The 144,179-nt window shown below is 41.8% G+C and overlaps 2 protein-coding genes and 1 non-coding gene across 10 annotated transcripts; 2 read left to right on the top strand and 1 right to left on the bottom strand.

The window, feature by feature from the left end:
* Positions 1 to 44,945: 44,945 nt before the first annotated feature.
* On the top strand, positions 44,946 to 107,264 carry Nsmaf (neutral sphingomyelinase activation associated factor). 3 transcript variants are annotated; one of them, XM_021663933.2, is made up of 31 exons: positions 44,946 to 45,234; positions 57,665 to 57,754; positions 61,716 to 61,794; positions 61,890 to 61,957; positions 62,033 to 62,069; positions 65,373 to 65,423; positions 67,963 to 68,034; positions 68,459 to 68,506; positions 68,595 to 68,647; positions 73,619 to 73,748; positions 75,927 to 75,998; positions 77,566 to 77,674; positions 78,912 to 79,088; positions 80,683 to 80,762; positions 81,202 to 81,292; positions 81,385 to 81,448; positions 82,732 to 82,783; positions 82,876 to 82,996; positions 83,401 to 83,532; positions 84,127 to 84,169; positions 84,661 to 84,824; positions 86,186 to 86,294; positions 89,258 to 89,316; positions 93,986 to 94,053; positions 94,760 to 94,827; positions 95,173 to 95,296; positions 97,038 to 97,121; positions 104,109 to 104,259; positions 104,609 to 104,711; positions 104,831 to 104,940; positions 105,848 to 107,264. In XM_021663933.2, exons 1-31 carry the CDS (start codon positions 45,176 to 45,178, stop codon positions 105,940 to 105,942), a joined length of 2,763 nt encoding a protein of 920 aa, XP_021519608.1. In that variant the 5' UTR covers positions 44,946 to 45,175; the 3' UTR covers positions 105,943 to 107,264. The 3 variants fall into 3 exon arrangements, with proteins under 3 accessions (XP_021519608.1, XP_060241934.1, XP_060241935.1); XM_060385952.1 differs by lacking the exon at positions 44,946 to 45,234 and adding an exon at positions 45,429 to 45,540; XM_060385951.1 differs by lacking the exons at positions 104,609 to 104,711; positions 104,831 to 104,940; positions 105,848 to 107,264 and having other exon boundaries at positions 97,038 to 97,164; positions 104,109 to 104,253.
* On the top strand, positions 60,998 to 61,104 carry LOC132655038 (U6 spliceosomal RNA). Its single transcript, XR_009592620.1, has one exon. It is a non-coding gene; the product is annotated as a U6 spliceosomal RNA (small nuclear RNA).
* Sdcbp (syndecan binding protein) lies at positions 107,027 to 133,465 on the bottom strand. Of its 6 annotated transcripts, none has more exons than XM_021663935.2 (9): positions 133,388 to 133,465; positions 122,707 to 122,772; positions 120,001 to 120,079; positions 118,005 to 118,114; positions 116,089 to 116,250; positions 114,117 to 114,292; positions 109,621 to 109,792; positions 108,911 to 109,002; positions 107,027 to 108,196 (listed from the first exon to the last, which is right to left on the bottom strand). In XM_021663935.2, the coding sequence occupies exons 2-9, from the start codon at positions 122,755 to 122,757 to the stop codon at positions 108,142 to 108,144; spliced, it is 897 nt and encodes a 298-aa protein (XP_021519610.1). In that variant the 5' UTR covers positions 122,758 to 122,772; positions 133,388 to 133,465; the 3' UTR covers positions 107,027 to 108,141. The 6 variants fall into 6 exon arrangements, with proteins under 6 accessions (XP_021519610.1, XP_021519611.1, XP_021519613.1 ...); XM_021663936.2 differs by having other exon boundaries at positions 116,089 to 116,247; XM_021663938.2 differs by lacking the exon at positions 133,388 to 133,465 and adding an exon at positions 132,957 to 133,031 and having other exon boundaries at positions 116,089 to 116,247.
* Positions 133,466 to 144,179: the final 10,714 nt, after the last annotated feature.

Below are 144,179 nucleotides of genomic sequence, written 5' to 3'. Positions count from 1 at the left end.
TGTGTGTGTGGTATAGATGATACAAGTAATTTAAAATTATTTTTTTTTGCAATATGAATAGACTGGTGGGTGAATTCATTCCAGACATGCAGAAAGGAGATACTTAAATGTCCTTATGCCACAGACAAGAACAACTCTTTATGTATTTGTTGGCTTTGTCTACTGGACAGTATCTTACCATATAGCTCAGGCTAGCTCATATTTGAAGCCCTCCTCACTCAGCCCTCCAGTGTTTAGACTACAGGCATACATAACCAGGCCCAGCAAAAGCCACCTCCTTCCAGCAGTTACCTTATGCATACCTTTAATATTTTTTAAAATAGCACACATATTACTATAAATATCCAACATATGTAAATATTACATTGTAAAAAAGTATTAACTAAGGTACAATTCATAATATATTGTAAACAACCACTGATATGTTTCATCTCCTGTAAATTTCCCTGTTCTGGACACTCCTTATAAATGGAATCATAAAATATTGGTGAAATAAATAAATAAATAAAGATTTGGTGAGGGGCTTCTTTGTACTTGCAGAGTTAATTCATACTGTACATATATATGCTAGTATATATATACTATATATATCTACTGTAGTATATCTAAGAACTTAAGTCCATTTTACAGTGAAATAATGCAGAGAAAAAATATGACGCTGTGTTATCTATCCATCAGAAATATATCCTGTCATTGTCTTCATCAAACCGCTCCCCTCAAGCTCAGGGAGCTATGTGAAGGAGGAGATGGAAAGAATGTAAGAGCCAGAGGGGGCAGATAAATCCAAGGAACAGGGTCTTCAGGATAGAACAGAACTGATGCACACACAAACTCACAGAGACTGGCAGCACGCGCAGGGCCTGCACTGATTCAAGCCAGATGGGGTCCCAGTGTTGGAGAGGGGCTCCCATCTCTAACCAAGAAACTATCTCCATTTGTTTGGGGTTTGGGGTTTGGTTTGGTTTGATTTGATTTTCTGATCCGAGTTTCTTTGTGTAACATCCCTGGCGGTCCTGGAACTTGCTTTGTAACGTAGACCAGGTTGCTCTTGAACTCACAGAGATCTGCCTGTCTCTGCCTCTGCCTCCCAAGTGCTGGGATTACAGGTGTAACCACAGCTGGCCTGAAGCTATCTCTGATTGACAGAGAAAATAAAATCCGTTTTCTAAATGAGATCTCACTGGTTATGTTAACCACACTGAAGGGTGAATCCCATGCCCAGCAATAGATGGACAACACAGGAGGTACTCACTACCATTTTTACAGACTTTTTGTCTCGTATTCCTTTGGGAATTTTTCGTCTTTCTGGTCTTTTGCTTGAATATTGTTTTTTTTTTTTTTTTGTCTTATGCTTTTTATAGGTTTTGTATTTGTGTGTGTTTTCTGTTGTTGGTTTTGCTTTCTTTTCTCTTCAATTCTGTGTTTGTTTGTTTGTTTGTTTTGTTTTTGTGTTTGTGTTTTTACTTTCCTGTTTGTTTTCTAGCGAGAGAGAAAAAGAAGGTACATAAAGTTGAAAGGAGTGGTCTTGAAGGAGTTGGTGGAAGGGAAACAATGATCAAAATATATAAATATGTCCTGACAAGATCTAACAGAAACTGATCTCTACCTTATTTGTTTAGATTTCATTGTCTTAGATTCCATGAAACACACATACAAGGCTTTGCAGAAAATAGCACAATCAAATCTAAAGAACAAGCTGGGAGAATCAACACTCATTATGCTGAGGCGGGGGCCTTGCAAGTTCGAGGTCAAGCTTCCATAGACAACAAGACCCTGACTTACAAGAAATAAATAAATTTGTACAACGCAAAGTAAATGAGCCTGGTGCTTGTTTGTTTGTTTGTTTCTCTGTATAACAGCCCTGGCTTTGCTGGACTCTCTTTGTAGACCAGGCTGTCCTCAAAATCACAGAGTTCTTCCTGCCTCCACCACCTTCAGCAAATCCTGCTGACAGCATCTGCCACCACAACCAGCTATGCCAGAATTTAAAATCAGAGTAAAACGACAATCTACAAAAAACTTGGAGAAATGTTTGTGATATGTTTGTCTGGCAAAGAATTGGTATACAGTATACATAAAATATTTTAAAACTTTAAAAGCTTAACAAAACAAATCATCCAATTAAAAATGGGTAACGTAAAAAAAAAAATGGGTAACGTATGTACATACCTAGTGATCAAGAGACGAAAATCAATCAGCAAAAAATTATAAGAAAACGTTCAGTATCGGCCATAGTAGAATTTGATTGCACCTCGAAGTAAGAAGCATTGAGGGTGTTGTATGAGGCGCACCTTAGGGTGTGTCTGGAATGACATTTGTAGAGAGGATCAGCAGAACGTGTAAGACAGTCCCTGAATGTGCTGGCACCGTCGCCTAAACTGGGGTCCTAAACCAAACTTTAACAGGTTAGTACTAGCAGTCCTCTCTTTCTGCTTCCTGACTAAAGATTCAATATGACAAGATGTCTTAAGCTTCTGCCTCTGTGCCCTTTGATAGACTATATAACTATGGGCCCAAATAGACTCTTCTTTAAAAATTCTTTTTGTCTAATATTTTATCACAGCAATTATTAACAGAGAAAATTGGTACCAGGAGTGGGGTTGTGGCCACGAAAAGTCTAGCCATGTGTTTTATAGCCATGTGTTTTGAAATGGTTCACAGGATAAATATGGAAGATACAGTCACAAGTTCTTCTGCTGAGTTACTAAAAGCTCATGTCACCAAAAGACAAAACTCAAGGAACAGATGTGACCTGAGACTGGATCTTCTATCATTTTCACTTGAAATTCACCTTGAAAGAGCCCTGACTTCTGAAATCCCAGGGTGGGGTGAATGACAGTTGTGCATATCAGGGTATGAATATCATCCAATGGTCTAGGAGTAAGAAAAAGGGAGGACCACAATTCCCTTGATTTGTCTTTCAGGGCAATGTAAATTTAACATCATCGTGTGTTCTCTTTGCCTTCTAAAAGAAAAGAAAGCCCTGGCTCAAGAGATGGCTCAGGAGTTAACAGTACTTGCTGGTCTTTAAGAGGATCCAAGTTTCTTTCCCAGAATCCACATCAAAAATCTCAAAAATAAAAAAATCTACCATTAATTACAACCCCAAGGGACTGGATACCTTCTTTCAGTCTCCACAAGCACACACACACACCACTGCCAATGTGCAAATACACACATACTTACAGAAGCATACACACATAAAATAAAATAAAATAAAATAAAATAAAATAAAATAAAATAAAAACTCAAAAGAAAGAGGAAGAAATTAAGATATATCAAAATGTTCTAATAACATAAATGATGCTATCCGGTGAGTTGAGGTTTTAAAGGTACCAAGTGAGGAAGCCAGAGTTTTGAACAACTCTTATTTAACAAATAAAAAGCTGTTTTTGTTTTCTGATCTATACACCTGACTTTCCACAGGTTACCTAGCTAGTTTACTTCTTTAACATTTGTATATTCTGTCATACACTATGGTTTCAGATATGCAGAAATTTGTCCAATGGCTTATTCTGAGTGTCTTAAGCAAAACAAATATATCTTTCTATATAGTTCTTTGTATTAATAAATATGTGACACAAATCTAATGAAATTTATATTTTGTTTGTTTTCAAACTATAAAGTCAAAGATGAATATTTCATGGAGTTTTATTTTGCATACTCAAGGTAAAACTTGGGAATAGCTCTACCTCAAGACTCAGCTGCACCACTCTTATGCATATACCCAAAAGATGCTCAACCATACAACAAGGACATTTGCTCAGCTATTTTCACAGCAGCTTTATTTGTAATAGTCAGAAACTGGAAATGACCCAGGTGTCCCTCAACCAAAGATTAGATAAAGACATTGTGGTACATTTACACAATAGAATAAGACTCAGCTATTAAAAACAAGGAAATCATGAAATTTGCAGGCAAATGGTGGGAACCAGAAAATATCATCCTAAGTAAGGTAAGCAAGATGCAAAAAGACACATCATAAGCGGATATTAACTATACAGTACAGGATAACCGTACTACAATTCACAGACCCAAAGCAGCTAAGTAACAAGGAGTGCCCAAGGGAGGATGTTTAATTCTCACTCAGAAAAGGAAAAATAATAGACAGTGAAAGCAGATGAAGAGAGGGAACAGGGTAGGAGAGGAAGTGGGGAGGGAGGACAGGAGGAAAAGGGAGAGAGGTTGGGACTCCAAGGCAGGAAGGAGATGGCTATAATCTGCAGGTAAAGTGAATAAAAAAACTAAAAATAAATTTTAAACCTATTTTATCTGAAAAAGAAGCGATAAGAGAAAATGTCATCTTGCATATAAAGGCTACATAACAAAATAACAAGTACAAAAATTTATGTAATCCCTTAAATTTTATCATACGTTGTGAAATAAAAGTATAACTCAGAAGAGAAACTTTACGAACACACACTGAGCAATACATTCTTGTATGAACAATGAGTCATTGGAGAAATCAGGAAGGAAACTAAAAAGTTCCTAGAACCAAATACAAATGACAACACAATTTACCAGAACTTCTGGAATAAAACTAATGCAGAGGAAATTTTATAATTATAAGCGCTTATGCTTAAAAAAAAAAAAAAAAAAAAAAAAAAAAAAAACAGAAGCAGGCCTGAGAGATGGCTCTGCAGTTAAGCACATTTGCCCTTAGAGAGGACACAGGTTGGCCAACATCCGTGCATCACTCCAGTCCTAGGGGATATGATACCTTGTTTTGATGCCGAAGGCCACCAAGCACACACAGAGTGCACATGCGTACATGCAGGCAAAACACTTATAAACATAAAACAAAAATCTTATACAATTTTTAATCATATATGTTGCAATTAGGGTTGCAAGTCCAATAAGAAGCCAAGTCCAATCCCCGTAGATAGTAATAAATAATAAAAATGAGGACAAAAAAAATAAAATAGAGACTAAAAGAATGATACGTAAAACCAAGTGAACAAAGCTTTAGCTCCTTGGAGAGATAAGATTGATAACCCCCCAAGCCAAATTAACTAAATGTGATAGAAGACTCAAGTTAATACTATTAGAGATGAAAATGGCATTATTAAAACAGACTTCAATGAAATTTATACACCATCAATAGTGAACACTTCAAAAACATATCGTTGGGAGGGATGGGGTAGAAGGGAGCTGAGGTTTTTATTGTTGTTACTTTGGTTTGCTTTTGTTGTTGTTTTGTTTTGTTTTGTTTTTAAAAAAAAGAACATGAAGTCATACAGATATGAAAGGAGGAATTGGTGGAGGGGAAAATTATATACAAAGTTAATAACATTAAAAAGGTAAGAAAACTGAGGAGCCAAAAAAAAGAAAGAAAGAAAAGAAAAGAAAATGTCCACACACAGAAGGATGAAACTATCCTTGCATCTCCCTCTCTAATAGAACCCATTCAAAATGGGGCAAATACCTGGCTATGAGACCTGACGTGTGGAGACCGAGAAGCTGTAGGCACAGACAAGAACTCTGTAAGCAGATTTCCACAGCACTGGAAATAACCCACGAATGACCAAAGGCCTGAATAAACTTGACATTATGAGATGAGCATGATGCTTTGGAGGACAGGGGTGGAATATTACGGTGTATAGTGGTGTATCTGAGTGTATATCTGTGGTGGATAATTTCAGTTGTTGGCTTGATCTGACTAAGAAAAACATGGGGGATTAGAGAAGCTCCCCTTTTGGATGCTGTGATGGCATCTCCAGAAAGGATTAACCGAGGGGCGAGGCATGCCCTTACTGAGTTGATACCATCCCCTCTGCTAGCGTCTTAGGCTGAATAAAAAAAGGAAGAGGCAGTAGCTTAGCCACAGCATTCTTCCCTCTCCATTTCCTGCCACCAGTGTGACCGGCGCCTCACATTCCTGTCCACACACCTTCCCTGTTGTGCTCTGCATCCCCTGAAGTGGCAAGCCATTATGAAACTTTCTTCGTTAGTGTTCAGATCAGTGTTTTGTCACAGCAATATAAAAGTAATTAACACAATACCATTTTGCTGCTGCAGGATGCAAATCAGAACCTCAGGTCTCACCAACTAGTTAGGCTGGGTCTGGTGATGATCCACAGAGCAGAGTAACTAGACTTCCAGATTATAAGAGGAAGGAGAGGAGAAACACTTAAGATAGAAGCACCTCTTCCCCTGTGTGTGTCTCTCTGCGTGTCTCTGCATCTCTGTCTCTGTCTCCCTCCTCCTCTTTATTTGGCTATCTCTCTTCCTTATGTTTGAGATCAAATCTAGGTGTCATGTATGCTTGGCAAGTGCTCCTTCATAGAGTAACATCTCAGCCCCAGATTCTTGTAACCTATTTTTAGAATAACAAAATATCACTTCTGCTATTGTTATCAAGTCTGATAAACCAACTGAATTTTATAAGATAGGGAACAACCAGGGCTGCGAACACAGGTTTACTGGGGTCATTGTGGTGAGCAGAACTGGTCCCCTTTGAGATATCAGAACCTAATTTCTTAAACCTTCAAATATTTTCATGTATGACAGTGACTTTGCACATGTGACTGGGTGAAGACACAGTTGGACAGACACATTTAATACAGTTCCTAGCTGCATCCATGTGCCAGCATTCCAGACTTCAGATGCAGAATATAAGGTGATATGACTATGGAGAACAGAACTATGAACCAAAAGACACTAGCGAGCAACAGAAGTGAGAAATAGCAATACACAGATATGCCCCTTGACCATCCAAATGGGTGTATCATGTCAGCTCCCTGATTTTTGCCTAGTAATCCTGATTTCATTCAGAGTTCTGGTCTTTAGAACCATGGGTGAATGTACTTCAGGTGTGTCAGCCGTTGGGATTGTGTTACATTGTTATAACAGCTGCAGGCAACTAAAATAAGCAACCTAGAGGTGGGTTATATCCCCTCCTTCGAGGAACTTTAAGCAGCTACTGTGCAATTTCATTTTAATCTCCAGAGCTATGCTCTGACTGTGCCGTTAGTCCAGCTCTATAGCTTGCACATGTGTCTGAGCTATAGCTTGCATATGCTTGCTTCTCAAACATGAAATGAATACCCTCGATGCCAAGCAATAAATATAACAGCCAGCTGAATGTATTTCATTTGGCCCGGCCCCCACTTAGGTAGAGAAAAACATTAACAGGCCTAAACTCATGAATGACGGGACACAATCCATTCTGCATCTAGCTTTCTTTCCTTCATGGCGGTGTATCACAGGCTGCGGCTGTTTAATATATACCAAAGAGCTGGCTGTGAATAAACCCAGGATGGTCTGTGTCCTGATCATCTCTGATCCAAGTAGCATCATTTGGGGCTCATTTTTTCTAAGCTGGTTGTACTTTTTCATGTGAGGCATTTTGCACACTTGGATTTCTTCTCCTGTTATCTGTTTATTATCTTTTTCAGTTTTCTATTATAGTCACCTTTCCCGTTTTATATTGCTCATTTACCCCTCTAGCCTTTTATTTACCCTGTAAGACTGTTTACATCAGTCTCATTTCTGGGTAGAATTTTTATCTATGTATGGTCATTCTTATCAATTGTTTTCTCCATTGTAAATTCAATCTGCACTATGATCTCCAAAAACATCTAAAAATATTACTAACACACCACACACACACACACACACACACACACACACACACAATGCATACACTTCTTAAAAAATGTCTGATGTCTGGATCCAGCCTTAGGAATTTGCCTAATCCCCCTCTAGGTACTACCGTGGCTATCTTCTATACAGCATACTAATTGTTTTAGTTAGGCTTTCCATTGCTGTGAAAAGACACTGTGACCACGGCTACTCTTATAAAGGAATTGGGGCTGGCTTATAGTTCCAGAGGTTTAGTCTGTTATCATTATGGTGGGAAGCATGGTGGCATGCAGGCAGGCATGGTGCTGGAGAAGGAGCTGAGAGTTCTACATCCAGATTGGCAGGCAGCAGGAAAAGAATGAGCCCTTGGGCCTGTTTTGACCATCCAAATGGGTGTATCATGTCAGCTCCCTGATTTTTGCCTAGTAATCCTGATTTCATTCAGAGTTCTGGTCTTTAGAACCATGGGTGAATGTGCTTCAGGTGTGTCAGCCGTTGGGATTGTGTTACATTGTTATAACAGCTGCAGGCAACTAAAATAAGCAACCTAGAGGTGGGTTATATCCCCTCCTTCGAGGAACTTTAAGCAGCTACTGTGCAATTTCATTTTAATCTCCAGAGCTTCTGAAGTCTCAAAGCTCACTCCCCAATGGACACACTTCCTCCAACAAGGCCATACCTGCTCCAACAAGGCCACAGCATCCAATAGTGCCACTCCCTATGAGCCTATGGGGGCCGTTTTCACCACGCTTGTTTAAAAAACTGCATACTTTTATGCAACTATAGCAGCTAAAATAGCAAGCCTCATGATGCAACATTCACCTGGTAATATAAACAACCTATGTTATGAAAACTTTGAATAAAGCACATCAATTTTTTATTTAAATAACAAAATAAAATATAATAAGGTAAAATGAAAACTATTATGTCAAAGTTGGACAAGACGAGACAACAGAAAAAAATAAAAGGTCCCTAAGAAAAGGCACAGGAATCAGAGACCTGCCCGTTCACATACCCAGGGGCTCAGAAAAGTACTAACTGAAAGCTATAGTATATGTGCAGAGGGCCTGGTGCTTGCTATATCAGTGTAGGCCCTGTGCTTGCTATATCGGTCTCTGTGAATTCATGGGAGATTTGCTCAGTTGTTCCACAGGGCTTTATTCTCCTGGGATCCTCTGTACCCTCTGTCTCCCCAACTCCTTCTGCCTCCTCTTCTGTAGGATTCCCTGAGCTCTGAAGAGAGTGATTTGATGGAGAAATACCATTTAGAGGTTTGTGTTCCAAGCGTGTTCTCTCTCTCTCTCTCTCTCTCTGCATAATGTCTGGATGTGGGTCTCACATCCAGGAGGAAGCCCCTCTGATGATGGCTGGATAAGGTGCCATGTGCCATTTTATGAGTATAGTAGAATATAATTAGGAGTCATTTTATTGGTCCCTTTTTTTTTTTTTCTTAAGACCAGTAGTATGTGATTTTGCCCTAGATTTCTGGGTGATTTAGAATGGCTCTTGGTCATCCAAGCCATGTCAAGTATGGGTTCCATCTCTTGGAGTGGGTCTTAAGTCACGTTAGATGTTGGCTGGTTAAGGCCACAAGCTTTGTGCCACCATTGCCCTACATATTTTGCAGGCCTAACAAATAATATATCAAAGGTTTCATGGCTAGGTCAGTATTTACATTTCTCTTTGAAAACCTGCAGAGTATCTTTCCATGTCAAAGACACTAGAACATGGATTTAAGTCTCTAAGCAGTCATCAACTTGACCTCTCCATGTTCAGTGAGTTGTGAGGGTGTTGTCTCCAGCAATGGGCCTTGTTGTCAGTTTGTAGAGAGCTATCTATTATCTTGGCAATAGCCTGAATTGTTTGGGGGTTTCCATGGAACCCTTTTGGACAACAACCAATTAGATGAAAACCAGTCCTGGCACTGGAAGACAAGAAATGGCCAATCAGGTTTCTATTTCCCACATTATTTAAAGACTTCATTAGGATCAGCTTCGTATATTATAGTTCCCACTGCCAGTAGCTGTCTATACCACCCTTCAAATGTCCTTCAGTTCTAACTGTCTCTCTCCCTCATTCCCTTCCTCAATCCATCTCCACTCCCACCTCCCACCTGATTTTACCTTTCCCATACCCCACTCCAAAAATCAGCTCTGGCTGCCATAACAATATGGCACAAACAAGGAAACCTTGAAAAACAGAAATTTACTTCCTTTTCTGAAGTCCAGCACTCCGAGTTTAAAACACTGTGTACCAACTGCTTTTGTGTCAACTTGACACAAGCTAGAGCCATCAGAGAGGAATGGGCCTCAGTTAAGGAATTGCTTCCATGAGATTTATCTGTAAGGCATTTTCTCAATGATCAACGGGGGAGGACCCAGCCCATCGTGGGTGGTGCCATCCCTGGGCTGGTGATCTTGGGTTCTATAAGAAAGCAGGCTGAGCAAGCCAGGGAAGCAAGCCAGTAAGCAGCACTATTTCACGGCTTCTACATCAACTTCTGTCTCTAGTTTTCTACCCTACTTGAGTTCCTGTTCTGAATTCCTTCAATGATGAACAGCAATATGGAAGCATAAGCCAAATAAGTGGTTTTCTCCCCCAACTTGATTTTTTGGTCCTTGTGTTTCATCACAGCAATAGAAACTCCAAGACACACCGTGAAGGCTGGTTTGCCCTGAGTGCTCTCTCCTTGGCTGTAACTGTGCCTGGGTGTGTTTCTGTGTACACATTCCCAGGCTCTTATAAGAACACCAGACCTATTGGATGAGAACCTCATACTGCCTTTCATTCTTTTTTTAGAGCTTCAAACTGTGTTTGTTTAGAGGTACCTAAGGTTTATCCATAACAGCATACTCTGGTGTCGTGAGGCAGTGTTTTGAGACTATCTCTTATATTCTGTTTACTGCTCCAGAGGTGGTGGGACCTGGGGAAACATAGCCAATAAATGAGCCAAGATAAAGTCTCATACAATAGCCAGCTTTATTCAGAGCCTCAAGCAGCGTGCAATCTGAGGGTTAAGAAGAAGCACACCAGTAAGGTGTTCAACCACAAGGACAGGCCACACATGGCAGATACCTATTTTTCTATAGAGGCAAATGAATAAGAGCAGCTGAAGTAAACTCACTCCTGTCTTCTACACCAGGGAGGAGCACAAAAACACACTCCAGAAACACATTCCAAGTTCTGCTCTCACAAGAAACTGCACTCACAAGACATTTCTGACCAGCACTCAGGATTCTCCACAACACTTGGACTCTGTTTTGACAATAGTCTAAAAGACAAGAACTGTTGCTAGACCTCACAACCAGAGCTAATGATACACTTTCAAGCCACTTGAAACTTAGGACTGCTCTGCCACTGTGCACTCAGCCTGGCTGTTTAACCAGCTGTGGCAGTTTAGAGGACAGTGACACTGTAGGCTCCTATATCTGAATGTTTGGTCCCCAGCTGTTGGAACTATGTGAGGAGGGATTTAGAAGCATAGCCTTGTTACAGAAGATCTTCCTTGTGGCTTTGAGGTTCCAAAAGCTCTCTCCAAGCCCAGTCTATAGCTCTGCCCGGAGGTTTACGGCTCAGGTATCAGCTCTAAGCTACTGATCCAGCACCATGCCTGCCTGCCTGCCTAATGCTGTGGTCCCCACCATGATGGTCATAAACTCTCTTAAAACTTAGGTGAGCCCCCAATTAAATGCTTTCTTTTGTAAATTACCTTAGTCGTGGTGTCTTTTCTTAGCAATGGAACAGAAACTAAGACATTTGCCTTTAACAGAACAATGTAAAAATCAAGCCAACTTGCACTAGATTACCCACAAAATCAGCTTTTATAGCCTAAGCTAATAGACAGCTGTAAACTTAAATTATGTATTCTTCCATGTCTGTGACCCAGAGGAATGCATGTGGCTTATGATAATTATTTGCTCAAAACAGAAAGTATAAGCCAAAAGGGGTCTTACAACTGAATATCCTCCATAAATATTGAATATAACACGGATGTTAGTTGATAAAACAAAAATCATGTTTGTGAAATTATTTTTATCTGGGTCAGTTGCGGTGAGTGACTTTCCCCCTTGGAGAACTGTGTTAAATATTTCTGCACAGTAGCCCTTGTGCCTTCATCATGAGACGCTTTCTTTACTGTTCAATAAAAGCCAGGGGAAAGCTTTTGTTATGGTCAGACACACAAGGGTAGACACAGGCTCAGACAGACACACAGAGGGCAACTTTTAGCAACATTTTTATGATGTAAAAATGAAAGTGTAATTTACAAAAGGGAAATAAAAGACCCCTGCAGTTTGATTGTGTCATCCCAATAGGAGCAGACGCTGGAAATCGCGGGGTTGAGGTAGAGGTATTAAAGAGAGGCCGCTAGGCCTGAGGTTGCTGATTAATGCTATTCTTCAGGGAATGAAGAAAATGGATCCCTCTCTCTCCCTCCCTCCCTCCCCACTTCATCCTTTTCTCCCTCTGTCTCTCCTGATTTCACTACTACTTTGCCATTTTACCAAGACTTTATAAGAAAGACTCCTGTCATGCATGACTTTACAAACTGTAGGATGGCTAAGCTTCTAAAAAAAAAAGTAAGGAATTTCTGCTCTTTACAAATTTCCCAGTCTCGGGTATTCTGTTACAGCAGCATAAGGTGAGCTAAGATAGAATAGAAATGCCGTGGTGCTAATATCTTCAGTTTAAAAGGAAAATCCATACTGATGCAACAAGAACCTGAAATAATTATTAATTAAAAAATGTTAGTGCTAAAGCCTATCAGTTGTAAAAAGTGAGCATCACAGTTACATCGAAAATTGAAACTTAGATCCACTTAAAACTTAGACGTCGATAAATGGGATTTTACTCAATGTCATGAAGTAACCACGCGGAAGAGTTTAGCGTAGCATAAACACGGTTTCTACTGAGTAAGCCTAGAAGCTGTGGTTGGGGGTAAAGGAAGCGATGCTGGCCATAGCACAGCCTTTATCTACCATATGCAACTGCTATTCTGATGGACCTTATGGAAGTACTTATCAGGAGTCATTGAGAGAACTATATTCTTCATAGACTACCTAGGAGGTCAGACAAATCAACCTCTTCTTCTCACATTCTTTTAAAAAAAATAAATTTGTTTCAATAAATGTTTTTATTTATTTGTTCTGAGACAGGGTCTCACTATGTAGGCCAGCCAGGCTGGTCTTGAACTCACATTAATCTGGCTACCTCTGCCTCCCAACGTAATAATGTATCCATTGCAGAATACTACTTTGACCCAGGTTTAAGCCAATAGAAAGCCTTTATTAGCCCAACAGCAGCTACACCGGGTGTTCAGGATCCCAGTGTAGCCCAAAACCTTTCTCAGAATGAGCTTTTAAGTGCACAAACACACATATACACTCAAACATACACAAAACAACAAAACACAGCAATAAAATACATCCAGGGTTAGCAAGAACAGTTTTCCAGAAGTGATATTACAGAAGCCAAAAAGCAAGGTTAGTACTTTTAGAGACTTACCTAGAACCATGGTCTCTGAGAAATTAGGTCTTTGTTTTCATTTGGGCATATGATGCTACCTACATGTTGAATTTTATGGCCTGAGTGGTACTTCCATCATGGAGTCAGTTGTGCTAAGGTCTGGGGCCTGTTACACCAGTGCTGAAATTACAGACCTGTGCCAGCATGCCAGGCCTGTTACTCAGAATTTGGGGCTAAAGATATATTAGTTCCATGGGCCATATTTCATAGGATCTCTTGCGTGTATTGAACTATGATTTTAGTCCATGTTCTGTTTCTAAATAAAATGCATAAGAGTGGATATGATATCCAAAAGCAAAAGAAGTCTTTTTAGTTCGCAGTTCAAAACTGGTCAGCAATACCGATTGGGCATCTAGTAGGGGTATTATGGTGGTCATCATGGCTGAAGCACAGAGAAGAAGACAGGTAGTCTTGGGGCTGGAGAGATGGCTCTGTGGCTAAGAGCACTGTGTACTCTTCCAAAGGGCTCAGGTTCAATTCCCAGCACCTACATGGCAGCTCACAACTGTCTATAACCTCCATTTCAGGGAATTTGACACCTTCACACTAATACACATAAAAAATAAAATTAAATAAATTATTTTTAAAAAAAAGGAAGATGGGTAGTCTGACTCAGTGAGGGGCATACTTGCTCTTCTTATTAATAGGTTATTCAGTAGAGAGCTTACTCATTCCACAAACCAGCACTAACATTAACGCTTGTTTCTAAAGTCTAATTACTTTTCACTAAACCCCAAATCTTATAGGTGCCATCCATCGCTTTGTACATTATTACACTGAGACAAAGGTGCCAAGAAGGGATCTTTGTCTTATTTTTTAGTTAAAAAAAAATCATATATGCATATATATATATGTATATGCTTTATCTCAAAGTTTATTTTCTATTTTTCTAGACAACTCTTCCCTGAAGGGTTAAAAATGGGGCAAAAAAGACACAAAATCTCTGTCTTGGGCCCAAAGTTTTGGTCCGCAGTGTAACCATCCTCAGTTACATTTCTCCCAACTATCTATTTTCTCACACAAATGCTGCAGATAATAATAGACTAATAATAAGGGCATTCATCTCATCCACCCTCTTGCTTTGAAGCCAACAAGAAAATACAAATTAAAGTCGTTTGTAACCTCTAAATAGCCTACAGATTCTTTTCCTTGTTGTAAAAATGCTGCGATTTCCTAAAGTAACCTTAATTTTTTTTGGGAAGATGTAGAAAAATCTATTTATGTATTACTTTTAAAAAAAGAGCAGTAATTAACAATGATGGTGCTTTATTTTTGACTTAAATATGCATTATTTAATCTATTTTGTTAACCACACCTCTTCTGTCTCTGAAAAGTCAGTTCTCCTCCAGCAGGTGGAAGATTTTGCCATCAGATGAGTACAAACAGGTTTGGACCTAGTGATAGAAATGCCACAGTTTTAGATACAATCTTTCCAACAAGTGTTTACTTTTACAATGTTGTGACTTTGGAAAAGAAAGTACTCATTTTGATGTGCATCTAGTTTGTTCTTTGTTTTTACATTTATCTTCGTTATTTTGTTAATTTATTGCATATCCAATGTATTTTATAATATCCTTACTATATTTTATATCATTTCAACCTAGTCACAGACTCCATCGTAAAGTGCCATACAGTGAGTGCTTATTAACATCTACGATTCATTTCTCACAATTTTGGGGCACAGCCAGGGATGGGGGGTAGTGCGGTAGAATTCAAGTCAAGGTATCGGGAGATAGAAGCAAGGAATTCTGCTGTAGTCACAGATGGTGGCTTCTTACTGGGCTCTTAGGTGGTGGGGAGGAGGTGAGCCTTCTACCCTTTCATATGACAGTGCTAATTATTTCATAAGGGTTCTGTCCTCAGAACCTAGACACTTCTCAACACTGTCACTGTGGGGGTCAGGGGTCAAACAACTGAATTTGGAGAGACCACAGATATTCAGTTAAAATAAATTAAATGAAAGAGGTGGCAGAATTATAAATACAAAGACACAATGTAAATGACACAGACACCAAAGGGTACGCTTCAAAAGGGTTAAGATGGTACAGTTTATGAAATGGGCTTTTCTACCATTAGATAGATGATAGATGATAGATAGATAGATAGATAGATAGATAGATAGATAGATAGATAGATAGATAGATCACTTTCTACATCCATATACAAATGCAGAGAGAGGTCAGAAGGTGAATGACAATCTCAATGTGAAGTAACCGAATTCTTCCTTCTAACATTTTATCCCTAAGTGCTACAAAATCTAGAAAGGAACTAATGATTAGCCGTGATGTCCCTGTTCTTGAGAGTTATTTATATGAGCAAACCAAACAAAAGTCTCTGATCCACTTTACTCTGAATTAAAACTAGCCAAATTCATCTTTTTAGGCTCTCCTTAGCAGAGGGCTGGAGTCCTTTCTCTAACCGTCAACATTTGAGTGATGGCCTTCATTGTAAAGCCAAACACTATTCCTCTCCACTATGCTGCAGACACTGTATTGCTTTGCTTTGATGACCAGGTCTTGGCCATCACTAGAGATTAAATGGACGCAGATGCTACAGATGAATGTATCATTATAGCTTTTCACCACCAGAAGGAGCCCTGAACCACACTACAGGGGATGATTAGCCCTGCTGGCAGAGCCAAGAAAGGATATATCGCCTACAGATGGAGAGTTTAAACCGCATTAAAAGTTAATAAAGAGTTACAGAGTGGCTGAGGGAATTCTAACACTCAAAAAAAAAAAAAAAAAAAAAAAAAAGAGTTTCCCAAAGACAAAACAGAACACAAATGCCTAAGGCATTCTTTTAGTGCTCTGATTTTTGCTTTTTTTTAAAGAGAAAAAATACATAAGAAATATTGATTCAATTAGTGAAGCTAAACAAGCCATGAGATTTTAAATAGACTAAATTTACATGGAGTTTCTCAACCCTTCCATCTGCCAAAATTCTCCTTCCAGTGGCATATACTCCTGCTTGTGTGAGCTTCAGAATCTTCCTCTGATTAATCTCTGGTACCTCAAACTCTTAAGACTTGCATTTCACATTAAGAGCTTTAATTTTTTCCTAAGCTTCTCAATGCTTGTAATTAATCCTTATCTCTTCACTCCAGTATGCAAGGTGTACTGTCAGCAAGAGTTAGCTTAAAATGGCATAATCCTTTAATGTGCATCATGATCTGATAGCAAGGACAAGCACCATGGATTAAAATGATAATGGTTTCCAATTACAGGCAGGAGGACAGGTGTATGAGGCACGGTTTATTGCCAACAGAACATTGTACTGGGAACTCTGCCAGCATCGTGGGTACATGTGAAAGGATGAATCAAATAATAAAATAACAGCTGAAAACACAGTAACAGTAAAATAGTGACCTTGGACCAGTTCCCACCAACACAACAAAATAGCCACAAACTCAGTGCCTCAAACAACAGAAACTTATTTTCACAGAGTTCCAGAGGCCAGAATCTGAGATGTTGCAGGATATTTGATCCCATTGTAAACCCCCAAATCGTAAACTGTAAAACCCTGTTTCTTGTTTGGCATGAGTGAGTCCTATCACACACCTTTAATCCAAGAACTTTGTGTTTATTGTAGACAGGTGATTATGGTGTGGTTCACTCAGCCCTAGCACACTCCTTTAATTCAAGAGCTCTCTGTATACCAGATCTAATAATGTTAACCCTAGGTCAAGAGGCAGAGCAAGAAACCAGCTGACAGGGATTAAAGAGTAGGAGGGACTTGTAGTTGAGGGGTATTTAAGACCACGTGGAGAAGAAGAAAGGGCTACTACTCAAGCTCTGGCTTTAGCTTTGGCTTCAGTTCCTTAGCTCCCTAGCTTTTGGGGCTTTGAGCTAGCAAGCCTTTGGCCTTGGATTTTTTTTTTTTTTTTCCATTTTGTTCCTGGGCTGTCAAGATGAGCAAGTGAGCCTTTTGGTTTTTTTTCCATCCAGACCTGAGCTGAGAAGGAAGGTTAGCTGGTTACTTTCTCCGTCTCTCTGAGCTAGCAGATTTTTACCCGAGCGTCTTGCTCCTGACTCTTTATTGGTAAAATAAAACAATTGGGATTTTCCTTCTTTTAAACAACAATCAAGTCTTCAGCAGGGTTATTTCTTGTGAGAGCTGACCTTGGGTTGTTTTCTGAGTCTTTGCATGGTCTTTCCTTGGAGTATGTGTTCTTATCACTCCATCCTAGAAGAACACAGGGTACATGAGTATGACTAAATGACCTCATTTTATTAATCAATTCCCTACAGGTCCATGTTCCAATAGAGTCATATTTTGTGATGCTGTGAGTTAGAGCTTCAAAATAAGGATTTTCAGAGAACACAATTCAGTGCTTTACATCCCCTTTCTTCCAAGCACTATTCTGCAGTGCCAAGAAATGGCTAGGAGGCCATTGGGAGAGCCTGCAGGCTGGAGCTTTAGGTGTATCGCAGTGTCTGGCTGCTCACTGAAGAGGGAAAAATTTACAGAAGGAAGAAAAAAGAGGAAGTGACTATTAAAACTAAAATAAAAAAACAGACATTTCTGATAATGAAAAAGATTGAAAATAAAATTCAATAAGTATAAGACGTGAAATATAAATAAATGCACTTTTTAAAAGAATGGTAAAGAGTCAAATAGTCTAAGGGTAAAGAAAGGAAATGGGGACAAAAGGGAAAAGTAAAAAAAAAAAACAAAAAAAAAAAAACAAAAAAACTGTGGCGAAGCAAAAATATTGCCCAGTAATGAAAAAATTGTATAAACCAAGTCAGATGAATGTATGAAGAATAACAACTACTACAAAAAAATATTTAAATGTAAAAATACCACTGAAAGCATAGAAAGGAGAAGTGATCCAAAGGGGAAAAAACATGAGGTGTCCGACGGTTTATTTCTCGTTCTTGAAAACTGAAAACTACCAGTTGTATGCCCAGAGGCTGGGGAGGGCGAGTTGAACTCGTGGACTTCGTCTTTCCCATCGTTTATGCTGTTGTTGAGTCTGTGTTGGACACGTGATGCCTGGCACAGATGGCTTCAGCTTGGTGGGTGAATAGGGACCCGTGCTCGCCATGCTTACTGCCTGGCTGGACCCTCCCTCACACAGGGGCTCCGGCTGGCCACAATGAGACTCCCCATCCCTAGCGTATTCCCTGTGCTCGGTCCCCTGGAGTAGCTGTAAAGATTGTGTTCATCATGTCATGGGGCACGGTAACCCCTCCTATTGAATGTTATTTTCGCAGCCTGCCTGCCCGTAGCTGCCTTGCCCGCTGTGATTGTCCACAGGGTAGGAATTCGCAGCTTCCAGCCTGCCCATCTTCTACAAACACTCTCTGTCCTGCTCCAGGGGCCTGGGGCACTGCTTCCTCCTGTGTGGTCTCTGCTCATGGCCCTCACACTTCAGATGTGGATTCGGGGGCTCTTCCCCTTTTCAATGTGGCATACAGTGTTTTCTTCTTGTGTCTTTTCCCCTCAAAGAGGCAGCCTCCACGCCACCATCTTTTTAAAAGGAAGTTCGTTTATTCAAGAAATGGTACATTTTAGAATTACAGCATCCGGACTGGAAAGATGGCTCAGTGGTTAGGAGCACTGTCTTTTCTTCCCAAAGGGTTCCATTCCCAGCATCCACATGGCAGCTCACAACTGTCTGTAATTTCAGTTCCAAGGGATCTGACACCTTCACACTGATGCACATAAATAATAAAATAAAATAAAATAATAAAATAAAATGAATTACAGCATCCATTTTTTTTAAAAAGCACATTTCTCGAACTCTTGGCATGCTATTCTTTGAATTATAGCCTGTAGAAATTAAAAACATGGCGTAAAATTCAGGCCTCAGCAAGTTTACAGCCCATTGTGGAATCACATGTGGACACTGTTGTTATACTAGCTGTTCGATTTTACCAATAAAGACTCAGAAGCCAGATGCTGGGTAAAACCTACTAGGTCAGAGAGGCAGAGAAAGCACCCAGCTGACTTTCCTACTCAGTTCTTGTCTCAGAGGAAAAAGCCTTTCTTACTCGCTCACCTCCCAGATGGAAAAGGCAAAAACAAACAAACAAACAAACAAAAAACCTGCTAGTTTGCTAGTTCACCCAAGAACCCAGGAAGAGAAAGCCAAAAGCTCAAGGCCAAAAAGCTAAAGAGCCCAAGAGCTAGAAAGCTAAAATGCCCTTCTAATCCATGCTGTCTTAAATACTCACCTCTTAGAGTCCCTCCTTTCTGTTAATCCCTGTCAGCTGGCTACTTGCTCTGTCTCTTGACCTAGAGCTAACATTATTAAATCCTGTGTACAGAAAGCTCTCCGATTAAAAGTGTGTGTTAAGGCTGAGCCACACCAAACAAAAGACTAGTTTTTACAATTCACCATCTCGGGGATCACAGTGGGATCAAACATCCTGCAATGGGACACTGCCAATTTAAGGAAACATTTGGCATTGAAATTACTTAATACCTTAAGAGAGCATTCAAGAAACAATCTTGATGCATACTATATATATGAATTCACTAGTATGCATTTGGCTTTTTTATTATTATTTTTGGTTCTCCTTTCTGAATGTTACACCCACATGAACATTTGTTTACCAATGGGCAGGTAAAGATTAAGGCCAAGATCTGCATTTGAAGGAGAACGCAGTTTGTTTGTTTGTTTGTTTGTTTGTTTTTCTAAGATGACCACAGTTGCACAATCTAAGTTTGTTCATTTTCCTACCGATTTTGTTATTTTTATTTTGTTATTTCATTTATTTCATAGAGTTAAATAATAGTTAAATAAAAGTCCATTTCACATAGGTAGCAGCTTTTCATTATCCATTCACCTGTTGATAGGCAAGTAGGTTGATTCCTTTTCCTTGCTATAGTGAATACAGCAGCAATAATCATGAGAGTACAGATGTCTTTGTGGTAGGGGATGAAGTTACTCAGAGTTCCCTAAAAAGCAGAACTGAGAAGATGAATATATACTAAAAGGGAGTTTATTAGGCTGGCTTACACGGTGTGGTCTGGGTAGTCCTACAATGGCTGTCTCACAATGAAAAGGCTGAGAATCCTGTAGTTGTTTAGTCTACAAGGCTGGGTGCTTGACAGTCCCAGGGAATTGCTGGAGAGCTGCTAGTCTTCAGTCTACTTTGGAATCCTGAAGAAATTATCTTTAATACCAATCTCAACAACAGGATAGATGAACTTGCCAGGCAAAGTAAGGGCAAGAAGGCAAAAGAAGGCAAGAAAGCAAAGCTGCTTTCTTCTGCATCCTTTTATCTGGAATGCTGCCAGTTGATTCCACATGTAGTCAAGTGAGTAACCAAGCCTGAGCATCACTGGAGTTATCTGGGTATGCCAAGCCCAAGAATGAAATAGTCACCGTTTTCACAAGAACATTAATATCTTCAACATTCATCTACATCATGACTTCTCAGAAATCTCCCTTATCTGTAGTTTCATTTTTTATAGTGTCACTTTAAATCTAGACTAGTTCAATTAACCATATTAAGAAAGCATAGTCATGTAACATTTATTATTTGCTGTAGTTGTCCTAATATTATGTATAGCTGGTAACCGCTTAGTATACCAAATTTATAAATTAAACTTTGTCAAAGGGATTGTTTTATATAGGAAAAACGCCATCATTTATAATTTTTAATACTATCTTGGTATCATCCCAGTGTCCACTGAGCATCTTGGAATGCATAATCTGTAAGGGGGCCTCAGAGTTCACACACAGCTCGCTAACCCCAAGCTCTCAGCACAAAGGAGATTTGTTAATCTCAGGGGACAAGCAGGGAGGGGTTGTCTGGATCAGACAAAGACATACAGCAGCTAGGTGTTTTTGCAAGAGTGGGTTTTTAAGGAGAAAGAAAGGGGAAGTCTGTGCTAGAATAAATTGGTAAGTCCCGATTGGACAGGCTAGTCAGCATAGACAAATAATGAATTTTGATGGCTTAGACCTTCGCGTTTTGATAGCTGGTCCTTAAAGTTTTAGTCAAGCATAAGGAAGTGGGCAAATAAGGGAATAGACATGGGTTGCTATACTTAGGAATGTAATCTGATGGCTTAGCAAGGGAGAGGGAAAGGGGGTGAGCAAGACCTGCCAGCACCATGTTTGCTACACTCAGGTGTGTTAGAGAGACCTTCATCCACAAACCGTTAGAAGGTGCAGCCTAGCGAAAGAGGCTTAGCCCAGCTCCTTTTACTGATTTTGTTTCCTAGCTGCTGTGAGCTGAGCAGCTTCACTCTTCTCCTGACTCCCAGTGCAATACGCAGTGCTGTCAAAGGCCTCAAGGTGTGTAGACCAGGAGACTATGGAACAAAATTTCTGAAAGCGCGCACGCGCGCGCGCACACACACACACACGCGCACACACACACACACACACACACACACAAATGAACAAAAGAAAAAGTATAGAAAACGATCTCATCATGGAAGCTGAAGTATGTCACAATGGGTCTCACAGTGTAACCCTCAGTCCACACAACTTCACTTGTGGTACCATCAATATTGGATCTTCACTGGGATTTCTCCTCCGGGTTATTTGTTGTTGCCTTGTGTCATGGATCAGCAGGACTGGCCCTTTCACTATTCCCAACCACTCACTGATTCTATAGATTTTGGGGTGTGCCGACTCAGAACGCTGGATCTGAGCCTGGGTAGTAGCTGAGCCGGTCAGTTGTCAGCGCTCCCTTATCCACACCACCAGGGTAAGCTCTCCAGCCATGCTTTAGCTAGTCTACCCAATGTTGCTATAGGCAGCAGGCATTACCAGCTCTCCTGCTCTCCTGCCTTCAGGGCTAGCTCACCTGAACTCCCTCCGTTAGGTCCAGCTCTACTGGGCTGCCCAGGCAAGGTGCAGGGCCTGCTCTCCTGAACACTGCAGCTGGTGAGGGGCAGAGCTAGCTCTACCAAGCTTAGATCCCTGGGGACAGCTTTCCTGACTGCCAAGAGCTGGAGTCAGCTCTCCCACACTCACATGCTCAAGCCAGCTTTCCCACACCCCAGCCACCAAGGTTAGCTCCATTGTGCTGCCTGGGCCAAGCACAGGGCCTGCTTTCCCAAGTGCTGTCACTGGCAACAGGTGGGGCCAGCTCTCCAGAGTGCCACATCCAGAGTGGGTCGGAGCCTCTGGACATCCACATGGTCCCTGGTGGCTGCCCCAACCAGAGATGTCACTGTGTTCTCTAGTGGAACATGGACCCTGACCCCTGCCACTGCATAGCCATGGACCCTTAGTGGCCCTCAGTAGCAGCTCAAGCTGGGACCTCACCACTGCCCCAAGTGGCAGGGCTGACCCCTCACAACAAGCTACTCCCCTGCACTCTTGGGTCTTCTCTTCCATCTCTCTCCATAATGCTTGAGCTGTTCCACTTCTCTTTTTCTCCCATCTGTCCAGCCCATACTACATTGCGGTTGCTCCCGCTGCAGGCTGGCAAAGAGGCTTGCTGGCCTCTGCGTGACATCCTCCTACTGGGCTATATGTCCTGGCACATGCCTATGCCATGCACAGGAGGGCAGGTCGGTGGCTGACATGACAATTTGCAGCTCTCTGTCTGTTTTCCTCCTCCCTCGCTGCTCCGTGTGGTTGTAGGCCAGGCTCTGTGTGTCTGTGACTAACCTGTGCCGTAGTGTGGAGGGCAGATCTGTGGTCATCTTTCCTGCCCGCACCACGTCACATGGTAGAATACAGGTCTCTGTCTCTCTTCCTCCTCTCATCCTTCACTGCCTGGATTTGATTTCATTTGATTTTTATGTGGTTCTGGGCATAAAACAGCTTTGGCCACCAAGTCAGGTGTAAAGGTAGGACTGCCGTCTGCTCTGCCCCTGACTGATACAAAAAGTGTCTCTCTGCCCATTGCCTAAAAGCCCATCTAGACGAACTAGGTAATCCAGCAAGGCCAAAATGACTATTCACTCCTATTCTGCATCAGCCATTAGGTGACTATTAAAAACCAGCTTAGAAGAAAAATAAAGTGTATTATACAAGTCTCAATGCCTCAAGCTTAGCTCTACCAAAACATAAAATCAAGAACCTGACAACAACAAAAAGCTGAGCAGTGCTGGTGGCTCACAGTTTTAATCACAGCGCTCAGAAGGCAGAAGCAGGTGGATCTCGGAGTTCAAGGCCAGTCTGCTCTATAGAGTGAGTTCTAGGACAGCCAAGGATACACAGAGAAACCCTGTCTCAACAACAACAACAACAACAACAAACCAACAAAAGAACCTGAGATGTTACCATCATTTAAAAAATGAAACAAAATAAAACGAGAAAAACCCAGGTAACAGAATACAGTTATTACGTATCTGACCACACCAGGGTAATTGAGAGCATATGCATGTAGGTGTTTGTGCATGTGGAGAACGGAGGTTGAGGAAATCATCTTCTACTCTATCTAAGGAGGCAGGGTCTCTCAGTAGACCCCATTGCGCTTGCTTCCTCCTCTACACAACTCCCACTCCTTAAAAGTTTATGTTATCAGGCATGCCGCACAAGAATTGTTATCATCTATTGACATCTTAGAAACTCCAGCCAGTATATGGAAAGGAAGGCAACAGCTCTGGCCCACTGAGCTTCTCTCTCTCTCTCTCTCTCTCTCTCTCTCTCTCTCTCTCTCTCTCTCACCTGGTCCCCATTCTTCAGGACATCTGCACCTTTGTCATGTAGGCAATCCCATCCTATGAGTCCTCTGATCTTGAGCCAAATGAGAGTGAATCTACATATTGAGGGGCAATGGACCACTGTTAAGCACTATTAAAACAGTATTGAAAGCTGTTAAAAATCATTATTTGTGGTAATGATAAGTTCTTTTCAAGCTTTCACTTAGTTAAATGTTTGGTTTGAAATAGAAGCTCATGTATTTTGGCATCAAACTATCCATGTAGACAAGGGTAAGTGTCCTGGCTGGTTTTTGTTTTTTGTTGTTTGTTTGTTTGTTTGTTTGTTTGTTTTTAACTTGACACAAGCTAGAGTCATCTAAGAAAACTCCAGTTAAGAAAATGTCTCCAAGCCAGGCATGGTAGTGCACTATTGTAATCCAAGCACTCAAGTAGGCAGAGGCAAGCAGAGCTTTGTGAGTTTGAGGCCAGCCTGGTCTACAAAGTGAGCCCAGGGCAGCCAAGGCTACAAAGAGAAGCCCTGTCTCAAAAACAAAACAGAAACAGAAAGAAAGAAAGAAAGAAAGAAAGAAAGAAAGAAAGAAAGAAAGAAAGAAAGAAAGAAAGAAAGAAAGGAAGGTAGGAAGGAAGGAAGGAAGGAAGGAAGGAAGGAAGGAAGGAAGGAAGGAAGGAAGGAAGGAAGGAAGGAAGGAAAGAAGGAAGGAAGGAAGGAAGAGGAAGAAAGAAAAACACCATAATATTATACTATGGGCAAACTTGTAGGGTATTTTTAAAGCGGTTAATGTGGGAGGGCCTAGACCATTGGGGATGGTGCCACTCCCGGGCTGGTAACCTAGGGTGCTATAAGAAAGCAGGCTAGCAAGCTGTGATGAACAAGCCAGTAAGCAGCACCCCTCCATAGTCTCTGTATCAACTCCTGCCTCTAAGTTCCTAGCCTAACTGCTTTTGATGATGAACTGTTAAAATGAAGTGTGGGTGAAATAAACTGTTTCCTTTCCAATTTGCTTTTGGTCACAATGTTTCATCACAACAAAAGAAACCCCAACTGAGACAATGGTCTTGAAATCCTGAAGCTCCGCTTCTCACTCCTGAGTGCTACAATTAGAGATAAGTAACTGCCTGTTTTGTGCAACCTGGGCATTGCGCGCAGGGCTTAAAGCAAGCTAGTCAAGGCCTCTTGACCAGTGAGTTACATTGCAAGCCCTAGTGTTTTGATTCTCTTAGAGAACATTCCTGTTGATGTTCATCTTCTTATAAATAAGCAAAAATGGCTTCCCTCCTTGCCAGCCCCACTAAGGCCAGGACCAAATGCTTTTCTGCTCCTTTCTGAAGGCAAAGGTTTCCTTTTTGATCCCACTGATGAATGCTGTACGCAGTTCTCAATGTTCCTCAAAGTGTTCCTTTGTACAACAGTATTGAAATTTGAAGTTCTTAAAGCAACATGTGTAATTATTACCAATGATGGGATATGAATAAATCCTGCACAAACTAATGGGAATGTTTTCAGTAGTGTGGCTGAGCTTCCCACCCTTCCTAGAGACTAGTTTGAAATTAACGTTTGCTTGTTGGAACACTCATTTACCCTTTCAGAATATATAGTGGTATTTTCTGTTGCTTTAAACTTGAAATGAGGTGTTTATGATACAATGACAAGGCTAGGAATCAATTAAACAAGGATGACTATTTTCTCCTCTAGTCCATTCTTTTCATGTGAATAAGGAATGCTTTTGAGAGTGGGGTACCGCAGGATGGGGTCACCCATTGATAGCTGCTGCCTCTCTAGAGGTAGAGGGCTTAACTTTGACAAGTGGACTGTACTTAAAAAATAAAATAAAATAAGCCAAACAGAGGACATGTCTGATAATTCTGTCCAATAACATTTGGGAAATTCAAATTCCTGGATTCAGATGTATTTTCTGAGTTTAAACTACAAAAAGATCATAGATCATAGAAATTGTTGGCAGGAAGCATCTGATTGGTGAGCCCATAATCAGATTTTAAGTTATAATTTGTGATTAAGTTAATAGGAATCTCAGTGAATAGTTAACTTGTACACAAAACTAGAAATTGAATTGTAGTATCTAACCATTATGTGTAAAGATTAAAATTTTACTAGTAGCTTTGACAGTACTGATCTTGTGAAATGAAGTATCTGTCATGATGGGAATTGGCAGCACCCTTAGCCTTAGCTGGGTTATACATTGCTTTATACATATTTTATTTCGGCTTCTAAGACAGAAATCCTTAAGAAATATTTTGAGGACAGTAGTTTTGAATAGTGTCAGAAAGCATTGTTGCAGAGAAGATCTAAAGCATAGAACGAGGCTCGAAGAAACAAAGGAAATGTCATCTGAAGCTGGCTCTCGGAAGAGCAGGCCCGCCCTGCACCAGCTGCAGCGCTCAGGAGAGCAGGGTCACACCTCCCTCACCTGGGAATCACTGTGGAACTGGCCCTGGTGGCTTGTGCGCAGGAGAGCTGGCAGGCTGACCGACTCAGCCTCCACCCAGGCCCCGATCCAGAACTCTGAGTTGGCCCACCCCAATAACCACCCCATGCGTAACTGCTAGAGGATGTGAAGGGGCGGGTCCTGCAGATCCAAAAGCTGCAGGATCTTCAGGACGCAGAGCAACAACAGGATACCCAAGAGGAGTTCCGGTGAGGAGCCAGTGTTAATAGTGCAGCAGAAGCCAGAGGCCTCAGGTCAGACCAATGACTCACTGCAGTGAACATTTGCAAGTAAAGATGGGCAAAAATGTATACTGTGTGACACAGCCGTGGTACACTGCAGCTTCCACAAGGAGATAGTTTTTTTTCTTTCTCCTCCCTCTAACCCTCTCCTCCCCCTCCTCCTCTTCCTCCTCCTCCCCCTCCTCCTCTTCCTCCTCCTCCTCCTCTTCTTGTCTTCTTTCCACCAGGAGGTTGTTGAGGGCAAAAGCAGATATGAAGCGACGGGGAGATTAGGGGAATTGGGGTGCATGATGTGAAATTCACAAAGAATCAGTACCAGTTTAAAAAAAATAAACAAACATGACAAAGGAAGAGAACCTGGGAAAGCAATAGCCAGGCTCTTTCCTGTAGAGCGAAGGACAGCCCCGCAGGCAGCAGGAGACGCCAACCACAGAGGACAAAGCGGCGGCAGGGTTGAATAAGACTGAAGTTAGTAAAAATGAGATCCATACTTTTTAGTTTTTTTTCCCTTTTGCTCTTTATGTATGTGTACATACAGAGAGAGAAAAGGGAAATGTGTGTGTGTGGGTGTTTGAAAAAAAAAAAAAAGACTGAAAAGGAAAACACTGGGCGCAGGATCAAAAGGTGACTAGAAAAGGCCTTATCAACGCACACATGTCAACACACCTCCCCGGCAATCTACAGAAAGATTCACGTAAGAAAAGATTTCAGGGCCTGGGGGATGGTGAGATGGCTCAGTGGGTAAATAGATTTGCCTGGCAACCTGAGAACCTGCACAGAAGGAGAGACGTAACTCCTCAAAGTCATCCTTTGACCTCACAAGTACACCCTCCTGGGCGCTCCTCGCCCCCCCCCCCTCTCCACCGTTGCCTGTCATAATTTTATTTTTGACAGTCATAATCTTTTTTGGGGAGGGAGCCTCGAGACAGGGTTTCTCTGTGTAGCCCTGGCTCTCCTGGACTTGCTTTGTAGACCAGGCTCTACTTGAACTCGCAGAGATCTGCCTGCCTCTGCCTCCTGAGTGCTGGGATTAAAAGCTTGCCCAACCATCGCCCCCGTCGTAAATTTTAAAAAAGATCTTAGTTGCCCTCACAAAGAAAATCGGTCTCTCCGCGCGTCTCATAGAGTGACGTAAAAAGGCTGACAGTGGCTGAGAGCTGGACAGCTCTATTTTAAATGGGTTTTTTGAGGCAAGAATTCTGGCCATTGGGCTCTTCCTAGTATCAATACATATTTGCTGAATTCATGAACAAAGTCTTTAGGGCAATTTTTTTTTTTTTTTAAATCTCAAATGGTTCAATGTCTTCCCTATGACAGAGCCTTGGCTCACTGGACAGCAGTTTGTTTCTTTTTTATTCATTTTTATTTTTTATATTAATTATACTTTATTCACTTTGTATCTCAGCTATAGTCCCCTCCCTCATTCTTTCCCAACCCCACCCACCCTCCCTCATCTCCTCTCTAAGTCCACTGATAGAGGAGGTCCTCCTCAGCAGTTTGTAAGAAAGTTTGAGTCCGCATTTGAAGGGTTATATTAATATCGTAAGAAATGGCCATTGTTCACAGATTTGCTGAATTCCTGCCCAGGTTCTGGATTAAGGAGAAAGTGCAAAGCTCATGCTTGCCAGAATTTTGTTTATATAAAAGCTTAATGTGTGGACATTCAACTCCTTATAAAATTAAGCCTTTGTTAACCAGAAAACATTTAACTACTTATTGCCTATTGTTTTTCTTTTTCTTTCTTTCTCTCTTTCTTTATTTTTTGGTAATTTAAAATTTCTTTCATTGTGTCTTCAGTAAAAAAAAAAAACTGTATGCTGTCCACGTAATGTTTATATAATCCTGCAATATAAAGTGATTTACTTAACACATTTGTTCTTCGATTTGAAAATATGTAGTCAGTCTTCAAAAGACTTTATCCAACAAGTAAACAATAATTAGTATTTAATAAATGTTATCTGTAAGCTCTTTGTGTGTAAAGTTTTAATTATTGTGCTTAATTTAAATGCTCATCATTAATAACTTAGGAAAATATATTTTGTTATATTGAAAACCATATCTACCTTTATTTTACTTTTATACTTACTAACCAGCAGACTTGTTGAGCCAGTTCAATAAAATTACTCTTTTTTTTAAAAAAAAAAATGCAAAGATAACTGGGCATGGCGGATCACACCTGTAATCCCAGCACTCTTTTGGGGAGGCAGAGGCAGGTGGATCTCTGTGAGTTCAAAGCCAGCCTGGTCTACAAAGTGAGTCCAGGACAGCCAAGGCTACACAGAGAAACCCTGTCTCAAAAAAACAAAAACAAACAAAAAAATATGGAAAGATTATTAAAAGTTGTAAGTCATAAAAAATAAACATATAAAAGTTCCCAGACCTGAGGAGTGACCATCGTGAAGTAGGGAATTAAAACATGGATTTCTGGAATGTTGTCCCTTGCGTTCTTGCTCATCCACTCCGGAGTGTGAAGGTAGAGTCTCTGTAAACAGTTGCAGCGTCTTCCATGTGGGCTGCTTGAGGGCGAGGCCGGGTCAGCCTTTCCACAGTAGAGAGCAGGAGGGCAAAGGTCAAAGTACACCGAACAGGCTCTGGAATCTTGGACAGCCACTGCTTGATTCCAGAATAGCCTGACAAAATGCAAAGATGACACAACCAGTTGATTCTGAAAAGCCGTCTTTATGTTTCCAGTCAGTGGCTGTGTAGAGGCTTCAGTTCTCCGTTTTCTCACTATTTGAAAGAGAAGTCACTTGAAGGGAAACTCCCAAGCCAGGATGTCATGGGGGTTGGTGAGATGGCTCAGCAGGTAAAGGTACTTGCTTCCAAGCCTGACAGTTCCATCCCTGGAACCCAAGTGGTGGAAGCTGAGAGCCAAGCATACTCAACCTATGGCATAAAATAAATCTAGAAAATAAGTTTAAGTATCTGTTAACTTACTTTGAGTATGTAGAATAGTATAATTGAAAACTTAATCACTAAAAACCTGCTAATTTATTTCCGTTTCAGAGAAGAGGAGGATTAATAAGACTGCACTGGTCCTTTGCACTAGGTTTTGCCATCGAGACTCTATATCATTCTGGAGGATTTTTCAGTATCCACTTTCTGCAAAATACCGATTTTTAAAATAAATTCTATATTTATTTTATTTTTAAGTTTTCTGTTTAAAATGTTATGCAATATTTCTATTATCTTTTCCCTCTTCAACTCTTTTCAGACCTACCCTCAACCTCCCTTCCCCACAGCTTCATGTTCTCTCTCTGTCTCTCTCTCTCACTCATCCACTCTGTCTTTCCCTCTCAAAAAATAAAAACAAAGGCAGGCAAAACAATGAAACAAACAAACAAAAAAATCAAAACAGGCAAACTAAAAAGAGAAAAGAAAAAGAAAGAAAAGAAGAAAATGGATGGGACAAAAAAAAAAAAAAAAAGCCAAGCAAGCATAACAAAACCAGTAAGGGATGCCTGAGGAAAGCATGGGGTTCCTTTTAGGTCGGCCAATTACCCCTGGGCAGGGAGCCCACCATGGAATGTGGTTAATACACCAGTGGCATTCCACTGAAGAAAACGGATTTTCCCTTTCCCAGCAGGTATGGTTTGCAAAGAGCTTCCAGGCTAGAGGTGGAACTTCGTTCTCACTGTTCCTTCTCTGGGCTGCGATTTCATCTGGCTTGAACAAGTGCACCTCTTGTGTGTGCTGTCACAGTGTCTATGAGCTCATATGTCTACCAGCCCTTTGTGTCTAAATAACTGTTTCCTTGGTGTCATGCATTTAAATTATAAATTTAAAACAAAACATACAAGCCATAAATAAATAAATGAATAAAAAAATAAATATGAAAAAACTGGTGGAGAGCCTCCTAGAGCCATTTAATTCGCAGCTGTTAGATTCTCCTTGCTCCTTTGAATGAAAGAGCTGGGTTTCTATGCCAGCATTGGTCGTTTTTACACTCCTCGGACTCCTTGAGGAATCCACACGATGACCACAGCCACTTGCTCCAATTTCTCAAGGTGTAAAGCTAGCCAGGGCAGCCAACACCACGCTCTATGCTATCACAAATAATGGTGGACTCTACCACCCTGCATTGGAATCCCAACCATCTCCACCTAAGCCAGGGAAGTACGCTCCTCCTGGTGGCCTAGCAAGGAGATTGTTTTCACTGACTGGAAGGTTTAAAGCGGTGATTGGTGAAAAACAAACAAACAAAATGAAACACCTTCCTTTGCCTGAAAGATAGGCTGAGCCTGGTACAAACGCCCTTCTCTGGCTGCCTAAGTAAAAGCAGGCTGTTCTGCTCCCTGGGAAAGAGGGAGAGGAAACTTCATGCTGCCTCTTCTGAAGCTGCAACATGAGGCACAATTAAAGGCTTCTTTCTCTTGCGTGTCTTTTCTGGCTTCCTTTGGTAGAATGGTCGAGATGGCGATGCAAAGCAGTGGCAGCAGAGACTGTGGAATGTTGGCAGCAGTGGAGCGCTTGCTGGCTGAGCTGCAGAGGTGGCAAAGTGGCAGTTGCCTGACTGATGAAAAGACAGCTGGGGAAATGGAAGAGCCAAAAGAACGGGAGTCAAAGAGGAGCAGTGGCAGTGGAGGAGGAGAGGCAATGATGGCAATCGAAATAATAATAACAACAGAAAACGTGGTAATGGCAGTCTTCAGGACAAAGAGTCTTAAAGACCCTAAGACAAGAAGTTGTTTTTTTTAAAAAAAAAAAAAGGCTGTCAGGAGCTTCGGGGTCTGGGCCTTGAGGTCTAAAAGCTCCAGCTGGACAATATCAATTTCTTAAGCCTGAACAAGAGGCTTAGCACTTGCAGAGGTAAGGGTCCTAAACCTGAGGACTACGGAAGAGCGATAACACATTGCAAGGATAAGGGTTCTCACAGCTGGGGCTCCTACAGGAGACCCCAGACAGGGCACCACCTGCTTTTGATCCTGCCTGTCTGCTGATGCCTCTTGCTGTGTCAAAGCAGAATGACACAAACTGCCAAGGATGGGTGCTGGAAATGCTCTCTGCACCCGACCCCATCTCACCCCTGTCCCACTCACAGCAGTCACCCAGGTAGAGCAACAGGATCCCAGACAACCCATTTGTTACAGTCTCACCTCCAACCATGGCTCTCACTTACCTTGGGCTGCCATAATCAAATACCATAGACTTGGTAGCTTGACACAATTTTCTTACAATTTAGAGACCAGAAAGCCCAAGGTTAGGGAGCCAGATGGTTTATTGTCTGATAAAGAATCTTTTTTTTTTTTTTTTTCAGGTGACCACTTTCTTATATCCTCACAGGGTGAGAGAAAGGAAGCCCTCTTTCTCTTCTAGAAGGCCTTAGTTTGATCGGGTCAGTGTTTCCTTTGTGCCCATATTTAGCTTTGATAATGTCCTGAAGTTCACCTCTCTGGATTCAGCCACTCTGACAGTTAGGGCTTCAAGGCATTAACTTAGGGGAGACGGTACACAAGCCATCCCAAGGGAGCATGTTTTTCCAGGGCCATCTTAACTCTCAGTATCCCTGGAACCCTCGTCATGGTAAGGTCCTTACCATCACAGGACTAACGGAATACAAACTTGTTGTGGCAGAGAAGGCAGGAAAAATAGAGAACACTGGTTTTGTCTTATTTTTTTGAGACGGAGTCTCGTGCTGTAGTCCAGACTGGCTTTGCATTCACTGTTGTAGCCTCAGCTGGCCATAAGATAATGATAATCCCTCTGACACAGCCTATCAAGATCTGGAATTGTAGATCATGGAAATGTCTTATATCATATGCCATGCTACACAGTTGGAAGGTTGTAAAAGTGCCTTTTATTCGCCTGAGGTAATTATTGTCTTGGAGGCTTACTGCCTCTGTCTGCTAGCCTAGGCCTAGTCCTGGAAGCTTCTAGCCTCTATATAATCTAACCTAGGCCTGGAATGCTTTCAGCCTAGAGACTTAGTGCTGAATAAGCTCACCCTTTCTAGTTCTTTCTGAACTCTGGCTGGCTGGATCAACTCAGCTGTTCTGGCTCTAACTCCTCTTCAAGCTGACTGATTCAACTTGGCTTCTCTCATTTTGTCACTGAAGTGCTCTACCTGGCCTCAAACTACTCCAGCAATCTGTTCTAATCTTCAGGCTCCTCATTCTCTGGTTTGTTTTGTCTTCACCTATGTCTAGCTTGTTCTCTCTTAAACCTCTCTCTCTATAAAACTCCCCATAAAAATTGCCTCTGAATTCCATGGACTCAGCTGCCATGAATTCAACTCTACTTCACTGTCTCTCAACTCTCTGACCCAACTGAACGGCCTGAACGGAACTCAGAGGTTTGCATGCCTCTGTCTCCTGAGTGCTGAGCATAAAGGCATGTTCCACCACACCTGGACCTAAGCTTTTCCTTACCTAAAACTTACTCTATACCAGGCTGCCCTTGAACTTAGAGCTTTGCTTGCCTCTGTATCCTGGGACTAAAGGCATGTCTATATTCTAGCCGGATCACACAGACCTAGAAGGTCTTTGGATGTGATCTTTTGGCAGAACAGCCATGTTCTCAATTAAAATTCCTCTACAGGATGTTTTCTGAACAAATAAGATGTCTCCTAGCAATGGTTCCTGGTAGGTGGAGAAACATACATCTTGACTAAGCTTTACAAAATCAATGTTAGGAGCAGCTTTAGTCACAATACCTAAAAACAACAAACCCAGCTTAGAGACATAAACTATTGAGGAAAGAAACTGTGATGGCTAAAAAAAAAAAAAAAATCTCCATTTTGGTTGCCACTGCTGCTGCCGCCATCCTGGCCGGCCGGAAGGAAGCTGGATGGGCCAGACCACAAGCCCCTGTTGCAGGAGCACCCGCCTACAGCCTGGAGGCCAGCCAAGACGACTACCCATGCAGCTCTCACGACTATGGGGGCCAATCCCACCGCGCCTCCGCAGACGCCCTACCCCGACCTCGTCACAGGGATCCCCACCAGCAAACCCCGGGTCTATAACATCCACAGTCAAACGGTCACCGATATCCTGCCAACTCCATCATCGTTGTCGGAAGCTGCCCCATCTGCAGGGTTGGTGTTCTGGAATACTGCTTCACCTGCCTGGGCATCTTCTTGGCCATCGTTCTATTCCTTTTGGGTTCATCTGCTGGTTTTCATTGAGGAAGCAAAAATGCCCCAACTGCGGAGCAGTCTTTACTTAAAGGGAACAACACACCCAGTTTTCCTACGGTAGTTTTACTTGATTAAGCTTCAGGACTGTTTTGTAAAGTGCAGTGGGATAGACTTCGCATAGGGCTGACGCAGAGGTGGAAGGCAGAGACTTCCAGTAACTCAAGAAAGCAAGGCTTCTATTTTCACAGTCTTTAATTTGAGAATGGTGAGAAATACTGTTTTAAATAAATGAGATTCGAGGTTGGGAATTTAGCTCAATGGTAGGGCGCTTGACTTGCTAGTATGGCTAGTATGGCTAGTATGCTGGGTATGGCCCAGACCAAAAAATAAACAAACAAATAAATAAATGAGATTCATACCAAACAAAAACAAAACAAAACAAAACAAAAAACTCAAACCAACCAACCAAAAAAAAACCCTCCATTTTGTCCCAGGCACCCACCTTAGTAGTTGTTGGCCTGTGAACTAAATTTCTGAAAGATGAGCACCTGGGATATCGTAACGAGTGTGAAGTGATTAACTGCTTGTTCTGGCTTCATTGTGAACTCAGCTATCATTGTGTGCTGGGGAAGTGAGGCATTACCTCACACAGCTACGAATTCTGCAAAAATGAAGTAATAGTTGTCTCCACATTGAAAAGACCACACCTTACCTGCCTCTGTATGGTGTGTCTCTGACTTGGCTTAGAAACTACAATCCTGCAAGCAGTTTTAATAAATTCAACTAATGCAATATGTGTCTTGTGGTCTTTTCTCAGAAGTCTTGAACTCCGTCACACTCCAAGTGTCATTTCCAGCAATAAAAACAAACACACTTGTGCCCTACATTCCAACTCTGTGAAAATCTGGAAGGCAGGTTACTGGTTTCTGAAGACCCGGGATGATAGGGATTCCTTGTTATAGGACACAACGAAACAAGTCTTGTGTCATAACTGTGCTAATTATAAGACTGCACACATCTGTCAAAACCCATCCCGTTTACAATTAAAACTGGTAAACTTCATTGTAAATTGTGCCTCCGTAAACCCAATGAAAATGGATTTGCAGGGGCTGGAGAAGAGATGGCTGGCTCAGCAGGCGGGCACTGGAGGCTCTTGAAGAGAATCAGAGTTTAGTTCCCAGCACCTACATGGCAACTCATGACTTTCTGTAACTCGAGCCCCAGAAGATCCAGTGCCCTCTTCTCGTACCGTGGGTACCAGACACACACATGATGCACAGACACATGTGCAGAAAAAACAGCCCTACACAAATAAAAATTTAGAAATGGATCTGCAAATAAATTATTCTAAATGGCTCTTATAGGAAGCTCAAGAAAAGAAAATGTTAAGATTGGAGCCTGCACTGTGCCATCTCCCTTTCTTTTAGGGCCACTGTTTCCAAGAAGATATTTGAGATGAGAAAGGATAGACTCTTACCCACAGGTTATTGAGACTTTCCTCCCATGCTCAGACAAAAGTAGAACATCCCTCCCCTTGCAAGGAGGCCCCTGAGTGCCCTACTCTAAGCAATAAATTCTGGTTGCCATCACATTCTTTTAACCTCAAAATTGCTGCTGCAAACAGTAAGAAAAGAGACCTTGGGTCAGGCAGTCTTAGATCAAATAACATCACTGCCACTTTCTAACTGAGTAGAACTGGGCCTCTTATTAAATTCACAAAGCCCCGAGTTGGCATCTTCTGATGACTGAAAATAACAGAATGATCTCGCAAAATGACCTTAAGGATTTGCCAACAAGCCAAGCCATTGCTAAGGAACAGCCGATGACAGCTGTTAGGTTAGCTGATGAGAGTGTGGGTTTAAATGGATTTAGACAACCAGTGGCTTCTGGCAGATCAGGCATCAAGAACTTTCTCCATAAAGTCAGTTTCCCTTGCCCCACGGTATATTAGTTCTCTGTGACAAAATGCGTAAGAAAAAAAAAAAAAGCTGGGGGAGGGAGGGTTTATTCTACAGCACAGTCCATCAAGCTTAGAAAAGGCATGGCTGGCTGGTCTCATTGTGTCTCCACTTGGAAGCACAGAGAGGGGACCCCTGGTTCTTCGCTTGCTTTCTTCCTTTTATCCAGTGCAGCCTTCCAGCCTACAGAATGGTGCTGTCCATATGGAGAGTAGGGTCTACCCATACCAATTAATCCAGTCTGGAAAATCTTAGAAGCAGGCCCAGAGAGTTGTTACTGTGGTAATGCTAACCCCACCAATTTGACAATCAAGAGTAACCAGACACTAAGGTATCATGAGGAAAGAGAGAGGCCAGGGGCATCCTATACACCTGATCTTGTCATGCCTGAGAAATGCCAAGGTTAAGAGGCCCTGACCTACAGAGAGGCTGATGCCAAACTGCCCACTGTGGCCTTAGGGAAGAAGTATTGTGTGTGTTACCTGGGATGTTAGCCAATGTTCCCTGGCAGGCGACATTTTCATTTTCACTACCTTAAAACACAAGGGAAAGAAAGAATGATGATGAGAGGGGAGGAGAGAAAGGAGGGGGCACAGAGGATAGGGTAGCAACAGACAGAGAGAGAGAGTAGGGGAGAGTGGTATCGCCAGAGAGAAAAAGAGAGACTCACCTGGAACATTAATGGATCTGAACAAATTGTTGATGTTTAGTCATAGAGAATCAGAGAACATTCTCCCACCAGGATCAAAGGAGAAAATGGTGAATGCAAACTATTGATCTCAGTGTTTGCCAAAAAGTAATTCTAGAGTAAATTCTGGTAGTGCTGATGTTGATAATTAAGAAGCAGCTGCAAATAGAGGCATATATTTTTAACACTTGGGCAAACCATCTTATAAAGAGGGTCTTAGTCTGATTCCATTGCTGTAGCAGAATGCTGCTAACTAGACAAATGAGAGCAGCTTCTGGGGCTCAAAGCATGGAGTAGAGCCCAGGCCTGTCTAATGACTGCTAGCATCACTAATGCCGTGGGCTGGCATCTACTAGGGGCTACTTCATAGGCGTTAACTCATTTCCTGTTACAACCATTCCATGACAGGGGTACTGTAATCCCCATCTTACAACTGAGAAAACCGAACAGTGTCATACATCTGATGAGAAAAGAGTTACGGCTGGAACCGGTTGTATTTGCATCCATAACCCAATCACTTACAGACTGTATCATGGCCCTCCCGAAAACAGCACAGAGATGAACTGAATGGAGTATTCCTTTTCCCCTTCAGTCTCGAAGAGCAAGAATTGCAAGAGACTTTTGCATTCTGCCTTTGATCACATCAGTGCACCCCAGTGGACATTTTTATTCTTTGTAGTCTTTGCTTACCACGTAGAGATACCAATAAACTGAGAACACTAAAACAACTAGATCTGATAAGTCAAATGGAAAATTTTTATCACTGAGAAATTTTCCACAGATTTATACTGTGTATAGTAGGCCTAGTCCTTGAAGTGAATAATTATTTCCTGGTAGTTCCTTAGAACCACATTTGTTGAACTTCTTACTGCTTTATCGTTACTGCTGTTATGATTAGATCTTAATTGACCTGAAAGGATGCTTAGTTCCCAGCATGTAGAGGACTGGAACAGTATTAATCTTTGTTGGGGGAGGGAGACACATTTTTCTTTAGTGGTGTAGCCACTGGTATGTTCTCCATGCTCCTGTAAGTAACTAAACCCAGTAGGTCGCAAAACAGGAGGGTCAAGACAATTGACAATGGGAGATGCACAATTAGGAAGAGAAAGACAATGAGATGAAGTGGAGAAGAACAAATACTAAAATACATTACATACACATATAAAAAAATAAGGCAGACATGCACACCTTTAATTCTAGCACTCAGGGAGTCAGAGGCAGGCAGATCGCTATAAGTTCAAAGCCAGCCTGGTCTACAAGGCAAGGCGAGGACAGCCAACACTGGACAGGGAAATCCTGTCTTGGGGGCAAGGGGCTGGGGCGGGGAGAAAAAGAAAAGAAAATACATGAAACTAAGTGGAAGAGAGTTAGGTCACTGAGGATGTTCCCTGGAGAAGGAGAGATTGGTATCCTGGCCCCTTCTGTCTTCACTTCCCAGTCACCTTGACGTGAGCATCTGGGGTTCCCTTTCCATATTTTGCTGCTTCTGCCTGGCCACACATCCCAAAGCAATGCCCAGTAGAGTATGGACTGAAGCCTCTGAACCCATAAGGCAAAAGTAAAACCTTTGTCCTTACAAGTTGGTTTTCTTAGGTATTTTGTCGCAGTGACAGAAAGCAGGCTAGCACAAATGCCCACCTGAGCTGGGTCCTTCTGTTTCAGCATCCCAGCTTACATATAGAACTGCATCTAAGCCTAATGGGAATCAACACCTTTCGACAGAGTCCTCACTTCTCTGAGCCCTTCTGCTTGCTTCTTCCCTCTTGAGGTACTGCTCCTTCACAACCAGCCTACATTTTCATTATATGTGGGCTCCTTACCTGCAGAGCTCCTCCCTAGTCTCCCAGTGAAACAGGTTTTACAGGATGGCTGTAAGTTCAGGCCAGAGTAGTATCAGGGTAAACTGCTTCAAAAGAATAAGCAAATGAATTACTTTTAGTGTCCCGGTTACAAATTCTATGACTAAGGCTTCCACATACTATCTTCCCAGGAGTCCAGGTGACATCTCTCAGTCTCTCTCTCTCCTCTCCTCTTTTTTTCTTTATTATTATTATTTTTTTATTATTTTTTACATTTTATTCACTTTGTATCCCCCCATAAGCCCTTCCTTCCTCCCCTTCCAATCCCACCCTCCCTCCCCCTTCTTCATGCATGCCCCTCTCCACGTCTACTGGTTCCTTTCCTCTTTTATCCTGTCCCCTGCTTTTCTCTAGAGTGACCACCTGACATTTTAGTGCACTCAGGATTGCCTGGAGGGATTGTTCAAACACAGATCACTGGCATCATCCCACAGCTTCTGGTTTAGCAGGATTAAAGCAGCCATGACTGTTTGTTCTTGTCCTTTGGTTTTGAGGTAGGGTCTCATGTAGTTCCTGCTGGCCTCAAACCTACTGCATAGCCAAGGCTGACTTTGAACTCTGAGCTCATCTTTCTTCTACCTCAGTGCTAGGATTATAGATGTGTACTGCCCTGCCCGGCTAAGTTCTGCTTTTCTATAAAGTGTCCAGGTGACTCTGAGGCTAGACTTGAGACCAGATTTTAACTGCTTTGGAGCTAGGAATAGAACTCAGTGGGACAGTGTTTGCCCAGCATCAAGGAAGTACCGGATTTGAACTCCAGCCCTTACACACACACACACACACACACACACACACACACACACAAGAATCTCCTGCAGAGTCCCTGGTGTTTGCTGTCAAAATGGGCAAAATTCATGAAACTTGGGAAAACTGTGCTATCCCCAAAAGGTGACAGGGCTACAGGCAAAAAGAAAATTACCAAGAGATCAAAGATCAAGTCCTGTGAATGTGTATGACTAACCACCTCATGCCCACAAGACGCTCTGTAGACATCCCCTTGGATAAAACTGTTGTTAGCAAGGATGTCTTCAGAGACCCAGCTCTGAAAGACAAGGCCAGGGGGAAGCCAAGGTCAAATTTGAGGAGCTATGCAAGGCAGGGAAGAACATGTGTTTTCTCCAGAAGCTTTGGTTTTAAGTATATTTTTGCTTCTGTTACTACTGCTACCACCACTAATAATAATAATAATAAATCTACACATCCAAGAATGAACTGAGCGTAATAGAACAATTCTAGAATTCTAGCACACAGGCAACTGAGATCAGAGGATTATGAGTCCTAGGCCAGCCTTGGCTACAGTACAAGTCCCTGTCACAAAAACAAACAAAACACTAAAGCAAAACCCACACACCTGAAAACAACAAAGTCATTTTCAAGCCTTTAAGAGAGCAGCTCAACCCAAGAGAGTTCTTGTTATATTGCAAGTACCTGGCAACATTTGCCGTTTGACTCCTACTGTGATATCAGCGTTCCAACCAAAGCTTTTGTTAGAATCCAGCTTCCTTGCAGCAACATTGAGAGCTGTGGCCTTTGAGAGGTAATACAGTCTGTTCTCATGAATGGATTATACAGCGGTGGATCAGCTTTGTGGGGGTTGGTAGCTGATAAAGAGAATGGGCTTTGGCACACTTCTCCTTGTATTGCCAGATGCTGGTGCTATGTTCTTGAACATCTCAAGTCCCAGACCTCAGAAGAAAAAAAAAAAGATACCACATGTTAATGTGTTGGGGAAAATATGTAAAGAAAAGAACATGGCCAAGCTACAAGAAAAAAACTGTAAGGGATATGACATGTGCTGCTGAAGTCCCAAGACTGCAGAAGCCAAGCTGAATTCCCCAAACCGTAGGAGAGTCAAAGACACAAGCAGGTTATAGAAATGGGGCAATAGCAACACATGTATGAGGGAATCATGATGAGAAAAACAGAAGTTAAAGAAACACATCCACTGTCTGGAAACTAACTAGAGGAAAATGGGGAAAGCTCATTGGATACCACCACCAAATTGCTATTTTTTTTTCTGCATAACAAAATGATTAATAAATTCCCAATTCAGAAAAATATAGTCTTTTGAAAATATGTAGTAGTATAATGAAGATAATTCGAAACCCTAATCTTTTCATTCAAAGATAACTAGTACAAGCTTTTGCTATATTTTCATTCCGTTTTTAAAATAAATTAGTGGTATTATATAAAATAAGTGATTTCATGATTTTTCACAAATACACTGCAGTCATTTGATTAGGTAATTAAATCTTCATCAGAAACAGACTTTTAAGTGGACATATATACATATGAATACTATTCACTCCTGGCATATACTCACAAACTGCCATAGAAATATTTGCACTCCATGTTTATTGTTGCTTTATTTACCATAGCAAAGAGCTGGAATTAACCTACATGTTTATCAGCAGATAAGTGGATAATGCCAGGAGTGAAATAGCTGGGTTATTTGTACTTCTAAGTTTTTAAGAAATCTCTAAATGTATTTCTACAGTTTCTTTATTAATTTGCACCCTCACCGACTGTGAATAAGGGTCCCCCTCTTAAATTCTGAAATTAGGTTTAACAAATAATAATCATAAAGGTCCAAAAAGAACCAGAGGTTGACCTATGGGTTAAAACAATACATTGCTAAGAGCTCCATATGTACTTGGCAACTGTAATACTCACCAGAACGAACATGAACACAGCCTCTATGACTTATGAGGATAAGGAATGAGGTCTCTCCAGAGCTCACCACGTTTCCGGAGGTGGGGGTGTGCAAAAAGCGACATCTGTGGTAATAGTAGCTCAAACTGTAGTTGTCTATCATTAAAGAGAAGACTGAGTTAAACCTTTGCTTAGCTGTTGTTCTTTGTTGGCAGGAGCCTGGATTTCCATCAAAACCCCACCCTTAGCCTTACTGAAAGTCCAACAGTGGTGCGATATTCATGTTCCCCAGAAGGACAGACATGTCAAAGGTACCTCTCAGTCAGATCTACTCAATGCTCATACTTGGCTGTTAGCACTGACGTTTCCCTGTCTGAACTGATAGGTAGGTACATGACAAAACTGTGGCTACTCAGTTAATTGAGTTAACCAGCTTTCTACTGTAGGAATGAAATACCAGAGGGAAGATCAACCTAAAGGGAGGGCTCCTTTGTCTTAGGGTTTCAGTTCTGTTGCTTTTCTGTATCCCTTCAAAGCTATCTCACCATCTAGGCACCATCTTCTACAGGTTCTTCTACCACTTAGTAGTGCCATCAGCTGGGGATCAAAGCTTTGGAGATGTTTAATTTCTTAACCAGCACACACCCTTACTGTTAAATAGAGTTACTCAGATCTTCCGAGATGTTTATCCTGAGTCTTAACAAACAGCTTAAGACTAGCAGAAACGTCTGTCTTCAACAGCCCTTCAGTTCCTCTGTTACAGAACTGGTTAAATTACCTGGCCAGTGAGCACAGAGACTCAACACTACAAAATCCAGTGTGGGAGTTAGGTAGGCAAAGAGACCAAGGAATAGGGAGTAAAGTAGCAGAAAAGCAAGGAAACCATGAGAATTGGAGGTAATGGGGCAAGGCTGAATGCTGTTTCAGCTACGCTGAGTTTGCTGAGGGTTCAGAAAAGATGAAGCTGAAAGCAGCCAGTGAATGTGGAGATTTGACAAGGAAGCATCGCAGAAGAGAGGTGGTAATGGAAGTTCAATCAAAATGGACTGAACAGATTGCAAAGAAAAAAATGGAGACAGCATGTGCAGGTAGATATGTCAAGGAGTTCTGTCAGGAATGGGATGCTGGAAGGAAATTCAAGATAAGAGATAGCTTATCTTCATTTTAAAAATACATTACCTTTCCCACAGAACTCAGGGAATCCTGCTGAAGAGGGACAGAAGAGTGAAAGAGCCAGAGGGAGTGAAGGACATGAGGAGAACAAGGCCCTCTAAATCAACTAAGGCTCATTTGAGCTCACAGATCCTGAAGCACCAAGCAAAGGGCCTGCATGGGTCTGACCAGGTCCTCTGTGTATATATTATAGCTATTAGCTTGATATTTTTATCGGACTCTCGTGAGAGCAAGCGGGTCTCTGACTCATGTGCCTGCACTTGGGACTCTTTTCTGTATGTTGGGTTGTCATGTCCAACTTCAACATGATAGTTTTTGCTTCATCTTACTATATTTTGTTATGTTTGGTTGTTATTTCTTAGGTGCCTGTTCTTTTCTAATGAGAGACAGAAAGGGGGTGGGTCAGGAGGGGCAGGTAGATGAAGAGGATCTTGGATGAATAGATGGAGGGGAAACTATAATCAGGATGTATTGTATGAAAAAATAATCTGTTTTCAATAAAATGAAAAATACATTACTATTCAGATGGGAATAATCTAAAGAAAGGGGAGATAGACCAGCTAAGAGAATGACAGAAGAAAGCAAAATTCCAGCTTCTCACTTACTGGAAAGAAAGAAGTCAGCCATTGATAGAAACAATTATACCTGTAAAATTATAAACAAACAAACAAACAAACAAAAAACACATGAGAGAAGCCGGTGGAATAGAGATTAAGTGGTGGAAAGATGAGAGTGCCAGTCCTCAGTTCCCTTAAATTCTTGTCCCTAACAAACTACTATAGCAGAAACATCTCCCTTCTGGGCTAACATCAAAGAAAACCCTTCGAAATATTTCTCCCTTCATCACGTCCAAGAAAACCTTAAAATAGGAAGGAGAACTTTTAATCAAAAATGGCTGTTGCAATGGGCGCAGGCGCTAAACTGAGCTTTGATTTGTGGGAAAGTGGACTGAACACTCTGAAAGGATAATGAAGGACTCAGAAAGGGAGCACTCGGAGGCTCAGGAAAGCTGGGGAGGAGGAAAAACTACAAAGAGCCAGTCAATACAGACATGGTTAGCAGCTACGTCTGTTAGCTAGCAATGGTGGAAGATAGAATTCTGTCCTCCCACATAGGAGGAGCACATTTCAGAAGAATGGCTCTCAGGCCCTGAGAAGATACTTCTGAGTTGCAGGAGATACACAGGCAACCCAAAGGGACAAACGAGTGATTCACAAATTAAGTCCTTGGGAAGTTATATGTTGGTTTGTGTGTGTATAGGTGTGGGTGTGTGCCCATGTTTGAGTGGTCCTGGGCAGTGTGCCTTGGGAGGTCAGAGGTCAATGTCAGGGGCCTCCTCTATTGTTTGTTTTTGGAGACAGGGTCTCTTACTAAACCCAGCACCTGCTGACCGCATGCAGTGCCTAGCCACTTAGTGCTAAGGGTTCATTGTCTCAGATTCCCCAGTTACAGACCAGATCTCCCATACTTCCCCCTCTCCCCCAAGGATGCTGGGATGCTTTCTCAGATCTCCATGCTTACGTGGCACACTTTGCTCACAGCTACTTCCCCAGGCCCATAATCCATCTCCAGCAAGTGTTCCAACCTATGTAAATAGTGGACCAAAACAAACAGGTTTAAACAGCCACTAAAAGGAGCTTAGGGCCATGGGAGAGAACCTTTAGAAATGATGCCAGGGTTTAAGTCTTTCAATGTGGAAAGGCTACATGCTAGAAGTCCACACTTTTTGTAAGCCACAGTCAAAGCCTACTTAAGAGGACTTGAGCAACCTGGATAGAATTTGGTCAAGGAGAGGCTCTGTCACATTCAAGCTGCCAGAACCACATATTTCTTCAATGCTTAATTGAAAGAAAGCTTATAGTCTGCTCTATTTTTTCCCTTACCTTATTCTAGCCAAATTAATTCCTCTCCTCTAACTTCATAGCATCTACTGTACTATTTCTCAAACAGAAGTTTTCAGATAGTACCTCAGCCAGTCTCATAATCTTATTTCATTGTGCACATACACACATAATTACACTTTCCCAAGGGACCATTAAGCCAGTGTCTCCCAGTTACAGATCTGTGCAGAGCAGTGGGATACAAGGAGATTTTCACTGACACGGGGTACTCTCTTCATTTATTCCCCCCCACACACAAACATTCTGGCATTGACTAAAGACAGCTAAAAAGCTTGCTACGACTGTTTTGTTTTTTAACCCTGTAGAACCCGGTTCTTAAGTCAAAGGAGTGTTTCAACATACACTCAATTTAGAGGCTTGTATCTGAGAGCCCTCAAAGGTAAGCAATATCCAGCTTATTCTCGGGGTATTGAGAAATCATAACCCCTATGAAATATGAGTCATAGTTGGTAGGTAACATGTATTGTTGAAGGTCAGAACCTTTCTTCATTGCTACTGGGATTTAAATGGTGCAGCCACTTTGAAAGCACTGTGGCAGTTTTTTCAGAGTTCAGAGATGGAGTCATCAGAACATCTCCACTCCTTGATTTCAACTTCACTCAACAGAAACGAAAGCATGCACACACAAAAAAAACAGATACATGAATGCTTACAGCTGCATTATTCTTAATAGCCAAGAAGTGGAAACACTGACATGGCTAGCCACTGCTGACTGTATTAACAGAAATGTAGAATGAAATACAATGGAATACACTTCAGGGATAAAAAGGGGCCGGAATATTGACTTATGCTACAGCTCAGATGAACCTTGAAAGCATTATACAAAATGAAAGGACTCAGACACAAAGACCATATTTTGTATGACTGTTTTTATTCGAAATGCCCAGGCTAGGTAAATTCAGAGAGACCGAAAGCTAAAAAGTGTTTCGTTAGGGCAAAGGTTTGTGGGGAGGAAGCTAGAAGGAGGGTGATTGTCAAAACGTAAAGTTACCTTTTTAGGATGATAAAAATATCCTAACACACTAAGAACCATTGGCTGCTACCCTAGACATGGCCGAATTGTTTGGTGTTTGGGTTACACCTCACCAAGGCTGTTATTTAGGTAGAAAATAATGCCATCAATCATTTCAACGACTGAAATCTGGGACTGGAAATCCAAAACGTCGTTATTTCAAAACCGGGGGGCTCCTCCCGGGCGGGCGGGCGGGCGAGCCGCGGCTTCGGCGTCGTCAGGTGTCCTCGCCGCAGCGGCGCCGCAGAGGTTGGCCGGGACGGTGGCAGGACGCGGCTCCGCGGGCCCCGGGTCACCGCGCGCCCCTCCTCCGGGCCTGAGTCACGGCGTCGGCCGAGTCCCCCGGGCGAGGATGCCGCGGTGAGCGCGCTCCGGACGGCGCGGGCCCTCGGGGCGCAGCGTGGGGCTCTCGGCCGCCCGGCGGCGCCGCTCGGGACTGCTCGGGACGCTCGGCGGGCCTGCGCGCCCCGGGCCTCCATGGCGTTCACCCGGAAGAGGCAGCGCGAGCAGCAGCTGCAGCTCTACTCCAAGGAGAGGTGCGCGGGCCGGGAGGCCGGGCCGGGCGGGACCGGGGCGCCCTCCCGCAGGCCGCCGCGGTCCCCGGGGTGCCCAGAGCCGCGGGGGGGACCGGCTGGAGGGGGGGAGGACCCCGGGACCGGGCGAGCATCCCGCGCCGCCCCGCAGCCGCCCGCCCGCGTGGGAGGCTGTTGGAGGAGCGCGTGCCGCGGTGCGGTCGCGGTCACCCGCGGCCCGGGAGGGACGTGGGGAGAGCGACGGCCTCGCTCAGATCCCTTCCCCTTACGGGAGAGCGCACTTCCGCCCCGCGTGTCCCTCCCAGTGCGGTTGGTTTGCTTGTTTGTTTGTTTTTTCCTTTTCTTTTCGGTGACCCACACGCCTGCGGGTAGCTCGGCTGTAGGCTGCCGCAGGAATGCCGGCTAAAATCGCGCTTTTTTGCACATTTGGGGTTTAGCCGCCGGTCGCGTGGCCGTTCGGTGGATCCGGCCAAAGCGGGGCCGTACCCGGACACGCAAGTGCAGCTCTTTAATTCTGGGTGGGTTTGCGGGGTGTTCACCTGTAGCTGTGACTCACCCCGCACGTGCCCTTCATCCCTCGCTCTTTAAGCTGCAGTGGGCTGGCCAGGTGGTCCGTTCTGAAATTGAGTTTAAATGGGATTTCTTTGTCTGGCAGCAGCGACTTGTTACGGCTTGGTGCTCTGAGGTACCTTGACTAGCGTCCACAAGAATGTTTTAGACGCTTTGAATGCTTGGATCGTCATGTTCTAGGACTTCTTAGTCCTCTGTAACAATCCGGTGGCTTCAGGGATGAACGGGAAAATCGGGGGAGGGGGTGCCTTGTGTTTTAGGTGCTGACTTATTTTAATCGCCCTGCATTGCTCTGTAATGTTAGGGGGACCCCCTGCCCTCTCGGTACTGTTTTGTTTACCTATTACTTTACAGCACTCCAAGGTAAGAGTTCTCCCAGCCCAAGCATGTATCAGCGCTCAGCATCAGCTGCTCCCCACAGTCAGCACCAGATGAATTCTACTTCCTGGTCGCCCCAATTTTCATTTCTCTTCCTAATGGCTTTGCAGTCCTGGGGTGCAGGTCACAGATGTCTCTTTGAATTAGAGGGACATTTCTGAGGAGTGTGAAATTTGAACTCAAACCAAACAGTTCTTTTTAAATCACAGAATTTATTGGAAAAAAAAAAAAGACCAACTTTTGAAAGTTAACTTTTGAAGAACCAGGCTTATTGAGGCTCAAGTTTAACCACTTCTGCACACGTGTTTTCTTGGCTTATCTGTCATTTGGCAACATTGAGGATACATGGGTGGGATGATCAAGGCCCCTGGCTCCGGCTATCTCAGTGAACTGTTTTCAACCCTGGGGAGTTTGAGGCTAGCTTCAGAGTCCCCTCTGTGCTGTGTACTACTCACTGGCTCCTCTCATTCAGGGTTAGGGATTTTTAGATCTCTACAGCCACCGAACAACGACCCCAGAGAAGGAGAGACTAGAGTTAGTGTGTATTTCTCAGATTGCTGATTCAGCTGCAGTCAGAATAAGTTGTGTTTTCTACAGAAGTAGAAGCAGCCCCTGAGTGGGAGATTCTGCACCGGTGGTCTCTATCGCACTGATGGCAGAAGAAAGAACGGGGAGAAGGAGATATATTCTAGACGTTTAATGAGATGGAGGTGACCAGTGGTGGTACTGTCTATGGCATTTAAGAGGACCAGAGAATGAAGGCCGGCTGTGATTTTTAGGTACAATATGAGACACTCAGTTAAATATTAATTGCAGATCACTTTTTAGCATATGTCCTGTGTAGATTTGGGAACATATTTATGCCAAAAACCTACTACAAACTATACTGTCTATCTAAAATTCAGCTTTATCTGGACATCCTATACTGTTATTTGCCAAAACACACAGTGCTGCACTTGGACTTCTGATTTGAATAAGCATGCACCAGCACTGTTTGCTGAAGTATATGAAAAAAATGCTTCAGTAATTTTCTGGGCTAGAAAGCAAATAGATGGTTACTTCAAATTAAATGCCCATGGATCCCTGCAATTATGTCAGGAGCCACTTTTATTTTACTGGTTATTTTTAAATGCTATGATTAAGATCTTGATGAAGGCAAATGAAAAAAGTAAAGAGACAGTTCACATATATTCTTTGAAATCGTTGGGCATGGAGGAAATGGTCAGTGGGTAGGAAAATGAGGATATTCTACAAACTGCACTTATTTCTATTCATGCATATTTCTATTTAAATTTTGTCTTTGAAACTCTTTTCATCTTGGGTTATGTAGAAGTTTAGATAGCTGAGATACCGCATGCCCCCAAAAGGAGAGCTGAAGTATGTATGGAATGAACAAGTTTGTGGTTTGTAAGCTGTCTTTTCAGGCTAAAACATTAGGTCCTTAATTTTCTGCTGTATGCCTATATGTTGTTACATTAGTGGTTTATAGGAAATCCAGAGACTTCCGCTTTGCTCTAGATAGTCCACAGATACATAGTTCTTCAGTTATGCTGATATTAAATGCACTTTACTCAGCGCGTTTGCTTATCAGTTGAGTTTGCATTTATTAAAAATACTTTCTCAGAGTACTGCAAGATTTGTTATTCTTCTATGTAATCTTCCATTTCTAATGTGGAGCATTCCAGCCTTTTAGTTGCCTTTTATAGGTTATGCCAGGTATCGGGAAAGGAGAGAAATTGCAGAAGCAGCGCTCAGTCTTCAGGAGTGCTAATGGGTCACAAAAAGCTGGGCGTGTAAAGGAATTGGCTCACCTTTTTCACATATAACTCAGTGGGAGAGAAAATAAATGTTGCAAATATTTTGGCTAAGGATTTACATTGGCTTCGTCAAAAATGCTTAGTACCTTATCTCCTTTTCTCGTTATGATGCCCAAAGAATCTGCCCAGAAATAGAATTTGAGGATTTTTGCTCTATGTGTTTCATCAACTCTATCTTTTAAGTGTGATATAAGTAGGGGTGAGCATGCAAGGACTCAGAACTTCATTGTGGCTTTTTTCCCTCCATGCCTTCCTCCCCTACCTCCAGCCCCATTCTTCCCTTCTTTCTTTTTTGCGGTAGGGTCACGTGTAGTCCAGGCTAGACTTGCACTGTTGACGTCCTTGCCCACACTTCCCAAGTGCTGTATTACAAGCGTGCATCCTACCCAATATTGTATTAACCACGGTACGATTGCATTTATCTTCTTTGTTATTGTTGATGCACTGAGGATGGAACTCAGGACTCATGCATGGTACAGAAACACTTTCCCTCTGTGTTATGTCTTTGGCCTGGTTTCTTTTAAATACCACTGTGGTCTCAATTTTTATCACCAGATATTCAGAAACTGGCCAAACACTTAACTCAAAAGATTGTTATTTGATCTTTTTTTTTTTTTTTTTACTTTTTTTTTTTCTTAATTTTGGGGATTGAACACAGTGACGTGCAGATGGTAGGCAAACAGTCTATCCAGTCCTGCTACTTATCATTAATTTGTATTTTATGAGAGAAACTTTGAATTGTTATCTTTTTCCTGAGTGAATCTTTTAGGAACATATAATAACCTCACTATTCTAGTAATTTTTGTCTGATATTAATATAGTTATATCAGTGGTTTTCAGGTGATTTTCATTATATAAAATTTTCTATAACCTTGTTTTGAATATGTTTCTTGTGAAGTGTATTATCTAACTTTTAAACATAAAAGATTACATTTTGTTCATTTATTTTGTGTGTGTGCACGTGTTTGTGCATGTGTGCATGTGTGAATGGAGGTCAGCTGTAGGAGTCTTCTCTTTTTCTACTGTGTGGATCCAAGGGATCAAACTTGGGCTGTCAGGCTTGGCAGCAAGCACTGAGCCATTTGCAGGCCCCTTGTTGATTTTTCAGTAGTTCATCCTGAGTCTTTGTCTTAAGAAAAGCTCATTTATTATTAGTACAGAGTCATTTCTACTGTCTTCTCTGACTTCATCCCCTCTCTCAGGCTTCTTTCCTCTGTATGAAGTGATGTCCCTGTGTGCTCTTAATTTTCCTGCAGGGTATAGGGCTCTATATTCTAATTTTATCTTTGTGTTGGTGCTTATGCTTGGAGTTTTAACATTTAATTAATGAAGCTAATCATTCTCCGTACCTCCCTGTCAATCAACGAGCAGGCCCTGGAATAATGACTCCCGTCATTCCCTACTAATTACAGTCCACTGTTGTTCAGTCAAGTCTACCCATTAGGCATTATGATGTCTGATTAATAATGGTGTAGTTTCATGTGCGTACTTGCTACAGTCTTTGGTGGACTTCCTTCTTGAATGTCATGTCTTCATTATGGACATTTTCTCAATCATATCCTGGAATAGTTCCTCTGTTCAGATTCTGATGACAGTGAGCTGCCTTTGTTTTTTGCATGTCTAAACACATCACCCTCCCCCCCCTTTTTTCCCCCTATCTTTAAGAACAGCCTTGCTGGATGTATCATTCACTTAGCATAGTGAGGATTCTAAGCAAAGGCAGATGGCCAGGGGATGGCCCAGGAATTGCTGGGGTAGCAATAGGTCATGATACTACTAGGATAGAAATGGTGGTCTGCAGGTGTGCCCTGTACTCTGTGACAACACCGAGCTACCCAACATTGCCGCTTGAGACAGGGAGAAACTTGAGCCCTGCAGAATGACCAGGGGACAAGATACAATAGGTCATGCTTGGTCCCCGCAGCATTTATGGCTTTGGGTTATCCTTACCCTTCCTGGCTTGACTGGAAACTGCTTAAATCTGTAAGATCTGGCAGGATTTGCAGTATCCTTGTCTACAGTCGGGGAAACATGGGCACATTCCCTGGCATCATTTGGAGGCTAGGGTCCAAGCCTGTGGACAGCCAGAATTGATGGCCTTAAGTACAAAGCCATAGCTGGATTCTGGGCGGCTTCGAAGGATACCACCTTTTCATCAGCAGCAGACCAGTAGTGCTGTTATTGAACTGTTGAGAAGTACAATGTCTTTTCTGGAAGCTGTGGAGGCCACCTCTCTGTGGTGTTTGCTGCATATATCCAGGCCTACTGATTTCTTTAAACTCAGATTTATTTGGTCTATTTTCTAAATAAACTCAGTATCTTCACTGCATACTGTAGTTGAACTTAAGTAACTAAGTAAATGATTTGACAAGGTCATAATAGCTTAGTCGTGTGTGATGATTAATTTTGTCACCTTGACTACATTGGGAAACTCTTGTGGACACACCTCTAAGTGTGTCTGAGGACATTTCCAGAGAAGATCAACAGAGAGCAAGACACGTCCAGAATGTGAATGGCCATTATGGGATGAAAGAGGAAAAGGAAGGGGCCTGTTAGCATAGGCAGTTCTCTCTCAGTGTGCTGGGACATTGATGTTAACTGCTGCTGACACCTTCCTGCCAGGATAGACTAAAACCTGTGAAACTATGAGTCATAAAGACAAAACTAACACACCACGACTGAGTGCAAACTAGCATTAGCACCAAGGTCTTGGGTCCAGGTTCATCCCTTGTCCACTGTGACTTCCTGATTCTGTCTCAAGTACAAGGCATGTGAACTGCTGGACAACACTTACTGGTATGGTCTGTGAAGTTTCAGATGAGTTTGGAGTGATGGAAGCCTAGTTTATATGATATTGGAATCTTAGTCTCACTGAGTCCCACAAGCCAGCAGCATGAGCATGCCTCAAGCTCACTAGCCAGGAAAGAGGGCTCCATCCCTGGACCATATCAGAATCTCACCTTAACGCAATTCCTAGATGATTGTGTGCTCATGAAAGTGGAAGATGCTCAAGATAATGTCAGTTTGACATCCAAGCTTTCTGTCTGTTTGCTTGTTCTTTCCAACTACTTCTTTACCTTGATGACATCCCCAGAGCCCCCTAGGCTATGGCTCTGTGTTTGTGCATGTGTGCAGGTGCTGCAGATTGCATGCAGCGTCCTGAATATGCTGGGTAAGCACTCCACCACCGAGCTCTAGTACCCAGCCCACACAGCTATGAGTCTTGATGAGTGAGAAAGCTGAAAGACTTGTAAGAGCATCGGTAGTATGTCTACCTTTTGTTAGGATTTTGGAACCAAGCCTGCTTCTGGGTTGCCTAGTAACTTATGATGTCCCTGGCCAGGTGGCCACACCTGGAAGGTGTGGTTACCTTCCCCCTTAAAGGGACCAGCCAGCCATGTGGTCCCTCTCTTGGTCCCCACTCTCTTGCTCCCCTTCTCTTGACCTCTCTTGGCCCTCTCCCCTTTCCCTGTCAGGGCGCCCTCCTCTCTCTTTCCCCCATCATATCCTGTTCGCTTCCTTCTCTCCCTCTCTTCATATCCATCTAATAAACCTCTTTCATATAAGATCTGTTGTATACCTAATCGTTATTATTTAATTTGTCCCATAACCTCATGCTTTTATCCTCATAGGCTGTGGAAACTTGAAATTAGAAGCACCGGGCTTTATCGGTAGGGTCAACAGAAGGCGTTTTGTTAGCTGAAGTGGGTCAGAAGTAATTATCTCACCAGTTGAGAAGAGAGTATAATTTCTTAGAGTCGAGCTAAGTCATGGTGCATTAGACTTGCTGTGGAGGGGAAGGACTACAAAAGTCAGCTGAAATAGTGAACTTGGTTCTGCAGAGGAAGAGGAACCAGTAATTTACATGGGCCAACGGATACAGGAACTAGAAATACTCTTTAACCACTCAGATATTTCTATGCAAATTTGTAGACTATGGATAACTTGACATTAATTAGAGACACCTGGATGGAGCTGCTGCCTCCAGATTGGCCTGTGAGCATTTCCTTGATGGTTAACTGATGGCGGAGGTCCTAGCCCACTGTGGGCAATGGTATGATGAACAGTTATTCTGGGTTGTACAAGAAAGGTGGTTTTTCATGACCCTGGAAGTAAGCTAGTAAGCAGCATTTTTCTGATAGGTTCTTGAGTTCCTGCCTTAAGGTTTCTGCCTTGAGTTTGTACCCTAGTTTCTCTAGACCAGTGTTTCTCAGCCTTCCTAGTGCTGCAACCCTTTAATATAGTTCCTCATGCTGTGGTGACCCACCCCCACCATAAGATTATTTTCATTGCTACCTCATAACTGTGATTTCTCAAGTTATGAATTGTGATGTAAGTCTGTTTTCTGATGTTCTTGGGCAACCTCTGTGAAAAGGTCATTTGAGCCCCTGAGGGGGTGGCGACCCACAGGTTGGGAGCCACTGCTCCAGATGAACGCTGTAGCCTGTAGGCAGAAATAAGACTTTCTTCCCTAAGTAGGTTTTGGTAATGGTATTTATCAAAGCAACAGAAAGCAAACTAGGACAAGGGGAAGTGTGTGTTTTAGTGTCACTGAAGTTTTGGGGGATGGGAGTTGAGATTAGAATCCAGGGCTGAAAAGCTGAAGATTTATGCAAAAGTATCAACCCATTAGGAGAGGTGGTGAGTTCTGGATACCATGAAGCAAAATTCCTGTCATTCAGGACCAGAGTGAGTGGGGTCCACACAGTGAGGGCCTCTTTGGAAGGAAGAACATAGATAACATACTTGTATTCATTCATTGCAAGCCAAGTCAGTGGATGGAAAAATGACAGCTGTGTACCTGGGGCAGACCAGAAAACAGGAAGTGGCAACAGTGACAAATGCTGAGAGGCTTCGTTGAGCTAATTACAGTTCTTCACTTCCCTTCTTACAATTTTTCATTTATCCTAATGCACGGGGCTTGGGAATTTAGTTTACTTAATTCTGAACATTAAGAGGAAATTAATGAACCAAGTAGCAGTGAAGAAAAAAACCTTCAGAAAAATCAGTATTGCAAAGTTACCCATTTGAATAAAAAACCTAAAACGTAGATTTTTGAGAAAGTAGTATTGAAAGCTTCAAGTGGAAAAAATATATCCATTATTACTGGGCAGTTCTGGAAAACATTTTCACTCAAGAAGTATGCATATCATCAAAAATATAATTCAGACCCTGTAGTCCAGATTACCTTTCCTGAGGAGTTGTAGGAAGCAAAGCAAGCAAACACAAAATGGCTATGTAACATTGTCCCTCCAAGCTGAGTTCAGAAGTTACAACTGGCTTCCAGAAGATTAGAGCCTCCCCTGAATGGAGGCATTAATAATTTCTATAGGTTAAATACAACAACAACAAAACAAACAAACAAATAACCACATTTTTGAAGCTGTGTTTGAAATGAGAATGTATTTAGCTATTGGGCAGGACCCCATGGGCTTAGGACTAAGAAAGTAGCTCTTCTTTCATACTTTTCGAGTTGCAATGATCTTTGTCTAAAAGAGAATTTCATGAGGTGTGAAAAGGTGCAGAGGACACAGGGGTCTGCTGACAGAAAAAGGCAGAGAGCTTGAGATTTGGAACTTAGTTGTCTAGTCATTTGGGAACTCTGAGAGCATGTATGCACTAGCTGGCCATAGTTCTAGATGGACAGATTGTTCACACATCATGGAAAGAGGAAGTTGTTGCCAGTCTCCGGTTACCACTGGAGTGCAGCCCTGGTGCTCTAGTCTCTGTTGGCAGACTGCTCATTGTTAGCTTAAAAAAAAAAAATCTTCACTTGGGCAGAAGATAAAGTGTTTGTTTTGTTGTTCTTTGGTTTTCATGTGTGTGTGTGTGTGTGTGCGTGTGTGTGCACAAAATTAAGACTGATGTTCGTATAGTTAGATGAAATCTAATTTAAGTAACTATTGAGAGTCTGAAAAGAATACTGCAGAATATGGTCTTAGCATGGTAAGCACTTTGAACTAAAGAGCTGAAAAGGCTTCAGAAGTGAGGTCTCTGACCTCCTGCCTCCATGCCCTTCTCCTCTGAAGTGAGTCATATGTCCCAAACTCGCCTTCCCCACGCTGTCTCATAGAACCTGAGAGCCCTTCTCCCTTACCCAAGCACAGAAACTAGAAAGGGCAGTTTCTGTTTTCTCTGAAGACCTTCATTGTGAAGGTCCCGACCACACTCTGGAGGTGGAGAGGACCCTGAGCAGAGCTGTTGTTGGTTCCACCTAGCACCCTTCTGTCCTTCACTAGACAGCTGTCTTCCTTGTCGTGTCTCATGGGCTTAAGCCTAAGAGGGAGGCACTTGCCCCAGATTTTTGCAAAGGCTCTCCTGTCATGCAAAACTTTTGATTAAATAAAAATTTTAAGCTCTTCTTTTCCGTGCCTGCCTTTGTTATGCGAGTGTTGAGTGTGACCATTAGGATGGACAAGGACAAGTTTTGCTGTTTCTGCCCCTACAACTCTCTTCAGACTTTGCTAATGTTTGAGGGTGTGATGGTGTTTCCAGTGTGGTTTCACCAACTGTAATCTTGCTTTGTATGTCTACCTGTTTCCTTTCTTTTTTTAAAAAAATTTTTTTTTCTTCTTCACAATTTATTCATTATATATCCCGATTGAAACCCCCTCCCTCAACTCTCTCCCTTCTTCCCTCTTTGTCACATCCCCTTCGCCAAGTCCACTGAGAGAGGGAGTTCTCCACTATTGCCATCTGCCTATAGCTTGTTAAGTCTCATCAGGACTGCCTGGATCCTCGTCCTTAGTGGCCTGACAAGGCTGCATCATCAGGGCTGAGTGATCAAAGAGCAGTCAGCTGAGTTCATGATAGAGGCAGCCCCTGCTTCCCTCACTCAGAGATCCACATGGAGACTGAGCTGCAAAGCAGTTACATCTGAGCGGGGGATCTAGGTCCTTTCCATGTGTGGTCCTCTGTTCTACCTGTTTTCTTAATCTCTTCCTTATTTCAGAATCCAAGAAAGGTTTTTCCTGTTTGTTTTGATTGTTGAATTTTTACACAGACAGTTTGTTCAACCACCTCTCTTGTAGGAGCACGGCAGCCTGGCTTAATCTGAGGGTTAGTTTGGGTTTTCAGGGTGTGGTTGACAAATCCTGGACACTGCGGCTTTCCTATGTCCTGCGCAGTGCCAGCTAGGTGTCAGAGCACTTTTTCCACTGAGCTTGTGCTAGATTTACGTGTGTAAGCTGGCACAGGCCTGACTGTAAACTCTGCGGGCCTGCTGTCGAGGGGTTGGGAAGAACTGTGGAGTCAGTGTGCATGCACGCTCTCCGTCAGGCTGACTGGAGTGAAACAACTGCTCAAGTGTCAAGCATATGACTATGCTTTAAATTTCAGGTGGAGTGAGGATAGAGCGACATGTGTTTAAATAATGACCTGCTGAACGAGGAAATGTGCCTAGAAAATGACCCACACTATAAAGATGGGCTACCCTAAGACTACTCAGGACCATGGGCACAAGTCTTTTAGAGAAGTAATTCGTGGTTTTATGTAACACTTACACGTGAAAGCTCAAAATCATGAAACTGCAGAAGAGTTGACTTTGAAGTTTTTTAAGTATTGGGTTTTTTTTACTCCATAGAATATTGTTGAAAGTTAATTGAAACAATTTTTACATGGAAAGTATTTAAAGCAGATACCAGTATGGGCTTCAGAGAAAACAGTCCCTTAAACAGCTAATGTTAAGCAGGAGGCTTTGGTTACACTCCTTCTCTGTAGGTTTGCATTTCTTGTAAAATAGAAGTACTGATAAATGAAGGAAACCATTAATTTATGATAGATTTACTGCTAAAAAGTGGGCATGCATATATCTTAATTATTGCGTGGGAAAACAGCTGTTTTGGAAGTGCTGTGCCAGAAAATCTTGCACGTGTCTTGTTGAAGAACACTTCCTCTGCTTTCCACTTTCTGTGGGAGGAATGGGGACAGCAAGGAACAGGAGGACGTGCACACCAGCCCATTGAGGACAACCTGAATTAGGGGGTATAAGTAGTGAGTTCCCGACTAGCACCTTCTAGGACATCACCTGATACATCAAAGGAACGCCCCCACACTCCTGACTGTACTGGATTCAGATGGACCCAGCAGCGGTTTAGGCTATGCCCTGGCAAGCTTAGCTTATGACTAATTTTTTTTTAATATGCTGGAGAATTTTTTAATATGCTAAACCGAATTCATGACTAATTCTTGTTCAGAGAACAAGAATTTAAAATGGAGGTCAGATCAATAAAGCTTAGCCCGCAAAACTGGTTTCCGTACTCATTCATTTTAATTTCATGAGTCAGGTTTTTGGGTTTTGGTTGTTTTTTGAATGAAGAGACGCTCATTACTCAAGGATGTTAATTAGAGCGTTTCAACCTTTTCTTCTGTTCCTTGTGCTGTCTCCAGTCCTTAGCCCGTATTCTTCCTGCTTGTCGGTTGTCACTGTCATGTTTTGTTTTTATAACAGTATCCATTAGTCTTTGACCTTTTCTTCTGACCCTGTGTTGTCTCTCGTCCTTCAGTTTGTGTTATTCTGCTCGTTTGGGTCTTGTTCGTTCACATTAGAAGCTCCTATCTAGGAGTGGCTTGTTGATAGCTGACACCCGCAGGTACTGTGCTTGGGGGAGTGAGTGCTTGCATTGGTTTTCTTGCGTGGAACTGTCTTGGGAAGCATCTGTACTGATTTCCGAGTGCGGCTAAGTCTCCCATCTGTTCTCTGCCTCTCACAGCTTGACTCCCATCTCGTCCTCGCTATGATAGCTCTCTAGTCTGCCGTCCTCTTTGGGGCTTGTCATTTAAAAATATTTTATTCACATCTTAGTTTTGATCCAGAAAGACACAAAATAAACAATATCCTGCGTACTCCACCTTTAATCTAGATCTCTTCCTTCAGGGCGGCAGAACAACTGTATTGGTCTGAAGTCTGACACTGTCTGAACGCTTTCTCTGTGACTCCAGATGCTGTCCGTAGTCCCTTCTCATGGGGCATGCGTCTTGTACTTGGTGGCCTTATACTTCTTTCTGTGGCCGTTCAACTAAATTATTACTTTCCTTTTTTACTGCTGTGCATGTGCACACACTGCGGTCCTAGTGTGGAGCTCAGTGGACAGCTCTCAGGAGTAAGTCATCTCCTTCCCTGAGCACCTGAAGTCACTCAGGTCACCGGGCTTGAGCATCAGTCGCTTTTTCCTAAACCACCTCACCTCTTTACATTTCTGCCGTGTCTTCCTGTTAAACTTCAGAGCGCTTACACTCAAGGAATTATACAACTCAGTTGACTTGTTTTACTTATTAAGCACGTGTGGTATCTAAAACATCAGGGTGGTTATAGCCATCTTCACACCTACCTCCTAGAGTGCACTGCCTCACCAGAGTCATGAGAACTGAACTCAGTGTGGGACATGGTTTCCTGTGTGGCAGGGGAGGGACAGGGAAGCCTGGATTGTGCCATCAGGGGACAGTGACATGAAAATCCCATGGGGTGGAAAGCAAGGTCTTCAAAAGCAGTTTCACTCAGTTAGGGATTTGTGTGAGGAGAGTGCATCTTCCTTATGAAGGGCTCCTTTGGGGGCAGGGGAGAGGGGAGTGCGGGCTGGGGATGTGGGTGCAGGCATTTTGTGTGCACAGTCTTCTCCATTCCTATAAACCAGATGCAACACGAAGCTGTCTTTCTCTTCCTTGTCTAGGTTTTCCTTACTGCTGCTCAACTTGGAGGAATACTACTTTGAACAGCACACAGCCTTCCATGTTCAGCACCAGGGCAGCCCCAAGGAAAGGTGAGCAACCTCACACAGCTCTGGCCGCTAACAGACTGTAAGGCCTGCCATCTTTAAAATGGGGTTCCCCCTTCTCTCTCCGTAGGTAGGTGATGAGACTGTGGCATAACTTACAGCGGCTCCTGTGGGGCTGCCGATCAGGGCTCTGGTCTGTCTGGTTACGTTGCTCCTGTATTCCTCTGGTCACACAGAGCGCCTTGCTCTCTGATACGGGTTGTAGTGGATTGTAGTAAAGCAATGATCATAAAACCATGGAGCAGGTCATGCCCCTTCAAAATGAAGTAATAACTACTACAGTGTGAACCAGAGCCAGATCTGCTTTCTGCATAACTATTAATTCCTCCTTTAAAAACAGACAAGTTGCTTTGCATCAATATTCTGAAAGCTATGAGTAAAAGCATGTTTATTTGTCTTTGAATTTTTTTCTTATACAAATTATACTTAGTGTCGCTAAATTGCTGATTAATATGAAGTTATTCTTAATTGAAAAATTCTAGCTAGTAAATACAATGGAGTGAGAGAGTTTAACCCCCTGCTGAAGCGATGGATTTATATGAGGGCATCAGCAAAGTCCATGCAGTCTTTGGGCCCAGTGAATGGCCACTGGCTCTTACTGGCATATGACCAGTTGTTTTGGAGCAGCCACTGCCATTGTTTCCATGAAGCCCATGCTCGATTGCTCTGTGACTGTGTGATCTATACAGATACATCCATCTGGCTCTCTGTAGAGACTATACCATAATTACATGGTATATCGTAATCTTCAAGGGCTGCCAAAACCATTAGGTGGGAATTTACTGAGAAGCTTTGCCAGGGGCATGTCAAGATTAACCTCACCTCAAGTCTCTCGTATCTGCTGATGTGAAGGCACTATGTGTCCCTCCCGTGAGGCACTGTCAGATGAAACAACAGAATCTGTTCTAATCTGGTGGATAATGTAAAGGAAGAACATGGTAAAGGAATATCACAGATGCAGGAAGCCACATTATGGAGCTGGCACGTGAGGTCACTGTTGCAGCGGGAGGGCTCTCATCTGGAATCCTCGAGAAAATGTGGTTTCTGTGCTAGTATTGCACAAGCACAACAGAAATCATTTTATATTAACAAATGGGAAGGGTAAGCCAGGAGTGGTGGTGCACTCTTTAATCCCAACAGTTGGGAGGCAGAAGCAGGCGGATCTTTGTGAGTTTGAGGCCAGCCTGGTCCACAGAGCTAGTTCCAGGGCAGCCAGAGCTACACAGAAAACCCTGTCTTGAAAAAAAAAAAAAGGAAAGAGTATAATATCATCAATCAAATGTAATGTGGACTCTGGATTTTGAATTGAGTAAACAGGCTATGAAAATACATTTATGAAATGAAAACATTTTAGGGATAGACCTATTATTAAGAGTGCTGCTTGCTTCTGTGACAACCCCTACTCCCCACCTTCAAAAGTAACAGCCTAGACAGAACACCATCGAAGAGAACTCTTGAAAATTGTGATAAGGATACTGAAGTGTAGCTCTGCCCAGTTGGTGGTTTCTGGCTGGGGTGCATGTGCGGAAGACACAGTTTTCTTTAAGGGGCTGGACACCGGGAGTTTGACCATGCTCCAGTGGGCACATGGGCAACACAAATTGGACTTTTTTTTTTTCTTCTTTTCTTGGAGGGGAGAGGAGGTCATGGATGGGTGCAGAACCTGGAGGACGGAAAGTGAGTGTGCGTGGGATTCATGATGTGAAATTCCCAAATAATCAATAAAAATTTAGAAAGATAAAAGAGAGTGCTGTGTCTCTGGTAAGAGTTCTGTATGGAGCCCAGCAGGGTTTAAGGAGGGGCTCAGATAAGAAGCAAAATGACCACCTACTGGCAAATGCTAAAGGAAGGTGATTGGTATGTGGGCATTTTCTGTTCTGTTTGCTTAGACTTAGAAATGTCTTACTACTAAAAAAAAAATCTTACTATTTGTTAAGTTTGGATAGTAAAAGTTCGTGTACTTAACATGAAACATGTAAATTTTCAAAACCCTATGAGAAAGCAGAGTTGTAAACTGAATTATAGCCTTCTGTATGATGGGCCTGATCACCCATTCAGTGCATGTATTGAGTAGTGAAGATTACCTGCTCCGGTAAACTTCCTTCCATAAAGAGGACAGAGTGCTGCTCTGGGAGTTGGAGGGCTTCTCAGATTAGCGCTTGCATTTCTCAGTGGTTTGTGTCTGTCTGTTGACACTTCAGATTTCTAAGTTATGTACAGATGTAGAGTCACAGGTTTCCTCCTTAGATTCTCACAGATACCCAAGTCCTTGAATGCTCAGGTCCCTTGCAGAACGTGGTATAGTGTTTGCGTGCAAACCTTCGAGCATCTTCCTGTTTACCTAACACATCTGTGCTTCTGTGCGGCACCCAGCAGCCTACATGGCGCTTCATCCCCATCTGTTTAGCACAGTGTTTGACACACAGAACATCCTAGTTTTGGTTTTGGAACTTTCTAAAATTAAAACAAAAAAAAAATCTGATTTGGTTGAGTTTATGGAGATAGAACCTTGGAAATACAGGGCCAACTGCGGTTGCTTCAGCTAAAATAGTGTGACGTGTGACTCCAGAGCACTGGAGTGAGAGCATTCATCCAGATACCAACCAAGGACTGGAAACATAGCCACATGCCACTGAAATGGTTTTAAAGGAGGCAAGGGCTGGGCACATGGCTCAGTGGTCAGAGAGTTTATCATGCACTCTTGAGGACTAGAATTCAGACCCTCAGAACCATGTCAATTACTGGCCCATTGTAGCAGTGTGCCTGCAATTCCAGTCCTAGAAGACAGGAGAGCCTGTTTCCCTAGAGCAAGCTGGCTAGTGAAACTAACCATATCCATGACCTCTGGGTGCTGTGGGGAGACCGTACCTCAAAGAGCAAGGTGTAACATTACCCACAGCCCTCCACATGCATGTACACACATATGGACATGGATGTTCCCCACACACATGCATGGACATGATAATGGGAGAAAAAGTGTGAGATCATAAAAATTGTACTTGTATATAAATGCCTGACTTCATAGTAAGTTGTTATCTTGGTTTCATTACTAATAAAAGAAAGTAAAGGTGATGTATATTGGCCCAACTTAACAGCCTTAAAGTCACTTGAATATAATTTTCAAAACTTAGTAAAGACATAAATGTCCTAAGAAACTAAGGAAGTGGTCAGCCCCACAGCTGCTTATGTGATATCACATTCACACAGGCTTTAAAATCGCTTACTGCCATGCTCACTTTGGCAGCACACGTACTAAAATGAGAACGATACAGAAAAGGTTAGCATGGCCCCTGCGCAAGGATAGCATGCAAATTTGTGAAGCGTTCCATATTTTTGAATAAAGCAGCATGTTTGGATCAGAACTTGAAAAAAATTGCTTACTGCCATGAAATAGATTTTTTTCTCTGAATACCTCAAAATCATTGTTTATGGTATTTTGTATGTAAAATTCAAACTTAGTTTTTCTGTGCTTTTAAAAAGAAAAACAAAACCAACCCAAACAAACAAAAACAAAAACAATGGATTTAGTTAATTAATTGTACCCATTTAATATTGTCTTCTGAGTAGTTCTTCCAGATTGAGAGAGTGAAAAGCCAATGAATATGCTGAAAACATCACAGATTTAGCATGTGTCAGTGCTTTTGAGCCTTAGTTTCTTTGGAGAGCAGTTGTAAAGACTTGGAATAATAATAACAGTAGTGATAGTAATGAATAATAATTAATGGGGTTATGGAGCTGCACTCGACAAGCAAAGCCATACTTCAGCATGTGACGTTTCAGTGTGGAGATATGGGGACGTGGTGGCTTTTCATTTCTGCTGTGCCCTTTCTCCAACTGTCAAGCTTCTATTAGCTGACACCTTAGCAATCCACATTCTAGTTAAAATAAATAACTTTTGTGATTGTCCTGGTGTTCTTCAAATAATCTCTTCTCCTCTGGCTCCTAGGAAAATCAGAGGCTCCTTAAAAATATGTTCAAAATCAGTGATTTTTGAACCAGATGCTATATCCCAGCCCATTCTTAAGGTAAAGGCATTTTAAATGTGAGCAGAAACATTCCTAATTGTGTGTATATTTTTATCTTTGCTTGTTTTTCTAACCTTCCTTTCAATTTTATCCAGATTCCTTTGAGAGACTGTTTAAAAATAGGAAAACATGGAGAAAATGGAGCCAATAGACACTTTGGAAAGTATGTAATTTTTTACTTTTAATTTTACTTCAACAAAAGTATTTTATGTCTGATGATTTTTAATCTGCATTTCAGGGCAAAATCTTGGGGTATTTCCCTCATTTTCAGTCAGGTAAGAAGTATTTAGTAAACATATTTACTAAAAATGTTAGCATGTATTTTTCCAAACTTGTGTGACAATTTCTATGCATGAGTATGTTCAATTTTTTTCATGATGAAATTTTTCACTTATATAAATATCAACTGGAAACCATTGGAATAAATGTTTAAATGTCTTGAGAATTTAGTGATCGAGAAATAAACTTTTTAAAAGATAAGATTTTTCCCACAGGACACTCCATACTTACTAAGTATAAGAACTGCAGTTTGTCCCCGGAGGTCAGTGTCGGGAGGCTGGAATGAAAGCACCACAGTTAGTTCCGTGACCGCCCGCTGATAAAGGTGGGAAGCCAGGGCCAGGACACATAAGTGACCTCACACATGACAGCCCAGCAATGCCTCTGGAAGGTTAGGCTCTCCTATCAGGAATGACTTGAGCTATTGCCCTCTGTTCATTCCAGATCTATGCAGTATTCACATGCATCCACAGTTGTATCAAGAGCAGTATTGGCATCACATGACAAATTGAAATGTAGTTTTTCTGCTGGCATCTCATTAATTAGTCTGTAGATGAGGAAAAAAAAAAGTAAAGAAAGAGCACAGGCCTATCTTTGGTTTGTAACTTCAAGTTCTTTCTCTGCCAAAGGATGTGTTATCTGGGTTTAGACTCTGTGTAGAGCTCTAGTTCTGTGTACTGCCAGGGGGTCCAGAGAAACATCCTGCTGTGATCAAATGCGTGCCGGAAATCTGTGGGGAACAACGTACTTGAGCCCAGAGATTTGCAGAGGACAGTGCCTAGAGCATCTGCAGGAGTTGGGGGGGGGAGGCGAGAGCGACCCCTGCTGTTGGAATAACTGAACCCTGTGTTCATAGAGCTCTGTTTAACCTGTGTTGACATTTATCATATGAAATCCATGAAATTTTAGATTAAGTAACTTTGTTAGTACCTTTGTAATTCTAATTTTAAAAAAGAAAAGATTAATGAACTCTATTCAACCTCATTTTTCTTAAAGAAGAATCATGAACTATCTTCAACTCTATATTTAATGTCCAGGTGCAAACAGGGACCATCATCTGGTGCTCTGTGGAGGGAGCACTGTCATTAACCCTCGTCCTGTGTGCTCATATGGGTATTTCTTATTGCATCATTAGCTTATTGCAGGCCATCCACAGCTTTCAAGGAAGTAATTAAAAGTAATGTTTCCTTTAGAAAACTACCTATCCCAGTAAAGTTTTAGTAACTTGGTTCCAGAAGTAAAGCTCGGAGTCCTTCCTTCTTAAATAGTTTTAGGAAGAGATCTCAGATGGCACTAATTCAAAATCAAGGGTACCGAGATGCAAGCGACTCCTTCAAGGATTATTTTAAGCTTCATATGCCCAGACTTTTACCGAGTCTCAGAAATGGGTTTTGGTACAGAGTTTTGCTTTCAGAATTTTGTTATTGTTGTTGCTATTGGAATAACATGTTTGTGTGTATATTGTGTCTTTATATAAATATTAGTTTTAAACCATATACGTGTTCAGCAGGGGAGGTGGAAACAAATCTGTCCTCCAGTGTCAGTTATTGGTAAGTGTTATGAAGAAGATAAAAGCAGGACAGAAGTGTGGTGCACATTAGGGAACCCTTCTGTGCTGCTTTAGACAGAGTGGTTAGAACAGGCTCACAGAGAAAGAGCGACTTGACCACTGCCGGCAAGGTGAGCAGGCAGTGATCATGAAAGGCAGGAGGTGAGTGAAGTCAGGACACAGGTTCAGACAAGAGCACTAGAGGAAGGCTGGCGCAGGAGCAGGGACAGTTATGATGGCCTCTGAACCACAGTAAGGCTTCAGAGTGAAGGGCAAATGTGAAAGACCACTGGGGAGCTAGAAGGAAAGGACTCTGACCTGATGTCTATGTCTTTGAAATGCTTCTGACGAGGGTCACAGGTGGAGCCAGGAGAGCCAGAGGGCATTCAGAAACCCTGGTGTTTTGTGTCAGGATGGTGAATGCTAGTCACTGTCTTGACATATTCTGAAGAAAAGCCTGGCGATGTGCTGATGACTTAGTCGTGGTGTATAAAAGAGAAAAATCCAGAAAGACTTTCAGCTAGCTGGATTGTGGTGCCTTTTACTGAAATAAAAGGAGAGGGTGGGATCGCAGACAGGGAGGAGCAGCTTGATTGAGAATGTGAGGTATGGGCTGCTTATAGGCCTCCCAGAGACATGGGAAGATGCCAAGGTGTTCTTGTCTAGGTTCATGAAGCTGAAGTCAGAAGGACACATTGGAGACTTGGAATTTCTGATGAATTTTTAAGCCCTGGGGCTGGATACCATTTCCCCAGTACTGGTTATTATGGACAGATGGGTTCTGAAAGCAAGACTCTGGCTTTCAAGTGCTGGAGGCTAGGAAGAAAACCAGGTCCAGAAGGGAGGCAAGGCGGAGCAGAGAGGAGGAGTGCTGTGCGCCACATGGACAGTGTTTCTGCAGCTATGCCGTAACTCCCAGAAGGACACCAAGGAGGCTTGAGAATTGGCCATGGGATTTGCTGGCCTGGAGGTCTCGAGCGCCTCCTGTGACTCAGAGGAGTGGCTTCTTTAGTTTAGTGGGATAAAAGCCCGTGACGGGCCCAAGAGAAGTCACAAATACTCTGGCAAAAAGTCTTAATACAGAAAAGTCAGACAAATGACCAGAGGAGGATGTGAGACCAGCAGGGTGGCTACCTGTGGCTTGTATGAAATGGAAGAGGGCTCTCTAACTGTTCTACGAGCAGTTAGTGAAGATGCATAGGGAGGGGCCAGGCTCTGCATTCTGAACCCTGCTATGACAACTGCCCTTGAGATGCTGCCAGGAGTGGGGGGGTGGGCAGGAAATGATAGTCCAGGCAGCTGATGCACTCTGGCAGATGGTGGTGCTCATACTGCACAGTTATTAATATGCAGGTGGAGCGGTGACCTCGTGCAAACATCACGTGCCAACTCTCCTCGAGGGAGGAGATGTCTCTTGATGTCATTGAATGTATCATAGCACCGTGCCTTTGCTTTTCCCATTTGTTAGGAAACTGGCTTCTAGACTGACAAGCTTCCTTCTCTTACCTGATTGGCTACTTATTACAAATGGTAACATTCACACGACATCTTGAACCCCACCTATTAATGATTCTCTTCTTAATGAAATATTTGTTATTTAAATGTCAGTACCTTAAAACCATACTAATATAAATATAGGTACCTTTGCAAATAGAGATCGTATAACAATTTAAACATTGAAATCATAGTATAGAAATTTTTGTAGCGAAAACTTGTGGTTATTATTTCAGTGTTGACTTATCTTTTTCAGGTATATTTTATTAAAGAACACAATATTGTTGCACCATATAAGATAGAACGGGTAAGTAAAGTTTTCCACATATTATTGGAAATTTATGCAGTGATTTTTGACAATAAGGTTTTTATAGTTGACATCTTTAATCAAATATGTTAATACTGAGTACATCAAAGTATATTAACAGTTATTACAAAAGTACCCAAATGTTCCACAGACATGTTGCCTTAATAGCAGAACCTTAGAGATGATATTAGAAATGGAAGAAATGAAAAGAAATGGCTAAGGAGTTAAGCACTGGCTGCTCTTCCAAATGCCAAGGTTTGTTACCTTGTTACCTACACAGTAGTTAAAACCCATTTGTAACTCCCATGCTAGAGAATCTGGTGCCCTCTCTGGTCTCTGCAGGCATTGCACACATATGGTACATAGACATGTGTGCAGGCAAAATATTCATACACAGGAAGAGAAAGAAAGAAAGAAAGAGAGAGAGAGAGAGAGAGAAGGAAGGAAGGAAGGAAGGAAGGAAGGAGAGAGAGAGAGAGAAAGAGAGAAAGAAAGAAAGAAAGAAAGAAAGAAAGAAAGAAAGAAAGAAAGAAGGAAGGAAGGAAGGAAGGAAGGAAGGAAGGAAGGAAGGAAGGAAAGAAAGAAAGAAAGAAAGAAAGAAAGAAAGAAAGAAAGAAAGAAAGAAAGAAAGAAACTGATTAACTAACAGACTAAAATTGGGATGTACAAATTTATAAGAACATTTACTAAGTATCTCTAAGAAATTTTTACATTCTAACATTTTAAATTCTAACATTACTGAAAAAACTCTAAGAACTACTTAGAGTTTATAATATACACTGTATTTGATAGCTCAGGCTTTCATAAAGTGTTAATTTGGTGGAAGTTGTGGATTTATCAAGGAAACATAGGTGTTTGAGCTCTGCTCTGTGCCTTTACCCTACAGCACACCGAGGTCGTGAGGTCACTGCTACCTAAAGGGTGTAGCTAGCACCTTGTAACGACACTTCTGCAATTATAAAAGCCACACTTTCTGTGCGAACCCAGGCCTGCGTGCTGAGTCTGCTCCATGTGCGGGCCAGTCTGTAGTATCTTAGCCAGCAGTTTATGAAACACAAACTGCTTACGCAGTTCTACAGACAAGAAAACTTGCATGTGCAGGTCACCCAGGAGCTTGACAGCCCAGTGCACTGTGTTTGACTGTCTCTTCCTACCTGCTAAATCAGTCTTGCCATGTAACCTGTTGTGACATTGCCTTTATACTGTGACAAAAGCCCCCATGGGCAGTAGACCACCCTCCTCTCAAGGTGAGACTGTTCCTGGGTACCCTTCCTCTGGTAGCTCTGCTGAGACCAGCCAAAGTACAGAGCTGTAGCTCAAGTGCCAGCCCCAATGTTGGCATTGCGGGGGGGGGGGGGGCTGGTTCTGTAGGACACAGATCATCAGGCTGTTAAACTTATGTATGTATGGGTCTGTGTGTGTGTGCATGCACGCACACATATGTATATGTAGTGCATGGGAGAGACTGAGACAGAAGAATGTTACAGGAATTTATTACAAGGAATTGACAGGTGAGATGATGAGGTAGACGCCCAGTCTTGGAGAGCCAAGACTGTAAGATGGGTTTACATAGGAAGAGAAGGAAAGCCCAGTGTCCCTGCAGGAAGACAGCCACAAAGGAGGAATTTCTTTCTTTTATCTGTAGTCTTTTGTTCTTTCTGGACCTTGGCTGACAAGCCTCACTTCCTTTGAAGAGGCCAGTCTGTTTTACTCAGTATAGTGGTTCACGTGCTGATTTCACTCAGATACTCCCTCATAGACATACGCAAACAACGAGATATGTTTGCAGTTTTGTGGCCCAGTCAAATTGACATGAAAAGTTAGCCGACATGTACATGTATGCCTGTCCTCAGAGCACATAAGCATATGAAGTGAATATTGAGGGAGCTGAAGGGCCACCTAGACATCAGTGCAGTGACAGTGAGAAATTGCCACCACACTCAGCAATGAGAAGAGCACCCAGTAAGAATGTCAGTCCGGAGCCAACATTGGAGGCTAGCTGGACCTCGTGGCTCTAGCACAGGCCATTCCACCCACCAGTGACACACATCACATGCTAGTCACAGAGCAAGCCATCACAGAAGTAAGACTGAAGTCACTGTCCCACCGCAGGGAGGTGAAAAGAGAGCTGCAAAGCCACTGGTGGCACAGCTAGACAGCACGTTCTCAGGCTGGCAGTGTACCAAAGAAATGAAAAGAGAAACTTGAAAACATTGTATGGCAACTGAAAACAAAGAGAGAATGCCAGATTATGGAGCAAAGCAGCAGTAAGAGGAATGTAAGGTAAATGGTTACATTACAAAAGAAGAAAGACCCAACGTAAAGCTAACCCCTGCCCCTCAAGGAAGGAGAACAGGAAGTACAGACTAAGTCCCAGTGCATGGAAGGCATTGAGGTACAAAACAGCCCTGGATCTTGTAAATATAGCTCCCTGGAGCTCTCCCTTCTGGGGACACTGCAGAAATGTGCAGGATAGGCAGCTGCTGCAGACCCGCTTCTCAAGCATCAGGTTGACATGCTGCTGCTTCTGTCCTGCCAGGGAAACATGGAGTACGTCTTTGAACTGGAAGTTTCTGGGAAGGTGGAAGATGTTGTGGAGACACTGTTACAGGTAAGCCGGTCCTTCAGTCTGGCACCCAGAGAAGGCAGAGCAGACTGAGCTAAGACTGAGCCACAATCCTTAGTTTCTGGTTTTACTTTTGTTTTGAGGCAGGAGCTTCGGTAGCTGAGGCTGGCCTCCCTCCAGCCTCTCCCTCCCTGGCACTGGGATTAAAAACTTGCACGAACACATCTACTCAGATGCTACTTTTTTAACCTCATATTTCATATTACCCAAAAATTGTCACTTTTTTAAAGATGCTGTAAATTTACTTGACTATGCTGAATTTGGAAACTTAACTAGGAAAAGCCACAGACATTCCAGAATCTCTACTGCTACTAAGTGACCAAGTCATCAGTATTTTTCCATTGCTTCTAAAGAAATGCCTGCTGTTCCTTGCAAGGAGAACTAATTGTGTGCATTTGTAACATTGTAGCTGCACAGGGCATCCTGTCTTGACAAACTCGGTGACCAAATGGCCATGGTGAGTGTCCCAATTTGATAAGGAGTTAACTTTTCTCATTCTCACGCGGTATACTCACATCCATGTTTTTAAACGGTTCTTCTCATAGATAACAGCTATCTTGCAGTCACGTTTGGCTAGAACGTCATTTGACAAAAATAGGTAAGCTTTCAAAATTTTGTTTTCTGATTAGAATGGAGTGAACAGTTCCATCTGTAGGTATCTCTCAGCATGTTCAACACTGATGTGGGCTGGGGTGTGGGCGAGCACTTGCCTAACACATATGAGGCTTTGGGTCTGGCCCCAGCACCGCAAACAAACAAAACTGCTGCCATCGTCATCATCTTACTCAGAACCTGCTCTTCTTAGGGAATGGTCTAGCCTAAGAATGAGAACTATCAGAGCTTCTTCCTTCCTGACACCTGCCATTTAGAAAGCCTGTGTATACCTACTGCTGTCATCTCTGTGGCCTGTTCACTTGTCTTCTCCACCATGACTGCCCCAGTACACCATAGCAATGCTTAGTCCGTCTTCGCAGTGCTGGTGTTCCCTCCTCACTTCATCTTCACTCTGATCGTGATGATGCACTAAAATGTGTCCTGTGTAAAGGACACATGCACCGCTTGACTCTTGAAAGATACAGTGTACAAGATGACATACTGCCATGGTCTCAGCCCATTCCATGGCGGTGCTTGCCCTCTGCTCACTGCTCCAGGTGGCTGCAGCTTCATGAGGTCTGGGCTCTGGCTGCTTGCAAGGGGAGCAGATCCTTCTGCTCGTGTATGCTCTGCCCTCCAGGCCTTTGTCATGCTCTCTTGTTCCCTCGTGTTCTCTTTCCTCTGCTCTTTCATCTTAGCCCCTTGATGCTTAGAATGTGCCTGTCTTTTGCTCCTGGCTAACTGAGCTTTCTGATTTTAGCTTCACTGTCAGTTCTTCTAGAGATTCTTTCTTTGGCCCTTCAAATTGCACTTTCCTATCATTCCCCACAGAGACTGGGAGAGTACATTTACTGTTCTAATGGTTTTTCCATTGATTTTCCTGGCTTATTAAGCACACAGTACCTTTTCCGAGAATAGTGGTGCTTTTTTTATTATCCTAGTCTCTTGTTTATTTCTTCCCTTATATTAAATAGATGTGGGCTACAAGCCAATATTTTCATTTCATATTCTTCTGTATTACTTTATCTTTATAATAACTATTAATACCAGGCTGTGTACAACCATTTGTAACTCCATTTCTAGGGAACTGACCTTCTAGGGCACCAGGCACAAATGTGGTGCGCAGACATACATGTGAGCAAAACTCAACACATAAAATGAAATAAATAAATCTTACCAAAATTAAAAGGTGGTTCACTTTGAAAATTTTAATTTACTTGCCCAGAACCCAAAATGTTATGCTGGGGGATTTAGAGAGGAGTCTTGGTGGTGTAAAATGAATTCCGGTCATGTGCATTCTTTCTAAAAAGTGAAAGTAAACTTGCAAACATAAGCTTACATCAGATTTTTCAAGAAATAGAAATACCTGTTATTGAGGAAATAGGACTGTGTTTTCCCCACTTCTTATGTTGAAAAGGTTCAAATTCTGTCAAGTTGAAAGAATAATATAATGTAATATACATGCATGTGTTTGTGTGCTTGAGTATAACTTTTTTGACACTAAGTTACAGGACATCATGACACTGTCCCACAAGTACTTAGGCGTGTGTCTGTTAAAAGGTTGTCCTTGCAGTCCTGAGTATCACTGTCAAATCCAATTACTTACAACATCCTCTAACACACAGCTCCAATTCACATTTGTTCACTTGGTCCCCAACATTTTCCTAAAAATTCTTTAATTTGGAAAAGCTTTAGGTTTTCAAATGAAGGATTCTGTAGCATTCCCTTCGTCCCTCGCTTCACTCTCCCCAGTGTTAGGCGTTTGGTGTGGAGGTGCTGCCATCTTTTCCTGAGCGCATTTCTGCCATCTTCTTTTCCTGAGCGCATTTCTGCCATCTTCTTTTCCTGAGCGCATTTCTGCCATCTTCTTTTCCTGAGCGCATTTCTGCCATCTTCTTTTCCTGAGCGCATTTCTGCCATCTTCTTTTCCTGAGCGCATTTCTGCCATCTTCTTTTCCTGAGCGCATTTCTGCCATCTTTTCCTGAGCGCATTTCTGCCATCTTCTTTTCCTGAGCGCATTTCTGCCATCTTCTTTTCCTGAGCGCATTTCTGCCATCTTTTCCTGAGCGCATCCCCTATTCTTGATATTGTGGGGAACAGGGTCTAGCGTTTAAGAAAGATGCCAGCTGTAGGTTTTTCGTACTCATTGTCACAGCTCCTTTTTGTTTTAGTTTGCTGAAAGTTTTTCAATAAAAGAAGTACAGGTTTTACCAATTTTTTTCTGTACTTATGGACATCATTTTTTTTCATTTATTTTGTTAATATAAATTGTATTGATTTTTTTAGTGTTAAATGAATTTTGTATTCATGTAAAAATATTATTTAAGGTCACGGTGTGTGACCCTCTGTGTTGCTTTGTTGATGTTTTGTCAGGCGTTTTTTCATCTATCTACTTGTGTATATTGCTCTGTCATTCTCTGATAATTGTTTTGGTACAAGGTTTTGCTTGTACCGAATAATGCTCATAGAACGGGTTTGGATGTGTTCTGTGATCCCGTGTTTGCAAGAAGAATGGGGCTTGGTGGTATTTTTTGCTTACTTTTTTGTATAATTTATAGATAAAACTATGTAAATATGATGTATTCTTAGGGATTGTACTTAATGTAGTTCGTTTGTTTGCCTACTGTTATTTTGAGATAGAGTCTTACTGTGTGGGTCAAACTGGCCTCACAATCATTTTGCTTCTGTCTCCTCTGCATTGTGAGATAAGTGCAGACCACAACACCAGGCTTATCTAACCTTTTTATGTTTTTAAAAATTTTTTTTTTCTTATGTGTATGGTTGTTTTGCCTGCATGTGTCTGTATACCATGTGTATTTCTGATACCCATGGAGAACCCTGGAAAGGGTTTCGGTTTCCTTAAAACTGGAGTTACAGATGGTTGTGAGCCGCTACATGGGTGCTGGGAATCAAACCCAAGTTGTCTGCAAGAGCAGCAAATGTTTTTAACAGCTTTTCCATCCTCTAAGCCCTGATATTATTCTTTTTTTTTTTAAATTAGATGCAGGACTATTTAATTTGCAAGCTGCTTCTTGTATCTATTTTAATAAACTGTGTGTTTCAAAAATGTGTCCATTTTATCTGACTTATCATACATGTGTTTCTTGGTGTTCTTTAACATTTGTAAAAAAAAAAAAACATGTACTAGAGGTGCACACAATGACACGTCTCGAGGTCAGAGGACAGCTGTCACAAGTCAGTTCTCTTTTCCCACTGTGAGTCTCAGAAGTGAGCCATCTCATGTATCATGTCTTCTTGAAGCTATCAGACTATACTTCTGCATATTTGTGCCTTCCTTGCATTGATACTTCTTTTTTGTTTTCTCATTTTTCTTTTGTCAGTGTTGTAAAGGGATTACCAATTTTATTAACCTCAAGTAATGACCCTTGTCTTAGATTTTTTTTTCTACTCTTCCATTTTATTTAAGACTGATGTCCACTTTTATATCTTTTTGCAGCTCATAGAGAGCAAAGGAGGCTTCCTTTAGGTGCTGAGAGCAAGGCTGCAGTGGCAGGCATCAGACTTTCTTCTGTTACAGTAGCACTTCAGCTTAGGTCTCCCTCTAAAGTACTGCTCCAGCACAGGTTTCTTTGTCACCCATTTTGTAATTAACTTTGCCAGTTTTTCCTTTGCCTATAGGTGACTAGAAGTATGTTGCTTAGTTTTCCCACAGCCAAGGATTTTGTAGTTGTCTTTCTGTTGATTATTAATTAACATTATTTGAACAGAAAATATGTTCTATGTTTCAGTCTTCCGGTATTTGTTTGAATTTGTCTCATAGCCCAAAATATGGTCGATCTTGGTGACTATTTCCTGTTTTCTGGTAGGAAACATATGTAGCTCTTGTCCCTAACAGTGCTTACCTTTCTGTTGGCTGAGAGTTTTTCCCAAGGCATATACCATAGTGACTGCTTTGTTGACTCATTTGTTATGTGCTGGAGAGAAGTGTAAAACTGACAGCGATGATTGTGGAATCATTGAAGCTGTCCAAGCCTACAGACTTTATTAGCCCTGTGAAGCCACTGTCCTCCTGCCACTGACCTGCTGGCCTGTTCTTTTCCTTGTTTCAGTCAAGGTCATTTAAATGTCTGTGAACGCTCGGGTTTCTAATCGGTTTTAGGAGCTTATGAGGAATGTTCCACTTACCAGTTGATTTTGATCATCAGGCGAGGACATCAGCGGTCTCTTCCATTTTCCACATTTTCACTTAGAGGAAGGTTTGTCCCAGTGTCATGTCCTGGGACTAAGTGATTTCCTTCTTTTCTTGTCTTTGCTGGCAGGACTGAACCAGGGCTTGTGCATGACAAGCATACGCTCTGCCCCCAAGATTTACTTGGTGGCATTCCCTATCCCATGAGATTTACTTTTAATCCAGTTATTTAACTCAGTAATTACCCTAAAATGTTAGTACTTTAGTTGTTTCCATGCTACTTTTTAAAGTTACAAATCAGAAACGAGCTGTTGTTTTGTTTTAGTTAAGCATTTAAGGAGTAGAAAGGGGATCTTTGAGTGGTTTTATATATAGAAATCAAACTGACCTTCAAGTGATTGTGATTACTTGTTCAGAATCTGGTAAAGTAAACGTGCTAAGGATAGGGTCCTGCTCGGCAGCCCAGGCTACTCTGGAATCCAGTGCTGGCAAAAGAGGTGCACAGCACTGCTCCCAGCTCTAGAAGTAGACCTTAACGAAATAAACGTAGGAAGTTACATGGATATAGGAATAGCCTTGGGACTGTTCATTTGGGAGAGATTTGTTTCTGTGATATGTGACCTCTTCTGTTAATAAAAAGCCAGGATTCCATTATGCCATCTAAAAGAATGTCAACTCTATTGAATCAGCCAGTTTCTATTAACACCTTTCTTGTACTAATTGTAGTATTTGGACAGATAGCAGGCAAATTTACAATGTGATTAAGCCTAGACAGTAGTTACGTTTCTGACTTTTCTTATCTTTGCTGTAATACATCTTTGCAGGTTCCAAAACGTGTCTGAAAAGCTGCATATGGAGTGCAAAGCAGAGATGGTAACGCCCCTGGTAACGAATCCTGGGCACGTGTGCATTACAGACACCAACCTGTATTTTCAGCCTCTCAACGGCTACCCGGTATGTAGATCACGGGGCCACGCACAGTTCTTGTTTCTGCCTTTCAGCTCGATTTTCCAGAAACCCGACTTCACAGTTGTGGTGCCCTCACATCTTGGGGAAGGTCAAAGTCACTTGGCAATCCTGTGTACGGGTGTGACTTCCTAATGCCCCGTGTAGTCGGGTGAACACGCAGCCATTCTGAAGGACCTTGCTCCTAGTGGTGTGTAAAGAAACCACCGTGCTGATGATGGTGAAGTCAGGGGATGTGCATCGTTCTGCTAGAAAACACGGGGAAGGCAGCAAGAAAGTGTTATAATGAATGAGAAACTTGATCCCCTGTGTGCACTTGCCTGTGTCTGAGTGTGGGGTGGCTCTGCTTGTTTCTCCTTTATCACAGACAGTGGCTCTATGTCTTTCTTGAGTGGTGGTATAAGGTTCTCCCAGCCAGTGTGGAGTCATGTAGAGATGCCAGTCTGGAGCGATAGGACCCTTCTGCAATCTAGGGAGCCACCTTCTCTTTGAAAAGAACTCTAGTCTTAAAACTGTGCCAGGAAGTTAACAAACTCAGGCCTCTACACTAACACTTGTAAGGACATGCTGCTTACGCAGAGATGGTCCTTTTGGAGTAGGCCATGAAAGGAGCACAAGTCGTATCCCCTTGGCCACACAGCTGGGACACTTGGCAGGGCACCTTAACCCACAGGGAGTGTGTTCTTTGGAAGAAGAATATGTGGTGGAAATTCTGCAGGCCGGTCATTGTCTCTAAACTGAAGTCGGACATGGTGTCGTTACAATTCTGTCCACTAGGTGGTGGCATGTGGCTGGCTGGCATGGTGTTCTCTGATCCTGGCTACTACTAGTTTTGGTCAAAACCTTGTAGAAAAATGTATGGCACCACGGCCTCGGGTGACAGAGTGAGAATGCAGTCGTCCCCAGAGCCCTGGCCAGGCTTCAGGTGGTCTTGGGATCTTCAGGGCAATTCTCACTTGCACAGCGTGGCTTTCACCTGGGAGCAGGGCTGTTGACGCTTGGCCTCTTAGCTGAGCACATACTAGCTTCTGATTTTGATTCTCTCTTACGACTGTTTTCAAGTTCCAGAGAATCAGAACAGTTTTTCCTTTAAAAAATATTTTAAAGTCTTGCCTAATATTGTCATTTATAAGCTTTAATCTCTGCAACACTAAGAAAATAAAACAATTCTTTTTTTGCAATTTTACCTCACCCCCATTTATTTTAATTGACACATAATTATTGTACATGTGAATGGGGTACAGTGTGATTATCACCTATGCATATAATGTATAATGATCAAGTCAAGGTAATTAGTATTTAAAAAAAAACTAGAACAAAACTCAGGCCTGAGAGATGGTTTAGTAGGTAAGAGCATGCGCTGCTCAGTCATCAGGGCTGGAGCTAGAATCTAGCACACACAGAGCACCCGGTGTCCCCACACACCAGTAGCCGCAGCTCTGAGCCAGGTGGAGAGTGCAGAGAGAGACCCTGCCCCAAGTGTAGCCCCACACACATAGGTGCATGCATGCATACATGCTGAGATTCACACACAGATAGATAGATAGATAGATAGATAGATAGATAGATAGATAGATAGATAGATAGGTAGGTAGATAGATAGATAGATAGACAGACAGACAGATAAGCTGTTTTAAAGAGCAAATTTCTTGGGGCTGCAATGATGGCTCAGAGGTTAAGAGTACTGGCTACTCATCCAAAGGTTCTGAGTTCAATTCCCAGCAAACACATGGTAGCTCACAACCATCTATAATGAGATTGGATGCCCTTTTCTGGTGTACAGGTATATGTGCAGCAGAACACTGTATAATAAATAAATAAATAAATAAATAAATAAATAAATAAATATTAAAAAGTAAAAGCTCCTTGAATCATTATTTCTACTCATTCTTGAGTACTCCACACCACCTAGTATCAGTGCAGCAACCTAAAAGATGAAGGTACCATTTTCACCAGAGGTCACCTTGGAGGGTTAGGAGAAAGAAGGGTTGGGAAATATGTCAGAGCAAAATGGGAAGCACCTGATCTGCTCCAGGTACTCAACCCACAATGCCCTGGGAAGACAAGGATTTGTGGTGTTTTCCCTCCCTGTTGTAAGACACAGAAGAACAGCCTCTAAATGTGTTAGAATGATGATGCTTGACACTGTCTTTGCACTTTTTAAAGAAACCTGTGGTCCAGATAACACTCCAAGATGTCCGGCGCATTTACAAGAGGAGGCACGGCCTCATGCCTTTGGTGAGTTCAGGTGCATTGTGGTTGCCTGTGGGTGATTGACAGACCTGACATGCCGAAGCCGATTGACTTGCAGGGCCCTATGTAGGCCTGAAAGCCAAGTGTACTGTAAATGAGCACGTGGTAGCTAGAGATTGGTAGAAGAAAAAAATAACTCTTTTCTGGAAATAAGAGTCCTGCTGCAGAAAATATTTTTTGTTCAAAGAGCAAAATGCTAGAGGGTTCTTGAGGTTCTCACTCCTGAACCTTCCTCCAGAGCTTCTGGCTAAGGCTGAAACAGCACTTGCAGAGCTGTCCAGTGCTGCTCCTGCCTCGCACCCACTGCAGCCAGGTCTCAGAGTAGGACCGGGAAGATCCCTGAGATTCTTAGTATGGTGGGGAAGTACAGTCACACAGCCACAGCGCTTAATCTAGCATCTGAGCTCAGCGAGGAAGAGAGGAGATAACCATTAAAGCATTCTGCCAGTTCTTCCTACCCCTCCGCTTGCTACGCACACACCATGTTACATGGTGTGTAACATTCATCTCACATGCACCTCAGAGATTAATCGCTTTTGAGTGGATGATTCCAGGGTGTTTTGAGTTGGCATTAATAAAAATTCATTTTCTTTTGAAGCTTAGAATTAGCTCATTTTTGTACTTTTAATTTCTGAAATTCAAGTACTTTGTACCTATTTTATGTCCATTCTGATGATGGTAGAAAATCAAGGAAAAGAGGTACTATTAAAACTCTCATGCTCTTATTGTAGAAGAACACTCAGCAAAGTGAAGAGATTAGTCTTGGTTGGCCTTGCTCATTTCCATCCCAGCCCTTGTACATTGCACAGAAAGCAGCTGTGGGTCCAGGACCTAACTTCCTAACTTCCCTAGCTAGTGAATGCCAATACATTGGACTTGAACCCAGGACCCATCTGGACTGTCATTGCTGTCTCGCCCATCTTACTTTGCCAGCACAATGCCCACAAAGCTTATAGTGGTTTGTTTTGTTTTTTTCTCTTGAGACGTGGCCTTATTACATAGCCCAAGTGGCCCAGAGCTCATGATTTCTTGCTTTAGCCTCCTGAGTGCTGAGAAAACAGCCATTCAGATCGTAATTTTCTTTAAAATAACCATAATTGAACGTGTTATTTGATTATTAATTTGTTTTATTTCATGGTTATTTAATTTATATAAGAAAGCTAAATATTTATGTCCAAGAAAGAAATATAGGTTCATTGGTCATCTGATTTTAAATTCCATGCTTTGTGTAGTGGCACAAGTCTAGTCCTAGTACTCAGGGAGGCGGAGGGAGGCCGAGTGCTGTGAGTTTGAGGCTAGCCTGTTCTACAGAGTGAGTCCAGGACAGGCAAGGTAAAGAGAATTACATTGTTAGCCTAAGGTTCCTCTTGTTCTCAAGAATTTTACAAGACGACACATATGAATATAGGGACATATATCCTTGAATCAGATTATAAATGTAAACAAGGTCTAAAGCGCACGCATATAAATGCTGAATTGACTCAAGATTGTGTACTTCTGTGGTTTCAGGATGAACATGGTGCTATTTGTTTTACTCTTTCTGCATCTCTAGGGTTTGGAGGTGTTTTGCACAGAGGACGACCTGTGTTCTGACATATACCTAAAGTTCTACGAGCCGCAAGACAGAGATGACCTGTATTTTTATATTGCCACCTACCTAGGTTTGCTGCTCTCACTTTGTGGCTGTTGATGTGAAACTAGTTTAGCTCCTAAGAAACTGAAGAAGTGAATAAGAGAAGAAAACATTGCTTCACTGTAGTTAGATTGTTCTGTTCTCCGATACTCTATCCTAAAAACTAGGGAAATGTAAATCCATTTTGGTATCAGTTCATTTGTGTGTTCTTAAAGCTCTTGTTGAATATAGTTAAGTGCTCCGCTATTTCAATGACCTCCAACTTGAGTGGGTTACACAGGGAGTCTACTCAAGTGTTTTTATGTCATCATGTCATGATTCAATTTATGAAAACCAAAACTGAGCTTTTTTTAAGGTGGGAGGATATGTTTGTGTGTAGATGAATGCCACTCTGTCTCTCTGCTCTCCAGCTGCCACTCCCTCTCGTCTGAGCTCATTTCTAAGTTTGCTCAAGCTTTTTCAGAGAGTTCCCAAGAGCTAAATAAAGAAATGCTTTGTTTTTGAAAGCCTTTCCTGGTAGCTAATTAGAAACTCTGTAAAAAGTAAATAAGAATATGTAAATAGTGAAATAGCATATGAGTTAAATTACTTAATGCATGCAATAAAGAGTTTTTGATTCAGAAAAGAATTCTCTAAGCAAAATGGCAAGTCTGCTCACTCAAAGGACAACTGGGTCATCCCATCATTTCTAGATCCAAGCTCTCTTACTGAGAGGCCATTTTTCCAAGGAGACCAGCCTTCCTGGTTGTTCTGGCTTGACAATTAGTCCTGCTGCAAAATCCCCTTTTTCATTGGCAGTTTTGTTTTTCTGGATATCACAGATAAAATATAGATAAATTGGCACCTCTTCAGAATCTTTAAAAAAAAAAAGTTAATTTAGCACAATATGGTTTTGTTCTGGTTCCATAAAAGAATGAGGGGGAGTGTGCACAAGTGGCCATGGTTTTTAAAAATGTATCAAAACTCGGCACACTTGCTAGAACTCTGTGTTATTCATTCTGTCATTGTCATCTGTTGTCACATAATACTTGTATATTCACTCCATACTCTTATATCTGTTCAAGTTATATACCGTCCGGGAGTAGCTCGGTAGTAGTTCAGCATACATAATAACCTCTTTACCTGGATCTGTATGTAAACAAATGAGCATTTCCAAAGTGTGTGGAGGAGTCCACGCTGAAGAAGCTTGTTGCACCACAGTAAGTAAAAGCTAGCCAGTCACCTGGAAGTGCCGCAGCCACTCAGGCTTCTCTCCTCTCCCTCAGAGCACCACGCTGCGGAACACACCGCAGAGAGCTACATGCTGCAGTGGCAGCGAGGGCACCTCTCCAACTACCAGTACCTGCTCCACCTCAATAACCTGGCCGACCGCAGCTGCAACGACCTCTCCCAGTACCCCGTGTTCCCATGGATAATCAGTGACTACTCCAGCCCAGAGCTAGGTGAGCACCGTCATGCGTGGGTTCCAGGGGGAATCTGCTTCCAGGGGGGATACTATGTTTTCTTTTATACCGTATTTCCTTATAGGAACAAATGAAAACTCATTTCAGTTTTCTCACCAATTTCCATCTCAAGATATTAGCCAAATGTTGTATAGTGTTGTGTGCGCATTTACCATTTCTTGAAGGTCATACACAGGAAGTACATGCATAATTTTAATTCAGGCTTCCTGTTATTATGTGTATATGCCAAGTTTTGAAATATTTAAATTCCCCAGTGAAAATTTCAATGTAGTTTATTATTTTAAATTCTCATTCAAATTTTGAATACCAAAAATAATCAACCATCCACTATAGAACATTTAATCACAGGAGGGAATGGAAGTCGCCCATAGTCTATTATGAGAGGTAATTGTACTCCTCAGTCTTTTGTGTTACTGTGACAAAACACCTGGAAAACCAAATTATAGGAGGGAGGATTGATGCTAACCATTGATTGATGGTTCTAAAGGGTTCAGGGCATCATAGAAAGGAGGCATTAAGCAGAGCCAGGAAGGCGGCAGCCAGGAGGCATGGCCACCAGCAAGCATGGCAGCGGGAAAACATGGCCCTAGTGATCTTCCTCCTCCAGAAGCCCTGCCTCCAACTTCTCACCAATTCCTAACAATGACATCATATTATGAATCGATGAAAGGATCAGCCCGTTCAATCTGTGTGCAACCTCTTGATCTGATTGTCTCAGGAAATGTCAGTAAAGACACACGCAGAAGCAAGTCTTACTAATTTAGACATTTCTCAGGCCACTCCAGTTGGCACTCGAGACTATAACAAGTAACACTTTCATTCTGTACAAGTAACACTTTCATTTCTTTCTTGTTCCCTTAAATACTGTTTCTAAAATTTGATAATACTGTAATTTTATATCATAACATTTTAAAATTATATATTATAAAAAATGGTTCTTTTGACAGTTCAGTGAACTGAAAGGTTCAGTTGAACCTTTGTCATTGAAAATAATATCATATTGTCTAGGAATATAAGTATATTTCTTTGATAATTTTCAAACCCTTGATTTTCCAAATGTTGCTGACATTATAAGACAATATTCACTGTGATTCAGACAAAGGACATAAACCTTAGTAGAAGAGTATGGGTTTAAAATTTGTTTTTGTAGTTTGACTTGGGCTTCGTTTTATTTTTTTATCAGTAATTTAAAATGACATTTATTTATTGACTTGCATGTGTTTGGGAGTTGGGGTGGGTGCACATGTGGCATGGTGGGCCCATGTGGAGGTCAGAGGTCCCAGGGATTGCACTCAGCTTGTCAGGCTCCATTCCAGGTGGTTTACCCACAGATCCATCTGGCCCGTTGCAGAAAATCATTTTTAACAGTCTATCAGTCTATATTCAGGCTATCAAGTTTTGTTGTTTGGGTTGGGTTGGGTTGGGTTTGGTTTCTTTTTTTTTTTTTTTTTTTTTTTTTTTTGCAGCTGTGTAAGTTCACAAGTAGTAAGCACTCAGTTTTTAGAACTACTTTGTAGAAACAAAAGTGAACCTGGCTCTTAATGGTATAAGGTCACTGTGTCTATGTTTCCAGATTTGTCAAATCCTGGAACCTTCCGGGATCTGAGTAAGCCAGTGGGGGCCCTGAACCCGGAGCGGCTGGAGAGATTGCTGGTATGTTGGGGGGAAGGGAGCTCCTGGGTTCTAAGCAGCATTCCAAAGCATGGACTGTGCCTGCTCAGTAAATGAGGCTCAGCCTAGGTGTACTGGGTCAGGCTGTCCTCAACCTATTCTTGCCATGACTCACTGTTTCTGTGTGCTTGTCTTTCATTGGGGTGGGGGTAGGGGAATGCTTGAACTATTTTCATGCAGATATTGCTTGATAAATTCTAGCATGAGTTCTGTTTTGTTGGATGTCAACACTTATCAACACCCATAAAAGGAGAATATGCAGCAGGAGCCTGCTCGTCACAGATGAGCCTTCTCACTGGCCCTCTGCTGTTCCTAAGAGGAATGAGGGAGCATAGCATGTCAGGCTCTCTGCTAAAGGTTGACTCTTTGAGCTGGTTACTGTCTCAGAATCAATACATAGCTATTTGTTCTTATGCTGCAGACTCGATACCAGGAAATGCCTGAGCCAAAGTTCATGTATGGGAGTCACTACTCCTCCCCAGGCTATGTGCTATTTTACCTCGTGAGGATCGGTAAGGCTCAGCATTAACGCAGTATATTGTTTCACTCAGATTCTCAGGTCATTCTGCAGTCTGATTTAACCCTGATTTTTTTCCCCCTCTAGCACCAGAGTATATGCTGTGTCTACAAAATGGAAGATTTGATAATGCAGATAGGATGTTCAACAGGTTTGATACCACACCTCACCATGCTTAACACTTTCTGATTATATATATACAGTATGCTTGTTTTGAGATACTAGATATAAACAAATATGTAAAGAAATGTAAAACCTAACCAGGTCTGGAGGCATGTACCTTTAAGCCCAACACTCAATAGACAGAAGCTGGCAGATCTTTGTGAGTTCTAGGCGAGCCTGGTCTTCATTGAGAGTCTAGGACAGCCAGGGATACACAGTGAGAATCTGTGTCAAGAACAAAAGTTATTTCCTTCAAGTTTTTTCATATGTGTCTCTATGGGGAAACACTTTTAGTTTTCAATTATTTTTACTTTATTTTATTTTTATGTGATGTGCCTGCTATGTACACAGGAGCCAGAAGATTTCCTGGATCTGTACGACAGACAGTTGTGATCCACCATGTGGGTGCTGGGAATGCAACCCAGCTCTTCCAGAGGAGTGGCTGCTGAGCCATCTTTTCAGCCCTAGGAACAGATTTTTGTTTGTTTTGTTTTGTTTCAAGACAGGGTTTTCCTGTGTAACCCTGGCTGTTTTGGAACTCACTCCATAGACCAGTCTGGCCTCCAATTCTGAGATCCATGTGCCTTTGCCACCGAGTGCTTGGACTAAAGGCATGCACCACCATGCCTGGTTTAGGAACAGATTTTCAAAAGCAGATTTTTTTTTTCTTGTCCCGTGTAGGCTGAGCAGGTTTTTTTCCCCCATACTATGAAGAATCCTTTGAAACAATGATTTTTTTAAATTACTGTTTGTGTTTTAGAATATGTCCTAATAAATTTACTTGAACTGTTAGTCTCTACCGGGCAATTAGATTTGTCTCCCCAAATTTCATTCTTCTTAATAATTCTGCTATGGTGAAATTACAGTTGGCTTACGTGTTCATACGGTTAGTACTTCCTTACCAGAATACAAGAAGGAAGGCAAGTCCCCTTGTGTCCCACCACACATCTATGGTCTGATCTTTTCTGGAGCCACAAGGCAGCTGCACTAGATACCCAGGATGTGCCCCTTCAGTGGGCAGTATGCATGTGCTGGTGTGGAATGGTGTGGGCTTGCTTTAATCTCCCGTAGGTCTAGTGAAGTTCCACCAACCCCCTGGGCCACACTCGCCTTTTTGGTCAAGGGGCCTCACATGGATGATAAAAGCTGTGTCAGTGAGAAAGCTAGAACACCAGAGCCTAGAGCATTCAGAGTTAGTGGAAAGCAAAGCCTGCTACTGCTGTCTCCACAGCTCAGATCAGCTGTGAGCACAACACTCTTTTTCATATCTAGTATTGCAGAAACCTGGAAAAACTGCTTGGATGGCGCAACAGACTTTAAAGAGGTAAGTAGTTCAGGGATCTGGTGATCCTCGGGGCTCTGGTTTCTCAATGTTTTAAAAACATCTCTTGCACACCTCCTGTCCCCAACTTGCAGTTGATTCCAGAATTCTATGACGAAGACATCAGCTTTTTAGTCAATAGTCTGAAGCTGGATCTGGGAAAGAGACAAGGAGGGCAGATGGTTGATGATGTGGAGCTTCCAGCATGGGCCTCAAGTGAGTGGCTTCTGAGGAGTTAGAGCATATTGCATGTATTCCCGGTACTGCACTTGTGATGCCAATCGTTGTAGTGTGTTGCTTGTGACTGTTAAAAATGCTTACCTAGTTGAACTAGAATTTGTTTATCGTGGCCAAAAATGTGCTGTCTACATTGGAAAGACATAAGTATATGTTTGACAGACCTAAATGTTGTAAAGCTGGTTGTTACTTTTTCCAGAAAAAAAACTATGTAAGATGAAGAATAAGATTCAAATAGAAATATGAAGTATGTATGTATGTCTCTCAAGTAGAAGCATGTCTCTTTTATCTCCTAGAAGTTCTATGTACAAATGAATAGATACCAAAATGAAAGAAAATACAATAGTGACAGCCTAAAATTCTGATGAAGTCTCCTCTCATAGGTCCCCAAGACTTTCTCCAGAAGAACAAGGATGCCTTGGAAAGCAGTTACGTGTCCGAGCACCTCCATGAGTGGATTGATCTCATATTTGGCTGTAAACAGAAAGGGAGTGAGGCCGTAGGAGCCCATAATGGTATGTCATACTGGCTGGAATTTCACTTAGTATGTTGTGAGAATGCAGCCAGAGAAACAAGCTGGAGACCCAGTGCTCAGGAGGCTGAAGAAGAGGGAACATGAGCTCAGGACCAGTCTGGGCTACGTGTCCAGACTCAGCAAACCAGACAGAAAACTGTGATAGGGCAGTGGCTTCTATGCCTGTGAAGGCCAAAGTTTGCTTTTAATTAGACAGGAAGAAGATAGCAGCAGTCCACCTCATGAGCCTCAGTGTTTGTCTGCTTCTGTTTCTTTGTCCATAGCAAGACACTTGAGCGGAAATCCAGAAATGACCTGAGGTGCAGTCACACCAGTACTGTAACTGCTGCTTCCTTAAAGGAGAAATTAATGCTAGCCAAGGAAAACACAAGATAACCGCCCATCACATCTGCCAGTTGCTTCTCTTTTCACCAAAAGATGATAACACAAGTTACTATTTATCATTTTGAATATTAATCTGTTTCACATGAAAGTGAATCTCTTTTCACACAGTTTTAGGCTGAATTCTTACACTCTGCACAGAGTATTTATACTAAATGTACATTTTTTCAATAGTATTTATGTCTCTCCTCAGTGTTCCATCCCCTGACCTATGAAGGCGGCGCAGACGTGAACAGGTATGTACTGTCTAGATGATGTTCCTGCTTCACTATCAAATACTTTCCTCTGAATTATTAATACACTTGCTGAGAAGTTAAGGTATGAAATGATTTATATCTTGCTCTCAAGTTGCTAAAACACAGAAAATAGGGGGCAGAGAGCTAGCTCAGCTGTTAAGAGTACTTGCTGCTCTTTGAAGGGAATTGAGTGTGATTCCTAGCGCCCTCGTTGGGCAGCTCAGAGCTGCCTGGAACTCAAGTTCTGAGGGTCTGTCCAGCTCTGAGGATCTGGTGCTGTCTTCTGGTCTCCTCAGGCATCCATACTCGAGGTTACACATATGCAAATAAATAAAAATAAGAGAAATCAATGATTTAAGAAAGAAAATATCATGTACGTGGTGGCTTTTTACTTGAGGGTTAGTCTCCCAGTTGGTCTGCTGCATTTGACGTTCATGCTTTAGGGACTTGAAGCTGATGACCTACTGTATCTTTTGTGTTTCATCCCAAAGCATCGAGGATCCAGATGAGAAAGTAGCAATGCTGACCCAAATTTTGGAATTTGGACAGACACCAAAACAGTTATTTGTGACACCACATCCTCGAAGGATCACCCCCAAGTTTAAAAGTTTGTCACAAGCCTCCAGCTATAATGCTTCCATGACAGACTCCCCAGGTAAGTCTTGTAAAGAGCAACTGTAAAGGCCTCTTGTTTGTCTTTTGTGATTAGTATGTTTCCGAGGGTTCCGAAGCAGAGATGAAACAGGTACTACTGAGCGGCCTAAAGATGTTTGCCTTTGTAGGAGGCTTTGGGCTGCTTCATTGGCAGAGCTCTGCCTTCCTAGAATGTGCAGGGCCTTGGACTCAGTCCCAAGCACAACAAAACAAACAAACATATTTGTTCTACTCCTGTTTTTGTTGTGGGCTGTTGAAATGAAATCACTTATTTCTGGTCATTTACTATGACCGTGATTACCGTGGCTCCCCCGTGTCTGTGGTTTTGAAGCTGCCTCTCAGTGCTTAGCAGTACTGTCAGGTGTTTGCTCCCAGCCACGCATGCTTTAGCAGTCACCTACGCCACACTTCTCTAGAAAAGACTTCTCCCCTGGCCTTGACTCTGCCAAACCCACTTACAGGTCTCACTTTGAGCTGAATTTAACTTAGTTCCTTTTAGTTAACACTTTCTTATTAACATGTGGCAAATGTGTATAGGATAGCTCTCCCAACCAGGCTATGGTGGCTGCTAAGATAAATTTTCAGGAAGGAAAGATCATACACCTCTATCCACATTTCTTATGTTATAGAGCTTCCCAGGAGGAGCCTTGTGACAGCACACAGCATGTCATCAACAAAGCATTTCCTTTTCTTTCCAATTTTGTCTATGACACCCAGGCATGCTGAGCTTTCAGGCATGCTGCAAAAGTAGCTAAACTCTCCCTCCAGTCTCTTACTGTGAGTGCTTGATATGGGCTGCTTAAAATACTACTTGAAGACATACAGGGTTAAGTCAGGTTACTGGCTTCGTCCCTTAGTCACCACCCATAACCACCATCATGTGGTCACCTTAAACAGGGTAATTACTTCAGCTTTTCTTCATGCAGAAGTGAGAGCACTATGTATGCCCAGAAACCCGTGAGGAACAAGAAACCTTTTTCATTTCTTGTTTTCTTTCTTCTTCTCTAAACCAAAGTAAAGCTTCAGCGTTCTTAGGCAACTGTCAGATTTTACAAAGGAGAGGGCTGAGAAGGAAATGGCCACTCAGCCTTTTATTTCCTGTGATTTTTTTTTTTTTTCTAAGCACCCAGTCAAGTCAGGAGTTTGCAAACACTAGGAAGGAAGCCTGGAACTTTCAGTAAAACATTCTATGTGTATTTTTCCCCTTTGCTAATGTTGGGCTGTTCACTAAGAACCTTTGAAAGCATATTTTGGGGGATGGCTTGTTTTCTTGGTTCCTTAATAGTAATAGAATATACTGTGAATCTGATACAGCTGCCTTTCTGTACTTTACTGAATTCACTGAGCACCCGTTTCATGTAGTTTCTCCAGGGGAGGAGTCATTTGAAGACCTGACTGAGGAAAGCAAAAGTCTGGCCTGGAATAATATCACCAAGTTGCAGCTACATGAGCAGTACAAAATCCACAAAGAGTAAGAGCACCTTGTACTTCTTCTAACCAGCGCTTCTCAGCCTGTGGGTCACAACCCTCTTGGGGTCACATATCAGATACTTACATTATGATTCATAACCATAGCAAAATTACAGTTAAGAAATAGCAATAAAATGATGCGATGGCTGGGGGTCATCACAACATGAGGAACTTATTAAAGGTTCCCAGCATTAGGGAGGTTGAGAGCCACTAGTCTTTGTAAGTGCTAGAGTCTGGGCATTTACAAAGTGGAGTGGTGTGTGTAAGCCAAGTCACGTGGGAAAGCATCCATTCAATGTCACCTTCATTGGTTTCTACCCTCCTAAATGTCTACAGTGATGTGTGATGTGAAATCAGTGTAGCAAAGGAAAATTTGCCGTGCAGTGATTAATGCCATGCTCTCTCATTCTGTAATTTCTGTTTTATGTTGTTCTAGAATGAGATTGGGCTGCAGGCAGCCTGTAGTTTTGTGCCTCTAAACTGTATAAACCACTCCTCAAATCTTAAAAAGTGGGAAATTTTGTCATTAAGATTTGAATTTACTGATAGTGTAGGAAAAAGTACATCTTAAAAAAAAAATAACAGTAACAGGGCTACCAAGGTAGCTCACTGGATAAAGCACTTGCCCCATGAGCATTAGGGCTAGAATTTAGATTGCCTAAAACCCATGTAGAAGCTGAGCGGTTACTATGGCCATCTGTAATCCCAGAACCCATGTGAAAGCTGGGCCAGTATAGTGACCATCCGTAATCCCAGAATCCACGTGAACAGTGGGCCAGTACAGTGGCCATCTGTAATCTGAGACTAGTGAATAGTAGGCAGATACAGTGGCCATCCGTAATCCCAGAACCCATGTGACCAGTGGGCAGATTACAGTGGCCATCCGTAATCCAGAACCCATGTGAACAGTGGGCAGATTACAGTGGCCATCCATAATCCCAGAACCCATGTGAACAGTGGGCAGATTACAGTGGCCATCCGTAATCCAGAACCCATGTGAACAGTGGGCAGATTACAGTGGCCATCCGTAATCCAGAACCCATGTGAAAGCTGGGCAGATACAGTGGCCATCCGTAATCCAGAACCCACGTGAACAGTGGGCAGATTACAGTGGCCATCCGTAATCCCAGGGACCCACGTGAACAGTGGGCACATTACAGTGGCCATCCGTAATCCAGAACCCACGTGAACAGTGGGCAGATTACAGTGGCCATCCGTAATCCCAGGAACCCATGTGAACAGTGGGCAGATTACAGTGGCCATCCGTAATCCCAGGGACCCACGTGAACAGTGGGCACATTACAGTGGCCATCCGTAATCCAGAACCCACGTGAACAGTGGGCAGATTACAGTGGCCATCCGTAATCCCAGGAACTCATGTGAACAGTGGGCAGATTACAGTGGCCATCCGTAATCCAGAACCCACGTGAAAGCTGGGCAGATTACAGTGGCCATCCGTAATCCCAGGGACCCATGTGAACAGTGGGCAGATACAGTGGCCATCCGTAATCCAGAACCCACGTGAACAGTGGGCAGGTACAGTGGCCATCCGTAATCCAGAACCCACGTGAACAGTGGGCAGGTACAGTGGCCATCTGCAATCCCAGAACCCACGTGAAAGCTGGGCAGATTACAGTGGCCATCCGTAATCCCAGGGACCCATGTGAACAGTGGGCAGATTACAGTGGCCATCCGTAATCCAGAACCCACGTGAACAGTGGGCAGATACAGTGGCCATCCGTAATCTCAGAATTTGAGAAACAGACAGGATCCTTGGGAGGCGGGCTATCTGGAGAATCAGTGAGAGGAGACTCTGTCTCAGTAAACTGGGGAGTCATCAAGGAAGACATCTGACATCAACTTTGGGACTCCGCATGCATACTCACCCACACAGACACATGCTCCCACAGACATGCAAATATGAATACACATACATACCACACATGCAAAAATTAACACATGTGTGTGGGTGAGAGAGTGGATGTACGGATGAATGGGAATGCTGATAAGGATTTTTTTTTATAAGATAATGATAACACGTGGATGGAGAAAGAGAGAGAAATACCAAAAGATATGGTTGTCAACATGGTGAGGGAAAAGGAGGAGGTTCAGCGGCGAAAGGCAGGGAGAGAGGCAAGGAGAGAAATAGAGAAGTATGTACATTGTAAAATCCACATGAATTTTTTTAAATGACCTGTAACTTCAAGAAAATTGGGTTTGAATGAAAGCCTTCCGTTTCTGCTCTGTTCGGGGTGTTCAGGTGCTCTGAAACAGGAAAGCTTAACTGACCTAGCATGGTCCCATCCGATTCATAAGGAAAACCCAGGCTCTGGCCCTGGTACAGCTCCATGGCTGGCAGCAGTCTCAGACAGCTGGGGCCATTGGTCATGAGTGGATTTGGATGTGCTAATGCCTGGCTTTATTTGAGGTCACAGCATCTTGAAAATAGATAGCTAGTTCTACTTTGTTTCTTTTAGATAGCTTTACTTCCCTCAACTTCTCAAAAAGGCACATAGGAAGAGGCCATGTGGTCCAAGACAAGATGGTAAAGGTGTGAATAAACCTCTAGTGCTTATATAAGTAACATTTAATGATTGAGCTTGAATGTTCTTTAAAAGGACCTAGTATAACCACATGCATACACCATTGGCAACTATTAGTGACAGTGTATTCTAAATGGAGCAGATGAAATGATTGGAAGCAATAAGTGTCATCACACCTGTCAGAAACTTGTCCAGTATCATCCACTATAGCTTAGAGAGCAAAGAGTGGGAAGGTTTTGTAGGAAGAGTGTTGTCTGAGCAAAGGTGGGCATTGTCAAGAAATGACTTATAGTGGCAAGGGCATGCAGAGCACAGTTCATGTGAAGAAGCTATGAAGACAAAGGAAGCCTAGTAAAAGTAAAGCAGAACAGATGCGCTAGTGCCTGCTAATGGTAATTTATAAAACTTTGACTTTCAACAGGGCGGTTACAGGGATAGCAGTGTCTTGCAATGGGTCTTCAGTCTTTACCACATCACAAGGTATGTCTTCCTGCCTGAAAAGTTATTCAGCTAGAATTACAGTGTCTAAGCTTTACTGGCATGTGCTGCTTCCACAGAAAATAGACTCAGAACAACTTTGTTGTAGTTTGCTAAAAAGAAAAACCTTCCTGTTGCTGTCAAGGTTTCCTGGATGAAGACAAAAGGCAGGAGAGTCCGTTCGCTGCCATCACCTTTCTTTCTCCAGGCTGTCTTACAGCAAGAGGTTCCGGGTCTGCTGCATGACCTGTAGAACTGCAGAATGGCATAGAAAAGTATCCAGGGCTGAGCCAGACCCAGGCTGCCAGGGTGGTGCATGCTAGTTTGTGAAATGCAGATTTGCTGTTAGTTTTACCTAACATACAGCTCTAGAATTTTTCTGTAGGCTATAACATGGCATTGAATTCAGATATTGATAATGTCCCTGTGCCTTATTGATAAGACTTAGAACTGTGTCTTATGATACATTAAAATTTAAGCTATCCTGGTCTATAAAAACATTAGCAATATTCATCTCTTGTGGCTTGTGTGTTTTCCTGGAGGTCAATGTAACATATCTTTATTGAAGTGTGTCTCAGTGAAAGAGGAAATAATTGCTTGGCTTTAGTGTCAGGACAACCAGTTCTGACAAAGCTAGCAATTGTTTTTCATGAAGCTACTCTTCTTCAGAATCTGATTACCATAGGAGTCTGTAGTTTCCACACATGTTTAGAAGTACTATTCAGCTAACCACATCAGGATAGATGGGTCACTGCTACCACATTCTGAGATTGTGGTGTGCTAGCAATAGCATTTCTTTCTTTTCTCTTCACATACCACTTTGGACTCCATGAACTAGAATGTTCCAGAAAGTGCACAGAATGATTGTGTAGGGAAGGTTGTATGGAGGACCCACACTAGACACAACAGGGTGCTGACAGTGCTGCGTGGGAGGGAGGAAGCCACTTGTGTCCTGACAGGATTTGCAGCTGCCATGCTGACTGCTGAGCAGCCAGCAAGTACTTGTGTCTTTTAATAAAGCCCGTTAGTGCAGTGGTTCTCACCCTTTGGGTTGTGACCTCCTTGGATCGCATATCAGATATCATGCATATCAAATATTTACAATTCATAACAGTAGCAAAATTATAGCCATGCAGTAGCAATGGAATAATTTTGGGGGTCACCACAATATGAGGAACTGTGTTAAAGGGTCACAGCGTTAGGAAGGCTGAGAACCACTATTCCAGTGGTTAGCAGGTTTTCTCTGACATGGTTTGTCAAATCTTTCAAATCTCCGTACTCAGGTGACCTTTTAAACCATGAGCTTTATTGTCAGAGTCCAGCTCCAACAGGAGTCAGGGAGTGGGGGGTGGGAGGGACGGTTCAGAACCTGAAGGAGGATATGTGGAATCAGTGAAGAAAGACAGAGACCAAGAGGTACAGGTCATACACTCTGCACTGTGATGACTCAGGCCACTTTTATTTATACATCTATTTTTTTCACAGCTGAAAAGGTTTTACATTCATTCTTATTCTCCCATGTACAGTTTCTTTTAATAACTCCCCGTGTTTAACAATAATGTACATGCTGTACTTTTTCCCTTCCTCCTCCTCAACCCTCACAGTTTCCTGCTAACCCACAAACTATAAAAGAGAAAGAAACATAGCTTCAGCAAGCAGTTAATATCTAACCCAGCACATTAGTACATAACCAAGTGGCCATGGTTGGCAGCAATTGCAGTTACAGTATAAAGAGGTGATAGATTACATATCCAGGAAAGTCTAATTTACTTATTGGTACACATCCTAATCAGGAGATCTAATTCCTGTAATACCCAAGACTCTTAACACCCAAGACTTAGTAAGCTAAGTCATCTTCTCTTCCTTCTTGGCTCACTTCTGAATGTTTTGTGGAACCGATGATCCAGCAAGACCTCCCTAACCTTTTGATAATCATCTAGCTGTGGTTTGGAACAGGTCAGTGGGCAAATCATTGTCAGAAGCAAGTTCTCATCAGGAGAGAACATGTGGACATTAGCTGATATACCCAGACCAGGCCCTGGTGTTGAATCAACCAAATCATCATTAACAAGCAGAGGAGTAGTGATCTGTTCTGCTCCCACAATCTTCAGAGACAAATAAGAATGAATCATACCCCAAATTTCCATTTTCTGGGGAAACACCTGTCACAGACAAAATGAAAGTAAAAGCTGCTGTTAGCAAAGCCAGAAATGTAAACACAAGGCAATAGCAATCAAAGCATTCCCTCAGAAAAGGCCAGGAGATTCCGCAGGAATATCTCCATAGGTCCTTGTCATGTGGAGATCCAACTGCTGAGGCCTCGCCATAAGGAGAACTGGCTTCTTTACACTTGTACCATTCCCAGAAGAGGCTTGGCCAGTGCCATTTTGTTTACGACCATCAAGACTTCAGATCTCTCCCACTTTATTAAGCATTCTACCTCTGTTTTGTAAATTTGCTAAGTAAAAAGGGCAGGGTTTGTAAAAGTCAGACAATTGTATTTTTTGTTTTAATTTAGATTTCTGAAGTTTAGATTTTCGTGATTTGTATTACTGTCTTATAAGCATGCTACTATTTGCGTCGAAGTTAAAATTTCTCCCACAGATGCATAGGATGTCTTAACACTTTGTGAACACACCCAGAATGAACCACTTGCGAGATGAGCACTTACTGCTGTTTTTAACTGGCAATTTGTAGCACAGGAGAATATCTTTGATTCTGAGACATGTGTCTTGGCTAGTTTATGGTTTTGTAAAATGGTCAAATAGTCTTCAGTAGACTTTGGGGTAAGCACCAGAACTGCTAAACAGAATCAAAAGCAAACTGGGAGAAGGTTCCAAGACTAATGTCACCCCTCAAGAAAAGGTCAAGTGCTGTTTTGTTTTGACTTCCCAAGTTAGTGATAAGGAAAGACTTATTGAGGCTCCTCTTTATAAATTTTTATTAATTCAATTGCAAAGATTAGTGTAAATTCGTGTTTTTCTCTTACACTCCAGCTCTTGAAATAATGGCTCCTAGGCTTAAATATATTTACAAAGCCTAGGCCAATACAGCTAGGCATGTTCCCTGACTTGCTCATAACTGACATCCCATTTATTCTGTTCTTGGTTCTGCCATGGTTACCTATGCTCAGTTTCATATGTCTATCTTCTGCAGAATCCTGGGAGAATCTCTTGCCTCTGACTCTCTCCCAGAGTTCATCTCTCTCTCCTGGAACTCCCACCTCCATATTTCCTGCCTCAGCTAACAGGCCAAGAGCTTTTTATTGACAGGTTGTGCTTCCATGCAGACACAAGAGATTCCTTCTACAGATTAGGTTGGAATGTGAAGTCTTACTGTAGAGAAGAACTGTATTTAAAGCTCACGCTGACAGTTTACCAGGTTGGATATTTGGGAAGTAGGTCGCTGCATGATGGCATATCTGTAACAACATTAAAGTAAGCTGTGTCAGGGTTCTGTTTGCAGTGCAGGAGGTTATATGGGAGGCTTTGCCCCATGTTAAGTGAATGCTCTTTCACTGAGCCTCTCTTCTGGGCTATCTTAATTCCGGCATTATTATTTTCTAATGGTAGTAATTCTCCTAGCCAGTGTACATACGCACTTGATTGGTATCTGATCTGCTGCAGAGACTAGAAGTGTTTGACTGGTGCATTTGTGGCCTTTGTCATTGTGTCTGCATCCCTTTCCAGTTTTAATCTTTAACCCTACCTTTCTTTTCAGCTCCAACTCCGCTCCCTCTGCTAGCTTTGTGAAACAGGAGTGTGTTGGGCCGAGCTCTGGATTCTCAGTGCCACCTTATATAATATTCCTTACACAACAAAACAGCTTTCTTCCTCACTAGGAAGGAAAAATAATTAAGAATGAAAGTATTTCTCATTTATAAATAGTTCAGAGAAGAATGTCATTCAGTTTAAAAAATTACTTCTATTGCCAAAATCGTTGTTTTCTTAAAATAAAAATCAGGCCTGCAGAGATAGTTCGGTGGTTTAAAATACTTGCTACTTTATAAAGAACACATGTTTCATTCCCAGCACACACACAGGCTGGCTGATAACCATCAAGAACTCCAATTCTAGGAAATCCAACACCCTCTTTTGGCCTTCAGGCAGCAGACACACATGTGGTATGCATACATGGATACATGCAGAAAAAACTTACACATACACACACCTGTACATCTTTAAAATTTGTTTTGATATTAAGATTTCTGCCAGCCAGACATGGTGGCACATGCCTTTAATCCCAGCACTCAGGGAGGCAGACGCAGGCTCTGAGTTCAAGGCCAGCCTGGTCTACAAAGTGAGTCCAGGACAGCCGAGGCTACACAGAGAAACCATGTCTCAAAAAAAAAAAAAAAAAAGGAAACAACAACAAAACAATTTTTTTTCACTCACTTGAGTGTGTGGGGCTTCACTGTGCATGCAGGCCTTTGGAAAAATCAGTAGTATACCATGTCTGTGCTGAGATTCTGTGTTTCAGCTGACCTCTTTTGTTATGAAGTTATAGTACATAGAATCTTAATATTGGCAACACCTCAGGTTATTCAGTCTGCATATTCTTAGTTCTCTGTGGAATGACACTGACTATTGCCCTCCAAGAGTAAGGAATAAAGGCTCTCCTCTGGCATCTGTAATGCTTAGGAAGTCTTTCCTGTCTGTGTTCTAACTCTTAGATTCCACTTTGAAGATGTTCTCTAAGGAGTCCAAAATGCTACAAAGAAGTGTCTCATTTTCAAATATGGTAAGTTCATTTTATCAGTGTTATGGTAGAAGTGCATATGGTAGAGTCTGGGGTTAGTTCATTGTTTGAGCATTTGTCTAGCATGTGCAAGGCCCTGCCTGGGTTTTGGATGTGGATTAAGGAAGAATAGCAGGAGGGAAGGAGAAAAAGAGAAGGCAGGAAGACAGGAAGGAGGGAGGACTAGTTTCTACCTGCTTCTTTCTCCTATTAGTGTGATTTCATTTTAGCCAGAATCTTGTATACCCAGTAGAATTTGCCCTAATAAGTCTATCCTTTCTTCTAGCTATCAGAAAAGAGAGATTTCTGTGCTACTTAAGTAATTTAGGCACTTCTGATGACTTGGGGCAATAAAACCAGTTATTAAAGAATGTGCCTTATTTTTAATGTCAATTCCTTAGCCACATGTCTGCAAAACAGAGAGGACTGTTTCATTCTTAAGCATTATCCTCCTGCCATGATCTATTCTAGATTATCAGCATTCTTCCATCCCTATGAGATTCCAAGAAGCATCAAGCTGGGTCGTAATATTCCTGACAAATTTAAGCATTTGGGAGAAAAAATACACCTCTGAGGCCTGGGTAGTTAGGAAGAAAGCCAGTAAAGAAAGAATCGGGCATCGGTTTGGCAGGAATTCATAAGAGAGGTATACCAGTGAAGGAGCTACTAATTATTGCAAATCATTAACATCAAATCTTTTATATTCCAGGCGTTATCATCTTGTTTACTCTTGCCAGGAGACACCACTGTCATAAGTTCTTCTTGGGATAACAATGTGTATGTATCCATGCCTGCTTCTTTGTAATTAATTCCACACACTTAGTGCCTGCCTTACATGTGGACGTGAGGGATCAAAGGGCTTCCACTAAAGGATACATATTAGATACAAGGACAGTATCATTGTATTCAAATACCATTATTTTAGTGTAATAATTTCTCCAATTAGAATCTATTTTTCTAACTTTTAAATGCAGGTGAAGCATAGCTCAGACAGTTGGGAAATAATCTAATTTCAAGTTCAGATGTTGGTTTAGAAATAAATAATATTATTTCTTGAATGCATGTTTAAAGATCTTAAAATTAAACTTGAATATTGTTTTAATAGTTGTTGTTATCTTTTAGCTATTTTTATTCCATAGCATTTGGAAGATGCCAAGACACATTGATGGGACATGATGATGCTGTCAGTAAGATCCGTTGGCATAATGACAGGCTATATTCTGCATCTTGGGACTCTACTGTGAAGGTCTGTATATACTTTTTAACTGAAAATGTTTGATCATAAGATATTGCAGGCCATTCAGCTTCCTATCAATATGTTCAGTCACTTCCCTTTTCCAGAAAGTATGTAAATGATATACAAGGATGTTATTATTGCCTTTTCTTAAAGTTTGTATACTGTGCATGTTTTCCAAATTCTTTTTTATTCTTTGATAGTTTTATACATGCCTATATCTTGATCACATCCAACACAAATATCCCCTCCTTTCACTCTAGACTTTCCCAGTACTTCCCCTCTCCACCTTCAAATCTTTCTCCTCCTCTTTTTTTAAACCTTGACTCCAATTAGTGTTGCCTGTATGGAAAATGGATGTAGGACATCTACAAGAGCTTGAGTACCCATCAGATACCGCACTCTTGAAGGGAGATGAATTGCTTCTTAGCTGGGCACAGAGCCTCATGAGACCCTGTATTATCCATGACAGAATGTTATGGAAGTCTTCTAGAGGTAACCCCAGCTGTTGTGAGCTCATGAGAGCAGCGGCCATGGCATGTCGAGACAACAGCATTTTACGACACTCCTCCATGTCCTACAGACTGTTAGACTCCTCTGTAATGGTGTTCTCTCACCACTGAGGCGGTGCCATGCCTGGCCCTGTAGAACTGTGCAATCAGTATTCACTCTCAGCACTTTGACCAATCAGAGCCTCTGTGTTGACTGTTTCCTACTTCAGGAAACAAATTCCCTGATCAAGGTTGAGGCAGCACTCATCTATGGGTCTGAACATGTGTATTTAGAAGGCAGATTGGCAACGTGGCTGTTCAGCAAAACAGCAGTAATAGGCTTTCACCTAAGGCATTGGACTTCCCTAGCTCTGGGATTTAGACCAGGCTTATAGCACAAGACATGAATTCTTTCCTGTCTTCAAATTCTTTCCAGGCTTCAAATCCAGTTGCAAAGCCATTATTTTACAAAGCAGGCACACCTTGACTGGTAGGTCAGTCTAATAGCACACAGGGTCCACTGTTGGATAAATCCATTCATGAGCCAACCCTACCCCTAATGACTGACAATGAAGATTTCTAGGTCAGTTCCAGCTTGATTTCTTATGTCCTTCAACACGGTGTGTTGTATCTTCAGTAACAGGGTCTCACTATGCATTTCTGCACAGTGTGTCCTCCCTAGGTGTTGACAGGCCTATTCAGAAACAGAATTAGAGCTCTCCTTGGTGGACGACTGGAAGTACTATGTGATAAGTTGATCCTAACTGTGCAGGTTAAGTTGGGGAATCACTGTGCTTATTCACTGTTTCTGTGCTGCAGGCCACAAGCCTTCTCTTCAGACTCCTATGTAGGCTTTCCCATACAAGTCATTCCAGTGATTTCTAGTTTAATTATGTGTATAAAAAAATTATGTTTCTTGCCAAGGTTCAAATTTTTTTTTCTCCAGGCTTATAGATAGGTATGTTTCCTGCACACAAGTTTAGTCATTCGAGGTTTGGATTACTTACTTCTTGAAACACTGCCACACTTCTGCATTCTCATTCCCTTGCTTCACATGGTGCTTAAACCACACAGAGCAACACATTCAAGGGATGGACACGGACAGAGGCAGGTGTGGACCAGTGGGGAGGAGCCCCATGGGAAGAGGCGAGGCCTGACCCGGCTTCCCTTGGCAGGATGATGGATGGAGGTTTTGTTCAAATGTGCTGAGACTTTTGTATTCAGGTATAAACATACCTTCCTCAATGTGCCGTCCATCCCAGGTGTGGTCCGGTGTTCCCGCAGAAATGCCAGGCACCAAAAGACACCAGTTTGACCTTCTGGCTGAGCTGGAACATGACGTCAGTGTGAGTCTAACAGCAGAACTGTGGGACCAGAGGGGGGCGGGGAGTAAGTACCTGATTTGTGTAAGTTTTTTGTTTCCTTCATCTTCTTATGCACATTGGGGATTACAGGCAAGTTCTTTGGGTGATCCTCTTAGGTCCTTGACTCTGCCTTCCTTTCATCCTCTTGTTTGTCCCTTTGTACATTTACCTGAGAATTAACTTCTGTCCCAGTTAATTTTTAAAATGTCAGTTCTGAGGTGGGAACCATTATCTTCAGGCTGTCTGACATAGAAGATGAGGGACTATCTGTTGAGGAGATACCCATCCCAAAGCTGACAACAGCAAGTTCTCTGGGATGGCCGAGAATGCACAGCCTAGTAGCAGAGCCAAAGAGAACTTGTTCCCGGTGGTGTGTCAGTCGTGCTTCTGTGTCCTAGGCTGTAGTTTACAGTACCGTCTTTGTCCAGCCCCTGGCAGTTGATGCTGTTTCCAGAGTCTTCGAATTATAAGGTTAAACACACTTAGGATATATGCAGTTCAAGATGGTATACAAATAAAGAGATTCTTCAATCCACAAAGCCTTCAAATAGTCATGGATTAGTACTGCTTCAAGTACCTCCCTATGATTTATTACTCAGAATTAACTTTTTTCTCTTTTTAATATAATTTTTTATTTATTACAGTTTATTCATTTTGTATCCCAGTTGTAGCCCCCACCCTCCCTCCCTCATCTCCTCCCATGCCCCTTCCCCAGTCGACTGATACGGAGGACCTCCTCCCCTTCCATCTGACCCTAGCCTATCAGGTTTCATCAGGACTGTCTCTCAATAGAGGAATATTGAATGGCAGAGAAACACTTAAAGAAATGCTCAACATCCTTAGTCATAAGGGCAGTGCAAATCAAAACAACCCTGAGATTTCACCTTACACCCATCAGAATGGCTAAGATCAAAAACTCAAGTGACAACACATGCTGGAGAGGATGTGGAGAAAAGGGAACCCTCCTCCATTGCTGGTGGGAATGTAAACTTGTACAATCAAAATTAACTTTTAAAAATAATTTTTAAATTGAAATAGAATTACATCACTTTCTACCATATTTGCACAAAAATATTTAACTACAACCTCTGAGTTTGTGTTGGTGGTGTGCAGATGGTTTCAAGGCTGACTGTTCTGCACTGAACAACCAATAAGGAGGCTCACCACTGGGAGAGTAGTCATCAGGTGCTATAGTTCTTTGTGTAGTGGTGAGACCCTATAAAATTTTCTTTTTCTACATTAACATGTCCACTGATAGTGCACTGTTCCAGACTTGTTTTTGCAGCCGTTTGTAAGAGATACTATTTCACAGCTGACTTCCTAATATTCTGTCTCCTACAGTGTCTCTGTCCTCTCTTCCTTGATGTTCCTTGAGCCACAGATGCAGGAACTATAATGTATATGTATACATTGGGGCTGGGTTCCCTAGTCGCTTAACTCAGCATTATGTCATGTTTTCGGTGATGGCCTCCATGTGCTGGAAAGAGAGGTTTCTTTGATGAGGGGTGATCACTGTGCTTATCTGTGGGCAGAAGGATAAGATTTAGGCTGCAGTAAGAGATTATGCTGGTCCAGCAAGTGGCAGTAGTAAATTCTTTTCTAACGTCTATGACCTCACTATGACTCCAAGAAGCTGGCTGTTTTAGGAATGTAACAGGAATGCTTTCCCTCCTATTAAGTGACCCTCAAGTCCAACTAGATAGCTGTTGGTTGCCACTTATATGTGAGAGCCACTTACATGCTTTTATGCATATCTTACCATGCTGGTAATTGTGGTGCAGCTAGGTAGGACTATTTAATTGCCATCCTCCCTTGGTGTCTTGCATAGTATTTTCTGGAACGAGGAAGCCAGACCACAGGAAAGAGGCTTTCAGGTCAGATCCGGCTCAAGTCATCTGAGTCATGCGTCCTAAGGTGTGGTGTCTTGAGGAATGAGGACCCACTGTCAACCCCTGAGAGGCAACTAAGAGCTTTAGCAAAGACCTATATTGTTTGGAGAGTCACTTGGACTACTGTGACCATTCCAAAGGCAATTTCTCATGCCTGGTACTGGAGTATTTGTTAGTCTAGATTCTTGTGCGCATGTGCATACACCTATGTACTGTGTATAATATCATGTCACTATAAGGTAGTATGATTCCTTGAGGCTTTGTCAAACAATCTTGGTGTTTTCTCCACGTCTCTTCTTCTGTATTGACCTCCCACAGCTGGCGCCCCCATTTCATCATTCCACTTACCATTCTACCTGTACCTGCTATTCCTATGGCTCTTGTATGCTTTCCTGGCTTCTGTGTTATATACTCCCATCTGAAGATTTGGAGCTAGCAACTGCGGGAAAGAAAGAACATGCAATATCTGTCTTTCTGGATCTCGGTTTCCTAACTCAGTATAATCTTCTCTAGGTCCATCCATTTACCGGCAAATTTCAATTTCTTTACAGCAAAATAGTATTCCATTGTATATAAGTACCACATTTTCACTGTCTAATTATCTGTTGAAGGATATTTAGGTTGTTTCCATTTCCTAGCTATTGTTAATAGGGCAGTAATGGTCACATGGCTGAGCAAGTATCTGTGTAGGATTTCGTGGATATTTTGATTGGGATTGCATTGAATATGTAAATTGCTTTTGGTGAGATGGTCATTTTCATAACACTGATCCATGAACATGGGACGTCTTTCAATTTTCTAGTGTCTTAAACTTTCTCAAGAGATTTAGTTTTCACTGTAGAGATCTTTTACCCACTTAGCAGATATTTTATTGTGTTTGATGCTATTGTAAGTGGAAGTGTGCTCATAATCTCTTTCTTGGTATGTTTGTTCATGTATAGAAAGGCTACTGTTTTTTTTTTTAAGTTGATTTTTGTAAACCTACAACTTTGCTGAAATTGTTATTTCTCCAAGTTTTACAGTAGAAATTTTGAGATCTCTTATGTATAGCATCAAACTATCTGCAAATAGGGATAGTTTGACTTCTTTTCCTATTTGTATCTTTCCTTTCCTTGCCTTACTGCTTCAGCTAGTGCTTCCAGCACTAGAGTGAAAAGGAGTGGGTATAGTGGACAGCCCTGTCTTGCTCCTGATTATGGGACTGCTTTACATTTTTCTCCATTTAGGATAATATTGGCTATGGGTTGGCCTCTATTATGTTGAGGCATGTTCCCTCCAGACCTATTCTGTCTAGTACATTTATTATGAAAGCATGATTTTGACAAGGGAGTTTTCTGTGTCTATTAAGATGATATGGTGTTTGTCTTCAAGTCCATTTATATATTTATTATGCTTATTTACTTAAGTATGTTGAACTAACTGCATTTCCAGAATAAAGTCAACACTGTGCTTTTTTTTTTTTTTTTTTTTTTTTTTTTTTTTTTTTTTTGGTTGGTTGGTTTTTTAAAGATATGATTTCTCTGTAGAGCTATGGCTGTCTTAGAGCTGTGTAGACCAGGCTGGCCTTGACCTCATAGAGATCTGCCTGCTTCTGCCTCCCAAGTGCTGGGATTAAAGGTGTGCACCACCACTGCCTGACTTATATTTGTTTATTCAGTATGCTATTAAGGAAATTTTAACTTGTTTGTGGTTTTTGTTTGTGTGTGTGTGTCTTTACCTGGTTTGGGTAAACTCTACCTGGTTTGGTAGAGTAGTATTGGGTTCATAGAAAAGAGTTTGTGGGTGAAGAATCTTAAAAGGATGTGTTGTGGAAGTTCTGTTGTAAATCCATCTGAGCCTGAACATTTTTAGTCAGAACGATGGCCTTTATTACTGTTTCAATATACTCCTCTCTATGTGTCTACTTAGGTTGTTGGTCTCTTCTAGTTTTAAGTTTGATAGTTTGGGTGAGTCAAGAATTTCATCCATTTCTTCTAGATTTTCCAACTTAATGGAGAACAGGTTTTTAAACTATTGCCTTATAATGTTCTATATTTTCTACTGTCTGTTGTAATGTTTTCCTTCATATTTTTGATTATGTTAATTTGGGCCATCTCTTTCTTTTGCTTAATTGGGATAAGGGCCTATCAATCTTGTTTATCTTCTCAAAGAACCAGCTCTTAAGATTCATTGATTCTTTGTATTGTTTTGTTTTTATTTGTTTTGATTTTTATTATTTTTTTATTAGCCACTTGGTTTTGTTCTTGTTTTTCTAAATTCTTGAGTTGCATCATTGTCAATTATTTATGCTGATTTTTTTTTTTTCAAGATAGGGTTTTTCTGTGTAGGCCTGGCAGTGCTGGAGCTCACTCTGTAGAACAGGCTGGCCACAAATTCTCCAAGATCTGCCTGCCTCTGCCTCCAGAGTACTAGGACTAAAGACATGTGCCACCACCTAGGTACCTTCCGATTTTTTACTGTAGTCACTTAAATATAAATTTCCCTCATAGGACTGCTTGCAGTATGTCTCAGGGGTTTAGCTGTATTTTTATTTTCAAGAATACTTTATTTCTTCTATGATTTCTTCTTTTACCCATTCATCATTGAGTAATGAGTTGTTTAATCTCCTTGAGTTTATACACTTACTAGAGTTTGCTGTTGATTTTATGTTTTATTACATAATGGTTAACAGAGGATACATGGGATTATTACAAAGATTTGCTTTGTGTCCCAGCATGTTGTCTATTATAAGGAAGGTTCCATGTGCTGCTGAGAGAATGCATATTATTTGGAATTTTGGTGGAATAATCTGTAGATACGTTAGAACCATGTGAAACAAGATAACATTCTGAGGTTTCTCTCTCTCTCCTATTTTTTTTTTTTTTTGGTCTAGATGACCTATCTATTGGAGAAGGTGGGTTGTTAAAATCATCTATAATTGTGACTGTTACTCTGTCTTTAATTTCATTAGTATATTTCTAATAAAATTGGGTACTCCAGAGTTTGGTGTATATATAGTCACTATTGTGATATTCTCCTAATTGATGCCTTGATTAGAATGAAGTACCGTTCATTATCTCTTTGATTAGTATTAGTTTGTGAAATTTCTTTTTTCATATTAGGATGACAAGCCTGCTAGCCTCTTTATCCTGTTTACTTGGAATACTTTTTCCATCCTTTCATTTTAAGGAGGTGCCTATATTTAAAGCTGAGTTGGGGGGGGACTTGTTGTTTTGTTTGTTTTTAGAGAATGGATACTACTAGATTTGGGGTTTTAATCTATTAATATTTATTGAAAGGTCTGTGTGGACTGTGGTCAGTTTGATTTTTTTTTTCTGGCTTTACTCTTGGTTATTAATTAAGTTAGGCTTCATTTGTTTTCTTTCCAGAGTCACTTGGTTATGCTTATTCTTCTCGTTGGTTCAGAGTATTACTTCCGGTTTTCTGTTTTGCATTTTTGTTTTTTAAGTTGGATATGGCTTTTTTTCAGGCTGTTTGGACCATGGAAAGTTTTTATTTCACCTTCAACTATGGCAGACACCTTTGCTGGATACGGTAGTCTCAGTTGGCCCTTAGTCATTTAGAACTTGGAGTACATTGCTCAGGCTCTTCTGGCTTTCAGAGTTTCTACTGAGAAATCAGCAATTATTCTGATGCATTTTCCTTGGCATTTGACTTGTTCTTTCTCTTGCAGTTTTATTTTCTCTGTCCTGTACATTTAATGTTTTGTCTGTGACATGCTCCTGAGGTGTTTTGTTTGGGGTCTTGTCTAGTTGAGGTTCTGTGTGCTTCTTCTGTCCATACTTTCACGTGTGGGTATATCTTTCCTTAGCTTAAGGAAGTTTCCTTCCATGATCTGGTCTATGCCACTGTCTTGGATCTCCCTCATTTATGCCTGTAATTTGACAATCTGCTCTTTTTGTTGGTGTTCTCTATTTCCTATAAATGGCTTTTCTGTATGTTAAAAATATTTCATTTTCTTTGCTTACCATAATCTAGATACTCTATCTTCAAGTCCTGATATTCTAGCTTCTGCTTGATTGATTCTACTTGGAAGGTTTTTCCTCTGAGTTATTGAATCAATTCCATCTTCATTTTGGCTTGTTTCTTCTTCAGTGTTTCCATCTCTTTATTGAATTTAGTTTTCAAATCCTGAGTTATCTTTACTGAAGTTCTTTGAACATCATTCCATCATTCCATCATTCAGGTGTTTGTTGTACTTATGTACAATGAAATGATTGTATCTTCATTAAATTCCTAAATGAATGAATTCTTTGATAAAATTTATGACTGTTCTTTTAAACTGTGTCCTAAGGTTCATCTATGGCGTTGTCATTAGAGAACACCTCTAGAGGATAAGTGAGTTTGAGGAGACATGCTGCTTTGGCCTTTCACTATTTCTATTTGTGACATGACCTGGGCATGTGGACTTGTTTGGTTGTGTCTAGTGTGCTGTTCTGGCCTTCTAGGACAGAAGATGCACCACCTGAGCAGGTCCGGTTAAGCTGAGTGAGCTGGACCATGGACAGAGGACCCCAAACCACAGTTCTAGGCCAGGAAAAGGGGGTTCACAGGTTAAGACTTCATCATTGCAGATCTAGAATTATGATAGTGAGTTTGCAGGTGGCCGGATGGAGTGGAGGAGTTAAGAGCCAGTGTGTTTGTGTGTGTGTGTGAACAAGAAATCAGATCTGCTGGTGCTAGAATTATAGCCTGTTGTAAACCACTTGATATGGGCACTGGGAACTGAACTCAGGTCCTCTCACAAGAACAGTGCATGCTATTAACCACTGAGCCTGAGCCATCTCTACATTCACATGGATTTAACCATTTTTATTTTTTAAACTAGTTAAGCCATTTGAAAACAGCATTAAAACTCCCTGTATTATTTCATATACTTGTATTTTTCTAGCATGGAATTTTATTTTAAAATAAATGGTCATTTGATGAGATGCTACTAAAATAAAATACAACTGTATCAGCTGTACCAGACACTGCACAGTTGTTTAATTTTTATTTTTGTGGGTGGATATTTTAATGAGTCTGGGAAGAGCATAGTTAATGAGTAAAAAGTCAACTATTTTTCACTATTTCTTCGTAGGTCAATACTATTAATTTAAATGCTGTAAGCACACTATTAGTTTCTGGCACCAAAGAAGGAATGGTGAATATTTGGGACCTCACTACGGCCACTTTGTTACACCAGATTTCATGCCATTCAGGGACAGTATGTGATGCTGCTTTTAGCCCAGGTAGGTATTATCCTTTCCTGACAAAGTTGAGCTAGAACTCAAGAGAACAACATCCTTACTGATGAGAGGTTCTGCCTGTGGCTAAAGCTGGTTCCTGTCTAGATACATATATTTTGGCACTGGTAATTTATAAATTGGATACTGCTTTTAACTCCTCAGCTGGAGGAATCAGCATGTATGATGAAAATGAACTCATAGAAAGGGTCATCTCATTATATAGTCTTAAAAACTGAAAAATTTCAAGAATACAAGGAACCTAAGGAAAATAAAACAGGCAGTAGACTCAGAAATAAAGTCTGAGTAATCAGAACCCCTTTCTGATGCGGCTCCATGTATGTGTTTATGGCAGATAGTCGCCACGTCCTCAGCACAGGCGCAGACGGCTGTCTCAATGTGATTGACGTGCAGACAGGCATGCTCATCTCCTCCATGGCCTCAGAGGAGCCGCAGAGGTACAGTTGCCAAGCGGCAGCAATGCATTTACAGCATGTCCATGACCATTTCATGTGGTCATGCCTGACCAGGGCCACTGCTTCCTTTATGAAGGACTGTCTCCCAATCATGCTTGCAGGTGCTTCGTGTGGGATGGAAATTCTGTCTTATCTGGAAGTCGCTCTGGGGAGCTGCTTGTTTGGGACCTCCTTGGAGCAAAAATCAGTGAGCGGATCCAGGGCCACACAGGTGAGTGGAGTGCAGCTACCTTCGTCTGCTGATGAGATCTTTGACCTCAGGCCTGCATTTCCAGCAGGGAACGCCCTCCTAGGCAGACACCACTCCCTGTATTCTCTGGGCTATCTCCCTTGCACATTCTGATGGGCCAGTGGTTATGCCTTTCAAGTTCCTTAAGATTTACAGTTATTTCGGCCTCTGAAAGAAGTGTTTACTTCCACACAGAGAAATGGCAATGCTGTGGAACCAATTTTTAAAACTAAAGCAGTTAACCAAGACAATGCCAAATAAAGTACTGTGGAAATTAAGGGGTCCTGCTACCTACAGGCTGCAACTTCTACATCCCATTCTCGAGGGGATGTTTTCCAGTGGATCCCGTCAGACCTTAAAGCATTTTGTGGACAGAACTGCACAACATAGTGTCATGGACAGCTCTTCTCCCTCCTTTCCCTGGATAGTCAGCGCAGTCCGCTTACACTTGCAGGCTTTCCTCCTGACCACTTGGGGTGCTGCTTTAACTGTCACCTCTTCCCACTGAGACTTAACTGCCTTAACTTTGTCATATAATTTCATACGCCTTTACACCTTTTTAAACGTGTATCTCAGAATTACATAGCTATGCTTTCCCCCTCAGTTTCGTGGTTTTTTTTAAACAGTTGCCAACTCATGTAAACTTTTCAGTGGAAAAGATGGAAATCCGCCAGCCTGGCCACAGACTGCCCACTTCCCTTTCCATACTCTTGACTTTTCTTGCACCATTTGCCAAGGTGTGTGTTTGCATCAGTCACTTCGTTTCTTTGTAGAAGCGTTTCTAAACTTAGAGTTTATTATAGAAAGACAAAGTGGAGCAATCCCTTCCTCCTTCCTCGTTGTAAGGGCACAGCATCAGCACTACCCTCCTCCCTCCTGTGTCTTTCAGGTGCCGTGACATGCATATGGATGAACGAACAGTGCAGTAGTATCATCACAGGAGGGGAAGACAGACAGATTATGTTTTGGAAATTGCAGTATTAAGTGCCTTTTCCTCTCTATGAAGTTCAATTCTGTTTAATGTATTTTTGAACCAAACTTTTAACTGGTGAATGTGCAATGACAGTACTTAGAAGTTTTACCACAGGAAGAATTTGTGGTTTCAACTTCCTAAATCATGGTGACTTCACTCAAAGCCATTTATTGTCATCCATTAAGGCAGATAAAACATGGAACTGTTAGGGAAAAGAACATTCTAAGGCAGGTCACGTGATGGTGGTTAGAAGACTGTCCTGGGTGGGAGAAGACACATCGGGCAGCACTGGCCAACTCATTTCACCAAGACGAGGACCAGGACCTCTAATCAAGTTGCCCCAGTAGTCACAAGGTTCTTCGATGTGTTTTCATGGACTGGCTCCTTTCTGCAGTGCTGTGTGCCCAGATTCTAAGAATCTGGGGGAGGAATAGCAGTTCTTATAATAATAAGTCTATTACTGTGTATAGTAACGGTTTATATTTCATTACGCTACTAAATGTTCATCTTTTCTACATTAAAAATATTTTTCTGTAATGAAAGCACTTTCCCTTTTCTTATTTAATAATTTCCTTTAAGAACCACAAGAATTAATCCTTCTACAAAAACCGTATTTAATGATACAAATGTAATTTCATTTCCTTTGGACCTATGTTCGCAACCAAGGTGGATAATCAAGTTGGGAAGTGTACATTTGCAACAAGGTAAGCTATACAGCAATAGCAACGATTTTCTTTTTAGCTTCAGTCTCTGAACAGCAACCATGTGATTGCTGATTTTCTGTGCAGTTGAAAGCACTGTTGTAGTGTAAAGAGAATTCCCAAAGCAGACCAAAGTAGTAAAATCTTCAAAGTGAGCTTTAAGTGGCACTGAGTTCATACGGCCGGTCTCTCGTTTAACTAGAGATGCAGCAGCCTCACCAGGACCCTTCAGACATCAAGTGTACAGGATGAAGAAAGAGGCCACCAGCCTGGCCATCTAGGGCTCCCAGCAAGTGTATTTGGAAGCACAGACTTAGCTCTAGGACTGTTCTTAGAAACCCTGGATGTCAGCCTCACAGTGAAAGGACTGATGAAATAACAGACAGACAAAAACTTAACATTTTTATACATTTAATAGGATATCAGAAAAAAGAACAGGATAGGCATAAACCAAAGAGAAAAAAAAATCTGATTAAAGTGTCATTGCCATTTGTTGTTGTTGTTGTTGTTTACAGGACGGAGTCAGGAAATGGAACTAAAATGACATTAGGGAAACATTCCAAAATCACCCCAACATAGTTAAGTTACATAATGTTAGGATTCAAATGACAAATTAACTATTCACCACTTAATCTACAAGTGAAAAGGAGGTTCCAAAGTTTGTTCTATTGAGTATAACAACTTTTACATGAAATATATAGCAATTTGTTTTCAGAAAGCGATACGGCAACTTTTAGGCATTTCCTTTATGCAGTGACTAGAAAATCTTGATACAACTAGGCAGCTCTGCTTTACCAGTAAGCTGCTCAGGGCTAGCACAGTCTGGCTTAATAGAGAGCTAACATCTCAGGTTTCAGAAGGCAGCAATAATTCTATTTTGGCTTGTATTCTATCTAAATGCTTACTGCAGTTAAGGCGACAGTTGAAGCATATTAAGTGAAGGTAGTTAAAATTTAGTAGTGACAATCATGAGTCTCTTGCAACCTAACACACTCTATAATGCTTTGTGGAATGAAACCAGTGTTGATTAACTGAATTTTACACACTCACACAGAGAAAACTTTAAAAAAAATGACCATCAAAGGCAATCATCCTAAAGGAACTATGCTGATGTACTGAAGTCCAGCTATGCCACAGAGCTGAAGCACATGACCTGCGCTGTGCTTTGTCTAGGAGAAAGCAACCAGTTCTCAGTCACAGCTAAGCCTACATCGACATCCTAATCACAATGGCTTATAAAATCATTAGGTCCCCAGTGAAGAACTGAGTCTAGGAAAGTCGGTAAGTCTTCTGAAAGTTTTCACATCTGTAAACCAGGATAAGGCTATACCAATCTTAAAATCTGAAGAAGACATCACATAAGAGTGAGGTTCCCAGCCATGGTGGAAGATAGAAAGGTCTCCATGCAGCATATTCTCCCTGGCTCCAGGAAAGCTTCATGTGCGAAATAGAGAAGTTGCCGAAGAAGAAAACTCGAAACATTCAGCTGTGATGCATTGTACAAGGTTGTTAAACCTCAGGAATGGTGTGATCCATCAGGCTTTTCATAATGCTTGGTGCCATCCTACAAGTTTTCAAACAATGCATGTTAGCACCCCAATTCCAGGTTAGCACCCATGGTCATTGATGAATTTGAGGGAGAAGGAAAGGTCTTTAAATGAGCTCAGATGTAAGGAACTGAAAACTAGTTGTCAGAAACTGTCCCTGTTTGTATTAGGGATAGACATGCTAGAGAAGGTGCAAATGCTGCCAGCTGAACATGAAATAGCAAGGCTGTGATGAGTCAGAAGGGGGGGGACCTACCAACAGTTTAAAAAGACTACAGAACAACCAAGTCTTCACAACATTTTCCCCCCTCCGAGGGTAGCTAAGCTGCGTTCCACCCAAACGCCAAAACTTTCATTACAAAGGTTATATTTATGTATATTCCAAATCTCATTTTCATGTGCTGTATCAGGATTCTGAAAGAAGGGTTTCCAAGATAGCAAGGTAACAATTATGAAAGGAGACAGAAGTTGAAAAGCTCTGGATAGAATCACCCTTGCTGGCCCTTGTCAGCTCTCATGGACTTTACACTCCTTAGTTCCTGAGGACAGAGAGCAAGTGTCATGCATCTCTCTACTTCCTGAGACACTGGAAACAACAGTAACAGCTACTCATGATATCTCACAGGCGAGAAGTCCCCACCATGAAGCATCATGAGCAGATTTCTCTAAGAACTGCAGGCCAAGAGTAGTGTTTACATTTCTGTCAGGTGATGGTGAGCATATCCACTTACCGTTTAATAATGTGTTCAAAGATGAAAGCGGGCATGATTGTGATGGTAACTATAGTCCCAGCTGTTGACAGTATATCTGCAATCTGAGCGTCCTAATGAAACATAATAGAATTTCATTTCACTGAGGCTTTATTAATAAACATAAAACTGTTATTATTAGGTAAGAAACACTATATTTTGCTGTTGTCTTGCTAGTATCTCTGGAGGCCCAATTGGATTGGGCCGGGAAATTTTCATAACAAATTTGAACATAACGAAGTGGAAGGTACTGAACAAAGTCCTTATTTGAGAGTAGATTGCCCCATATACAGTTAACAGTATTGTAGAATTCATTAATTAAAGTCTTAATTGAAATCTATAAAAACAAAGTATTAACATATACCAAGATTTATTCCTTTTCTATATTTCTAAACTGAAGTTGGACATTCATCCATTCAGAATGTCTAAAATTTTCCCTAAGTCTCCACAGAAGTCTAGCTGAAGGGAGGCCAGGAATCACAGTTTAGCTGTATTGGTACAGGAAAGATAACATGCCCCAGAGTTATTTCTGTGATAGCCTGAGACCATAGCTAGCTCGAGCCAGAGCCCAGCTCCTACACTTATCTACCACCAAATTTCAGTGTTTGGGGGTCATCACAAAAGCCACACCACCTAAATGATGTTTCCTAAAATAAAATGGCACCAAAACCAGGGTCAAGTGAGTTCCTTACCTTCAAGCCAATGACATTCTGTCCATTGATCTCACAGATGTGATGATCAGTGAGAAGGCCGTTTCTGGCAGCAGAACTATCTTTCACTATGGATGTGATTTTTCCACTTTTAAAGATAAAACCAACATGCCCACTGCTGTCCTTATGCATAGTAACTGTCCGTTCAAAGGGCCTGTAAGCATAAAGGTTGAGTTAAGACTGCAACTTTAATTTCATATGGAATAGACATGACACACCACAAACTCTGCCACATGGAATACTTAGTTAATATTTCGTGCTAAATGTTGCAAATGATTTATTACGGCTCTACACTGTACATGTGGATACCTGCCTTTTTTAGTCTCATGATTTGACTGACTCACTATAAAGACATCCTTCTGTGAAGTATGGGAAAACAAAACAGTGCTTCATGGAGTTGCCAATACACATTTCCTTTAAGTTCACCATCCTTTGCATTACCCATGAGATGGTTTTGAACTGAATCGCTGAATACTTTCAGCACTTCTGGGAGCCAGCTGCTCTGAGGGCATTTAAATGTTAAACCTTGACTTATTTTTCACATCACAATTTAAACATTTTTATAGATTTTCTTTTGTTTATTATGTGTGCACACACACATCGCCTAAGCTGCAGGCATCAGTTCTCTCCACAAGAGCCCTGGGAAACAGCCCTGGTTGTCAGGCCTGGTTGTGGCCTCACCCACTGAACCATCCTACTGACTCCACTGGTTTATGAGACATTGTTTCATCATGTGTACATTGATCTTCTCAAGTGCTGCGATTATAGGCAAAACTTTGCTCTAATTTGAACAAACCACCAGAGAAGCGATGAGGGAGGATCCTCAAGCCTGACTGGAAAGTAAGGTATATGCTACAGTTTAAAAGACTTTGAGGCCACCTGGTTTGTTTGCATCATGAAAGTCTGCAGCTGTATTTTCCTGTTGGTCCAACTCTTTTTTTAAAAAATACATAACAAAAATATTTCCTTTCAAATAACTTTTAAAATTATTTAAGAATAAACTAGCCAAAGAAGTGAAAGACCAAGCTATAATAGTGAAAGAAAGACCTCTCCCAACATAAACTTTAAGATACTGAAAATCACAAGTGATGGAAAGTCCATGAAAGTGAACTGGGAGAATCAATATTGTGAAAATAGCTATACTACACCAAAATTAATTTATAGATCTAATGCAATAGCTATCAAAATTCTGATATCAGACTTCACATGCTTAGAAAAAACAAACCAAGAATTCATATGGGACCTTACAAGACCAGAAACAGTAAAGCAATGCTAAGGAGTAAGAACACTGCTACTCAACAGCAGATCATTCCACAGCTATAACCATGAAGAAAGCCTGGTGCTGGCATAAAAACAAACAGAAGACCAATGGAATAGAACAGAGGGCCCATAAATAAGATGGTAAAGCTATACCCATGTTATTTTTGGCAATGGAGGCAAAAACATAAAATGAGAAGAAAGCCTACTCAATAAATAATGCTGGCAAAACTAGATTTCTACCTGTAGATGAGCGAAATTAGACTCACTTTGTGAAAAAAAAATAAAAATGAGCAAGAATTCTAAATGTAAAAACCTAAAATGCTCCAACTTCTAGAAGAAAATGCAGGGCTACCCTTCAAGATATTGGGGTCAGCAACACCTCTTTGAATACAGCACCAACAGTAAAGGAACTAACCCCACAAATCAACAGATGGGGTTACGTGAAAAGTGTTTCTGTACACCAGAGGCAACGATCAGCAGCACGCACAGCCCAGAGCATGGAGATCTTCACCAGCTACACGTCAGACAAGCAGCTATTATCCAGAGTTTACAGAGAATTGTAGAAATTAAACACTAAGGAAATAAGACCACCAATCAACATATGGGCAAATGACCTTAATAAACATTTTCTTTTTCAAAATAATTTAAAATGTCCAATAACTATTTTAAAAGTTTCACCTAGGTAGTGGTGGTGCATGCCTTTAATCCCAGCACTCAGCAGATAAGTGTCAGGCTGATCTCTCTGAATTCAAAGCCAGTCTGGTCTACAGAGAGAGTTCCAGGACAGTCAGTCAGGGCTACACTGAGAAACACTGTCTTTAACCCCTACCCCCCAAAAGTTCAATATTATTAGCCATCAAGGAAATGCAAATTAAAACTACTTTGAGATAGCACACTACTCCTCAGAGTGGTTATTATTTAAAAAAAAAAAAAATGCGGTTGCAAATCAATAGCTATTGTGGAAATAAGTTTAGAAGTTTATCAAAAAAAAAAAAAAAAAATCAAGAGCTCACTGCTTCACTCCTGGGCATACACTTCACCCAGAGAACAGAGAACTCCACACCCTACTCCAGATACTTGCGACTGCTTTATTCACTTTAGCAACAAATTGAAATTAACCTAGATGTCCGTCAACAGAAGAATGGACAATGTTAATTTGATATATATGTGTGTATATATGTTTGTGTGTGTGTATATATATATTATTCATATCTTAAGAAAAACGAATTTAGAAAATCTGCAACAAAAAACCTTAGAATATATAGTATTATTCAAAGTCACAAAATCTTAAAAAATAAGCATTTTCTTCATATTCAGATCCTAGCCAATAGTGTATCTATATAAACAAAGGTACAGGTGATATCATGTAGAAAGAACAAGGAAAGGTAAATACCAGGGCAAGAGAAAAGGACTGAATGCAGGTAGTGAATGTGAGTTATAAAAAATATAAACTAATTTCTTTTTCTAGGTCTAACTCTCATGAATTTGCTCACAGTGATAGGTAACTGTCAACAAATACATTTTTACATTGAAAATATAAAATCCAGTGTAAAGCTCCTTCTCTAGTAACTACTAGAATAACTAATAGTTACTCTAACTGTATAGTCTAGGATTTATAGTCATTGAGTTTGGTTAATTTCATCATGTGATGTCTTTTTATTTGCAATGTTACCGTTTGTTGTTGCTGTTTTAAAAAATTACTTATGTGGGTCTGTGCATGTGAGCGCAGGTGCCTATAAAGGTGTTGGAGCCCCTGGAACAGGATTATAGGCAGTTTGACCTGCCCTACTTGGTTGTGAAAACCAAACCTGGGTCCTCAGGAAGAACATGTGTACTCTTAACCATAGACACCTTGCCAGACCTGGTCCAACGTTACGATATTCTGCTTACACATTAAAAAAATCTTTATAGATGTTTCCATTTTCAATTTTTTATTATATCTAGGAATTTAATAAACATTTTTGGATCAATGTCATTTTTATTTTAAGAAATCCTACCTCCCCAGGTTTACTCTTTTAAATTTATCGATTCCTATGTACATTTGGTGTTTGGCACACATATATATCTCCATGAAGGAGTCAGACCCACTGAAATTTGAGTTACAGACCAGACAGTTGTGAGCTGCCACGTGGGTGCTGAGAATTGAACCAGGTACTCTGAAGAGCAGCCGATGCTCTTAACCTCGGGGACATCTCTCCAGTCCACCCACCTCCGCCCCGCCCCAGGTTTACTCTGAATACTTGTGGGAAATAAAGAGACACATCATTTGTGTGCAAAGTATCAAGTTAAAAATAGACTGCCCACCATGCAGAATGATTCATCCTTTTACTTAATTGCACAACCACTCCAGAGACCAGAGTTAGTTTCAAAACTGAGTTCTTAGGAACTCTGTGACCATTTGTCTTCATGACAAAAGGCCCTGACACTGGATGCTTAAGCAGTGGGCTGCAGAGCGAGCCCACACCTGCCTTACTACATCTCTAGCACATACAGCCTTTCCAGAGAGACATACATGAAAACCCTTACTTAGAGGACAGAATCCTATAAAGTGGTAAAGTGTATTTGCAAAACTAGAATTCTATGAAAAGAAACCAAATGTGAAAAAAGTCTCCAGCAACAGAAAGACCAGGAGAGGACAGGAGCTCCACAAGGAAACCAAAAGAGCCAAAAACCTGGGCTCAGGGGTCCCTGCTAAGAATGATCGATCAACCAAGGACCATGCATGGAGAGGACCTAGACCCCATGCTCAGATGTAGCTCAGATGGGCAGCTCAGTCTCCATGTGGGTTCCTTAGTAAGAGGAGCAGAGGCTGTCTCTGTCATGAATTTAGTTGCCTGCTCTTTGACATCCTCCCCCTGGCGAGGTGGCCTTGCTAGACCAAAGAGAAAGAGGATCCAGACAGTCTGGTGAGACCTGACAGGCTAGGGTCTGATAGTAGGGGAGGAGCTCCTCTATCAGTGGACTAGGGGAGGGGCATTAGGAGCAAAGGGGAGGAGATGGGACTGGGAAGAGATAAGGAAGGGGGCTACAGCTAAGATACAAAGTGAATAAATTGTAATAAATAATAATTTAAAAAATCTCCAGCACACACTGCAACACTCTAACAAATTAACATTTTCTTAAAAAAAATTTGAAAACTATATTTACACATTCCTGAAAGACCATGAAAACAGTAGCATAGGCTTGAATTTCAACCTCAGTGTTGCATATCAGCTCACCTGTCACGAATGGTCATGGTAATCTTCTCTCCAAAGGCCTGCTTGAGCACTTTGTGAGCTTTATCAGAGCTCCAGCCTGCACAGTTTTCACCATTGATCTGGAGTACCTGGTCCCCAAATCTCAGACCAACCAAGGAGGCTGGGGAATTAGCCTGGACTAGCTGAACAAATATACCCTAGATAAGAAAAAAATAATTTACCATTTATCACTGCTATACCTAAAAACAAAAACAAAAACAAAAAAACCAAAGAACAAAAAAGGTTGATCCTTCCTTAGGTATTGTATGGTATGTCGAGTTACTCCTTATAAAGAAACAAAGCAAGCAATAACCAAACAAATAAATAAATGAGATCTCAGTCGGAGCCTGCCTGACCAACCTCGATCATACCACCCTCCTTAGAATCAAGTGACAGGGACAAGGCAACTTTACCAAATGCAAACCTCTGCACTGAAGTACTGACCACACCAAGCACAGCACGTGTGCTGAGTTATTTCACTGCTTTACAAAAAATAGTTTGGGACCTGGGTAGATGGTTCAAGCAGTGAAGAGCCCTTGCTACAGAGGACTCAGGTTCAGTTCTCGGCACCGAAATGGTAGCTCAAAACCATGTATAGCTCCAGTCCCTGGGGATTGGGCATCACTTTCTAACTTCTGAGGATACCAGCCATGTATGTGGTGCACATGCATATATGGAGGCCAACACTCAATACATAAATTTACATAAATTTTAAAAACAAGTGACAGTTTGGGGTAATCCTTGTTTTTTTTAGTTCAAAGGTCACTTTATTCATCTCTTAAAATAATAAACAGGTTAAAGAGGCTAAAATGCATGTTAAATTCATTATATTCATCCATACATTCATTTCATAAATGCAATATGAAATTCAGAAAGTACCTCTAACCAATAACTCACACGATATTCATGCTTATGCAAATTCAATCAGATGCTGGACCAAACAGACAAACACTGAAGAGGGCTAAGGGACATGCAGAGAGGTTACACCTTTCCTACAGAACGTGGTCGGTCAGACAGGATTTCTGCCTTGAAGGGGTATGAACAGGCAGCACCCCATGGTCTTTGACCAAGCAGACAAACTAAAATTGTGCCAAAGGACCCCAAAGCACCTTCGCTCCAGTGTACTGCACTCAAGCGTCAGTGAGGTCAGGACTTTGAATAAGCACAATGACGTGTCTTGATCGTGTGTTGACAGCCACACACAATCATGCCCTCAGCCTTCTGAGTGGAAAAGCAGTGTTGGTATTTCCTGCCGACATCAGCCTCATTCAGTTCAACAGTGTGTCACTTATTTTCTATTTGGAAAGTTGGACTCACTGAATTAAGGAGCCTTAAGACTGAAACAGAATCCGGTAAGATAATGCAAAGAAGAAAGATGAGGAGAAGGAGGAAGAGAAGAAAAGAGGAAAAGAAAAGAAAGGAAAAGAAAATCATAAATTGAGGTAAAGACCCCCATGTCCGTAACCCTTTAAAACGTATTTGAGAAACCTGGTTTCGTATCTTTAGTGGAGAAGGGAATTCACTGCCTGAATTACAAAGAACTTGTTCACAAATGTACTAATAAGTTCAAATTTTAGGAACAGAAATAACTTGCAAAACCATCTCAAAATAATTATATCTTAGTTTTAAAATGCACTTCCAATTCTCACTGGTTAATTTTTCTTTAACTTTCACATATGCTGCCCTATTTCAAGCCCAGAATTTTACCACACAAACTATAATGTATGGTCATATAAACCCAGGGACATCACTCATTTCAGTAAAGAATATCAAAAGAAAAGCTCATGATCTGTTTGCAAGTTCTAGCATAGCTTCTTCAAAACAGGGTGGTCCAAGTGAAAAATTTAGATTCATAATTTCCCATTGTAGATGTGCTAGCCAAACTACTTTCATTTCTAATGATTTGACATTAATATTCTGTGACCTATTTAGATAAATTAAAAAATATACTTACATTATCTATTGACTTAAGTCTGAGCCCAATTTTTCCATCTTGATCCTTACACAAAATGACTTCACGAATCCCTTGCTTAATTTCTGCTCTCCGGATTCCAGCATCATTACCTGTCACAGGTGCTACCATATAGTTCACACTGGATGGTCTTGCTACCAACTGCTGGAAAACAATACATAATCTGTCAGTATTTGGAGACACTTTTCTTGAAAGTAATATACAGGAGGAAGAGAAGAAAGTAACTAACTGGAACACACAGTTACAGTTCTTACAAATATCACTCCATAAATAAGTGTCCTCAGGTGAAGGATGATTTCTACAATAATGACTGGTTTTACTTCCTCGTGCCCGTTAGCTTACTCTCACATTAACGTTGGGTGGATTAGATTTAGTGACCTGTTCCAGGCTTGTTACTTTAAGTCAACCGGCACTCCTGTGTATGACTCATCACCTGCCGCCAAATTGCCTCAACCAGAAACCACGTAAGTGAAAACAATCTCAAAAGGCTGCATTGCCCAATGAGGTCATACGACCTCAGATTGTGTACATTATATGAAGTTGGTGCAGTACTGAAAACAATGCATGGATCACTTCTCAGAAGGCATCTCTGTTACCGACTATACTGGGCTTTGCCTTCATTTCAAACATATTTTCCCAGAACTTAAGACATCACACTGGACTTTTACAACATGCATTTTCCACAGACTTTCTGTGGTATAATAATAAAATTACCAATTTAAAAATAATTTAAATATGATCTAGGTCTTAAGTCAGGAATTAAATAAAGAGACAACATAACAATATTTGCATTAAACTACTTGAGAAAGTCTCCTTGCATGTACTATGGGATCAGGAAAACTGAAGCACCAAGAGCAGGGCAATGGAACTGAGGATGATCTTATACCAGCTCCAAATGCAATCAAAAGCCTTAACTGTGAAAATCACAATAAATTAAGGGGCAAGTATTCAAATGTATAAGGAACTCAAAACTCAACAGCAAAAAAGCAAATAATTTAAAAAATGGGCAAAATGCCTACATAAGTTTATCCAAAGATGACAAATGGCTATGTAAGAGGTATGTGAAAGGGATCATTTATCATTAGAAGATACAAATCAAAGCCAGAAAAATGACACCACCTCATTTGTTCATATTTCTTATCTATCAAAAAGAAAGAAGTGCTGGTAAACTCTTGTGTACTGTTACATACTGAATGCTCTTAGAATAACTATTATGAAACTAGTATGGAGGAGCCTCATAAAATGAAAAACACATCTGCCATATGATCAATTCTCTCCCTTCTGGGCATATATCAAAAGGAAGATAAAAATCACAGTAACCCAATGATACCTGCATTCTCATGTTCACTGCAGCACTATTAATAGTGGTCAAAGCTTAGAAACTAGTGTCTGTCAACATACGAATGAGTAAAGATGTTGTCTGTAAATACACAATGGCATAGTACTCAAGCAAAAAACTTAGCAAATTATAACAAGAGGAATATTAAAATTGTGAGCACAATAATATGGCAGATATATACTTCAGATGACTATCAGCAATGAAATGCTGCTTGAAATAAGAATTGCTGTGCGATATGTAAGAAGTAAATGTACTAGTCTATGTTGAAAGTAGAAAACTCAATTGAGTTATAAAGCTAGAAAGGATGAAACTAACTTGGAAACATGGTGGAGGCCCAATCACAATGTCTTAAGAAAGGACGAAATGCAGAAGACAAGGGAGCCAAAGACTAATAAATTCAACAATGGATGATAATGTTCAAAAACACATCTAGAAGGAAATCTAAAATCTAAGCTGAGGTCAACACTGAAGTTACCAATGTGTGAGTTCATTACCAGTTAAGAGTTTACACCTATGTATAAAGTGCATTTTATAGGATCCAAACTTATCCTGTACATACCCCTTGGGTTGGTGCTCCAGAGACTATGGGCATATTTGCACATATTTCTTCTTCATTTAACGTCAGTCCCATGTATTGAGAGAGCTCTGGATACAGTTTAGGGTAGAGATCTAATGTAAACAACAAATGAAGAAAAAGGCATTGGTAGACTATTCAAAACAGTAACTTACGATGGACTTACTGTGTTTTATATAAAATAAAATAACATAACACAAACATTTAAGATACAAAGATTTAGATGCATTTAAAGGCATGAAATGGAAAGATACATACCCATCTCTGCTACAATTAGAATGAAAACTATCCATAAAATTTTAATGCAAAAGTCCTAAAATATAAATCCATCTCAAACAGTCTGAGCTTTCTAACCCGGTCACCCTTTTCTGGCCATGAGGCAGTGGTTTCAGGATCCACCACAGACCACAATCTGCAGGTGTTCAAGTCCCTCATTTAAAACAGTCATGATGGCACATGGTTATAAGCCCCACAAAGCGAAACAAGACCTCCACAAATCTGAGATCAACCAGGGATAGGTAGGATTTTAAACATCTAAAAAATTAAGAAGACACAAAATAAGATCGTCAGCCATCAACAGACCCGTGCAAATCCTCCTGTCTACTTTTGACCCCTGCGGGACACTCCTTATACACAATGCCACCCAACGCTGATAGCTATTGCATTTCCCTAAGGAAAGTAAGACAAAATTGTATGTGTTCTCAGCAAAAATATAAAATTTAGAGCATGAAATTAAAAGATACAGAGGGGTGACTACTCAAAAGTAAAAATAATTTTCCAAATAAATGATCTTGCCCTTTCTGTTGCTTAACATAATCCCAATGCATTACAATTATAGGATTATGGCAAGATTTCTTCAGGTCCAAACACCCAAAATGTATCCTATCACAACTGCTTCACTCACCCATAAACAGCTATGGGATATGAAGGTTCTTCTCCGCTAACAGAAGCTTGTAAAGTTACTGTTTCCTACCACTTTAACAATGACAGTCATACTTCCTTCTTTGAAATAAATAAAGATGTTTTAAAAATCTCTACATGATAATAAAGGGAAAAAATAAATTATACCAATATTTAAAAAAAAGAATGACAGCTATATTCCAATAAAATCAGACAATTTTTTTATAGATTTATTTACTTGTTTTATGTATATGAGTGCTCTATTACAGGCCCTCTTCTGGCACGCAGATAGAGCACTTTACAGATGGTTGTGAGCCACCATGTGGCTGCTGGAAATGGAACCCCAGACCTCTGGGAGAACAGTCAGTGCTCTAAACTGCCAAGCCATACATATATCTAGCCCCAAACCAGAACTTTTAAACATTAACAACAGTTAACCTTTAAGCTAACAGTAAAGCTACTTCCACAATTTTTTCCTATTTTGATTTCAGAGTAGATTCATTCCAAAGAATACTGTTAGATAGCAACAGAAAGTGAAAGGTCACAAAAGCTTAAGAGTTTACCCTTTACTTTCTATCTTAATGTCTTACACACAGTGTGGCTCTGTCCTGAATCCCTCACTCAGTAGGAAAGGGGACAGATTATGGTTCATGGAGTCTGAAGAGCAACTCTTAGATTAGAGGAAAGTCCCAAAAAGGAGAGAGCCGGAAACTTCCCAAGCTCTGTGGCAAAGGTAAGAAAGAAGAAATTCAGAATGTCTAAGAGCAGCGGTAGTCAGAAAAACTGTAGCTCCCATGAAAGAGTGTTTTTCCCATTAATAAACAGACTATGTTAAGGATTAGGACTCAAACTAAGAATTTTCTTATGCCCTGGAACATTTCTTCATACTCACAGATCACATTCTCTTGATTAAGTACAAGTTAGTTCTTTAATGAACCATTTTCTTTATTGCAACTAGATCACTGATCATGATTTCATATAACACGTCAACACAAAATCCTAGATTCTGAATTTTGGGGAGAGGGTGGAGGCTCCATATGTATTTCTGTCCAAAGAAAACGAGAGCAAAGTATAAACCTACTTCCATCTGGAGGGGGAGCAGCAGAAACATCCATCAAAAGCGCTTGGTTGGCAGGGTTGGCAGAAAAGGCATTTTGAGCCTGGAAAAGAAAACAAAATTTAGCAAGTAACAAAAATGCATACATATCTTTCTTATATTATTTATATATCAAATCTAGTACTTTCCAAAATAAACTATCAACTCAAAGTTTTACTCAGTTTCACTTTACGCACGTTAGCAATCATTTTCCCCTAAAGGAAATCTGCAAACTAAAATTTTTAGGTGTACCTTAAAAACTGAGTGACACCACTTTACACGTCTTAGAGTCAATGCTCAGCAGTGCTCCTGCAAATAAATCAACTGCATGTTCTTTCTTTCTTTTTTTTTTTTTTTTTGGTATTTGAGACAGAGCTTAATGTAGTCCAGGCTATATTACCATCAGGTCGTTCGTGATTCTCCTGCCTCCATCTCCCAGTGCTAGCATTAGAGGCATGTGCCCTTCTGCTCGACTTACTGCTGGGGATGGACTCAATCAGGGCTTCATGCGTACCAGACGAAGACAGGTTGTCTGGGTTTGGAACTAAGATTAGTTCTACGATTTGATTATGTGGTGCTGAAAGCTACAGCCTAATAGCTACTATAAAATAATTCACAAATATGAACTTCCAGTTTACTGAAATGGGCCAGAAGACAAGAAGGAATGTTACACTCTTCTGTAACTTCCTGCCAGGGCATCTCAAGACCAAAACCACACGTACCACCCTCCCTAGGAAAAACCATTAGCAAGAGTGGCTGGAGGAGGAATGTTTTAAAATCTAATAGGAACAGAAGAGCCATACCCCACTTCCTACCCTTCCCTATTCCATCTCCTAGCAGCTAGGTCTGTGCCCTGAACATCAAAGGTCCTCCATGGGGAATCTGCTTCCCTTAAAGAGGTCAGCTGACATAAGCTGAAGCCTTTTTCCTTTACAAGAAAACATCTGCCAACATCAACTGCTTTCTATTTCCAATGTGACATCTCTCTACTAAAGGCCAACTGTGGTTAATTTAGTTCCATTCCATACTCAACTAGTAAGAAAAACATGGACAAAGATCATTCGTTCCAGTTTGTGTGTAAATTCTCAATGCACTGATGTAGTATCATTTTTAGGCTGAATATTTCTGATAAAAACCTTATGAAAAAGTGCTCGTTCACATAAACTTTGTGAAAATTATCACGAGGAGACACTGAACACTAAAGAAATGGCAGACATTTAAAGCTTAGAAGAATCCTTCCCCAGCAGCTCACCTGCACATTTCAGATGCTGAAAGATAGATTTTGATATCCTCCCTGGACTGATGCCGGAAAACAATTTCCTCATCCAGGGTTAGTACGTTGGTACCCTAGCCATTCCTGAGTTGCTATCTCTGCCCTGTTCATTTTCCTTTCACCCTGGATTAAGGTAGTGAAGATGTGCAGTTCTGAGGTTCTATGTAGTTCAAGAAGCATCTCCTGCTATGTGCCACAGTGAAGAGACACGTGCATAATCACGAGGAACTAAGAAGTGTTTAGCTTTTCTTGGGAAATTAAGAACATGAATCATAGCTAAAAAATATTCACAGTTCTGGAGACTGAGTGGAAAGCAAACTCAAAACAGATGGGTTTATTATATACGACAAGTGTCAGCGTTTAAAAAGAGAACTAAATATTTCCACACAGCAAGAATTAATCCCAACTCCACAATGTTCCGTGAAGCACAGCCCCGGTCTTCAGAGTTACTACTTACAGGAAGTAGTTACCACCTATGGCAAGTAAAGAGCCTCATAGCACTGGCGTTCCTCCGAAGAACTCACCACACTCCCCTTGAGCTTTTCTTCCTACTCTAAAAGCAGCACCGATCTCACTGTTTCTACTTACCCTCAGAGAGGAGGCATGTTTGTTGTAAAACACGCCAACTTTATACAAAACTCGGACTACTTGAAGAGTTGAAGTGCATACTGAACACTCCAACTCATGTACTAAGAAAATTAAGCTATCTTTGATGACTGTAAAACAGATTTTAAAGAAATATGATCTGTGGCTGGAGAGATGAGTTAGTGATATAAGCACCAGCTGTTCTTCCAGAGGACCCAGGTTCAATTCCCAGCATCCATGTGGCAGCTCACAACTGTCTTTAACTAATTCTGGGGCCTCCTCACATACATATACATACATGCAGGCAAAACACCAATACACTAAATTAAAAGTAAAAATAGATCAGAAAGAAAGAGAGAAGGAAGGAAGGGAGGGAGGGAGGAAGAAAGGAAGGAAGGGCGGACAGACAAGACAAGACAAGACAAGACATACTATTTGGCAGTAAGGTGGCTCAAGGGTTAGGATGACGAGAGTACAGTACTCCTGAAGTAGACCCAGTACAAGAGTCTGGCAGCTCCTGCTCCAGGGAGACCCCTTCTGGTCTCACAGGAGTCTGCATTCACATTTCTGTGATATGTACAACACACACACACACACACACACACACACACACACACACACACACTAGCTCTTTTGTTTATCTAAAAAAGAAATACTATGCCAGAACTAATAAATATAGAGAAATAAAAAAAAGAATTTCTAGTCTTTCTATAACATTTTAGTCTACAAAAGACCTAAAAGGACTTTGGAATACAGCAACAAATGCATGCTTCCTGTTTTATTTTGCAAATTAAAAGTTATGAATTATTTTTTAAAATTAAAAGCAAACATACCTGAATTACTTTGTCTACCTTCAAGTCTTCAAGAGATGGATAAAGAGACATTTTTGCAGGTGTTTTCTAAATTAAAAAAAAGTACATTTTCAAATGTCATGGAATTGTATCGTACAGTATGCAGAGCCAACAATATGCACATAAACGCACACAGCTGTTTAATACAGTAGACACGCAAGTTCAAAACCCAAAACCACGCAGCCATTTAAGGCATATCACAGTTAACAGACATGAACAGTCACTACCAGACTGTCTCTCTGTTCCCATAGCTACCAAATTACAATAAAGGGAAGCTCCCTTCATTTCACCAGTTGTAAAATGAAGGAAGAGCAGCATGTGGCTTACGTTTAGCTGGCACAGTGCCCCTCCCCTAAAAACCCAGGGTCAGGAAATGACCTTTCACAAGACACATTACCTTCGAACAAGGGCCAAGAACAAATAATATGCAGTGTCAACACGTAAAACAGCAGTGGGAAAATACTCATGCATATGGAAAAACTAACATAGGCCACCTGTTTTTTATCTGGAGAAAATATATGCAGGAAGGAAATTATTTCCTTTCCTTTTTAACATTTCTATAATGGTTAATTTTTTAAAGCTACCTTAAATTGCTTTTTACAACAATGTAAAATAAAATTCTCTGAAATACAACATAAACATTTAAATTTTGTTTAGCTATTATTTTGTTTACCTGGACTTCCCCACTAGCCAAATAAAAGAGAATGTATCCTAATTGCTAAAGGGTCAACAAATTACTGAGCCAGCTCCATTAACCTCCTACTTCCAAATCGATTTCTTGTTTCACACTCTCCAAAAACAGAGGTGAACCTTTTAAACGCTGCTCTGCTACAAGGCGATGATGCTGGGGACTCAGCAAGGGCAGGCCGCCCCTCAGCCATGCTGGAGCTAGTACCATCTCCAACCAGGCTCTCGCAGAACTCGTTTCTCTAGCATTTTGCATCACAGGGAAAAGACTCAAGCTAGTACTTAGCCCAGCTAGCTACACTGAGCAGAAAAGCAGCAGAAAGGCATCAAGCTCTCTCAGATGGAGCAGGTCACCCTTTCATATGGATCTGCTCAGAGTAAAAACTCACTGTAAATTCTACCATGTCCACGAAGGAGCACCTCGAAAGGCCTGGAACAAAACTATCAACAGGCAATCTCTTCTTGTTGTGCACTCTGTCAATCCCAACAGTGGCTACTTATTAAAACAAAAGCCCCTCAAACACATATGAGAAGCCCCCTTTTGAGTTATTTGCCAGGGCTCTCTAAGAGACTTGCAAAACAAACAACCTACTGCTACTGCCCTAGAGATGGAAGGTATTGTTGAAGACACCATGCATTACAGAAACAAGGTCCAGAGGAGACTACTGAGTTGAAACTTCCCAGAATGCCTCCTTCCCAAAGGACCTGCCTCCACGGTACCAGAAGGCATCATGCAAGCTTCCAAAGGAGGAAGGCCACCAACAGCCCTACCCAGCTATGGTGCCTATGAACCACATGAACCACTATGGCCTAACACTAAGGGTGCAGTAGTGGCACACATACCTTGATGGTAACCAACTGTTCTCTAATTGGGACTTTAAAACCTGCTCAACAAGAGGGAAACCATACCCAGTACTAGAAGCCTAACCAATTAATTACTCAGCACTAGTGAAGTCATGGATACTAGAGAACCTACAACCACTACTTTACCAAACCAAGATAATTCTTAACTACATTTTAAATATGTCCTTAGTAATGTAGTTTTCAACCCTCGTCAAGAAAACTTCTCTTTGCAACAGATAGAGACCAATACAGAAAACCATAACCAATCAAAATGTGGTGTTGTGAGATCCAGACCCAATGGATACATCTGCAAGACACTCCTGCAAAGGCTTAGGGAGCACTTCAGAACATGGAGTAGAAAGGCTGTAAGAGCCAGAAATCAGGGTGATTCCTCTAAGACTTTGTATTTTCATAATGACAAAAGCTACACTCATCAAGTCTTACCAACACGACTGCCTAGACATGAGCTGTATAAGGACGATAACATACTTGCCAACGAGGACAGGAAAAGATGAGGCCTCAACCCTACACAGAGAAATACAGGCATATTAAAAAATGCTGGGAGTGGGAGAAAGTCTTCCCCAGGGAAGAGCAAACTAAATGGCTATTCAATACCAACGGTCAGCTCTCAGAGCATACATACAAGTAACATACAGACTGAGTAGGTTATATTTAGAAATATATACATAAACACATGTACATATACACACAATAACAATGAAAAAAAGAGGCATGATTTTGAAAAACAGCATGGAGGGTATACTGGAGGCCTTGGAGGGAGGAAGGGAAAGGGAGAAATGTTGTAATTACATTATAATCTCAAAAATAAAAAGTAAAATAAGCCAGGCATGGTAGCACATGCCTTTGATCCCAGCACCTGGGAGGCAGACACAGTTGGATCTGAGTTTGAGGCCAGCCTGGCCTTCAGAGCAAGTTTCACGACAGCCAAGGCTACATGGGGGTGGAAAGAGGAGAGCAAACTAAAACTAAAACTCTACCCTTACTAGATAGATTCTCCACAGGACCCTTTCCTGCTCATCAGCAAATCACCATTTATTCAACTGCACTAGAGGTACTAATTCTGTACATTAAACTTCATTAAAATGATGAGAATTTCTGTCTTGGCTAGACAATAATTGACATTTCACTACTAGTCACATACAGCAAAACAATCTTTTTAAAGAATTCACTTTTAGTATCGACCTGAGCAGTACAATCATCCCACTTCTAATACTGGAATGCTATTATGCTCTCAAATGACACTTCAGGCCTCCTCCACTCCATCTACTCCACTCCAGCTTCAACAACTGCACAAACACGTTTTGCCTCTGGATTTATCTACCGTGGGTATTAACTAGGATTATAGCATATATAGCCTTTGTCTGATTTCTTTCATACCATATGCTATTTTAAAGGCTCATCCGTGTTGTGGCATCTACTAGTATTTTTATCCTTTTAAGGCTGAATACATCACATTGACTAACCCACTTTAGGGTTAGTCATTCTCATCTGTACCTTGGGCCGTAAGGAATAATATTCTTGATCAATGCTAACAGTCTTCTGCATTATTGGTAAATAATATATACACTTTAGAAGTTTCTACATAAAGAGATGCCTTTTATTCTTTTGATATACAGCTAAGAATATCAACATGGTAACTCTACATTTAACTTTTTCGTAAACTATCAAACTGTTTCTAAAAGGATTACAGTATTTTTATACTCTCAGAATTCTAATTTCTCCATTTCCTCACTGCTACAGTCTGTGTGGTGCTGATAACAACCATGCTTTCATGTGCTCTGGCCACTTACAGACCTTATTACATCTACATCTTCTGTCTATAAACAAATGCCTACTCAAATGCATCGCCTGTTTATTTCACTGGATTTTTAAAACATGGTAACAGTTTTACTTAAATTCTAGGTATTCAGTTCTGAATCCACTCAGATTTCAATCTCAATGCAACTGGCCTGTAACATTCCCAGCCTGTGTGTTGCGAGTCCACCACAGGTCACATGACCCTTTCACAGGGGTCACATATTAATTATCCTGCATATGAGATATTTACATTACGATTTATAAAACAAAAATGCCTCTAACCTGTAAGCCCCACTTGCCCAGGGACAAATAACTTCCTGGAATGCTCAGGGCTGCTGTTCATAACAAGGCGCCTGGTTTCACTTTTGTAAACAGGTTGGTGGCCCCAACTGCACAGGATGTACCTGATCACATACAGGCAGCAAGTGATAAGGATGTATGCCTGCCCCCATTAGATGAAGGCGGGAAGCATGGAGTCTTATGAGTTCTGCCTTTATAAGCACCTAACTAACATAACTCATAGCCATTCTATGGGAGCCTCTGGTATAGACCTGGCCAGTGTCCTTCGTCCTGGACAGGATTGAATAAAGCATGCTTCAATTTGACTTCAAGAACTGTGGTAGTGGTCTTTCTCTCCCCCAGTGGGATTAATAAGCTATAGTCTATAGCAGCTTTATGGCCTATAAATCAAGTGCTTCAGTAATTTGACAGAACTAGTGAAAGCTGAACAAAACACTTCTTAGCCTTCCCAGTTTATTATAAAGCATACAAATGGGGGAGGGGTCAGGACAGGAATGACTAGCTCATCTTCTCATACAGCTATTAGAAAGACTCTCCCAACCCTGTGCTCCTCACTACAAAGAAATGCCCTCTGCATTCTGAGAGGATGCTGTCTTGTTTTAAGCCAATCACTGACTGCAGTTTTGTTTTGTTTTGTTTTTTCCATCTAAAAAATTAACTGAGTAGTTTTCTTCTTGGTGAACAAAAAGTATACTCAACCTTTGCTTACACTATTCCTCCTTCAAGCCTCTGCACTTTGATCTACTTCTTAGCTTGAGCTAAGAGTTACCCCTTCTTTCTGGTCCCTTCCCTCTAAGAATCAGCTGACTTTTCTAACTAGGATTGGAGTTTGCCACTCTGCCTCCTGCTGGTTCTCCTCAGTGTTCTCACCTGGTTTCTTCTTGGTATAAAAGCCACACAGTCTTTTTTGACCTACGCCAAATGAGATGTGGTCTTAGCTAGGGTCTCACTGTTGTGAAGAGACACCAGAACCACAGCAACTCTTATAAATGCATTTTTTGGTTTTGTTATTCTTTTGTTTGTCTATTTTTGTTTTTTTGAGACAGGTGTTCTGTGTAGCCTTGGCTGTCCTGTAGCTCGCTCTGTAGAACAGGCTGTGAACTCAGAGATCCACCTAAAGGGAGATTTAACTGGGGCTGGTTTTCAGTTTCAAAAGTTTAGTTCATTATCATCACGGTGGGGGCATGACAGCATGCAGACAGACATGGTGCAGGAGATGGAGCTGAGAGTCCTACATCTGGATCTGAGAGCAGCAAGAGACTGTATACCATACCTGGTGTAGCCTGAGCGCAGGAGACCTCAAAGCCCCCTTACAGTGAAGCACTTCCTCGAACAAGGCCACACCTCCTAATCATGGTCCTCCCTATGGGGTAAGCGGTCAAACACTTGAGTCTATGGGGGCCACACCTATTCAAACCACCACAAATGTTCACCGATCTTATACACATGGTACCTTCTGCTCTTAATAATTTTCCTTTAAAATAAGTCACTTCTAACCTGAATCAACTCAACAGTCTAGAAGCCAGCACAGGACAGCTACTGCAGCCCCTTTCCTCAGCAATCCTAGCCTTCCCATCCACCAACAGGCCCTCCCCAAGCAGCCCCAGGTTCCCAGCTCTACATAAAACTCCCCCCACAGCTGACAAGAGCAAGAAAGGAAACAGGCACAAGAGCCTCCTCAGAGAGAACTGGGCCTTCAGTGACCTCTTTTGCAGGATCGAAAATGGCTCCAGCCTCTCTGCATCCCCTACTTTTTAGCTTTATGTAAGAATCTGTGCTCCAAAAGTCCAACAAAATCACACAGGCTCAGTATTTGTCACTGTAGGGGGATGAAATCACAGGAATTTATCTTTTGTACTGGAAGAACAAATGGATCCCTTTCAAGTAGAGGCAGGTCACTTAATTGCTATTTCCACAGCAAAGTCAACCGTTAAACACCCTCTGTGACCTCTACTGCATCCCATGTACTGAGATGAATCTAGCGTTCAGATTACAGGATACACAACAGTTACCTGAGCCACAAACTGTTGCTTGGCTTTTCTCCATCCCTAGTCACAGGGGCAGAGGGAAAGCCTCTGCACTAAGTCTCTGATCTGATTCCAAGTATCAAAGTATTCAGCTCTTTCTACAGAACCATGAAACTACCCTTGACTGGACCTTTACAATGACCAATGGAATTTATGAGAATTTTGAAAATGTTATGCTAGTAAAGAGTTCTCATTTTAATCCTTTCCAATTCCTATTAAGCCATCATGTGCAGACTAAACCACATAATTCTGCTTGCAGGCCTTCCGTTGAGGAGTGATGGCATGATACAATACCCAAAGCTCCCGAATCAAACCAGCAACGTGAGAAGTCCTTGCCACATGTAGAGTCTGATTGCAACCTTCCAGATCACAGAGCTCTGCACTGGTCTTACTCTGTGTAGAGAATCTACCAACAGTCAGCCCTGCAGTCAGGTCTGCCCCGAACCCACACGAGTGGAAACCATAACACTGTCATGTCGTTTTGAAAAAGCCCTGAACCCAATGCACCCACGAGCTTTAGAAAAGTAACTCCCTCTGGGGGCGGGGCGCACACCTGTAATCCCAGCACTCTGAGAGGCAGACACAGGCAAATCTCTGTGAGTTCGAGGACAGCCTGGTCTACAAAGCAAGTCCTGGACATCCAAGGCTACTCAGAGAAATCCTGTCTCCAAAAACCAAAACACACACAAAAAAGGAGGAGAAGAAAAGAAGTAACTCCCAATGGAGTTTCTGTTAAGATTTTTTTCTAATGATTTGAGTAATACCAGAATCTCCTCAAAGCAAAAAGACAACAAGAACTACAAAAATGTTATCTGCAGATCTGTGGCCTTCTAGAAAGAATAAACAGTTTACTTTGGATAAACAGTGATGGTTTATTTCACTGCTGTGCTGTAGTTCTGAATAATCCTATTATTTCTGTGAACAGTTTAGGCTTTTGTTTTTGTTTTGTTTTTTGTTTTTTTTTTTTTTAATTTTAAACATAGATTGGAAAAAATCAGTGTCTGATTAAGTAACTTCTAGATTGGTAAGAATTTTCTATCTGTCCCTCCACACCCTCAGAGCACTTTAAGTTACTTCCCTGGGCCTTTGACCCACAACTCAAATAAGGGAAGTGAAACTGTGGAAAAACCAGAGTTTTGTATTCTTGTTGTTGCTGCTGTCACTGGTGAGCATAAGAAGAAATCTAGAATTTTGCTCTTTCAGCCACAGTTGCAGAGAAAAAAACTAAAGGAGAAAGGTGATGCATGTAAGACCAGCTGGTGAATTCTAGGTTTAAAGTGAAGGACTTTATCATATACACGGTGAGGTTTTAGATGACATCCTTCTAACCAAAAGTCTTCAAATCTAAGAACCAGTGAATAAACAACGTATCTCTATTTAGTAGGAAAAACAAAATTCTTCAGTCAGTAGGGAGAACGTGGTCCTGCAGCATTTTTTTTTAAGAAGTCCCGACCACTCTCTAAGAGGACAGAACAGTTTTTCACAACTTTTCTTTGTATTCCATTTTTACTGTGCATCATTTGTAGCGGCCAACTGCAGACAATTATGTAGGAAAGATAGCCAGAAAGAACTAGTAATGTAGGCATTTAAAAAAAAAATCAACTGCACTCATTCTATTTAATGTTTATAAAATAAACAAAAATCTCTTTAAACAAGGAACAAAAATGAATACTCCCTTACCATAACCCTAAGCCACTCAAGTTATCAAAGATACTACATTTGACCATAGAAATAAAAAATTAACAAACAGAACTGACAGAAACCACTGAGAGTTGAGATCTGGAATCAGTATTTTGATGACCCTAGGGTACAAAAAAAAAAAATAAAAGCAATGATGTACTGGAACAAAGATATAGTGAAAATCTTCACAATGGCTAAAAACTAGGGCCAGAGTCTAGCTGATGAGCAATTAGCTGAAGTCAAATAACGCGGCCCATTTCAGCTGTACATAGTCAAACCCAGATACTCTGGAATGGTTTAGTTTTCCTGTATTGAAATCATTCTTAAAAAAATGTAAAGTTCCACTGTGGAACTTTTCACTTTGGACAACTGTACATAAATAATCTAAAAGCAAAATAAGAAAAAGTGCTATGTTGAACTCAAATAATAAAATAACAAAGACCTTGGTTTCCAGTCTCCTGAGGGACAAAAGGCATTCCACATAGTTCATGTATGTGTCAAAGAATATACCTGATTCAGTTCTAACAGACATTCCACGACCACTTGGAACACACACATACACTCACACAGCATCAGAGAATACGCCTTGGTCAGGTCCTAAATCGTTTTCCAGAAGACTATTTGGCTTTGGCTAATCTTCAGATCAAGACCTGAGGCATTAGAAAAAATTGTTCCCTAGACTGATACAGAATCCATGGGAAGACTCGAGAACTGTTCTTTTAAAGCCAAAAAAAAGAAAAGAAAAAGAAAAAAATAGCTGGAAGCAGTGGCAACACCTATAATTCAGCACTTGAGGCAGAGGCAAGCAGATCTCGGGGAGTTGGAAGCCAGCCTGAGTTTAAAAATAGAGTCCAGGACAGCCAAGGCTACACTATGCAAACCTTGTCTTGAAAAACCAAGTGAGGGGGAGAAAGAGGGAGAGGGAGGGAGGGAGGGAGAGAGAGAGAGAGAGGGAGAGGGGGAGGGGGAGAGAGGGGGGAGGGAGAGAGAGAGAGAGAGAGAGAGAGATAAAGAGCGTGCAAAAGAGTGCTGCTCTTTAACAAATACCCAGGGGATTCTGATGGTCAGCCATTGAGAACTGCGGCCTTACGTATCATACATCATAAATAAAAAATGTTATAGGGTCTGTCGAAAGGAAGCTAAAATGAGTCACCCTTCGGCACGGCTATATGAAGAGCTGTGGTGGTGTGACAGAATTCTTGAAACGGGCACAGGCCTTCAGCTTTGAAACATAAAGTTCTTCTGCTTCTCCATTAGGAGAAGCAGGAGGTGCAGGAGGAGCCAGGCCCTGTATGCTAGTAGGGAGAGTAAGAAGGTAATGAAAGTTAACAGCACTGTCTTGGGGCACCAGGGCCTGGTTTGCTGAATTCTGGACGAGCAGCTCCAAGGAGCATGTGCTGCTTATCCTGGGCTCTTTTTCCCCAGGGAACTGCAGGAGTCTGTGGCCTGGGATGAAGAAAGCACAGTTCGAGGGTCTGACCTAACAGTAGGAAGTGTACTCCAAGTACAGTGCTCTACTCCTCACCGTTCAAGAGTAGCAAAAATGTGGGCTGGAGAGACAGCTTGGCAGTTAAGAGCACCTACAATGGCTGTACAGAATCCAAGTTCAGTTCTGGGTTCAGTTCCCAGCGCCAAGTTGGCAAAAGCTGTACTCCAACTGCAGGGGGATCTGCCGCCTCTGGCCTCTGTCGTCCCTCCGCCACCCAGCCCCTAAACTTAAAAAAGACTAGCAAAATGAATAAAAGCCGACAATACACTTGCTCAAATATCTGCTACAGTTACTTATCGAGGACACAGCAAGACCACCTCATGCCTTCAGCTGACATGCAGCTGCCAAGGGCAACAATATTTATTCACTGTGACCTTGACTGAAAACAACCAAACTTAGCAATATATATATATATATACACATACATACACACACACACACACACACACACACCGAAAGAGCTCCAAAATACAACTGAAAAGAACCATATAGTAGAAAAACGCCACTGAGTGTTAAACTGAAGGAAACGCATTTACACATCTGCCCACAGATATCATTCCTGAGGGAGAACCTAAGACCCTTAAAACAACGGGCTTGACAGGAAAGATGGCTGGCTGGTGGACACAGCCAAAGCCTCTATCAAGTACAAGGGAGATATGCTGAACACTTTTTAAGTGCTTACATTTTGAACCATGTGTTTACTTACAGGCTTAAGAACTAAAATTCTCAGATACTGTTGCAACATTTGGCAATTAATAAATACCAAAGAACTACCACTAAATGTGTAAGTACTTTAAAGTGGACGGGTGTCTTTGACAGTCTCTTGATGTTTGCTACCTAAGAGAAAGACCCCATATCCGGCAAAAGCGGGGGTGGGAGAGGGATTGGTGTATCCCACTCATTTTAAGGGACTGCTTAATTTAAAAAGGGCATTTGTTAATCCGACTCTTCTTGTTCAAGATTTTCAAATCCTCTTTAATGGTTCCAGCACACAGCTAGAATCTGCTTCCAAAGTTAAGTAACTTCAACCATAATGGAGTGATTGTTTATCGAACCTTTTAGTCATCCCACTTCCGTATTTCCTGGCATCTGGTCAGTCATACTTCTGTACCACGTAAGACCCAGGAGTTCAAGGAACTAAGTTGCTAACAGGATGGAAAGGCACATTTTTCAGTGCGTCCTCAGCCTTAAATCAGGGGAATGCGCGCACAAATCTGTTTCACACACCACCTTTACGTTTAAGAAGCCGAGACAATCTAGTTCATCTGTTTTATTGAAAACAGCCGGCAGCTAATTTTCAACGCAAGTTTCGTTTTTTTAAACGCTGGTTCTCGGCACAACGCGCGCATGTTGAGAATTTCAAAGTCCACACTTTCTAAGTAATTTACCTGATCGGGGAAAAAAAAATCGAAAACGAAAACCGCTGTGAGTCTGAAGACAGGACGGACACAACAGACGATCCCACACACTCCCCGGCTCCCTGCACTTCTCAGGCTGGAAACTTTGCACGTCCATCCGCTCCCCCTCCGCCCTCCATCAGAAGGAAATCCTCCAGGGCGAGCTGAGTCACCAGACCTCCGGGGACAGTTCCCGGCGCAGGCAGCCCGCGGCCCGGCCCCGCTCCTCCCCGCCCCCTCCGGGAGCTCCGGGAGCCGCTAACCGCTGCCGCCTCCGGGCCGCGCCCGCGCCGCCGAGGACGCGCCCGAGGACGGCCCAGGGCGGCTGGGGGCCCGGCCAGGCGCCGCGGGCGGCCCGAGCCGAGCGCCCCACCGGCTCCCGGGGGCTCCCGGGGGCTCCCGGGGCCCGCGACCCCGCTCACCTGCTCCGACGACCGCGCCGCTCCCGCCGTCCGCTCCGGCACCCGATCAGCCAAACGCACGGCCCGCCCCGCCGCGCGTCATCGCCGCCTCCGCCTTCCGCCGCGCAGGCGCACGCGCAGGCGCCGTCCCCATGACAACGCGGCTGCGGGCCGCCCTCGCCGAGCCGGCCCCGGACCCCGCTTCTTCCGCGCTGGCGGGGGAGCCCCCGCCGCCTTTTACTAGCCTTTGTTCCCGGAGCGGGTGCTCATTGGCCGCTGACCGTCACTCTCGGTTACTGCGCCCACCCACGCGCACTCAAATACAAATAAAAGCCGCAGCCTAATCTTAAGTAAAACACCGCGATTCCTGAGAGGTGGGTGATGCTGATACCAGAACTCTTTTAAGAGATGTTTTTGGTCTGCATTCATCTACGAAAATGACGATATCTGCAACATTCCACGGCTGAAGCTGTTACCTGAGCTTTTCCCGGTAACAGAATATGACATCGTTAGCATGCAATCGATTGTCTACCTAAATTATTTAGCGCCACAGCAACTTAAAATTGTAATCTCTGGTAACTAGTAAAACAACAAGCTTTAAATCCATGTCAAATAGAATGAAAATTTGACCCTTGGGGAGCCTGGGGCTTAACGGATGAAAAACTTGTAAAAGTAATTTCACACGACCGAACAGGAAGAAATACAGTTATGTTCACAGAGGGCATGATGATCGATGTAAACAAAAACAGAACACCAACAAGTAGTTACAGCAAAGTTGCAGGGATACAGATTAATAGGAGTCATTTACTGTCCTACCTGCCCAAAATGAGCAGTTTGAATTGGAAATTAGAAAGACATCAAAATTAAATACTTGGCTACATACACAGTTGGCTGTGTATCTCTGTGAAGGAAAGCTGAAAGAATCTGTCTCTGCAGAGACCAATTTTCTGATTAGAATTTCCTACTGTGGAGATGTTGGAATGTTGCAGATCCAGAGAATGACCATTTTATCATGGGCTAAATTCTGGCCCTCCAGAACAGCCCCATTCCTTGTCCCCATATCCAAACTAACAATAGATAAAAGATAAAATCTTGTGACAATAGATAAAAGCCCTTTAGAATTTATTGAATTAGCAGACAACTAGCTTCTACCAATCCAAAAGCTCAGAATGTCGTCAGATAGCATCTTGGCCCTTAACAAGGGTTGGCCTTTCTGTTTGGATAGAAAGGTGGCCTGGTACTAGGAAGACCAGGAACTACACAGCTCTGAGGTGGGACACTGTCCCTGTTGAAGGGTATCCTGAGACACAGGAGCCCAGGAACCACACAGCTCTGAGAGGAGCCCTCCTCTGCTGAGACATTGCAGACTCCAGGAGAGGCCATCTCCAGCTGAGCTGAGGTGCTCAGTAATCTCAGCTGCTCTACTTCTTCACTTCTCTTCATTGCTTTTTGGCCGCTTCCAACTACAGAGTCACATCAGGCAGCAAGTCTTATAAAAGAGATTTATTGAAAGGGTCCAGGGCGTGGAGGGACAAATCCAGCATTGGCTACCTCTCTCCCGGAAGATGACAGCAGGAAACTGAGCAGACACAATCTTTACATAGGAATTCTTTGGGAGCCGAGCTTTCCAAGGAAGAGATTTCCAGGGGAGAGGATTGGTGGGATTTCAAGTCCTGAGCTTGGGGGAGCTCAGGGATTGGTGGGTTTTCCTGCACACAGATTGGTGGCCTTATGTTCAGGCTAATTTCCCCTCAAATTAGCATAATCTAGGAAAGGTTCCACTGAGGGGCTGGGGATGACCTTGTGACAGTTATACAAAGGCTGGAAACAGGGTTATGAGAGCTAGACAGGTATGGGGGTGAGGGGCTGGCTGCTAGAGCTCTTCCCAGGCCTGGCCACTTTCCTGCCTTAAGGGTTTACAAAGTTTATAAAGTATACAAAGTTTACAACAGGAGTGTCTCAGCTGCTTGAGTCTGCTCAAATAACCAACAGAAAGGCTCCCCCAGCCCCTCCTTCTCCATATACCTGCCTCTCTGATGTACCTATCTATGCATTTTTAAATTGCCTTGATTTATGGCTTCCTCTCTCCTATAAAACTATAAAATATATGTGAAAATATATGTTGGAACATGGAATTTGGGGTAACCTGAATCTGTGTTTTCCGGGCTATGGTCACTCAAAATGGCTCCAAAGTAACCTCTCTTATCCGCTTTAAGATGAGAACTGCAGTTTTTGTGTTGACAGGGGCTTCTAAAAAGGAAATTAGAGATCTCAGTGAATTGAAAGATACCCCATGTTTATAAACAGGAAGAATCAGTTTTGTAGAGACATCAGTTCTGTCTATCATCTGTAGATTTCATACAATCTCAGTCAAAATCCTATCAAGTCATAGATACCAACAAACCAATTCCACAGTTTATAAGAAAAAGAAAAGACCAAGGCTGGCAAGACAGCTTAGTGGGATGAAAGCACTTGCTACAAAAACATAAACCAAGAAGGAGAGAGCCAGCTCATGATGCTGTCCTCTGACTTCACACTTGTGCTGTGAGGCATGAGAGCTCCTGTACACAAACACACATGTGCACACACAAACAACAAATAAGTAATCTTAAAAGACACTGAAGAAGAAAGAATATGTAGCTTGACAGTGTTTGACTTTGGCTATGAGAACAAATTACCAAAGGCTGGGTGGTTGAAACAACGAAAAGTTTTCCCTCCCAGTTCTGGGAATAGGAAAAGTCTGTTACATCTTGGGTCTTGATAAAGAAGTTGGGTTCAACAAGCACTCCCCTCCTAATTTGAAGACAGCCCTCTTCTCGTTGCATCTGAAAAAAGAAGTAAGAAAAATGATAGGAAAGAGGAAGGGAAAAAAGGAGAGTTCACAGATCACACTACAGAACTTAGCGACACAAACATTCCCTTCATAGCAGTACTCAACACAAAACTCCCTTTGATGTAGTAATCGAGAGAGAGTAGATTTGGCAGGCAAATGAAGCGCTCACGGAAATAGAATCAACAAATTCACTGACTAGATCTTTGACAAAGAGAAAGGATGTATATGCCCCAAGACATCACTAACACTTAAACCTTAACGAGAAAAAAGCCAAGGAGAAAAGCGTTGGTGGTGCACGCTGTTAATCCAAGCACTTCAGAGAAAGAGTTCATGCCCAGCCTGGTCTACAAGAGAGCTCCTGGACAACCGAGGGCTACACAGAGAACAAGAAACCTCGTCTGGAAATAAATGAATATGTAGATAAATAAACAAGTAAATAAATAAATTTTAAAAGCCATTAAAATGGGTGAAAGACGATATAGATGGAGAGCAAGTTGTGAAGAGAAATTCAGAAACCTGTAACACCAGGAGACTGCAGATTTTAAAATGAGCTCATTATACTCATCTATCAGAACACCAACTAGAACGGTGGAACACTCAGGGGCATGGCCACTGAACAGCAATCTAGTACCTTCTTAAAAATCTAACTGCAATTTTGTCATATAAATCATGCTTAAGATGCATGAGCCATGCTTCTGAGCACTTAAATTAGCTGAAAAGTTATGTTCGTAAGACAACCGCACGTGAATATTTATATCACAGTTATTTATAATTACCAAATCTGGCCACAAGAAGTTCTTCGATAGGTAGACCGAGAAACAGTCGGCCAAGGGAGGTGGCTCCGTCGGTAAAGTGCTTGCCTTGTAAGCACAAAGACTTGAGTCTCAGCCTCAGAACTCACAGAAAAAAAGCTTGGAGTGGTGGTGTGGTGGTGCAAACTTGTAATCCCAGCGCTAGGGAGGCAGAGACAGGTGGAGCCTTGAGGTTCACTGGCCAGTCAGTTTAAGCTAGCCAGTGAGTTCCAGACAGTGAGAGACACTAGTCCCAAAACAATGAGGAAGGATAGGATACCATGGTTGACCTTGCAGCTTCCTTTGAATGTATACAAATGTGCATGTACACTCATTTACACAGGCACATGTAGCTCTGTGAACACACACACACACACACATATCTCCTAAGCATGTGGTTAGGGATAAGGCTTTTAGCCACAACCACTGGAATCCAGAGAAGAAAGCCAGAAGTCTGAGTTCATGAGCTTGGTCAAACCATGAAATTCCAAATAAATGAACTCTGTGCATCAAGGCTCCTGAAGCTTCTGGTTGGTAGAGAGCAATACACTCAGGCCCTCTCCAAGAGGGTAAAAGCCTTTGCCATTGCGATCTCCAGTCCTTAGCCTTTGTACTTTCTCATCTGTCCAGCTGCCTCCTCTATGATAAGCATACTCATAAGCACAATCCTCCCAGTGAGCTCTGTGAGTCATCCTAGCTAATCATTGAGCCTGCGGAGGAAAGGAAGGTAAATACCTTCAAATGTGAGCCCTAGTTAGAGAGCAGTGCGAGCAGCGTGAGGACGACAGGGCACTTTCGTTGACCCCATCTGGTACAAGCCCATCTGTTATGAACTAGACGCACTCAGTTGAAATGAATATGAGAACACTGGGGGGCAGAGAATTGTCGACAGAACAGAACAGACTGTACAACACAGAAAGGGCTGCGACGAGCACTGTGGTTTTCAGTTAACATCATATCCATACTGGCTCATGAATTATACTGAGCCTGTTACTGCACAAATGTATGTTTATAGTACGGAAAGGTGTGTGCAGAGAAGAGGGAGTGTAGGTGAGCTCTCCTTACTATTAGGTCAATTTTCATGTAAACACAAAAGACAGTTTCGCTCTTTAAGAGAGGGTTTTTCTGGTTATCCTTCACTAGCCTGGAACTCATTCTGTACACCAGGCTAGCCTCAAATAGCTCAAACTAGACTCAAACTCAGAAATCCACGTGTCTCTGCCTCTTGAGTGCTAGGATTGAAAGGCATGTGCCACCAACACCTGGCTCAAAACACTGTTTTATTTAAAGAGTTAAAAAAAATACAAAACTAAAATAACTATACAAAGCTCTGATAGGCATTTGAAGAAAAAAAAAAAACTTAGGCACTATAAAATGATATTGCAAGAAAATCGATATTAGCCAAGATGCTCACTGATGCCTCCTTAGAGATGAGACTTTTAGCCTGAAGGGTAGGAATTAGGCCTAGTGACTAATGGAGGAAGCAGTGTCCCAGGCCTACGCAATTGATGAACCGCACCCTGATGTACTCAGTGGCTGAAGGGCCACTGTGGTTACAATATCAGGATAGAAAACAAACGACTAAGATAAGGAGTAGGAAATGCTTCCTGAACACAGAGTAGTGCGAGCAGGTCACGCTAAAAGCACTGCTCCCATTACTGCGGGAAGACAGATTATGTGTGTGGACAAGTTTGCCTTACGACTTTGATGTGGTCTGACCCCCAAAGACTCATTGCTGATCCCAAAATGGTGGGATTAAGAAGTACTTGGAACCTTTAAGAGGTGGGGGCCTAAAGGGAATGGATCATTGGTGGCATTGTCTTGTGAAGAAATTCATGCCCGGCTTGTGGAATTAGTTGATATAAAAGACCAACTTTCAGCATCATGCTCTGGCTTCCAATTTGCCCATGTGATCTTCTGCAGTTGGTGGCTTCTTCTTATTTTTAGACCAAATTGTGAGTAGATTCTCACCAGAGGCTGAAAGGATGAGACCATCTGATATCCTGGATTTTCAGCCTTCAAGGCTCTGAGCTCAATAAAGTTCTAAATGGCCAGCTTTGGGTATTTTGTCGTAGAAACTGAAAAATGAGCCACAGGAGGCCACTACAGCAATATTTATGCTTCAGTTACTGGGGGTGGAGATGCAGAGAATTAGAAATTTAAATAACGTTAAGAAAAGGAGTTAGAAAGACCTAGTGACTGGTCAGGTGTGGCTTATTTACAGGGAGGTAACTAGATGCTTGCCAGTGTTCTGACATGAGCAAGATGTTGATAGTGGCAGAGTGTGAGGTAAAGTATTCTAAAATGAACACATGTAAGAGGCAACATTAGAAGTTTATGGGATTTATTAGGTCTGAAGTGGTATATGCATCACCAGTTGTAGGTTTAAGTTTGCCTGCTTTTCTGAGTTATTCAGAAAAGTGTACTTTTTCTTTCTTTCATTCTATCACTTTTTGTTGTTTTTGTTTTTCGAGGCAGGTTTCTCTGTATAGCCTTGGCTGCTGGCAAGTAATTCTGTAGACCAGGCTGGCCTCAGACTCAGAGCTCTGCCTGCCTCTCGTTCTATCATTTTTCAAAGCATGATTCCCTAGCATGCTTTTGACTTCACTCTTTCCTCTAAACACGTCATCTCCACCATGTGTCTGCCTGCCCCGTATCGCTGACACCATGCCAGCTAAGCAGCATTGCAGTTTCCTTCTCTCTTCCACTATTCCTCCCCTGAGTAGCTTTTGAGGTTTATAATTTTTCCTGCTGAATGAAAAGAAGTAAAATAAAAAAGAAAGGACATGACTGCTTTAGGTATGGTGGAGGAGAGAGTTTATTGTAGATAAAAGGCAGAGCATAGCCAGAGGCCGGGACATCTGGGAGAGTCCAGAGTGGACAAGACCCTGAGCCTTGTGAGGGGAAGGGAAAGGGGGTGAGGGGAATCAGGTGCAGCAGCCAGGAGACCCAAAGGAGGAGGAGTAACCGAAACAGTGGTATTATATAGGGAAGAGCTCTGGGGGAGGAACAGCTTGGGCCGAAGAATTTTAGGGTATGCCAGCCAGGAGGGTCCTGTAACAGGTAGGGACTGACGGATCAGGGAGAACCTAGGACCAAGTTTGCTTGTTAAGTTAAGTAGGCACCTTTGTTCTAAGGTTTGAAATCTAACTCTTACCCTGAGTTATTTTCTTTTAAATCTAATAAAATTGTCTTGAGCTTCTGTTTGATTCCATTTTAAGATTCTTTGTTTATTTATTTATTCTTCTTATTTCATGTGCATTGGTCTTGTCTGCGTGTGTGTTTGTATGAGGGTATCAGACCTGCTGGAAATGGAGTTAGAGACAGCTGTGAGCTGCCATGTGGGTGTTGCAAATTGAACTCAAGTCCTCTGGAAGAACTGTCCTTGCACTTAACCACCTCATCATCCCTCCAAGCCTCCTAAACTACTTTTTTTTAATTGGATTAGGTGACCCCGATTTTCTTGATATCATTTGATGACCCAAAAGTCATCCCCAAAATATCAGTAACAACCACAGGTTGTCTGCAGATACTAATTTATTTTCCAGCAAAAAAATTTATTTAGGATTTTCAGTAGCTATAATTAAAAATAGATCCAAAAGTGTGTATGTGCTATAGGTATCACCCTGGCAGGGCATGGCCAACCAAATACACAACTGCAGGTAAAAATCTCCTTAGTATCTTATGTTATGCCTACAGTACAGGACTATTTATTGGAAGGGAGTAAAACTGGAAGTAATTATCATAAAAATTCAGTCTTTGGAACTGCTGATCTCCCCTTTTCGAACTGCCTGGAGCTACTAAAATTGGCATTGTTGCTTGCCCAAAGTTTTGTTTCACCACAAAGCTCAGAGGAGTTCATCACGGGGAGATCACATGTTTTGCTGAGTGATGTAACTTCCTCTTGCAAAAAGTCTCAGCCACATGACAAAGAAGCTTCCTGAGAAAGTCCTCGGGTCAGCCTTTGTTCCAGAGGACACACCCTTGAAAGTGCTAGTTATAGCTTCAAGATTGTAAACATTTTGTTACACTAGTAAGACCACCTAAAATCGTCCCCAGCTGCCTTCTGGAGAAAAAAAAAAATCTGATTGCTTCTTCTTTTTTTAATATTTTTTTATTTATTCTGTGAGAATTTCATATTTATATACAATGTATTTTGATGATAAACACCTCCAACTTCTTCCACCCATCCCCTTCCTAACTTTTCTGTTTTTTTTTTTTTTGTTGTTTGTTTGTTTTTTAACCCATTGAGCCCAATTAGAGCTTCTCATTGTTGGGAATGGGCAAAATAAACTTATTCTAAGTACTACCATTTAATTTCCAGACTCCGTTCAATCACAGGGAGACCCTAAATCCAAGGTCCCAGGCCCTAGGGGAACTGGGGACTTCCCAATCGCTGAACAGCTTCTGTTCTAAGGGAGCAGTAGTCAGAGCCCAGACATCTCAGGGACAACTTCTCCATCTTGCTGTGAGGGTCGAGAACAAATTCATGTTCCCAGGCCCTGGAACCTACTCCAGTCCTGAGTGACGGAAACTCCCTTGCTCAACTCCTTATGTCAAAATATGATTGAACAATGCTACAGCCCACCCTGCTCCCCTTTGCTCTATGGTTTTCACCCTTGAAATATGCAATACAGTTTCTCCTCGGGAACTTGGTTCAGATCCTGAGCTGATCGCCTCCTTGTGCATGCAGAAAATAAAGCTTACATTTTTAAGCTTCTGTCTCTGAAGTGAGTTTTTTCGTCTTCCTGCCAGAATCCAACACCATAACTACATGGGTCTAGGGCCACCTACCTGAGCAAACTCAATTCACCAGGGGGGCCGCACCCTTGAAGAAAATTGACTCTCCTTTCCCAGGGGTCATTCATCAGCTGCCAGTAGCCGGCAGCTAGGGATGGGGCCTTATGGGCCCCTCCCCCATTCGTCTTGGAATTATGACTGACTAAATCTTGCACAGGTTTCTTATGCAGGCACTCACAGCTGCTGCACACCCAAGAGAATCTCGTGAAGAGGAGAATATGGCTCTAAAAAAAAAACGGCATCCCTTTGTCTGTTGAATGGTGCTCTAAATGCACAAGGGTGGCTCCATATTTAGGAAGATCGGTGGTGTTGCTCAGTGTAGAGTGCTTGCCTACCACAGGAGAGGCTATGGCTTCAATAAATAGATAAACAGCAAAGAAAATTGAGACAGATCTTTGTGTAGAGCCTATGTCTTTGTCAAGGTGAATACTTATTCCTTAATATCATTTAAAGTACGGATTTAGCGGAGATGATACATGTGTAAATTACAAAGTCCCCATTGCTCAGCTGAACATGTCACAAGGCTACTTTTAAAGGTTGTTCCATCATAACGTGTTTTTTCATTGTGAAATTTTTTTATACAACGGTAAAGACATTGTTAATCGATGCAATGCGTGTTAAACACAATTTGTACAACATAAATTAATTCATACAACATTTGAATCCTCGGAACTTTTAATTCAACCCTCTTTAAGAAGTAATGTATTGGCGTCTGTCACCCTTTGTGCCCTGCCCCTCCCACCTCGTGCCAGAGACTGACTGAAAGGGCCTCAGGCACGCTAGACAAGCACTATGCTGTACCACCAAACTATACCTCTAGTCTGGCTTCTGCTTTTCTAAGAAACTGAAATAAAATGTACTTAGTTTTGAAATGTCTCCCCTCTACAAAATATATTTTTAAATATTAAAGAACAGTTCAAGGCAATCTTAAAGTGACTTGCGACTTTTTCTAGAAATGGACTTTCAATTATTGCACCGTTGTTAGTGACTCAATCACTAATCCTGTTTCAAAATGCTGTCTTCTTGAGTTGCCTGTTAAACTGTATTAGCCCATTTGAAGCAAGATTCCTGTACTAGAAAATGAAAAGAAATGTCCGATAATGTGCAAGGATATACTATAGCAGCTTTGATACTGCCATGTATCAAAGGATGTAATGCACCAGTTCAGGACAATTTTCACAGGAACACTACAATATCTTGTGGCCACTTCTATTCAGCTTTGATATTTTATAATCTCTGGACTATTTAAGAACACCTGAACAAAGACATTAGCAAACCTGAGCACATCTGTCCTTTGCCAGGTGTGTCCTGTTGACACTGGTGCCATCATTTATTGATCTGTCCCTTACTAGCACATGGCCAGAACTGCTTCCCTATGCTAACCTTTTCACTTTCAACTCTAGAATTCCCTCTGGGACTCCACTCGAGGCTGTGAATACACATGCCCTTAGGAAGGGTACCAAAGGCTCATTTCCAAGTTACTCAGAGCAGGTAGTGTTCCAGATTCTCACATTCAGCCACACATTTATTTACACATTCAGGGGAGTGCACAATTTTTGATCATATTCCTATGGAAAATTATATAGTTCTTTTATTCATTAATTGTCCCGTGTATGGCTAATTGAGAAACTACACTAATTTGACCACTGGATCAGCCTTCTGCTCTTGCTGTAGACTCTATACAATTTTACATTTTATCAGGAGCGGCTTTTTCCTCCCTGTTGTCTCATGAGTATTAATCATCCATTCATCTGACAGGTAGCCACCTGAGAGCTCAGCTTGCTTTTATCTTTGATCCTGGAGCAATGTTTGAGCAACTGAAAAGATTCATGTCTATAATTACAAGATTTTCCTTTTTCTAAGGTCTATAGCATTTCTTCACATCATAACACTTCAGACCCTCAGGCTTCTGCGGTCGTGGTGTCAGGCACAAAAGCAAGTTGAGATGCTTCTCTTCACCTGTTTAACTTCAGTCATGTGCTGTAGTTGTCCTATCAGAAGATGGTCACCTCCCTTGCAACATTTGCAGTGGAGAGCATCTGTCTGTTAAATTTTTAACTTAAGTAGGCATTCCTTGTTGTCAATAAAGAAGTTTTTAGAAAGATTATACGATGGGGTAACTCAAGACCACCAAAGGCTACAAATGCAGGCCAGAGAACTCCGTGCTTCGGGCTTTTGAATAAGGAACTTGTTCCTCGTTAAGGCTTTTGAACTCTTCTCTGATAATTGTCCTTGGAAAGGAGGGGAGGGCTACATCCCGATTTACGTAATTGGCTCAATGCACAAACATTTACGTAAGAGTATAAGAGAATCAACAAGTGCATCTTGGGAGCAAGAGCTGTGTAGGACTCCAGGAACAGGGAAACAGAAGAGCTCGACCAGGATTTAA

The sequence above is a fragment of the Meriones unguiculatus genome, chromosome 6 (genome assembly GCF_030254825.1).
Source record: "Meriones unguiculatus strain TT.TT164.6M chromosome 6, Bangor_MerUng_6.1, whole genome shotgun sequence".
NCBI lineage: Eukaryota > Metazoa > Chordata > Mammalia > Rodentia > Muridae > Meriones > Meriones unguiculatus.
Note: the sequence above shows the minus strand (reverse complement) of the source record. Positions and strands in the feature narration are given on the sequence as shown.

Excerpts from the sequence above, each read along its gene's own strand:
- Nsmaf (XM_021663933.2), top strand. The coding sequence starts at position 45,176 with ATGGCGTTCACCCGGAAGAGGCAGCGCGAGCAGCAGCTGCAGCTCTAC. Across the intron at positions 77,675-78,911 it reads TTATATTGCCACCTACCTAG|AGCACCACGCTGCGGAACAC; the intron begins GTTTGCTGCTCT and ends CCTCTCCCTCAG. Across the intron at positions 89,317-93,985 it reads AGTCTTTACCACATCACAAG|ATTCCACTTTGAAGATGTTC; the intron begins GTATGTCTTCCT and ends TCTAACTCTTAG.
- Sdcbp (XM_021663935.2), bottom strand. The coding sequence starts at position 122,757 with ATGTCTCTTTATCCATCTCTTGAAGACTTGAAGGTAGACAAAGTAATT. Across the intron at positions 118,115-120,000 it reads TGCTCCCCCTCCAGATGGAA|ATCTCTACCCTAAACTGTAT; the intron begins GTAGGTTTATAC and ends TGTTTACATTAG. Across the intron at positions 109,793-114,116 it reads ACCATGACCATTCGTGACAG|GCCCTTTGAACGGACAGTTA; the intron begins GTGAGCTGATAT and ends TTATGCTTACAG.